Source organism: Geotrypetes seraphini, chromosome 6 (genome assembly GCF_902459505.1).
Source record: "Geotrypetes seraphini chromosome 6, aGeoSer1.1, whole genome shotgun sequence".
Lineage (NCBI taxonomy): Eukaryota > Metazoa > Chordata > Amphibia > Gymnophiona > Dermophiidae > Geotrypetes > Geotrypetes seraphini.
This window is the reverse complement of record NC_047089.1, coordinates 207,348,153-207,492,331: the sequence shown is the minus strand read 5'-3', so window position 1 is coordinate 207,492,331 and position 144,179 is coordinate 207,348,153. Positions and strand designations below refer to the sequence as shown.

Sequence of the window (144,179 nt, the reverse complement as noted above, 5' to 3'; positions counted from 1 at the left end):
AGCACAGTTTGCTTTTTAACATTCATTCTTACCAGAAAACAGAAAACCCCCATGCAAATGCAGGACCAAAAACTAAAAGTACTAATATTTACAAACAAACCCTAAGATGCAAGACTCTGCAAGCAGTACAACCCCACAGGAAAAGAAACAAATGCATTTCTTCCTGAACAGACAAATCAATCACTAAATAAAATCCTGAACAGACAAATCAATCACTAAATTTAAAAAAATAAATAAATAAAAGCATTTCCCCTACCGTTGTTGTCTCTCTCTCTTCATGTGCCTTGCTTTCTGGCCTGCTCCCCCATTGTTATCTTTGGGTCGGTCCACTGTGCGATCAACGCGGCGTCTTCGGGCCAGCTCCCTGAGTGCTGCATTGCACAAAGCTGTGGGCAGCGGCTCCTTGCGCGCGTCCCGCGCCTCATCTGGAAGCCTATCCTCTGACGTTGCGACGTCGGAGAGAAGGCTTCCGGTTAAGGCGCAGGCCGCGCGTAGGAGCCTTTTCCCATGGCTTTGTGCACTGCAGCATTCGGGGAGCTGGCCCGAAGATTCCACGTTGATTGCACCATGGACCGGCAGCTGAAGAACACTGTCTTGGGCCCGATGGACGTGCCGACCCTGTGGACCGGTAGAAAATTTCTGCAGACCGGCACTGCTCCACGGACCTGCTAGATTATTTATTTAAAAATTGTTATAGCCCACTACATCCACAGTTCTGAGCAGGTTACATAAGAACATTCATAATAACTAATGTCAAACAAATATTCAACATAAAATTAAAACATACTAAAATGTACACTTTTCTTGTATTACTTTATATACAGAAACTTTTTTTTTTTTTTTTTTTAAATCAGGCTTGCCTATCAAAAAGTCAAGAAAAAGATCAATTAATTTATATTTCCTCTCAAATATAGTTTTTATACATTTTCTAAATTGCATCACATCTGAAGCCTGCTTAATTTCAATTGGTAGCAAATTCCACAGTGTGGACAGCATAGATTAGATAGTGGTGGAGAGTTGTAGCTCTTAAGAGAGGAGCAGTTCTAAATTTGAGTCCGCTTGAGAGACTCAATCTATGCAGTAATGTCTTGTGAAACTATGGGTTGCTGTTGATAGGTGCCATTGACTCGTGTTTGAGTCCTAGCGACTTGATGAATTGCGGATCTATAAAGAAATCGGTTTTGTGCTAGTCCGGAAAGGTCCTCCAGCATCCTCCCCATGGTTGTTTTCAACGTGTCCAGCCATCTGATTGCTCATACCAAAGTATGGGTAGTGGACCAAATTGCTGATTTGCAAATGGCCAGTAGAGTAGCATTTTATAAGTGTGCTTTTGTAGTTGCTGTGACTCATGGAATGTTTGATATAGAAATTTTGGATGCTGAAGTATAACAGAAATGGATACACTCCACTGTCTAGTTAAACAGCATGCGCTTAGTTACTGGACGTCCTAAGTGCTGAAAAGATAGGAAGAGTTGAGAAGTCCTGCCATGAATCAATATCCTCTTCAAATAATATATAAGAGCCCTTTTGCAGTCTAATATACAGGGAAATATTTCTAGGTTCATAATTCTTGATATAGCTGAGGCCACTGAAACCCTGCAGGTTTGCCAAGGGGTGTTAACAGATTCAGTTGCTTTCTGTAGAACAGTCCACAAAGGATTGGATTGTCTTTAAACGTTAGGGTTATACACTTTTCTATGATAGCTCATAGCTAGGTGTTCACACATACATTGTCTTTATTGGCTAAGTCGAAGTAAGATATTTTAATAGATATTTCTACATATATCTTAGCTTGGTGCTTAGACATCTATTCTTATTAGGGAGTCTTATCCTGTTACCAGTTATTTGTTTACCTAGGTGTCAAAATCATGAAATACAAATTTGCAGTGGAAACTAATGAAAGATGCCTGTAATGAGTTTATGAATTAATCTGAATGAATGTTATCAAGTTGAGATCTGCATTTATTTCCCTACTATTGAGCACATGTTTGCAGGTGCACACTGAACACACCCAGGTTAGAAGGTACTCTGATAACAGATGCACAGCCTAGCCTGTGGACTAGGCTGAAGCCAACTGATTCTATATATATATATATTTTGTTTCGAATACCTTTTTCTCAATAGAATGATCGAGTCCTGGCTTTAACCCCCATGTGTTTTTAAAATGGAAATGGAATTATAAAGCACTACCTGGATCAATCTGACTGAGGAAATTAAAAGTGAGTTGGTAAATTATACTTTCAATAAGAGGGTCCAGAAGCCCTAGAAATACTACCCCAAATGATCAGACTTTTCCCCTATTTATTCTACTTTGTTGAATTTCATCTCATTCTCCTGAAAGCTGTGAATATCTGTGGAGATAGGATATACCATGTTCAAATGTGATAACTTTGCGAAACAGAGGGAAAAAAAATAAAACAAAAATAACCTAAGAATTTAACAATAAAAAAATTAACGAAGGAAGACTTTTGTTACAATTCCTGTGGCATCATCCTATCCTATTCTCACACTGGAGAAGAAGGGCAGGGCTTCAGCTCTGTGGATGCAGCCTAGCTCCCTGGGAGAAGCAAAGCCCTCTGGAGATTTAAGTTCATAGAGCATACCTTACCTATTCATCTTAACATAAACGTTTAAACTCATTCTTATACAAGAAACTGAGCAAATGCCCACATAAAGTAAGAAAGCATGTGAGTGGGCATATATTTGTTTCTGAAGAGTGAGAGTGCATGAATGTGCATCACAGCTGGTTGGCAACTCAGATGCTTGGGGAGGCTAAAATGGGTTGGGGTTGAGGCAGGGCTAAGACAGGGTGGGATGGAATATGGCAGGATGAAATATGGCAGGACACATTTAAATCCTTAGTTTGATGACATCTTTTGAGCACAGCAAAAAAAGACTCCTTCACTGTGTTGCTCTGGTACCTCCTCTCCATACCTCTGTTACTGACAGTAATATGTACACTGAACATACTCCATTGAATTATGTACAAAAAAAATCTAATTATTGTACCCAAATAGAACATATTAAATAGAATATTTGCAACATTCAGGAACCAGATGCTGGTACTTTAACACTTGGCTCCCAAACTCTAGCTCCCCAGTCCAACATCCCCTCCTTTTGGCCAAGTGAATGATGCTGTTCAATGACACTAGACTGAAACTGGCAGTGATAAAATCATTTGCCCATCAATGTGTTGGTAGGTTGCAAAATGGCCACCAGGTTTCAGATCTACTGCCCTTTAGTCTATTGTTGAGTTACCAAACATGCTCGGCAACATGGTTTTACCAAAGTTAAATTCTGCCAATTGATTCTGATTGAATTCTTTGACTGAGCAACTAAATAACTGGATTGAAGATATGCATTTAGATTTCAGCAAAGCCTTTGACACAGTTCCTCATAGGAGATTCTTGAACAAACTTGAAAGGCTAAAGTTAGGACCTAAAGTGGTGATTGACAGACAGACATGGCTACCACACTATTTTACCCTACATTAAAAATAAAATTCTTTTCTCTACCTTTATCTGGCATTTAATATTTCAAATTTTGTAATTTGTAACCTCTTTGGTTACTGTTTTCCTCTTAACTCTTTCCATAATCTCCTGTACATTTGTCATTTTTGTCTCTTCATGTCTTCTTCACATCTTCCACTACATCCATCTCTGTTGCTGATATTTTCCTTTCTGCTTTTCCCCCCATTTTTCTGCCTCTCTGCCACTCAGATTTAATTATTCTTACTATCCATTCTTCATGTTCTCTTTTTTGTGCTGTCTACCTACAGCAGGGGTGTCCAATGTCGGTCCTCGAGGGCCGCAATCCAGTCGGGTTTTCAGGATTTCCCCAATGAATATGCATGAGATCTATTATCATACAATGAAAGCAGTGCATGCAAATAGACCTCATGTATATTCATTGGGGAAATCCTGAAAATCCGACTGGACTGCGGCCCTCGAGGACTGACATTGGACACCCCTGACCTACAGCTTTCCATCTCTTTTCCTCACTCAGACTCTCCTATTCTGCTTTTCTTATTCACTAAAGGCTAGATTCACTAAACCTTCCTGTACCAATGATCGAAAAACCAGTTTTACTGGTTTTGCAATCGTTCCCCGACCCCGACCCAATTCACTAAACTGCTGCCTGATCAATATCCAATCCATGCAAATTAGTAAAACCCTATGCAAAATAGCCAAACAATTGATTCACTAACAATTGCTTGGTTATTTTGCATCGGGTTTCACTATTGTCAAACCCTACTCCTGCTGACCTGTTGGTAATTGTTATCGACAGGTCTGCCTGGTTAAAAAGTGAGGGAGCCCGAGGCGCCTGAGCCAATCAGGGCCTTAGGCCCCTCCTTGTGTATCACATGATGCACCGGGGCAGGGTCTAAGGCTGGCATTGTGTCGCAGCCCTCCGGAGAAGCAGGAGCAGGAGGACTTTATGGTTCCTCCTAATCCCAAAGACTGATTGCACTGGAGGCATAGGAGCAGGAGAGACTGAGCACCCCTCCTGCTCCCAACTTTGAAAGCTACGGGGAGGGGGGTGGGGTGGGGTGGGCCTGGCCCGGCTGATGGCAGTGGGGAGGGCGGGGGTTGCGACGGCAGGAGGGATTTGGCATCCTTCCTGCCATATTTACACAGGCAGCGTCAGCATTGGGAAGTTGATTTTTTTTTTTCCGGAACTGGGCCCGGGCCCACTGTGAAGGAAGTGCCAGTGGCAGGAGGGAGTTGGATCTCTCCTGCCTTTTTCTTCAGGGGGGGGGGGCAGCGGGGCCGCATCTGTATATGAGGGACTTTTTTTCATTTTTTTAATTGGCCAGATATTTTCCGTGTATAATACATGCAAAATATCTGGCCCAATAAAAAAAAAAAAGAAGAAAAAAAGCTGTTGACAGCAAGGCCGCTTTTCCTGTCACTACTGTCAGGGCTGCTCCGACTCAATCGCTCACTGAGTGATTGAGTCGGGGAGTTTGCATGCAAAAAATGTAGTGAATCAATCGCTGTTTCAGAATCGGCCAATAGCGATTGAATCGCTACCTTTAGTGAATCTGGGGCTAACTCTTCCCTCTGTCCCTGTCATGCAGGATCTCTTCTCTGTGTCTATTTCTCTCCCTAGCCATGCAGCATTTCTTCTGTGTGTATATGTATGTCTCCCTCTCTCTTCAGCTGCGCATTTCTTCTCTGTACGTAAATGTGTTTGTCTCCCTCTTTCCCAGTCTTGCAGCATTTCACTATTTGTGTCTTTCAACCTCCCCAGCCATCTAGGATCTCCTTTCTCTCTCTCCCACTCCACCGTCTTGGATCTTCTCTGTTTCTCTCCCCCAATACAACATCACCCCTATGTCTTTCTCAATCATGGGCACTGTGAATTGTATTGCTATGAAATTTAGTTCACAGAATGCATGTTTGTTTACAAGGCCTTATTGAAGAATATGTAAAGAGCAGCAACAAACACTGCTCTGGTGATAAAGCAGCTCCTTGTGAAGTTCCACCTGCAGGAAATTGGCTTGTAGTCTCTGAAATTATCCTGAAGTAAATCAAAATCCTGCTTGGCTTTCCTGATGGCAGTGGGGAAGCCTGCGGCCATGAACCACACCCTCTTCTGAAGAGAGATTTTGGTGACAGAACCATGGGAGGCCAGGGTTTATAGTCCTAGACTGTATAACATGTGCTGTGTTTTAACATCTCATTCTTCAAGAGTCTGGGAGCGAATATACTAACCTCTCATAATCTCTCATTCATAAGCAATAGTTTCCCTTTTCTGTTAGGAAAGGTGAACCTACTGTAAATGAAAGATTCAAATCCTATGTTGATATACATTGAAATTAGAGGAGAGTTTGACAAATGCAAACACATTAATTCAGGGAAAATCGCAAATGTGAGGAAACTCTCTAGTTATTCTGAAATACAGGGAAGATGAGAGGAGCTAAGGAAAAAAATAACAGGAAGGCCATGAGCACAAAGGCATATAGTCAAAGTAATACAATTCCTGATCTGCAAGTCTTAATAGTGGGGGTAGACTTTTGCTGTTTTCACAGAGATGTGGTTCACTGAGCTAATACCAGAAAATTATGAGGTTCATAATGGAAACAGAAATACGTCTAAAAACTTGGACGATCAAAAAGACAGGTCATCCAAGTGGCGATAATCAAAATGGGTTTTAGACGTATCTAAAAGCAGCTTAGGCCTTTTCACTGCCGCTGTATGCCCAGAGTGAAAAGGGTCATTTTTGAAAGAGTGGTTAGGGCGGGAGGTAGGTGGGATCTGGGCCAACCTAGACTTAGTCGTCCTTCAACGATAATCAAAAGTTTAACGAGACTGCTACGGAACTTATATGTTGTGACTTAGGCGATCTAAAAACAGGTCTAAGTGCCCGGAAGATATCCAAAGTGACCAGATAACCACTGCAGGGACAAAGTACAGACCCCCACACACTCCCCCAGTGATCACTGACTCCCCCCACACCGCCATAAAATTCAGAATAAAAAAGTGCATACATGCCTCCAGAGCATCAGCACCTGGCATAGGAAAGCCTAGTAGAGCTTCACAGAGGTGGTTTAAGTAGTCTGGGGGGTGAACCAGGCCCATAAGCCACTCTAACCACTGCATTCATGTGGAAAATATTAGCCCACCAAAACTCTACTGTACTGCCATATAAATGGTACCTGTAGCCATAAGGGCTATCGGGGTTGTAGACAGGTAGGTATAGTAGGTTTTGGGGGGCTCATCATGACTTGCAAGGGAGTTGTAGTGAGATGTTTATGTGGCATTCTTTTTGTGAAGTTGACAGCAGTGCCCTGTAAGGTGCCCCACTACTCTGTTGCCATGTCTGGGTGGTCAGTCCATCACTTTGCTGACCCCCTCCAACGTCCAAAAGATTTTTTCTAGGTGTTTTGGAGTTAGACAATTTTTGGGACGAGAATGTGGTATAAACATAGACGACTTAGCGGGCTGGACAATCAAACGGCTGGACGTAGAAGTAGACGATTCTCAAAAAAAAAAAAAAATTGGGGATGTATTTTTTGAGAATGGACTTTAGATGCTGCCAACTTTGGACGACTAGCGCTTTAGGCCCAAAATGGACTTAGACAGTTTTTTTCATTATGCCACTCCACGTGTTTAGCAAGAAGACTGGCAGAAAAGGGGAAAAGACTAGCTCTTTATGTCAAAATAAATAATTAAATATGAGAGTCGAGATATGGTGACTTGAAGAGGAGAGCAGAAGGATGGCACTAACTACGATGGGGAAGAGAAGGGGAAAGAATCAAACTTACCCTCTGGCTCAGGCTTCCACTCTCCACCTGAGGTCTTTGCTTAAGTTGACTTATTTGTTTTGTAAACTGCTTCAAATCCTTTGGGAGATTTAGAGGTACGTATATAAGACACCACATTAAATTAAATTAATGTTGGAAGATTGTGGTCTTGGTCAGCTGGGCACATCCATTGGAACTTTGGACGGACCCATGGACATCACAGAGCTTAGCTTGAAAAAGGGTGTCATTAAGCCCTGAGATTTGTCTGCTACCCCTGTGGTCCAGAAGTACAATGGCATCAGGAAGCATGATGCAGTGGAAGCTGTCTCTGCTGGAAGGACTCCTGCTGCTGTTTCCTTGCCAAGTGGATCAGTTGAGGCAGCTATGTTGGGAGCTTCGGTTGTGGCTACTGGAACAGAGAAGTTGTCTATGATGCCTTCTGGAAGAACCCTGGTGTTGGATTATCAGCAGAGGTAACAATGAAGTTAATATGGGAAGCATTCTAGAGCCTGGACAGGTCCTATTTAGGTATTTTTCTACACAACTTGAGACCCAGAGCTTGCATGCTTCCTTATGAATTTAACAGAGTTTCTCGAGCCATCTATGGAGCTGATATCAGGGAAGTCAACACGGGGAAATCCAGAAAAATATATAAATGTAGGGGCAAATAGAAATGACTTCACTTCAGTAGCTACCCCACATGAATGCTGTATCACAATATCTTTTTTGCATCCATCTTTGGTATTATCTTTAAACATTCAGTTTTCTTCCATTTTTCTGCTTCCTTCTCAATCTGTCTACCTTTCCATGTCTTCCCTTCCTCTTTCTGCCCTTCTCCTTCCTCTCTATCCATGTGCATCATCTCCTCCCTCTCTCTGCCCTTCCCCTTTCCTCTCCATCTTTCTTCCCAGAGAGGTCTGGCATCTTACAAGTTTACAAGTTTATTTAAAACTTTCATGAATGGTGGAACCCTCTCTTTGTGTTAAGAAAGTATGAAGAAATAATAGCATTCAAACATAATAATTTAGCTAGCTTCAATAAGGCCCCTTTAGATGAATTTTGTAAGGAACTGAGCTAATCTTTCATGACTTCATTATTTTTTTAACGTTATTGATTTTACTATCTTCAATAGTGCAATACATAAATATATCATATATAATAAGTCAATATAAGCACATTTAACTTTCAAATAAACCTAGCCAACCAATTTCTCCCTCCCCCCACTCACCCACCTAATGATAATTTTATAAAACACAGAAACATAGATTTCCCTAATACCTTACCCTATTAGCCATATCCTTCCATCCTCCCACCCATCCCAAGTGTAAGTATATAAAAATCAAATTATGACAGAAATAAACTCCCCCCCACCATTCCCTGGATGTGTACGAAAATAAACAAAAACGGACTCATAATCAAAGACCTACTATAGTGAAGTAATATATGATGTCAACGGGCCCCAAACCAATTTAAATAACTTACTGTGCCCCAAACTTATCGACATTCATTTTTTCATATGTATAGCTAAAGCACAAATTTGTACACCAGAAAGGGAAATTTAGGCGGTCATAGTTCTTCCAATTTCTGGTTACCATCTGCTTGGCTATCCCAGTCATGACAAGAAAAAGACAGCATTTATATCGATCCATAGGGGGTTTAACATGTAATAACGTTCCACATATGACCGCCTCATACGTCAGTGGAATTGATGATTCCAATATGTTGTTAATCTTACCCCATATTGACCTCCAAAAGTTAAGTATCAAAGGACAATAGAACAACAGATGATCCAGTGTCCCTATGCCCAGATGACAGTGCCAGCATCTATTAGATTTAGAACTGTCTAACTTGTGTAACCTAACAGGGGTCCAGAAAGATCTATGTAACAGAAAAAAATATATTTGTCTCATAGATGCTGACGTTGTACATCTCATCCTCCAAGTCCAAATTTGTGGCCATCGAGAAGTAGAAATATACTGCTTTATCTCAATACTCCAAATGTCTCTAAGACCATTTTTTTGTTTTTTTATTCAAGAAATCAGATATTAATTTATACCACCAGGCAGCCTGATGGCCTAACAAATCTGTATGGAAGCATAGAACCTGCAAGCTATAATAATTTTTTAGATTTTCCCAATCAGGGAACCCCTTCTGAATGGCTTGCTTCAACTGCAACCACTTATAATTTTGAGAGTTAGCAATACCAAATGTTTGTTGCAGTCGTGAAAACTCCAGCATTTTCCCATTTGACGTAACATCATCTAGTGTACGTACCTGCCTGCATCCATTGCTTCCAGAAGATCCCAGATTTGCCTATTTGAATCTTGGAGTTTAACCATAAGGATTGATAAGTGGATTTCTCTACTGGAACATCTGTTAATTTATTAATAAATTTCAAAGTTTTCCAGGTGTTAACTATTATCCTTAACATATCTACGTAATTTGATACTCAACACATGAAACAGTCGTAATGGGGACATCAATTGCCACTCTAAATATACCCAATCAGGGAGATTTTCCATGAGCTCGGGAAAGATCCAATACATACCCTGACGCAGTATATAGACCTGATGATACCTATAAAAATTGAGAAAATTTACCCCACCTGCTGCAATTGGTTTTTTTAAAGATACTAAAGCAATTCGAGCAGTTTTACCCAGCCAAATAAATTTAGTAATAATACTATTTAATTTCTTTTAAAAGGTCCCCTGAAAATAAACTGGCAACATACCCATTTGGTAGCAAACCACAGGCAAAATCATCATTTTAACTATTTGAACTCTCCCCCACCAAGGCAGATGTAATGAGTTCCATTGCTCACACATTTCTGTGACCGTCAGCAATAACGATTTTTCATTTACTTTCATCGTCTCTTCCAACGTTTTCTGAATCCAAATGTCTAAATATTTTATACCCTCTTCTTTCCAAAGAAAAGGAATGTGTCAAATAATCCTTTTGGACAGTGTACGTTTAGCGGAAGAACCTCCGATTTACTCCAATTTATTTTATAACCAGAAAATTTTCCGAATCTATCAGTCAAATCTAGTAAATGTGGAATGGTATTTTCAGGATTCCTCAAATGAAGCAAAATATCATCTGCATATGCAGAGACTTTATATTCCCGACCTGCATAAGGAATACCCTGAATTTCCTTTGCCTGCTGAATAGCCAATAACAAGGGTTCCAGTACAATATCAAAAAACAAAGGAGATAACGGACACCCCTCTCCAGACGAAATCGTTCTGAAAAAGTATTATTAATAATCTGGCAAAAGGGGAACTATACAAGGTTTGAATCATTTGTATAAATCCAGAACCAATATCAAACCAATCCATTACTTGATACATGAAGGTCCACTCCACACGATCTAAGGCCTTTTCTGCATCCAAGGATACAGAGAAGGCCGGATCTTTCCTGGCTCCGCACTGTAGACATGGACCCCAATCTTCAAGATCATCTGGCCAACATCCCTTGTCAAGGCAATGAATTGTTTGATGACTCCATCGAGGCAGCTACTAAACGATTGTCTGAACATGAGAAATCGTTTGCTTCCATCATTCAACCTAAGCCTAAGCCTTCTACCTCTAAAGGCTTCAGGCCTCTTGCATCTTACCAGAGGCATTTTCCACAGAGAGCAGCTCCTTATACATAAGCGCCTTCTAAGAAACAACCATAACAGCAACAGCAACGGCAGCAAAAACCTCAGACTCCTGCTGCGCCTAAGGCCTTTTAACCTTTTTGACCATCTAATACAGAACATAACCTTCATCATTCTGCCTCTGTCCTCTCCCCTTCCCATTGGAGGTCGTCTCCATCACTTTTACCACCGCTGGGAGATCATTACATCAGACCTCTGGGTGCTGTCTATCCTCAAGGAAGTATACTCTTCATTTCCTCCAGATTCCACCAGATCTTCCTCCAAGAGAGTATCCTTCCAATTCATCGCAGACCACCCTTCTTCTTCAGGAAGCTCAAGCTCTGCTTCATCTCCATGCCATCGAGGAAGTTCCCTTGGAACAGCAAAGCAGGGGGTTTTACTCCCGTTATTTCCTAGTTCCAAAGAAGACGTATGATCTGCACCCTATCTTAGATCTCAGAGCGCTCAACAAATTTTTAGTCAAAGAAAAATTCTGAATGTTGTCTCTGGCATCCTTATATCCCCTTCTAGATCAGAACGATAGGTTATGTTCTCTAGATCTCAAAGAGGCTTACACTCCCATTCCCATTCATCCAGCCTCTCGACAGTTCCTCAGATTTCGGGTGGGAAATCTGCATTTCTAATACAGAGTGCTACCTTCGACCTGGCATCATCTCCAAGGGTCTTCATCAAGTGCCTTGTTGTAGTAGCAGCAGCTCTGCGGAACCATGGTCTACAGGTGTTCCCATACCTGGATGACTGGCTCATCAAAGATTCAACAGACTATTTGGTTCCTCCAAAGTTTGGGGTTTGAAATCCCAGCTACAGCCCTCTCAAACTCTACATTTCATCGGAGCTGTCTTTAACACTGTACAAATCAGAGCATTCTTTCCTCGTCAACGTCAGGATGCTCTTCTTCAGCTCTGTCACAAAGTGTCTTCCCTCTCTTCGATTTCAGCAAGACACATGATGGTTCTTCTAGGTCACATGGCTTCTACCGTTCACGTGACTCCTTTTGCCAGACTTCACCTCAAAATCCCTCAGTGGACCCTGTCATCTCAGTGGGCTCAGGATTTTGACCCACTCTCTCAACACATCAGAGTGACTCTTTTGTTGAGACAGTCTCTCCACTGGTGGATGCTCTCTTCCAATCTCTCCAGAGGTTTACTGTTTCAAACACCCCTCATCAGAAGGTCCTACCACTAGACAATGCTACAATCAGAAATGGACTAGATTTTCTCCTTAGTGTACCATTTATCACAAGGAGCCTCAATCTACCTCCTTGTCTTCAGTTTTGGATTGTGTGTTCATTTGTCTGAATCAGGCCTCAAATCCACATCCATTCAAGTCCATCTCAGTGCAATTGCTGCTTTCCATCAGCCTATCGAAGGGAAACCCCTTTCTGCTCATTCTGTGGTTTCCAGATTTATGAAAGGTCTTTTCAATGTCAAACCACATCTCAAACCTCCTCCAGTGGTTTGGGATATCAGTGTTGTTCTTGCTCAATTGATGAAGCCTCCTTTTGAACCAATGGCTTCAGCTCATCTTAAATATCTCACTTGGAAAGTGATTTTTCTCATTGCTCTCACGTCTACTCGCAGGGTCAGCGAGCTACAAGCTTTAGTTGCAGACCCACCTTTCACAGTATTCCATCATGACAAGGCAGTCTTCCATACGTGTCCTAAATTCTTACCTAAAGTGGTTTCAGAATTTCATCTCAATCAATCCATTGTACTTCCAGTGTTTTTTCCAATGCCTCATTCTCATCTTGGAGAAACAGCTCTTCATACTCTGGACTGTAAGCGTGCTTTGGCTTTCTACTTGCAAAGAACTAAGCCACACAGATCTGCACCTCAACTTTTGTCTCCTTTGATCCAAACAAGTTGGGACATCCAATTTCCAAGCACATCATCTCTAACTGGTTATCTGCTTGCATCTCTTTCTGCTATGCTCAGGCTGGACTGCATCTACAGAGTCGATTCACAGCCCATAAAGACAGAGCCATGGTGGCATCAGTAGCTTTCCTTAGATCTACTCCTATTGAGGAAATCTGTAAAGTTGCTTCTTGGTCCTCGGTTCATACTTTCACCTCAAATTATTGTCTGGATGCTTTTTCCAGAAAGGATGGCCATTTCGGCCAGGCAGTGTTACAAAATTTATTTTCCTGAATTGCCAACACTCCTACCATCCCATTCTGGTTAGCTTGGAGGTCACCCACATGTTGAGAATAGGCTGCCTGCTTGTCCTGGGATAAAGCACAGTTACTTCCCGTAACAGCTGTTACCCAGGGACAGCAGGCAGCTATTCTCACAACCTACCCACCTCCCCTGGTTGGCTTCTCTGCTAGCTATCTGAACTGAGGAGATGAGCGTCCTGTGTCGACGGGAAGGCACTCACGCATGCGCGGTGCGGCAGTCATGAACTTTCTAAAGTTCTTCAAGCAAGTCTGCTTGCGAAGCTGTCCATATCCGGGCTAAGTGGATGACGCCACCCACATGTTGAGAATAGCTACTTGTCCCTGGATAACACCTGTTACGGTAAGTAACTGTGCTTAATGGTGACATCTAGTTATTTCACATATTATCACATTTAGATTTGTGTCATTATTCTATCAAAATGAATAGAATGTTTGGGTAGCACTCCCTTCCTCTCTTTTTTAAGTCATACAGATACAGAGGCAACACATTTATGTATGTTGGAAAGCAATCTGTGAACCATGCTCTGTGTGCTTTCCCCACTTGTTAAATACACCTTTTTTTATATGAGAGTGGCTACAGAGTGAAAACAAATGGCAGAGGTCAAGCTGAGGCCTGTTGTCATTCCTCAGACAGTGACTAACCTGCTTACTGATGACTGGGCAGGGAGAAGTCGTGTTGACCTTTCTATGCCATTTTATTCCTGGTGATACCTTGTACGTATGAAACTCAAGCTGAGCTGGAAGGAAGTCAGGGCTTGCAGGTGATCTTAATCACCAGGCAAACACTTTAAAACCCACTGTATGCAAGCAGATTCATGAGTGATGGTTTTTATGGATAAGAGATACCCTTTGACGTTAATGGGGTGAGGGAACTGCTGGTCTTGTCTCCTAGTATTTTGAAAACACTTCTCCTCTTAATACCTGTAATTTTCCATCTAGTTGTGCTCTCTAATCTTTTTTTTTTTTTTTAATTCTAATTTTATAAAATAACGTAGTAAATGTATCCAATTCTTCACAGTTATTCAGTCCAGGCCTGGGATTTTAGGTCAGTTCTGGATTTCTGACAACTCTATCCTGATGCATTATGAGATTGGCAGCACCAATTCAATGGGTAGAATCAAAGAGGGTAAAATCACAAAGTTTTGGAATGCATGGTAAATTGAAAAACCAGGCCTGGCTAAAAAGCCTTACTCTAGGATATGGATAACTTAGCAACTCTGGGGGTAATATTCTGCCACAACAAAGGAGTCGAGAGGATGAGATGTCAATAATTCAGCAACGGGTGTAAAGTTCAAAGTTCACTTTATTGATAGTAGCACTACTATCAATAAAGTGAACTTTGTACTTTACAACCGTGGGCTGAATTATTGACATCTCATCCTTATGATTCCTTTGTTGTGCCTTGATTATCTCGTCGTTGAGGCCCCCTTGAGCTCCCTTTTTGGTAATATTCTGCTATCAATAGTAAGCAGCTTGTTAGCTGCATCCATTTGTGGATTGAATTAACCCTGGATATTCAATGCCAGTGCATGCATATCGAGGTATGTGTGTTGATCTGGAAATTAACTGGGCACTGTCTGATATTTTGGTTGGTACGTCTTGGAGGTGAGGGTGTCTGAGTGTGGGGGACATACTAGGGGGGGGGCTATACTATGTTGGAGTAAATATTTTTTCGATCAGAGAATAGTTAAGCTCTGGAACACATTGCCAGAGGATGCGGTAAGAGCAGTTAACGTAGCTGGTTTTTAAAAAGGTTTGGATAAGTTCCTGGAGACAGACATGGGGTAAGCCACTGTTTGCCCTGGATTGGTAGCATGGAACGTTGCTACTACAGTGTTTCCCTGAAAATAAGACCTACCCCAAAAATAAGTCCTAGCATGATTTTCGGAATAGGTCCTAATATAAGCCCTACCCCCAAAATAAGCCCTAGTTAAGATCCCTCCCTCCCATCTTTTTGTGCACCAGAACACCACCAACTGACTGCCTTAAATACTTTCGAAGCCTCAAAACCAGTGGCAGCGCTCTGAATGGGCTGCTTCGCGGCCTTCCCTTTGCTGTGTCAATGATGATGTCATCAGTGATGCGGCTGAGGAAAGGCTTCAGCGGGGAAGCCGTGAAGCAGCCCATTTAGAGTGCTGCCACTGGTTTTTAGGCTTTGGAGGTATGTAAGGCGGTTAGTGCTGTTCCAGTGCACAAAGGGATGGAAGGGAGGGATAGGTATGACATAGTGGGAGGGTCGGTGGGGTTCCGGTGCATAAAGGGATGTGTGGGAGGGATAGGTATAACATTGCATGTGTCAAGGGTAGATAACGTGTTTCCCCGAAAATAAGCCCTAGTGCATTTTTTGGAGCACAAATCAATATAAGACCCAGTCTTATTTTCGGGAAAACATGGTATTTGAGTTATTGCGAGGTGCTGGTAGAGCTGGATTGGTCACTGTGGAAACAGGATACTGAGCTAGATGGACCATTGGTCTGACCCAGTATGGTTATACAGTACTCCCCCGAAATTCACGGTGGTTCCATTCCAGGAACACCCGCGAATTTTGAAAAGCCGCAAATGCGGTTTTGAGTATGTTGAGAGGCAGGAGAGGGCAGCTGGGGTGCCGGCGGTACAGTAAATCATACCCGGTATGCTCTGATCGTGAAGAGGCAGAAGAGGGCACCTGGGGCGCCAGTGGGTGCACTAAATCATACCCAGTATGCTCCGACCACCTCTTCCTGTTACTAAAGTCAGGCTACACCAATCAGGAGCTGCTTTGATATGTAGCTCCTGATTGGTGTAGCCCGACTTTAGTACAGGAAGAGGCGGTCGGAGCATTCTGCGAATTACTGAGTCTACGATTCATGAACCGCAAATTCGGGGGGAAACACTGTACTTACGTTTTTATGTTCTCATGTCTTCAACCTTAGTAGCAAGTAAATGAATGGAAACTCTGCTAAAACAGAGGATAGTACAGTTTTTGAAATTCAATGGATAACAGGAACCAAGACAGAATGGTTTTATTAGAAAGGGCTTGCAAAATGAATCTGATCAATTTGTTTGACTGGGTGGCCAGAGTTCATCAGAAGAGCGCACTAGATATAGTGCACACAGATTTCAGATATCACCTAGGTAATATGCAAATGAAGTGAGCACCCTTGTTATGGGCCCTAAAGAGACTGACACAATCCAGAGGGTGACTACTGAAATGGTCATTGGTCTGTATGATAAAACATATGTGGATATACAAAAATGAATGCTTTGGAAGAAAGGCAAGAGATGGGAGATCTCTTAAAGACATTTATATGACACATGACTTGGACATGTGAAATATTTTTAGTAGAGTATGGAGTGGGCTTCGGCAGCAACTCCAGTACTTGGGAAGTAGGACTAGTGCTGGTCAGACGTCTACAGTCTGTGCCCAAAATTGGCAGGGAGAGACAGAGATTAAGTTCACCAGTGTTTAATCATGCAGAAGTGGAACCTTTGTAGAGTGCCAGACTCAGCTCTGGCCACCTTGTTTGGCAGACTGGAAGGACCATGCAGGTCTTTTTCTGCTGACATTTACTATGTTACTAAGTAAGAATTTATATTGTGTCAGTTTTATAGGTGAAAGCAGATGAGCATTTGTAATCTACTGTAAATTTACAGTCTATGAACATCTAAAAATAGAAGCTCTATTTATAGCATGGCATTGGAGCAGTTCCAGATTGTACAAAGTGCATAATTTTATGTGACTTAAGGTTGTGGATTGTAGAACATCTTATGTGCTTGAAAAATTTCCTACATATACATACAGAAAAGTGCTGTTAGGAAAACATAACCCCTACTTTAATGCCATATAGTTAATGGAATAAAGGTTATTTATGTGTCTATGCAGATATGTACACATTTAAGACCACTTATAAAATTACCTCCTTCATAAAAGTGTGAATGGTGACAAGAACAGACATACGCAACCTGAATGTGGGCATATGTGGGGTGGATTTTGGGTGGAACATGGGTGGAATCACTTTTGAATATTTATACTTGCTCCTGAGCAGGTGTGAATGTCCATGAATCCACCTTAGCCGTGATTTCTGCTGCTTTACCCCTCTTTTACAAAACCGGGCAAGACGTTTTTAGTGCCGGCCGGCGCCCTGAATGCTCTGCGCTGCTACGACATCCTATGACTGTTGGAGCAGCATAGAGCATTCAGTGTGCCGACTGGCACTAAAAACCTCTTGCGCAGTTTTGTAAAAGGGGAGGGGGAGGGGTGAATGAGGCAAGTGTATAAAGGCATAAAATAGGCCCCAAATTGATTTCAAATATGTTTATTGGAGTTTCATCAAATACAAAAGGAAAAAGAGAACAATAACAATGCAACTGTAACGAGGCCAGTGCAGGACTAGCCGAAGGCACCACATATTATAATAAACAGTAAAGAGTACCGTGGGTCAGGTAGTCGAACCTGGCAGTCCCATCAGAGGCAAAAGGGCAACCTGGAGAGGAAAGAGAGGAGTGAAGAGTCCCCCAAAAGGAGAGAAGTCAGTCATACAATAAGAGGAAAAACTAGAAGTCCAGAGCAGGGCGAGCACCCCAAACCAAAGAACAAAGGTAGGTCAACAGGGTCTCCAAATGTGTCAGTCAAGAGATGGAAATGATGTAGATGTCAACAGTTTAATTGGGTCCCAGACCTTAGATATGATAAGTTGGCCTCTGCATGCCTTCCCAATTTAGGTTACTTGTTTATCAGAAGTGTAAAATATATGCATCCCGTTTGGGAAGTACCGTGTACACAGAAAATGTCATTAAATAGCATATTTCAGAATAGCCATTCTAGCCATTTGTTTTTGGTTAAATTTATTTATTTATCACAGGTCTATGCGGCTCTGTGATTTCTGGTTCCAAAATTATGTTCTGAAATTACATAATTTTGCTGCCTGCTAGGAACAGTACTAACATTCATTTGGCACTCTCTGTATAAATGTCGCCCACCCCTGTGCTATAGAATGAGCCTTTATTAGTCTAATTCTATAAAAGGTGCTGAAATTTGTATGTGCAAATTTAGGCACACGCCTAATTTGTGCATGCAATTTAATTGAATAAAGAGCCAATTAATGCCAATAATTGGGATCTTAACAAGCAATTATTGGTACTAATTTGAATTAATTAAAATTTGCATGCATATACCCCCCTTTTAACTAAGCTGCGATAGAGGTTTCTACTGTGGCCCAGAGTGCTAAATGCTCAACACTGCTCTGATGCGCATAGAATTCCTATGAGCATTGTAGCATTTAGTGCCCCGGGCCGCAGTAAAAACCACTACAGCAGCTTAGTAAAAGGGGGGATATTTAGGTGCTGGACAGCATGTAAATTTTACATGTGATTCCAAAAAGGGGGCATGACCAGTGGCGAATTAAGGAGGGGTGGTCCGCCCTAGGTCTTCATGAGGGGCACCGGTGCTGGCGCCTCTCCTCCTCTCCGCCCCCCCCTCACGTACCTGTTTAAAGGTTCGCCAGTGTGAGCAGCATCTTCCACTTGCTATTTGTGCCGGCCTCGGCTTCCTTCTGATGTCACTTCCTGGTTACAGAACCAGGACGTGATGTCAGAAGGGAGCCAAAGCTGGCTCGAGCTGCAGGTGGAAGATACTGTTCACACTGGCGAACATTTCAAGAGGTATGTGGGGGATACTCAAGTGGCAGGGAAGAGTGGAGGGGGAGGGGTGCATGGCGCAGTGATGCTGGGCGCTACCAGCCTGGCACCAACCTCCCTTTCTACACCATTGGGCATAGCCTTGGGAGGGTCATGGGCGGACCAAGGGCATTCCTGCAATTTATATCATGTTTCAGTTAGTGTGAATAGCCATACTTAAAGTTAGGCACTGGTTCCCATCACCAAGAGCTATAAATGATGTCTAGTTTTGAGCGTCATTTATAGAGTAGTGCTAACCACTGCTTTTCCCAGCACCAATTTTCTAGGTACCATTTCTAGAATCCAGTCCTATATGTTTAGGCAAAATAAGGTAGAATTGGTGCTAGATCATGACTTATACAGTACATACATTTAATAGAATATGTATATATACACCAATTCTTATCATCACATTCACACAACTGTCTCAAAGCAGGTGTAACTTTGTGTGGGAGGTTTTGGGTAAATGATTTTCTAAGAGTACAGAGGTGCCTAGACACCCTGTTATAAAATTATTCTCAGATATGCAGGGCTTTGACTGGGCCTTATAAAATCGATAATGCCCTAATTTACACCCAGCACAGAATAGCTCCAACCAATTGAAGAAGGTAAAAGCACCTACATGGGAAATACCTTAGGAGATGAAGTAGGGATGGACCAAATAACTTATAGTAGCCAAGTATGAACAATTAAAAGTTTATTTCCAAAGCACCCGACATGCAAAGATCCAGCACGGGGCTATATTTCAGCGGTAAATCACCGACCAGGGGTCAAAATGTTCTATAGAACTGTATAGAAAAGTACAATTTCAGTAATGGAGAGCCACAAAAGAATGCTAAAAAAAATCGGCAGTTTCTCAAGGTAAGAGAAGGGTGAACAAATTGATAAAGAGGATGGAATGATTCCCATAAGAGGAAAGTTTAAAGAGATTAGGGCTCAGCATAGAGAAGAGATGGCTCAGGGAAGATATAGTATGATAGAGTTCTATAAAGCAATGAATGGAGTGGAATGGGTTGATGTGAATCACTTGTTTACTGTTTCCAAAAGTATAAAGACTAGGGGGACACGCAATGAAGTTACCAAGTAGTACATTTAGAACAAACCAGAAAAAATATTTCTTCACTCAACATATATAATTAGGCTCTGGAATTCATTTCCAGAGAAAATTACATTACATTACATTAGAGATTTCTATTCCGCCATTGCCTTGCGGTTCAAGGCGGATTACAAAAGAATTACAAAAAACGTATTACATGAAGAAGATATCTGGTAATTTCTAGAGGAGATAAAGAGTAGATGAGGTTGCTTTGGGGAATCGGGAAGGTATTGAGAAGTGGTACATGCAGTTAACAGCAGGGTTTTAAAAAAAGGTTTGGACAAAGTTCCTGGAAGATCCTAAACCATTATTAAAGTGGACTTGGGAATATCCATTGCTTATGCCTGTTGAAAAGCACCACGGAATATATTTTACTTCTTTTGAGATCCTGCCAGGTTATTGTGACCTGGGTTGGCCACTGCTGGAAACAGGCTACTAGGCTTGATGGATTGTTGATCTGTCCCTGTATGCCAATGCTTATGTACTTCTGTACTAATATGCATGAACAGATCAATCTCCTCTACCTCTTCCTTTTTCTCACTCTTCTCTGGTCTTTCATCAGTTTTCATCTCCTTTTCTCAAGAAACTGCAACTACATCCTACCTAGGACTAGCTTGGGTTTGGGTGAGAGGAAATGGAGGCTGGGTTAGGAAAAGTAAAGGTATAATAAGCTAGAACTGCAAAACTTATTTGTCACCTGGGGAAAAATAAAATAATAAAATAATCTTCAGAGTTTTTAGATTGTCTTCAGGCACACCACTGCTTTGGGCTGCACTATGTTTCAAGTTCTATTGTCTTCTATTTAAAACCATGAACGGAAACAGCCCAATATACCTAAACTACCGTCTAATCCAAACCACCTCAACCAGACAAAGGAGAACCCACGCTCCATTCACATACCCACCAATCAGAGAAGTCAAACAGAAAAAACGGTATAATGGCCTCCTGGCCACACAAGCAGTGAGATTATACCACCAACTCTCTACTTTGCTGATAACGACCCCTGACTACAGAACATTTAGAAAATAAATAAAAACCATACTATTTTAAAAATCCCTGATACCCAACAATCGAAACCAACCTAACGCCTTCCCACTCTCTAAAACAACCTAACGCCACAAGAACCACCTCATCTCTATGAACCAAGTTGACTACTCCTTAACTATTCTATAATTCCTCTGGAATTCTTTTTGTAATCCGCCTTGAACCACAAGGTAACGGCGGAATAGAAATCACTAATGTGATGTAATGTAAAGGTGGTATATAAATGACTGGGGAGTCAATTCAGAGTGGTTTACATGAGCTTCCGTAAAGGTGTTCTAAACAGTTTACAATAAAAATGTTCATAATAAATTTTTAAGACATAAAACCAAAATCACTTACATATACAATCCAGGTTGAATATAATTAAACTTAGTTATCCTAAATTCTATATTTTATATATAATGTACTGTGTTTTGTGGTGTAAATTTGCTGTGTTTTTACAGTTCTTACCTTTTATTGTAAACCACACTGAACCATGAGGTATAGCAGTATATAAATAAATTTATAATAATAATAATTATTAAACTAATCTTGTGAAAATTCAAAGTGAGTAGAACTTGTGTACTAATCAGTGTAAACCCACCAGATGCATGCACACACAGTTCTGTGCCAAATGTACTGTGTGCATGTTTGAGGAAAACAAAAGTGTCAAGTCAGCACATATCTGCATACGTGCTGGAATATTATTCTGGGGATAAATATTAGCCTTGCAAAAATTTCTTGCATCTAAAATTTTTGCAATGCTGGTATTAGTGTGCAGAATAGTGGAAAAAAGTGGAATTGTAACAGAATAGTGGAAAAAAGTGGTATTAGTGTGCAGAACATTTCAGTACATGCGCAGATACAATTCTGCTCGGACCTGTGCACAGAGCTATCACCTCCTGATATATCTGAAAAGTTTTAATTGTTAAATCCTCTCAAATAACTCATACGCCTCCTTGGATATGGTGTTCAAGTTCTTGTGTTGTGCTGACGACAAGGAAGTGTGGATTTGTGCAGCTTTATCCTCTGTATAAAATACAATAAAACCGTGGTTTGCGAGCATAATTTGTTCCAGAATAATAATAATAATAATAACTTTATTATTCTATACCGCCATAATCTTGCGACTTCTAGGCGGTTTACAACTGAAGAGAGCTGGACAATCAGCGATTTACAGTATGCAGATAGAGAAATTACAGTATACAGAATCTTAGAAATGCAGCAATTATAATATACAGTTTGTTTAGAAATTCAGAGAGGTCCTTTTTGATAAAATGGTGAATTACATAATACTGTTTGTTTAGAATTTTTTCAGGGGGGACATATTAGGTAAAAGAAAAAGGAAAAAGAGAGAAGCATGCTTGTAATCCAAAGCACTCGTATATCAAAGCGAACTTCCCCATAGGAAATAATGGAAACTCAGACGATTCATTCCACAACCCAAAAAGTACTACAAAATACTGTATGCTGTGAGCACTTGAGCTATGGGTAAATTGGGTGTGATGCTTTTATTACTTTCAGCTGTGCTCAGCGTAAGATGTGCGTGCTTCAGCTGTGGGTTCTGATGACGTGACATGCATATACTTGCTCGTACTGCAAGACCATTCATTTATCGAGTTAAAATTTAATAAAATGTTTTGCTCGTTTTGCAAAACACTCACAAACCATGTTGCTCGCTATCCAAGGTTTGACTGTACTTCTTTATATTTTGGGACCATAAAATCGCACACAAACATCTTACTTCCACAAGCTTCTGTACCTGCCTTTCTGAACCTGTCCTACAGGAAGCAGGCCCTGCCACCTTCCACTCACCAGCTATAGTCCTGTCAATGCAACAGAGACTATCTGGTTACCTTACCTTAAAGCTTTATACATGCAAATTTGTGGAGATGAGAGGAAGAGTATCGCCCCAGGAAAGAAAATTTTTACTTTCATGATCCTTGGAAAACTTCCCTTGCCACAAGGGGTGTTTTCCAAGGAAGATAATGAAAGCAAAATTTTTCTTTCCTGGGGTGATTCCTGTGTTTGGATATCTAAATTTGTTGTAAATTTCTTTTTTTCACTTGTCTTTGAGTTTTGCCCCTCTCTTTTTGTTGTGCGGGATGAGCGAGATTTATATTTTTTTATGAGATTCTACTAATGTAGATGATTGGTTATTGTTATTTCTGAATTGCTTTATATTGAGCATTTTAATTAAAAAAGATTTATTTCTTACATGCATACATGCACCAGATTAAATGGCTTTATTAGTTTATGAAACCCTGGAGTTAACCATACTCTGTCTGCACTGCATTCCAGTGATGGGCTTGGCTTTGTGAGCTGTTTGCCACAGAGATAAAAGTTTGATATGAGTTTAATCTCTCTGGTATGCCAGAGAGCCTTGTTCTCTTTAGCAGCCTAGGCTTGTTTGAGATGGGTGCTGTTTCCCTCGGCATCCAGGAGTTATTAGTTAATATTTTCCACTTGTCAGCATATGTTGATTCATAATTTGAGGGAGGGCGGGAATGGAGATGGGGCCATAGCAGATTATCTAGGAATCTCTGGCACAGGAAATCAAAGTTCTAAGCACGTGACAATGAATCATTTCCCTCTCCTCCTCCTCACCTACCAGTTTGTTTATTTTGCCCATTTCTTTGACAAGGGTCATAAATGGTAATCGTAGGGTCATCAGAGGCAGTCTAAAATAGGTCTGCTTTTGCCCCATTGCTGCTTTGTTTCTTAGAGAAACTCTTGCTTGGCATCCATAGATGCAATGGGGGTAAAAGCTGAGCCTGTCTGGTAACTCTAACCTGGATTACACATAGTTATAGAAGGTCATTTTCTACAGGAGTGCTTTGCCTATTGAAATAGGCTGTATGCATATAAGTTTACTTTGACTGAGTAGAGGCATTCCTTGGGGTGGGGTTGGGGTTAGTTTTTTCACTAGTGCATATTTCTAAAATTTCAACCATGGACACATAAGTTAACCCAGAAATATCTGTGCATGTTAAAATGAAAATGCATGCTTTCCTGCTGTCATCTTCATAGTAGAATTTATTAGTCAGGTAAACCTGAGAGACCAATTGCTTATAAAAGTTCCAAACTAAATAGAGGGAGGAAAAGACTAATTATATATAAGCATAAATCTTCTCATCAAAAAATATAAATTTTGTACTCAAACATCAGTTTCAAATGTGATGCTCTACATGTTTGTTTCACTAAATAAATATATTAGGAAGGAAAAAGCCTCAGAGTCTAGACTTCTTGATCAAATATGTCAACCAGCTCTAAGGGCAATTATCTCATTGGCATTTAAAAAAAAAACCCTTCCTATTACAATTCTCATGTGATTAAATGTGCACAGTAAACCGAAATAAAGACACTTATCCAGAGGTGGACTGACAATTGAAATAATAGGGCAACATCTGGGAGGCCCATTCTTAGGCCTACTCAGTTCCGCCCCAACCCCACAACCTGTTTTTGGAGCTGCATTGGGTGTGACATCATTGCTTAGATGCCCTCTGAATGCGGTCCCGAGCTGGAAGCTTTTCAAATTCCCAGGTCTTGAAAAGCCGTCCGGACACCCAGACATGTCCTCTAAAAAGAGGACATATCTTGGTAAATTTGGACGTCTAGTAACCCTACCCATTATGCTCAAGCTTTCATCTAGGTTAATCATTTTTGATAAGTGATTAGAGGTCCATGACCTTTAGTTCTGGGGACCCACATCACTATCAATCCACCCTGCACTTATCTATACTCAAAGTGCAGTAAAAGAACCAAAAACAAGAACGTGGACCCAGTGGCATACTAAGGGACACTCCCTCATTTCCACGTCCCCACTCCTTCCACACACCCCCATTCCTTCTACTACTATTTATTATTTATATAGCGCTGAAAGGTGTACGCAGCGCTGTACATTTTAACATACAATAGCCCCTGCTCAGAAGAGCTTACAATCTAATTTAGACAGGACATTTCAGGGTTGGGGAGATTATAGTGGTCTAGGTATCTGACAGCAGTGAGGGGGAGCTGAAAGTTGAAAGCAGTTTCAGAAAAGTGGGCCTTTAGCTTGGATTTGAACACTGCCAGGCACGGAGCATGACATATTGATTCAGGCAACCTGTTCCAGGCATACGGCGCTGCAGGAAAGAAGGGACGGAGTCTGGAGCTGGCAGTGGAAGAGAAGGGTACAGATAAGAGGGCTTGCCCAATGAGTGCAGATCACGGGGGGAGCATAGGGGGAAATGAGCGAGGAGAGATATTGGGGGCTTCAGAGCGAATGCACTTGTAGGTCAGCAAGAGGAGTTTAAACGGTATTTGGAAACGGACGGGGAGCCAATGAAGTGACTTGAAGAGAGGGGTAATGTGAGAATAGTGGCTCTCACAGAATATGACTCATGCAGTAGCATTTTGAGACAGGTGTGCAGGAGGCCCAAGAGAAGTACGTTGCAGTAGTCTAAGCGCGAGGTGACGAGAGCGTAAACAAGGTTTTTGGTCTTGTGTTCAGAGAGAAGAGGATGGATTTTGGTAATGTTATAGAAGAGGAAGCAACAGGATTTGGCAGTCTGTTGGATCTGAGCAGAGATGGTGAGAGAGGTGTCAAAGACCACTCCAAGGTTGCGAGCCAACGAGACAGGGAGGAGGATAGCGTTATCCACAGAGATAGAGAATTTGTGCTCTCCCTCTCCCCATACCTCTTAATCTTCGCCAGCACGAGTGGTTTCTGCAAGCATTCTTCTTGTGTCAGCATTAGAGTTCCCTCTGACATCATTTCCTGGCCCCGTGACCCGGAAGTGATTCAGAGGAGAACCAGGCTGGCAGCAACAGGCAGAAGTTGCTCACGCTAGCCAAGATAATACGGAGATATGAGCTGGGGAGGAGGGATGGTACGAGGGTGGCATGGTGTGGCAGGGATTGGCAGAGAGGTGCCAGTGCCCCCACCAACTTGGTGTCCGGGGCAGTCTGCACCCCCCTCAACCCTCAATCCCCCTCAACCCTCAATCATCGGATCACAGTCTGAAACAAATACACTTGTAAAACTCTTAATAATGGCATTATCTCTCTTCAGTGCCTAACGATTCTCAAAATATGCTCACAGGACGCCATCAGTGTCTGTTATGCAGTATTGTAAATAACTTGGGCCCAGATTCCCTAACTGGTGCCGAGTTTTTAGGGACTGGTAGGAGCTCAAGCTCAGTATACGTAAAACGCTATTTAAATGACATTTTTAACTGAGCTTCAAGGTGTCTATAAAAATCAGCGCCGGAATTGCACCTCCATAGACGATCCTTTTATTGGATTAATTGTAATACATTTTTGACTGATTCAGAGACCTTTTGTATGTCAGCTTTATCCTTTGGTCTATGTTACTGTAGCCCAATTTCACCCCACCCCCTTCTGTGGTTTCTATGAGGCAAACAATTTACTGCAATTATTTTTCAAATTCAATGAAGACCATAACATGCTATACATTTCCTTTAATTCTAAATAGGAAATGCAAAAGAAAGAGTCTTGCAAAGTTTTACACAACTGTGTGGGTACAAAACAGGATACTGTACATCACTCAAGACTATGCAATGGCTTTTGCTAGAGTAATTACAATTTTGTAAAAATTATTAAAGCAACACATCATCCTGGTCAACTGAAAGGTCCGCTGGGCTGAGCTGGGCAACCATACTGTAGTGCTACATACACTTAGGATGAGAAGAAAAATGTCCTAAAAAGCTATTTTTGTAGAAGCCAGCCTATCCTCATTGGATGCTGCTTTGGATGAAGAGGATAGGAGTGCTAGGCTTAGCAGAGTTTTAGGCCCCTGCTAAAGAAAGATGTGCTGTTTTGTGGTTCAAGTAAAGCTACTGTTTGATGAAAATAGTTTAAAAAAAACAAAACAAAACCATTTATCCCCAAGGATGCTGTCAAGATTATTTAATTGCATTTTATATTGATGACAATATTTTGTTAACTTCTGTGGTGGTTAGTTTACAAAGGCAGAATATAGATGTCTAACACCTATGGCCATATGGGAAGGGGGCATTGGTCTGGGCATGTTTTGAGTAGGACTTGGGAGAGCCTAAAATATGGACATCCAACTCTGACCACAGAAGTGGGACATCCATGTCTAAAAAGATGGACGTCCATATTTAGACCTGGTATTTGCCACCTCCAGGAATGCTCTGATTGAGCAGTTGTCCAAAAGAGGGATTAAGGCACAATGCCTCCTTAATCCCCCAGTGTTTGCTGTCCCCCCCCTCTATAATGTGAAATCAGCAAGGAATACCAGGCTCTATGACAGCTTCAGGTATTATTATGGACATTCTTATCAGGATGATATGTAGATTTGAGGAGTAGCCTAATGGTTAATGCAGTGATCTGATGCTGATAGAGTCCTGTGTTTGTGTGGCTGTCAGGATCTCTGGTTTTGCAGCCCTAAGCAACTACCTAATCTGCCATGGTTAAGCTGGCCTAGTGAGTAATCATATCTAAAATCCAAAACCCAAATTTCCTCCTTCCCCTTCAAAATATAAGGTGTATGTTGGTATTCAGCAGCAGTCTGGTCATAACTGACTGAAATCAGTCTTCTGAAAGGAAAACATTTGAGGCAAGACAGATGAAGCAGTCTAACTTTTGTCTTTGCTGAATGAGCCTGGAGCAGTTTCCATGCCTCATCTTTGGCAGAGTAAAATACTTGAAGCTCTCATTGTGCATGAATAAGCAATGTAGTCTCCCTTCTCCTCTTTATAGGACTGTTGCACTATTTCCTTCTCCTTCTATTCATCAGGGTTAATTTTAAATGGTAATATTGACGTTACAAAGATCTTTGCTATCTTGGGCTATGGGGTTATGGTGAAGAAGTTGGGTGAGGGAATGCATGTGACTTCTACTTCACTTGAACTTTTCTGTTACTATTGGTGTGGAGGAGCTCAGGTGGCATGAACAGAGTGGGGATATGGCACTTTGCCATGGCACATTTTCTTGGGAAGGCTATCACAAAGAGAGAAAAGTAGCAAGGAAAAGCAGCATACATTGGCAGGAGCACCAAAACTGAGCCCCCTCCATTGCCTTCCCTGCTTGGCTGCGATACAGTGGGCAGCGACCAGAGTAGGAGTGCTAGAAGGGTGGGTTTCCAGATCGGGATACTCCTTCACATTGGAGGCTGTGAGAAGAATTGTAACGGAACTATCAGTTCCTCCAAAAAGAGTCCCTGTTGTTTCACAGCAGATATTACAAGAACAATCATCATGTAAAGTTTCCATAAGGAATATATTATATGAATATTAACAATTTTTTTGCAAAGCTTGCCTTTCCTAGCCCTCGTTAAGCTAAGCATTACATTTACATCTGAATGCAAGTCTGTACAAACATGAACATTGTTATTGGAACCTGGAAGGCTGAGCACATAAAACTCAAAGATACAGTACTTAAGAGATGTTTAGCAGAAAGTTAAAGTCTCTTATGTTACACATTTCATTTGTTGCAGAATAGTAATAGCTTGTGAAGCTCATGTTGTCTTTCCTCTTGTGAGAAGGGGGATTCCCATGTTCATTGCATCTTTCAAAGTGCAGTGAGGAGGGGGATTCCTGTGTTCCCTAAATCTGTCTATGTTTACTGAATCTAAGTGCAGAGATTCAGCAGGTAGGCCTCTGATGTCATGGCAACAGTGAAGCTATCATGCACACTGTGGACTCCTCACTCTGCCAAGAACAGAGAGCTACTACCATTGGCTTTTTTGAAAGAGTCAGAGTTTTTTCAGCTTCATAAACAGTGTAAAGAAAGCACAGAAGACTGTTGGTGTGAGAAGGAGAAGGAAACAGTTTTGGAGGAGAGAGAGAGAGTGGGGCAGCTTGATTCTCTTTGGTTAATAATTTTGTAGGAGCTGGCAGAGAATTTCTCTAAGCAGCTGGCTACTTCTATACATTAGCTCTGGGGATCGGTGTCCTAAAACCCTGAATGTATTGGTAAAGGAGGAATTTCTGTTTGTCCTATTTACTCTCCTTTTACCTGGATAGTGTCTTTCTGGCATGCCTCCTATGTATAAAACCAGCCATAGGGTACTATAGAAGGCCAGGGGCTACACAAATGGCACCTGAACTACAGGCACCTATCCTAAAGAGCTTAATTTTGGTGTCTTTTGCTGAACTCTGCTCTTATCTACTTTGGAGCACATTGGTTGTTGTATCAGAGTGGCGAGGATTTGAAAATAAAATAAGAACAAGAAAATATCTGAAATAGAAACTGGTTTGTGTGCTTTTGGATATTACTGTGAAGATGGCAATGCAAACTTTACTAAATTGGTGTTCAGGAGAGGATATTGATTCTGCAAGGGCCTTTCTGTTACAAGAGGTTCCTTTGTCAATTAGCTCCCAGGAAATTCAGACTGTGCTGGAGAGAAACACAAAAGTAGAAGGTATAAAAATCCTAGGTAGGATGAGGGGCTCCACATAGGAACACTCTGAAGCCAGCCTCTCTAAAGTCTTTTGGCACTGACTCAACTGAATTTTTCCAGGTTTCCATCTAATGTACCTGGGAGCTCTTCTGAATCAAGCGGAGCTTACAAGATTTAACCACTGTTTGGTCTTAAGAACATAAGAATTGCCATACTGGGCCAGACCGAAGGTTCATCAAGCCCAGTATCCTGTTTTCAACAGTGGCCAATCCAGGTCCCAGCTAGTAAAACAGATTTTATGCTGCTTATCCTAGAAATAAGCAAAGACTTCCCCAAGACATCTCAATAATGGCCTATGGAATTCTCTTTTAGGAAATTATCCAAACTTTTTAAAAATTCCACTAAGCTAACTGATTTCATCACATTCTCTGACAATCAATTCCAGAGTTTAACTATACATTGTGTGAAGAAATGTTTTCACTAGTTTGTTTTAAATCTACTACTTATTAGCTTCATTGCATGGCCCTACTTCTAGTATTTATGGAAAGAGTAATAATAATAATAATAACTTTATTTTTATATACCGCCAACTATCTTGCGACTTCTAGGCGGTTTACAATAAAGAGAAGTGGTTTACAATATAGAGAAACTGTAGTTACAATATAGATAAACTGTAGTTACAATAAAGAGAGACTGTACATACAGCGGATTAAAGGGTATAACATTGTACATCTGGTAGTTCCAACATTAATAAATATTAACAGCAGTTTGTGTGCCGTGCTGCTTACACATGATTAGAAATGTTCCTTAAATTGAATATAGTGTTCATGGTTGGTGATTGGGTTGGGGTTTATAATTTAATGATTTGGGTATGTTGTGGTATTATAAAGGGGGCTGATGTTCTGGTTCGTTATCTAAGTATTTCAAGAACAGGTATGTTTTTAGGTGTTTCCTAAATTCACCATAGTTGGTTGTATGTGCAATTAGTTTTTCTAAGTCTTTGCCCCATGTGGCTGCTTGGTACGATAACAGTTGTTGATGGTATCTCTTATATTTGCACCCTCTAGCCGGTGGGGAGACAAATTTCAGGTGTGTTTTTCTTTCATGTCTGTTGGTTGGGAATGAGAAGAGGTCTGTGATGTATTTAGGGGCTAGACCGTTTAATACCTTGAAACAGAGACATCCTAGCTTGAACTTCGTGCGTGCCTTCATCGGCAGCCAGTGTAGGAGTCTGTAGGAAGGGGTTATGTGGTCGTACTTCTTCAACCCAAAAATCATCCTGACTGCTGCGTTTTGTATGAGTTGTAGTCTTTGCATTTGCTTCTGGGGGATTGTCAGATGGGTGATGTTGCAATAATCCAGGTGGCTTAGTATAAGGGATTGTACTAGAATTCTGAAGGCTGAAGTGTGGAAGTAAGCTTTAATAGACCTAAGTTTCCAGAGGGTGAAAAACCCTTTTTTGATTAGGGAGTCTATATGGTCTTTCATGGTTAGACCTTGGTCCAGCATTACTCCCAGGATCTTCATCGTTGGTTGAATAGGGTAGTTAAGATTGTTAATGTGTAAGCAAGTGATTCTCACATCTATCCTTTCCATGCCACTCAATATTTTATAGACCTCTGTCATATCACCCCTGAGCTGTCTCTTCTCCAAACTAAAGAGCCCTAGCCATTTTAGCCTTTCCTCATAGGGAAGTTGTCCCATCCCTTTTATCATTTTTGTTGTCCTTCTCTGTACCTTTTCTAATTCTGATATATCTTCTTTGAGATATGATATCCAGAATTACACACAGTATTAGAAGTGTGGCCGTACCAAGGGCATTATAACATTTACATCTTTGTATTACATTACATTACTTTCCTGATAATTCCTATCATTTTATTTGCTTTCTTAGCTGCCACTGCACATTGAGCTGTCAGAGAACAAGTCTCTGAAAGCAAGGGCAGTGGTTCTCAAACCAATCACTGGGGCACACTTAACCAGTTAGATTTATAGGATATCCACAAGGAATATGCATGAGACAGATTTGCATACAGAAGAGGCAGTGAATGAGACTCAATCTCATGCATATTTATTGTGGATAGCCTGAAAACCTGAGTGATCAAGTGTTCCTCCAGGACTGGGTTGAGAACCAGAGTATTAGACCTGAGGTAGACTGAGAGTTATATAGAGGAATCAAATAGAGAAGTTCCAATTCTGGTCTTACATACTGACTTAGGTGACATAGGTCATCTAGAAAGAAATCATCACTTTGGTGTGGCATCAATTAATCCTGTAGCCAGGATCTGCTCTCCAGGGCCTGCAATATCCTCACATACTAAGGATGTGCTCTTGGGCCTTTTACCCAGGACTGCAGGATTGGCTGTTTTAATTGGCAATTTAGTCATTAGGTATGTAGATAGCTGGGTGGATGGTGGGTATATAGATCACTTAGTCACTTGCCTTTCTGATACAAAGGTGGTGGACCCCACACATCAACTAGGTAGGATTTAGATCGTGCTGGGGAAAAGATGATTTTCTTGGTACATATGGGTTTGTAAAGATTTAATAGATTTTTTTTATATTATTATATACAGACCGGAGCCTATTACTTCACAGGTTCTGGTAAGGTAAAATCCTTTCTCAGCTCAGTTTTGCTACCGTGGCCCAAAGTGCTAAATGCTGTGACGCTCATAAAATCCCTATGAGCGCCGGAGCAGCATCACAGCATTTAACGCTCTGGCCGCGGTAGAAACCTCTATCAAGGCTTAGTAAAAGGGGAGCTACGGTAAATTTTTAGTTTGGGGTTCCCCTTTTAATATCATATCTACTTTGCAACTCATACCAAAAAAGAATGTTTTCATGTTAGAACCTCATCTAAAAATCGTAGGTATTATTGTGAATAGATCTCTATCTTTAAATCAGCAGATACAAGCTGTAACCAAGAAGGCCTCTGGAATGTTAAGGAAGTTGCATTCGAAAGATGTTATTTTGAGCCAGATAAATTTAGATTGATAGTTAAACTTAAAAATTGTTCTCAGATTATTGCAACATTTTATTTGTAAGCTATGGAGTAAATGCTCATAAAAAGTTGCAAACTAAGGCAGCTAGGTTGACACGATGGTGTCAACATTTGATAGTCTATTTGAGCAAGAGTTTTCTTTATAATTTGGTTTCTTTAGTTTTTGCCTTTGTAAGTTTGATGGGAGGTTATATTCTTAGGCTTTAGTACAAATTAGTATTATTTTTTTTTTAATGATTTTATTTTTTATGTTTTTAATGTTATGTTGTATGTTTTTGTAAGTTATTTTATTATGTATGTTACACGCTTAGAAATGTAGGATACAAGGGCTATAAATTTTTAAAGAAATAAATAAGTTACATTGATTTCCAGTAGAGGCTTTAAGTTTTGTACATTGGTTTTACTTAATGTATATGATCAAGCCCCAGATTATCCTCTGGATTCTAAATGGCACCCACAATTGCACACATCTTAATTGGATAACAAAATATAGGTGCTAATAACCAATTATTGATAATTTGCTCCAATTAGAATTTCCACTTGCATCTTGCTAAGCGCTATTCTATAAAGATGCACACGCAAATCTTTTACCCCCAAATTCTGTACATGGTGCCTTAAGCTGTGCACAGAAATTGGTGCACACAGCTGATTTGCATGTACAACTTAATTGATGAATTGGTGATCCTAGCTGTCCTTGGGATTCATAGCCTTCTCCAGCACCACAGCTTGAAGGCACCAAGTTTTCTTCTATTTGCTTTTGTGAGTGTCCATGTCTTGCAGCCATATGTTGCGATTGGGAACACAATGGCAGTGATCAGTCTTTGTTCGATGGTGATTGAGATGTCCTTGCACACCATATGTCCATATACTATATATACATTGATGAGGCATGGCAAGTGTGAAGTATTATAGAATTCGGAGATCCTAGAGTAACATGCATGTCAGGATTTACATCTGATTTCAATTGGTGTAAATCTTTACATTAAAATTTGCGCATAAATCGGCTCTGAGCGCTATTCTATAAACAGCACCTAACTCAGTGCCATTTATAGAACAGTGCCCCAACACACCCCTTCCCACAATAATAAAAAAAAGTAAATATTGCATGCTTAGTGTGCACAGATGATAAAATTAACACAGAACCTTTAGCGTACCTTGCGGTAGGCCATTTTTCTGCGTTAGACACTGGTTTAATATGGGGGTACGGTGGGGAACAGACCACCCCAGGCATCGCCTTGGCAAGGACGCCAGCACCTCTTCTCTTCTCCCCTGTACCTCTTCAGATCTTCGCCAGCCATGAGAAGCATCTCTTACCTGCTGCTCCGCTGGCCTCATCCCTCTCTCTGACATCACTTCCTATATGTGGGGACTGGGAAATGATGTCAGAGAGCTGGATGAGGCCAGCACAAGCAGTGGTGTATGAGATGCTGTTTGTGGCTGGCGAAGATTTGAAGTAGTTTAGGGAGGGCCGTGGGGAAGGGTGCATGGGGGAGCATGAAACATAGAAATAGACGGCAGATAAGGGCCCACGGCCCATCTAGTCTGCCCACCTTAATGTCCCTCCCCTACCTTTGCCCTGTGAATAGATCCCATGTGCCGATCCCATTTGGCCTTAAAATCAGGCACGCTGTTGGCCTCAATCACCTGTAGTGGAAGACTATTCCAGCGATCAACCACTCTTTCAGTGAAAAAGAATTTCCTGGTGTCACCTCGTAGTTTCCCGCCCCTGATTTTCAACGGATGCCCTGATTTTCAACGGTGCAGTGATGTCAGATGGGAGTGTGGGCCAAGTGCCTCGGCCCCGAGCGCAAACTTCCCAAGCTGCACCACATGTGAAAGGGCCCCTGAATGATTTTAAAAAATGCTATCACTGTATTTTTCTAATAGTTATTTTTTTTTTTTTTACGAAGATACTAAGAGACTTCCATCAAAACAAATAGTATTTATGATGTAATAATAGCTATGTTTGGACCTGCTCTTTAAATGTTTTGACTCTCATTTGATTGCTGGACATGAGTTAAGATATTTCATGAAGTCCATGGCTGATTATATTTCAGCAGTGTCCGCTAACGCCCTCTAATTATGTTACAGAAAGGCACTCATGGTTTGTGCAACCCTCTCTAATCCTGGCAGTGGCTTACTTAGATTTTGAACTGTGCACAGAATGTTCTTGATTAACACGATTAAAAGAGGTGCCATTAAGACCAAGCTCTCACCGAGTGCCAGGCTTTACTATCACAGTGTGAATGGTAAGGATAGAGTATCCAAAAATGTTTTATTCCTCTGTGTCATAGAGCAACATGCCCAACAGAACTTCCTGAGATTTTGAGTGTACAAGTTTGTGACAGTTTCCATCCTTTGTACACAGCAATCCATTGAAGTGCTTTGATTTTTTTTTAATGGATTTCCATTGCATTGTGCATCTGCTAACAATAAAATGCTGCCACACTTCTGAAAAAAAAATTATTTTAATTACAATCTTTTAAATAGCTATTTAAACTAGAGATACAGAAATAAGAAAAGAAGATCACATTTAAAACATGTTATAGAAATCAAAAAATTAATTTACTGCACAAAATAAATTAAAAACATTAAATAGTAACTTTCAGTGCAAAAAATGTATCGAAAATATTTATGGTAACCATTACTAAAATTGCATTTGGGGGGAGGGGGGTCACATATAATACAAAAGAGTGAACAGGTTCATGGTTTGCTAGTAACCAGGAAAAAGATTTCCTAGAATTAAGTAGAAATCTTGTCTCTGTTTAGAGAGTTTTCCTTTTGGTTACCCCTTCTCTCTGTGGCTGGGGAGGCCACAGAGAGAAGGGTTGAGGGCTTAATTGAACTATTTGCAGGTCTGCTGCTAATCTTAAGCTTTTAACCAAAGCTGTACTCACAATAAATCAATTTACAAAGGCTGTAGATGGCAGCTGTATGTACAAGTGGAGTGTGGATGCTTGAGAGGTGGAATAACAAGAGTGAAAGAAACGGGGATTATTTGATGAGCTGCTTATGATTACAATAATTTAAAAAAATAACCTGTGACTTCTTTAATAGCCCTGATAAAATGATAATCACTTGGTACATGAAAACTATTATCCCCTTCTAGGGGATAATTGTATAAAGAGAACACCTATGTGAGGTATCCAAGATGACAGCAAGTGAGCAATATTCAACCGCTGGTTGTCAACAATCTGAATTAGATCCAGATATTCATTGCTGGCCTGAGTCAATATGTCAGGTTCTGTCTCTAGCAGTACTCAAATCCAAGCTAAAAGCTCACTTTTTTCAAGGCCATTTTCAATTCCCACTCACTGTAAGATACCTATGTCCATCTCATCATTCTCTCTGCAAGAAACTCCCCAACCCCTGTCTCATTTGTTCTATCTTTTTGTCCTAATTAAATTATACACTCATCTGAGCAGGGACGATTACATGTTGAATGTACAGTGGTGTGTATGTCTTTCAGCACTATAGAAATGATAATATTAATAATAGTAGCCTCTAGCCAGGTACCGGTACTTTAGATCTGGATCTAAGTTATCCAGTTCCAAGCTGGAGATTTTGGGGCAGTTCTGGTTTTGAATTTATACCCTAAAACAATGTGGGATTTATAGAATTTGATTCTGCCCATTGAAATTAGTGCTGCAAATCCCATAATGCACCAGGATCAGGTCAGAAATCCAGGACTGTCATAAAATCTCCAACCTGGAATGGGGAACTTGGTATCTGTGTGCTACCCTGTTAACCAGATATTCAGTGATGGTACCCAGGTTACTTCAATGGGGCCCAGGCAAATCCCAACTCCGCTCCAGCACTAACCAGATAGTGTGCACAGTGGTCAGACAGGATACTATGTGTGAAAAGGAATTACGCAAAGAAAAAGCTTTATAAAATGACCCACAGTAAGGCTAATTTTATACAGTAAGGCTAAAAGCCCAGTACATACTTGATGAGTAAATGAGTCCTGGGGAAGAGTTTGGATGGAGTTGGGATTTGTGTATTTTATTAAATATGAGCATATTATATATAGACATTACTACTGCTCTCGAGCAGGCGTAACATTAGCTCCTTTAATCTAGCCAAAATTTCTGCAGGATCTGTGCTAGCATTGTATAAAGGCACGTGAAGGGCCATTTTTTAACATAACATCCAATTTGGACATTTCCAGCAAAGCGTCTAAAGTTGAGGGCCAAAAAACAACCAGCTTTTGAACTGGACATCCAAATGCTTTTTTTTTTTAATAGTCTACTTGGATATCTTGGCCGCCAGAACATCTAGACCACCAGGATGTCTGTCTTTATACCCCATTTTTTACCATAAAACTGTCCAACTCAGAAATGTCCAAATCAGCACCATTTAGACATGGGGAGGACCAGAATTGTAATGGATAGGTCACATAGACATACCAACAGAGCAGAAAACACTGCTGTGAACTTCACTGAAAGGGTGACAGATATACATCTTACCATAACCCCCTTGTAATTTTTGCTGAGCCCTCCAAATCTCTCCCAAACTATACCCACTTGTCTACCACCCCAGTAGTCCTTTTTGCTGCAGGTGGCACCTTTATGGCTGTATAGTAGGGTTTTGGTGGGCTCATAGTTCCCACCATCAATGTAGTGGTTAGAGTGGCTTATGGGTCTGGCTCTTCCTCTCTATGGTTCACTAGCCCACCCACCTGGCTACTTAACACATCTATGTGATGCTCTACTTGGCTTCCCTATACCAAATGCTTTTATTTTAAAGACAGGTATGTTCTGTTTAATTTAGATGTTTTGGGGGATGGAGAGGGTCTATGACCACTGGGGAACTTAATCCCTCCAGTGGTCATCTGGTCAGGTTGGGTACCTTTTTGGCACTTAGACACTTCTAAAACAGGTCTAGCCTAAAATGTCTAAGTTTCATCCAGGACGTCTTGCAAAAGGTGTAATTATAGCCGCAAGACATCCAAGTCTAAATCGCCCCAAAGTCCATTCAAAACACACCTCTAACTCACCCCTTTGCTAGTTAGACATTTTGGAGGGAAAACGTCTCACAAAACATCTAACTTTTATGTTTCAAAAATTGGCATTTGGATGTTTTAGCGAAAAAAAGCCAAGTGCTGACTTATTCGGGTTTTTGGATGTTTTACATATTTGAAAATGCCCCAATAGTCACTTATGTGTCTTTATGAAATTGGGTATAAACAGGTGCCCTCTTGCCCGCTATTCAGGGCACACAAAATGTTTCCTCTCCACAACTAAATTATATCCAAGTATGTAAAAAGATTTTGGTGCTATGATTCCTACCTGAGGAACAGATTCTCATTTCCATTTTAAATTTACATTGGCCTTATAAAGATAGATATTTTCTCTACTTAGGCCAACTTGGATACACTGTTGATTTCTGTGCTCATTGTGCAATCCCAAATGTACTAGATTTTATTTTTCAGTTGCTTTTAGGACCTTGTGTGTCCCTGTGTCTTATACGAATGTTGTAGCGTTGACCAACAGCTTAACCCCCCCCAAAAAAAAAAACAAACCACACACACCCCTGTTTTAAAACCCAACTTTTCGTTGACTTTCTAGTAACTGGTTTTATATTTTGGATTGCCACTTCTCTCCCTCTAGTCTTCCCCATAAGAATTTCCAAGCCTTACATTTGCTACTCCTATTTCTCGGTAATGGGAGGTACCAGGAAAAGTCCAATGTTGAGAGAAACAGGCAGCAACTTGTATGGGCCTGCCAAGGTGTTGACTAGACTTTAATGGGGAATACACATCATCTAATTTGGGTGAGCATTTGGGTATAAATGGACCTCTGACCTCTGCACCCGGAAGGGGAATATTTTTGGGGTAATAGGTTTGATAATTCCCTGCAAGTGAATAGAGGTGTAAAGGATGATTTAAGGGTAGGCCAGAGATAATATCTCTTGGCTTACAAACACTCTGCATGATTTAATAAGGTAGATTAGCAAAATAGTGATAGGAAAATAAAATCCGCCAGTGAAGCCTTTTTGATTAAATGTAAATCAGGTTTCCCCACACACTTCATCTGTTATTAACTGCTGGTTCTAAACTACCGTAGGTCTAGAAAAATTGTTTTCAAAACAGCTAGGTGGGTGGTTCTGTGCTATACTGCTTTCAGAATACCTGCACAAAATTAAGATTCATTAATAATAATAATCATTACGAGAAGTATTCTATTACAAAAACATTGGGCTTGTAATTTTTCCCTTTCCTTTTTTATTTAAATGGTGAAAAAGCTAACCTCTTTATTATAGCTTTCACTGCCCTCCAATTATGTTATAGCACTAGTGTATGAACAGCTTTTGTAAGGTGTATGGCTGTCTCTCTCATCACACCTGCCTCAGTTTTTAAGTTCTAACATCTATTTGGCAAGATAACGAGGGCCAAAAGCCAAGTATCTTCCCCTAATAATAAACTTCTCTGTATTATGACAAGGGTTGCCATACAACTGATTTTGAGGAATTGGAAAAACTGGGATCGGTTAAATTTTACTTTCTGGTGGGAATCTCTATGCCACATTTTTAAAATGGAGCGTATGATTGCCATACAACAGGGACATTATAAGAAATTTATGGATGTTTGGAAGCCATTGACAAAATTCTGTAAGGAGTGAGTGTTGATTTTGCCCTTTGATCATACACGTCCAGGGTGGGTGGAGAGATACTTATAATTAGAGTGCAATTGTTGGATAAAGGGGGAGGATGATATATGTATTTGTCATAAATATAATTTGATAGAATTATAGTGTTGTTAAAATGTGAAATGTCTGTAAAATATGCTGCACTTATGCTTGGCTTTAAAATGAATAAAGATATTTTAAAAAACTCTACACACTGAAGCCGATGTAACACTGAAACTTAGCACATTGTTTTAACACATGCGCTAAATTGTTTTCTCCCAACGCGGCAAACTAATGGCCTACAAATTACTCCGAGGTTGCAAATGTGCACAGCACTATGCTGCAGTCAGGTGTAAATGTCTCTCTTCTTACCACGTTGTGGGCGCAGACTGGCTCCAACACTGCCAGAAAGAGAGAAACAAAAGAGAACAAGATCTTGGCCTCCCTGACCCCCTCTATCCCTTCCTAAATGAATCCCCGTATGTTGGACCCCTGAACCCCCTGCTCTCTCCCAGGGCTATTTGGTCCAGTGTACCCCTGGCCCAGACACCTCAGCTCAGGGTAGCCCTTCCCTGTATCAGTAATGCATTGTGCAGAGGCATCTTTATCCTTTCCACCAAGCAGAACTTCCCAAACCATGAGTAAGGATCCCAAATGTCACAATCTGTGTGGCTCTCTATAAGTGCATCATTTTGCCTGCACCTTCAAGGGGTGGGTGGTCACAATTTTATTTACAACAATCACAGTCACAGCCTTAAAAAGATTGATAAGAATTGGTCTTGGGGTGTGGTGACTGCTAGGCCCACTTTAGCCATACATCCTCCCAGGTGAAGTGTGTATCTCACCTCAAATGACTGCTTCTCCCATATAAGATCTTCACTTCAGCACTGAGCTAAAATTAAGATTCTGTGATAAATGAAACATTCAAAATTTAGACATGACACTGGTTTGTTTATGGGTTAACCCCCCAAAAAACCACTGAGAGTTAATTCTCAGTTCAGCAGGTTTGCATGCCAACCACACTACCCTTTAGTACAGGAGTAGGCAACCATGATCCTTGAGGGCCACAACCCAGTCAGGTTTTCAAACTTTCCACAGCGGATATGCATGATTAATTTGCATACACAACATCCATTGTATACAGATAGATCTAATGCATATTCATTGTGGAAATCTTGAAAAGCTGACTGGGTTGAGGCCCTCGAGGACCACGATTGCTCACCCCTGCTTTAACAAGATGGTTTCCCTGCAGACTTTTCTGCACTAAATCCATTACTGCTTTGGGAATAAGGTTAGTTTAGGAAAATCTAAAGTATAGCACAGCTTATTACATCTGCTCCTGAAGGGTAGTGCTGAGATTGTTTCACTGTATCTTATGTACTTTGGCAGGTCTAGGGCTACTGATGCATGAAAGAGGCATTGTATGTTGAATGGTATGCGTGAGGCCCATGTCCACACAAAACAGACATAGTATCTCTAAAACCTGGATGAACGTCTTAAATTACCCAGTTCCAGGCTGGATATTTTAGGATAGCCTGGATTTCTGATCACCCCATCCTGGTGCACTATGGGACTAGCAACACTGATTTAAGTGGGCAGGATAGGACAATTTGGTTGGTTTTTAAAACTTTGAATGGTGATGCATCTGAGGGTTTTTCTTTCATGTTTCAACATTTAGGTGACAAATAGTTAACGTTTAATTTTGTCTTTTTCCATTGATGAAGGATGTGAAGCTTAAATCTACCTATGAAAGATCTTTTGGCTATGGTGCAATTAGTATATGGAATTCTTTACCTCTGAACATTCTAAAGTCCATATGTTAAAATTAGACAAAAGAAGCTGAAAACCCCCATTTTTTTTTTTTAACCAAGTTTTGTAAGCCCCGATTGTTCATTTTATATATACTATTTCATTTTAGATTGTAGATTCGATGATATTGCTCCCTGCTTTGAACCTGATTGATTAGGGATTTGGCAGCATACAAAGCCTTTATATAACATACATATTGTAATACTAGAAATCCCACACTGCTTTGGAACGTAAGCTCAAAATCTCCAGCCTGGAACTGGGTAACTTGGCATCTCCGAGATTTAAGTATAAACCAGAAATTACTTGCTACTGCAAGAAAAAATAAATCAGTAAAAGTGTGCATGTTTTTCTCAGCACCCGATTAAAGTCCGAAATCTATCAAGCTGCTTTGTAGTTGGGATCTCCCGGTATCATCTAACTTTTTAGAGGTTTTTATCACTAAAGAGATTAAGGGGTTAAACTTACTCAGATGCACTACCCGGTTAGTGCACGTTGTTAGTAAACAGCTTCCAGTGCATACAATGGAACTTGTACATTTTAGGATTTATGAACTGCCTTTATAAAAAGATTCACCCAAGGCATTAGTGCCTTTTAATAAATGTAACCATGAGTTTGACCCTCCCTTTTAGACATGTCAACATTCAGCTGGCAGCAGGAAGAGGGACAGACAATACTAGACTAGATTGGTTCTATACTAAGAATGTTTGTTACAATCCTAGACCAACTTGACCACACTAATAATGGAAAAAGCGATTATTCTGCAAGTCCCAAAATGCAGATTTTGTAATTGCTTTTAGGGTCTTGTTGGCCCCTCTGTAGCAGTAACCTACAGCTTAAAACAAAAGTAGCCTTTTACCCTTCAAACCTAATGCAAAAGTAACTCTTGTGTTAAAAAAAAAAAAACCTCCCCAACATTTTTGTTGTTTTAATTAAATGTGTCACAGAGCCGCTGAAGCTTATTCTTTGAGAAAGATTTTAACCACCACCTCCCCCTATCAGCAATAGAAAAATTTATCTCAAATGTTGTTGTTTTTTTTTTCCAAAGATGTGGAATTCAGGCAGCTGGATGCTGTTGCCACAGTGATTCTGTCATTTCTCTGCCAGTGGCAGAACTTGGCTAAAACAAACTGCTTTATTTCACACTGGCCTGAAGAGTCTCTGTCTGGTGCTGTTAAAGACAATCTGAGGAAAGTCAGAGTCCCTGAACACCTGTCGTCTTTCATCCTAAACCAACTTAGCATCAAAGTGATAAGCTGGCTGTGTTAGGAAGTGCATGCTATTAGCAGCTGAGGAGAGGGAGAAAGGGCCACCATCTTTCAGAAATCCCTCAGAAACTGCAGACTCTTCTGGGCAGATTCCCAAGTTGAGATGGCAGTAGCCAGTGGAACATACAAGCTCTTGCCGGAATAAGAAAATCAAATTACTTAAAACACAAAAGGCAGCACTTTTGGTTCCCCTTTGTAAAAAAAAAAAAAAAAATTATCTTAATAAAAAGTTAAAATCTTGACAAGCAGGCCCCTTTCTTTAACAAATCCATGCACTGGGGTTGGAGCAGTCTTGCTCCTCTGGCATTTGGGGCCCCAGAGCACGTGCTCTGACACTTTGCCGATTCCCCACATCCCCATGTAAATGCAACAAAAATCTTGTCCTGTCACTGTCCTTCAAGTCGACCACCAGCAAAATGAGTCTCCTCAGATCTTTCTCTTGTCCTTCCCTCAGTAACTGTTCAGAGATGTTTACGAGATTTCTCCTTTTCACAACAAAAGGCGGAGTTTTGTCAAAGTCACTTATGGGGGGGAGAGAGAGTGGTGGCAGGAATGTGGGGAGACCAGCTCTGCCTATCGATCAGGATACACAGATAGGGCTTAAAGTAACGGAGATCACACGGGCAGGCATGGCCAAAGTCCTTCTGTGTACTGGTGGATGCCTCCCATCATCTCAGGCTGCAGGAAGGAGGTCGATCAGATCCTCTTCAGACCACTACAGAAAAGCAAATAAAAAACGTCAAAAGCTTAAGTTGGAACAGAGCGCCATTGTTCACGAACAGAGCATACTATTTCTTTTTTGCCTCTGATAAACTTCTCTATATAGTTTATGGGTTTTTCTTATGCTTAGCATGCACCGTCTCCACTTCCTAAAGTGTGCTTAGCATTAGTAAAAAGATCCCCTCAGAGTTCTACACTCTAGAACAGTCGAACAATGATGAAATGGTTCCTTTATGGCTACACAGCTTAAGGCCCGTAATGTTGAAGAAGACATGACCAAAAGGAGATATACTACAGCTTTATACAGCGTTCTGTTGATCAAGAGACAAGTGAATGCTATCAAATAGTCTTACAGAGTGTGCCTAGGAGTAGCTAGATTTAAAACAATTTTAAAGAGAAATACCTATTCAGTTAGGGGGAAATTCTATAAATAATAATAATAATTTTATTTTTGTATGCCGCCATACTGGGAGGGTTCTAGGCGGCTCACGACAAAGGCAATACATACAGTGCATAAAAATACAACAGATAAAATAGTGAAGCCAAGCGAATTAATACATCAGGTTAAAATAAGAAATAAGAAGAAGCTTCTAACATTATTTTTCCTAGCTATGAATTTAATTTAGCGGCCTGAAATGAGAAAGTTCTCTCAAGAAACTTTTTGTAATGACAAAATTTTATGGAAGGATACGAGAACAGATGCACTCTATGTGTATTCTTATTAGAATAACTCAAAGAAAAATGAAGAATAAGATAGCCTGGTGACATATCAAAAACTACTTTATAACAGATGCATGAAAACTTAAACAAGACTCTGGACTCCATCGGCAACCAATGGAGTTTTTGTTAAAACGGAGTAATGTGCTCCCATTTTTTTAAGCCAAAGATGAGGCGAACAGCAGTATTCTGGACTACTCTTATTTTTTTGAGAATTTTCTTAAAAGCCCTTAAATATACAATGTTACAGTAGTCAAGAATACTTAAGATAGAGGACTGCACCAACAAGCTTCGTCAAAATACTTCTTAATGGTGCGAAGCCTAAGTTAAGAGGGAAACGCTGTTATAAACGGTATTTATGTGAAAATTCAAAGCGCCAGAATCACACCTCCAGAAGCACATAATGGCACTGTGGGCTTGGCTAACACCAGAAGTGGCATTAGGCGCCTTAAGAACCTCCGGAGGCACATTTCACATCAAAAGTAGGCGCCTGGAAAATCCTGTCCTACATTTCCGATACCTATCTTTTGCTAGAGGCACGATTCTCTAAATGGCACCGTCGTGTGATTGACATGCGATAGTGGCTGCTTTTAAGGCAGTCGCCAACAACGGTGCAGTTTATAGAATCCAGGCCTTAGTGCACCCTTAAAGTAAGCAATTTGTCGCCAGGGAAGGCTAGGAATACAGCTGAATATTAAAAAGGTTTGTACAAAGTTTCTGGAGACAGGGTCATAAATAATTAGCAACCAAATAGACATGGGTCTACCATCTAGGAGTGCACAATATGACTAGTCTTCTCCCCCGGTATCTGCCAAGGTCCGACATGGTTTTGCCAATGCTGAAGATAGGATACTGGGTGGGCTCAATGGATGACTTTTCTGGCCCAGCATGATATTTCTTTTATTGTTAAGATCATTGATCTTTTTTCAAGCTATTTTATCTCTGTGGGTTACGCAATGTTGGAAGTCTAAATATTACCTGTTTCTGAATTGCAACAGGAAGCTCCATCCTTCAAGAGCCCGGCAGGTTTCTCATGCCGACAGATAACAGCCCGACACCCTTCACAGCATTGCTTCAGCTTACAGCAGCTAGAATAAAAGAGGGAAACATTAATGAACTTGGAACAAAACGCCAGTCTTGGAGGGACTACAAGAAACCTTGAAAACTTTCTCCTCCTCCTCCTCATTACAGAGCATTTCAAAGAGTTGCCAACTTTTAGCATTGTCCTGGACTAGTCAACCTCTAGGATGCTGCTGTGAGCCAATGTTGAGGAAGCACACAAGGAATTTTCAATTAAACAGTAAAACAGTGTATTTGGTCTTTTCTTAGCAACAGCTCACTGCTTTCAGATAGACTATAGTATATGTTTGCAATGAAAGGGAACATGAGCAGAGGTACCCTAAATACAGACCAAACGGCTACGCAGAAAACACAATGTTTAGTCCTACGTTTGGTGTAGTGTAATTAAAGCATATTGGATGCATCAGTTTACTACTATGAGGACACCTTCTAATCATATTACACCAGTTGTGGGAGAGTTGTCTTGGCTTCCTATTGAGCGTAATGTCATTATTTTTAAAGGTCTGCATCAAAGGAGGCCAAAGGACTTGGAAAATATTTTGCTATGATATCAGCCTAAGAACCTAGCAAACACTGCTGTTGGTTCCTCTTAAACCAAAGCTGATGGTGCTAAGTGGTGAGTTTTTCATTATTGTACCCATTAGATACAGTTAAAAGCCTGCCTGGAGACAATATTATCTAGTCTTTACCAAAAAACCCTCCCAAACTCCAAGCTTTTAAACCTTTTCTTCAGATATATAATAAAATAATAAATAGGGGATTCAACTGTAATCTTGGCCCGGTTTCTATAAACAGTGCCATTATCATCGGCTGCCTTAAAAGCAGCCGCCGATCACATGTCAGTTGTGCAATGGCCGTGGTGCTCGGCACTAGTTGGCAACAGCTGCAATACATGTAATTTAGATCACATTCTTCTCTTTTTAATTTTGGTTATATCTATGTGAGTGGCAGCTTTCTTTGAATATCATCGTTTGTGATACTTAAGACTCCTGAGGCAGGCCCGTTGGCCGAAACATGTACATGTTGAGTCATTGAGCGTTGAATTTATCATGTGACATTGGAGGAATAAAGATCTTCATATTACCAGATGAGTTGGAGGACACTTTTTTAGTGCACATCATTCTGGACAATTCCATTTTGCTTCTTTGTAGTTGTGCAATGGCGCCATTTATAGAATCACAGCTTCGGAAAAGATAGGCGCCGGAAACATAGGCCAGGCGCCTACCTTTTACATGGGATTGCGCCTAAGGAGGTACTTTATGATACCTAACACCACTTATGGTGTTAGCCACGCCTACAGTGGCGTTAGGCATCATAAAGTGCCTCCGTAGGTACGATGTAGATGCCATTTTTTTAAGGACTACATTTTTTTCTTTTAAAATGCTTTTTTAGTTTTTGTAAACGGCGTTTTCAGCTTAAGTTAGGCGCCCAACTTAAGGCGCCATTTATAGAATATAGGCCCTTGTGTGCAATACTTTTGCTTTTGAACAGAACAGTCCCTATAATGGCACTCTGTGGGCAGCTACGCTTCTGTTTGTGGTTTAATAGTAACGACTGGGAGCAGAAGACTATCCAGAGCTGAAGGAGGAACAGTTGATCTCTTTTGGGTAACAAAGTTTAAAAAAAAAAAAAAAAGTGTAAAGTGTTCAAGGGTTTAGAAAATCCAGTCACGAGGCAATACAAACCACGACCATTGGATAAACCATGCCATAACTTGCCGCCGTCCCAGATGATTACACAAAGACATTAAGGTGATGTCTCCTAGCTTGGGAAAAAGTTTCTGTGTTGCAACAGCTATTGAAACTTTTCCTCCTCTTAAGAGTATGAAAGGTTAGTTTTGGCCTTTCATATCCTACTTTCATCATCCAGTGATCTAGATCAACAGTTGCAAACGTCTGCATTGCAATTTCCATCAAAGACTGGTTGCGCATCAAGAATTTAAGCTAACAATAGCTACTTAAAGCAAGGCTCGTTGTTGTAAGGCCTGAAAGCCACCAGAGGCTCCCATCTTCTGTACGTGCAGGTCCTGACACACTTCTCCCCCCCCCCTTCTCCAGAGGCTTGCTGTCAGCACTATGAACCATGCTCCGCTTTCTTCTGGCACTATGAAGCTCAAGCCTGCCTGTTAATGGCAATTTAATAACTGGGCACCTGCATTTCCATGCCACTCGAATACATAAATTTGCATTTTTATGGGCAAGTGTGGGCAGGTGATAAGGTGCTATTTTCTAATGACACACATGACGTAGTGCATCAATGCAAGCAGAGGTTCACATGGGGAAGGGCACAGGTGGAGCTGTCACTTATGGTGTCACTTACAGCATACTCCCAGGTACCGCATTTATCTGACCACAGTGGTGTAACTGCAATCTCGTAAACATGCCCATGCCAGGATGTGCTTTCAGCCACTTACCTTTCTGCGTCTACTGTGTCTGACCCCCTTGAATCTGCAGTTGTGTTAAATTGATCCCTCCTATTCCCAAATACTGCTAGACAGTAACTTAGTCCCATCTTTCAGAATATAGAAGATTTCGGGGGGAGGGGTGCATGTTTTCCCAGACTGAGGAAGTGGAAAGAAAATACTTTATACTCACTGTATTAATATGCAGAGTGCGCTGAGTGAAATACATGCCACCACCGACACCACCACAAGCACTGTGATAATCTGTTGCTTATGGTTATCAGATACTACTGCAAGGATGTCAGCATGTTCACACCGAGAACCTATGTACCCAGGGTGGCAACTGTGAAAAGAAGCAAATAAGAATTAGCTGTTCTGGAAGGAAATATTCCCCAGCTTATATGCATTTCCTATCCTTCTTCTACGTTCAACATTTATTTATATACCGTATATACTCGAATATAAACCGGGATTTTTGGGCCCAAATGGGGGTCCTGGTTTATATTTGGGCCAGCGCCCCCTCCCAGAATTATTGCAGGCCGCTGACAGGCTCTGCACCCTGTCCTCCTACCTCCTCTGCTGACCCCTGGTGGTCTAGAGGTGCAGCGGGCAGGAGCGAGTTTTCTGCTAACCCAGTGGGTGGTGGCTGCCGTGAGATCTGGTTTCTTCTGCTGTTGAGCAGCAACAAACAGGAGCGTGTTTTGGTGCTCCTGCTTGGTGCTGAGTGGCTTCACGACTGGCTCCCATGAATTCTTTTTTTTTTGTAAATCTTTATTAAATTTCCAAAACTATCATAGTGCAAACAAAAAATTCCAATTTACATAAGTTTACACGAAATGCACATTAACTTACAGGCTTTAATGTACAACCATTTCCCCCCATCAAATAATCAGAAAAAGTACATACCTACAGGAAACCTCCATATATTCCCTGAATGAAATTCCAATGCAAAACCCTATCCCCCCCACCCACCCTAGATGTGTAAGATGTGTATGCTTACGGGTCGATAAAATAAAATCAATTATCATTCCTTACAGAACTTAGTCAACGGTTCCCAAACATCCATAAATTTCTAATACCATCTCTGTTGTATGGCCATTGAACGTTACATTTTAAAAGTATATCCTCTTATCTGCTATCTGGAAAGCAGTGAATACAGGAGTGTTCTCATGTGTATCAGGAAAGAAAGCATGACCCAGCCCAGTCATTAGGCACAACTAGGCAGATGCCTGGGACAGAAAGAGCAGGTGCAGCCAAAGCAAAGTAATAGTCCTAGCAGCCACACAAATTATAAAGCACCATCAGCCTGTACTTTTGTGCACAAGGTTAGTGGGAATTTCCAAATAACTCGTTTAACCAGGTGAATGGCTTTTGAACATTGCCCCACTTGGGTATATAATAAAAGTTTAGAATTGAAATATAAGATGTCCAATTTTGCTTTTTTTTTTTTACAGGTGGGGCAATGAGGTGACCCATCAAAATCAATGAGCACCTGATGGTCTTGGTTCCTCTATAGCAGTGGTCTCAAACTCGTGGCCCAGGGGCCACATGCGGCCTGCCAGGTACTATTTTGAGGCCATCGGTATGTTTATCATAATCACAAAAGTAAAATAAAACAGTTTTTTGATCATATGTTCCTTTAGCTATAAATTACAATATTATTATTAAGACTTAGCCAAAAGGAAAGATTTATAATCTATAAAGAGTTTTACCTCATGCAAAATTGTCATTTCTTTAATAAGACATTAACTATTTTTTCTGAGGCCCTCCAAGTACCTACAAATCCAAAATGTGGCCCTGAAAAGGGTTTGAGTTTGAGACCACTGCTCTATAGGATGATGGATTTGGAGAGGAGCAAGGCTGAAGATTCACCTAAGGCATCTGATACCCTTGCACCAATCCTGATTATTTATTGACCTCTCCAACTTCTAGGATAAAACAAGTGTGCCAAATATTTGCATATATCCAGGCTATTAATACTAAAAACTGCTGCTGACAACCCATTTCAGCAGCTCCTAATCTCCTCTGTGGGTAACCAGAATCCAGTGCACGGAAAGCTGGAAGCCACTGACTTAATGAGCACGTGCATGAGGCTCTGTGCATCCTTAGCAGAGAGATTAACAGGATCGAAGTCACTAGGATTTCATTGCAATAAACTACAGTACTAATAAAAATATCTGCCTAAAAGTTCTCAAATTGAAGCAAGGAATGCACTAAGTTCTGGAACCTTATCTGCAGGAGTTTCTGTGCTGGCCTTTAATGGAAAAGCCACCATAAATGAAATGTTTCCCCAAGATGTGAAATCGAGCATAACAAAAATCTAAGAAAAGGCCCATGAGCGATATTTTAACCTACAGCGTCAGTTAATGCATATATGCCAAGGGCTTTTCCCTTTCTTCGTCTGTTGGAGAAAGAATGGGAGGGGAGTGGTAGGGTAGCAAATGCCTAAGCATGTGAAGGCCACAAGTAGTTTTATGAACATAAGAACATAAGAATTGCCACTGCTGGATCAAACCAGTGGTCCGTCGTGCCCAGCAGTCCGCTCACGCGGCAGCCCCCAGGTCAAAGACCAGTGCTCTAAATGAGTCCAGCCTCACCTGCGTACGTTCCAGTTTAGCAGGAACTTGTCCAACTTTGTCTTGAATCCCTGGAGGATGTTTTCCCCTATAACAGACTCCAGAATAGATAATGACACGGTGGCAGTTACCCACGGCTAGCCGCGGGTAACCCGCTGAAACGGGTGGGGGGGGGGGAACTGCTCACTGCGGGCGCAGGGACAAGGCCATCCACCACCCCGTGGATTGGTGAATAGCCTTGTCCCCGCAGTTAAGGGAAGGAAGGTGCGCGGTCACCGATTGCGCGTGGCTCTCTCCCTCCCTTCGGCCAAATCTATCTCCCTCCCTCCCCCCCCTTACCTTTGCGGCTCTGTAGTAAAGAAACTTTACTGAAGCCTGCCTGCTTGCCTGCAGTCGCGTGTGTGCAGTCATGGTTGTGTCAGAGGAGAAGCTTCCGCCCACACACACGTGACTGCAGGCACAGGCAGGCAGTCTCCGCCAGCTTCAATAAGTTTCTTTACTAATGCACAGTGAAGGTAAGGGGGAGGAAGGGAGATTCTCAGGCCGCTGAAGGGCGGTGAGGTGGCGAGAGGGAAGGGTGGATGCTGCGGGGACGGGGCGGTGAAGGGGATGACAGGGAAGGCATACGCAGTGCTGTACATTTTGACATTCATAGACAGTCCCTACTCAGAAGAGCTTACAATCTAACTTGGCCAGACATATAGGGTTGGAAATGCAGAAGCCAAGGAGAGAGGAGTCGAAAGCACTCTTGAAGAGATGGGCTTTTAACTGAGCCTTGAACACTGCCAGAGATGAGGGCATGGATAAGTGTTTTGGTAGTGTGCTCAGAGAGGAAGGGTCAGATTTTGGTAATATTATAGAGGAAGAAGTGGCAGATTTTAGCAATATGATGTATCCGGGCGGTGAAGGAGAGAGAGAAGTCAAAGATGACCCCCAAGATTATGAGCAGAGAAAACAGGAAGGATGAGAGTGTTGTCCACAGAGATGGAGAATGACAAAAGCGGAGAGGTGGGTTTAGGCGGGAAGATGAGCAGCTCTGTTTTAACCATATTCAATTTTAGATGGTGGTGAGACATACCCTAATTAATATGCATGAGAGAGATCTGCATAGAATGGAGTTAGTATGCATGTACGTCTCCTTCATGCATATTCATTAGGGATATCCTGAAAACCTGATCTATTGACTGACCTTGAGGACTAGGAGTGAAGACCAAGGATTTAGAGTGTTTACTTGTTGGGAAAGGGAGAGATCATAATATATAAATTCCTTCTTTACTACTAGGCATACTAAGATATCTTACGTTAAATATTTAAGTGCCATTGTTCTAAATGTGTGGCATAGTGGTTCGAGCTACAGCCTCAGCACCCCCGAGGTTGTGGGTTCAAACCCCATGCTACTCCTTGTGACCTTGGGCAAGACACTTAATCCTCCACTGCCCCAGGTATATTAGACAGGTTATGAGCCCACCAGAACAGATAGGGAAAATGCTTGAAGTACTTGTATGTACTGTAAACTGCTTTGAGTGTGGTTGTAAAATTACAAAAAGGAAGTATACAAGTCCCAATCCCTTTATGTTTCTGTAGAGGATGAAGGATGGGGGTAGAGGAATGTGGGGCAGCAGAAGCACTGCTGTCTTACTATTGTACATTACACCAGGTGGCTTGGCTCATGAACAGTGCAATGTCATCATAGTGTAATGTCATCATATGACCCAGCCCGCCTATTTAAACAGGCAAGCAAGGAGGACAAGAATGAGAGATCAAAGGAGGCATGCGATTGTTAGATTCATAGTAGGAGATGACAAAGGTTCACCCAGTGCCAGGGAAATTTCATTGAGCCATATTAAGGTTTCCCCCTCCCCCCCCTGCTCTTCTAATCTCCAGCTCAGTCAGAGCCAGACTGAGATTTGGCACTTTTAGTCTTCATTCATAGGACCTAGAGATTTTACTCCTGTTTTAAATATATCCTCCCTCCAACTCCAACCATACTCAGTGGGGTCATTGCAGCAACCCTCCCCTCTCAGCTCCCTTTGGAACCTCGCCCCATGCAATAATCAGAACTCCCTTCTTCCCGGGGCTGAGAATGTCACCTTCACAGCATTCCCTGTTCCAGCCAACCCTGAGAATAAAAAGCCCGATCCAGGGAACTTTTGCATGGAAGTGCATAGCACTTGCTACTGAAATCACTGGGCTGGCCATAAAGGAAAATCTTTCACTTATTAAAAGTGCTTGGAGGGGGAAAAAAAAACACCTTTTGAATGAGTGTGGCTCATGACTGCCAACTCCACCTCCAACATTGTTCAAATAGAGACCATTTCCTTTCACCTCAGTTTGTTGAACTTGACCTCATTCACACGCTGCTGCTGATCGCCCTTCACCTCTATGCGTGTGGCTGCCGACTCTGCCCCCTTGGATGCCAATTTCCTGTGTGGGAGGGGCATTGTTACACACATAGCCCATAGACAATTTCCTAGGCTGCCATAGAGGGGGTAGGGAAGGGTTGAAACCCTCAGCCCTTTATGCAGCAGTAGCTAAGAAAGCAAATAGAATGTTAGGAATTATCAAGAAAGGAATGGAAAACAAAGATGAGAATATTATAATGCTCTTGTACTGCTCCATGGTGAGGCTGCACCTTGAATACTGTATGCTACTTTGGTTGCCACATCTCAAAAAAAAAAATATAGCGGAATTAAAGATACAGAGAAGAGCGACATAAATGAAAGAAGGGATGGGACGACTTCCCTATGAGGAAAGGCTAAAGTAGCTAGGGGCTCTTCAGCCTGGAAAAGAGACAGCTCAGGGGTGATATGATAGAGGTCTATAAAATACCGAGTGGAGCGGAAAGGATAGATGTGAATCACTTGCTTATTCTTTCCAAAAATTACTAGGACTAGGGGACATGCAATGAAGCTACTAAGTAGTACATTTAAAACAAACCAGAGAAAATATTTCTTCACTCAATGTTTAATTAAACTCTGGAATTTGTTGCCGGAGAATGTGGTGAAAGGAGTTAGCTTAGAAGGGTTTAGAAAGATTTCCACTGCTTATTCCTAGGATAAGCAGAACAAAATCTGTTTTACTCTTTGGAATCTTGTCAGGTACGTGTGACCTGGGTGGCCACTGTTGGAAACGATACTGGCTTGATGGAAGTTTGGTCTGTCCTATCCTCAGTTTGGCAACTCTTATGTTCTGGACATATTGGCCTTGATTTTATAAAAAGCATCTGCCATTAGGTGCCTAGATCGGCCCCCTTTTATCAAGCTGCTTTAGGGTTTGTTTCCATTGCCGGCAGCTGCTGTAATAGCTCCAATGCTCATAGGAGTTCTACGAGCATCGGCGCTTTTACTGTAGCAGCTGGTGCTAAAAGAATCCTAATGCGGTTTGATAAAAGGGTGCCTTAAGTTTTTTAATTGGCTCAATTGGCACTGTTAATTGAACAGTGCCTTTAAAAAACAATTTAAAAATTTTAATTTTTGTGTAGGCGCCTACCCAAAAGTAAACATGGTTATGGGGTAGAGTTTGGGCATGGATTGAGTTAGGCACAAGTACACGTATTTAGTAAAAGGACCCCCAAGAGTTTTATTACTAAAACAATTTTCAAAAAAAGTCTCTTTCAGGCTACTGTCCCCTGATCTTACAGAACCACTGTCCAAAACCAGATTGAGGGAAACCCTATCAAAACAAATAAAGTAGGTCGTTTGAAGCATTTTCCCAGCAAGGGGCTAGAGGTCAAACTACAGGATATTATTTTGTCACACGAGTGGCACATGCATTCATCATGGTCTTTGAAAGTCTGTGTTTCTGTCAGTAGTTCTTGATGTGGAATGCAAAGAAAAAAAGGAATATATTTGTAATGACTGCTAAATTTGTCTAATATTGCCTACTAGAACTTTTTGAGACACTGGTAGATCCTTTAAAGATATGAAAATACAAGGTGACTAGTAATAGAAGCCTAACTCTCCAAAGTCAATTTGACTAATGAAGGTTGACATAAAGCTACTTTAACTTGATAAAGTCAATAAATTTCTACACGAGACTTGGATGAACTGAGGTGTAGACTGGTAAACTCCGACAGCATCAGGAAACACAAGATGTCTCATTGTGATTAGTTTTATTCTGTACAGTGCTCCTTTGTTAGTCTGATTGAGGTTTATTAACTACCTTCACAGTCAAATCAAATATAAGCACATGGTGAGGAGAATATAGAAGGAAGTCACAATGGGGCTATGGGTCCAGATTTTACAGGAGTAAAATCTGGTAACCCTACCTTCTTTAAACATTCTGGGATATCACAGTGGGATTAAATAAATGGAATGGGCTCAACCTAGCACCAGCTCAGGTTTTTAACTCCCATCACTGATTCTTCTGGAATTTATAGTCCAGCTGTTTCCTCAATAGGAATTCGTGGAACTCCCAACCCTCCTGGGGCTCTAAGAACAGGTTTATAAAAGGAAAGGGACAGGGATGGGATTTGATATACCCAACTTTCTGTGGTTACCATCAAAGCAGTTTATCTATTATATACAGGTACTTACTTTTGTAGTTTCAGGTTTTATTAAAATTTTGATGTATTGCAATATCATAAATTCAAAATGATTTACAATTAAAAACAGGGTCTTAGTTATTAGCTACAATAAACACACGAACATTACGGACTTATACATAGAAGAAGGAGGGAGAACTACAATACGCATAGTAAGGAAAACATGAAAGGTAAGAACAAAGGGAGGGTAAAATTTTAAAAGTATAATAAAAAGTAAAAAGTAAATTAAAAGTTTAAAAAAAATTTCTCAGAACCTAAGACAAAGGAAAAGCGAGTTTCTGCAGAGAACGGGGTCAAAAGAGAATCTGATGATTAGGTCTCAAAGGCATCCTTATACAACCAGCATTTTAACAGTCCTTTAAATTTACTTAATGATTTTTCTTCTTTAATAAATGATGGTAAAGAGTTCCATATTCTGGGCGCTGTAACCACAAAGATCGTATCTTGTCTTTATTATACTAAGCGATGGAATTACTAGGGCAAGTGAAGGTTACGTGACTTGCACAGAGTTACAAGGAGCTGTAGTGGGAATCAAAAAATCAAGCCCAGTTCCTGTGGTTCTCACACTACTCCTCCACTTTTATGTTCAAATATTTTTTTTATTGTGAATGCATAAACAGAAAGCAACAAAGAATACAGCAAAGCCAATGAACCAACATCCAACAATACAAAATTTTTGTGGTTTTGCTTTGGTAGAACAAGAGTAGAGAGCCCCGCCCCCCAACCCTACCAGCCATAAAGATCCCCCCCCACCAAAGAAGCATATAAAAGACGACCAACAGGTCTCCAACATTCCAAAGGCCCGTGCTCTGATGGCCCTTGGCATCCGCAGTAATGATTCCCCAAAAGAAATAAAGAAAACAAAACAAGAAAAACCCCACACCAGAAGTGACCGATCCCGAAAGTGAGCGTGTTGCACACCAACAAAGCTAAGCAAGAGGATTCAAAAGGAGACTATGACCTCTAGGAGATAAGGAAGCCAAATAGACTTCCCAAACTAGCAGAAAACTATGCCTGTGACGAGGGCGACCAACCACCTCTTGGGCCTCCCATGGGGCCAAATTATGCACCAAAGATCTCCAGGTCCAAAAAGAGGGAGGCTCAGAAACAGTTCAGAATTGCAAAATGCATTTGCGAGCAAGGAGACACGCCTTACAACACCAGTGGGGACACCCCTACTCCTCCACTTTTAAATGAAAATAGATGCATTAAAGTTAGACTGGAAGACAGATATAAGCATTCGCATACACTTAGCTGTCGACTTACACACAGGCTGGTTTGGCATCCTGGATGAAAAACCGGCAGGTGCCATGGAAGCAGAAGTGACTGTGGGAGTCTGGACAGTCATCAAAATGAGATCTAACTGCTGCAGCCATTGGAGGTTCTGTGAGAAAATAAAAAGAAAACCTATTTAGGTACATTACTTTGAACAAACAAACCAAAACTGCAGATGTGTACAACGATGTAGGCAAAATTTATTGTGACAACTAAAGTATATCTAAAAACCTTTTTACCAAACAGGGGACCCAACACGGTCCGTGTTTCGGACAACCTTCATCAGGGGTCCATGGTAGAAAAGGAAAGAAAAATGTGTCACAAAAAATTGCAGTAGAAAAAAACGGATTGTATGTTTCGCCAAGAGTCACCAAATATTGTGAAATCTCGCTAAAGTAAAGTACATTACTTTGGCCACAGAGTACACTTACAAAATATTTACAAGTAAACTTTAGCAAAATTGATTGGTTCAACAATAACAAAGATAATCCTTTCACTGTTTCCTATGCTTGAGCACCCTGTTAGGACATATACCATACAATAGCATTGTAAAGGAGGGAGGTGCCGCTCGAGCACCCCCAGGTACCTCTTGAAATGTTCATTGATGCGCGCATCATCCTCATGCCGGCCCTGGCTTCCTTCTGATGTCATGTCCTGGTCCCACAACCAGAAAGTGATCGGGAGCCAAGGCCGACGAGAGCAGGAGATGGCAGATGTTGCCCACTGGTGAACATTTGAAGAGGTACACGGGGGGGGGGGGTTAGAGAGGAGGAGAGATGCTGTGCACCCTCCCTACTCTTTGAGCACTCCCTCTTCAAATGTTCGCCTGTGTGAGCAGCATCTCCAATTAGCATGACTCCCTTCTGATGTCACATCCTGATCCAGGATCTTTAACCCATCCTCCATGGAAAGAATGAGATATCTTCCCAGAAATGTAGCAATGCTAGGTTGGACTTAGTTCTCTCCTGGTATGGTATGGTATCCATATGCCCCCCCCCCCCCCGTAGAACCAGTTTGGATGAGGGGGTGATTACTTTCTTTTCTCTGCAACAGTGATCTACTCTTAGCTAGAGGAATTAAAATCCAAGCCTTAGTTCTGGCATCCCACCCAACTGTGGCAAATACAACAGAGAAATTACTGGACTGTTCAAGATACAGTAATGTTGTCCAAACCTTGAACTCAAGTACATGAAGGAATGGGATGGCAAGTAGGAATCTCTAGGAGGGGGTTCAGAGTACACAGATAACTGCAGGCTGCTCCAGGTCTTTAAACCCTTCTTCAGATCCTGACCTTTCGTCTTCCCCTTAGGCCTGCAAGCCCCAGTGGAGTTTGGTTCTCAACTCAAGTTCAAGTTAGAGTTGCAGGCCAGGCAGAAAAGGAGGAATGGGGCAGGAGAACAGCTGGAGTCCACTGCCATGTCAAGGAGCAGGTCCCATGTACTATCACTTAAGAGTCTTATTCTTCTGCTGCAGACACAGCTGCGTAGACCCAGCCTCTGTCAAACATGGAAACCATAACCAGGGAATACATGTGATTTCTACAAACAAAATTTGACAGCCAAAGTAATCTGTGAGTCCCAAAATAAAGAAGGGCCATAAAATTCAGGATTTGTTTACTTTTAGCTCCTAATGCGCTCTGTCCGACTGTGTATGACAAATACCTAAAGAGTAGTTTTTATTAATGTCAGGGAAAACAGAACAAAACAGTCATAAAATAAACAAAACATTTACGTCATTGTAGCATCAGAAACCAAATCATAGCAATGAAAATGCCAGGATATGACATTTAGAGCTGTCCCTTGTGTGCCAGTGTCATAGCATGAAGGCTCTAGGATACTGACATATGACCTATTTCCCATCAACCAACTACCAACCATTCTGAAAGCAGCCTCGAATTTATGCTGTGTGCTAAGCAAGTAGTGTGTGAATTAGCGTGTGCTGTCAGCAAAGAAATGTGGTAACCATTACCGCACTGGCATGACAGCTAGCAACCACTAATTCACACACTAACCCCCTCTTCCACGAAACTGTGCTAGTGGTTTTTCGCATAGGAACTCAATGAGTGTTGGGAGCAGCGCGGGCCATTCAGCGCGGCTCTCTGAGCTAAAAACCGCTAGCGCAGTTTCGTAGAAGGGGGGGGGGGGGGGTAAGGCTCAGACTCTATAAATAGCGCCTGAAGTTAGGTACCAAAATCGGAGCACCTAGCTGACTTAGGCGCCAAACCTTATTTTGTAATTAGCTTAATCGGCGCTGATAACAAGCTTAAGTGGCTCAATAATTGGCAAAAATCAAAATTAATTGCTAGTTAAGTGCCTAAATTGGTAGGCGCTTACCTCAATGTGCCTGCCAGAAAGTGGGTGTGGTTAAGGGTGAATCTTGGGCATGTTTTCTATGTAGGCATTTAAAATTGAATGTAGGTGCCGATATTTAGGTCAAGAAAATCCTGGCATAAATAGAGGCGCCTTAGGCACTGATAAGCGTCAAAATCTAATTCCAATTTAGGTGCCATTAGGTGTGATTCTATAAATGACACCTCACTGAAAATTGATAACCACTATGCACTTAATTCCTTGGCCCTTTTGTAGGCCTCATTTATACAATCGGGGCCTAACTGCACTGCCTATTATGGGGTAGGACACGGGTATGTTATGGTTAGACGATATACTGTGCTGTCACTGCTGCATGTCGGAGGTGGTAATGCACTTACTACATGGTGAAGAACTTTTCTGCATGGTAAAGGAACATGGTAGGAATGACCCCCACCAGTAAACGCACGAGCTTTGCGTGTGTCATGCATTCATTGTTGCATTTAATGTACGATAAGGACAAAATTACCACACTTTAGTAAAAAGGGGCCCCTTTATATATATTGAATTCTAAATAAGGAGCCATTTACATCCCCATTCATCTGCTGTACATTACCATTTATTGATGATTGTATATAGAAATACGCACCGTGAATTCATCAATTGATTAAAAAAAAAAAAAGCCACAAAAACATCACTCCCCAAACCACCACAAACAGTGCAATGTACAGAAAATGTGACAGTAGATAATGACAACAAAAGATGAATTGGCCTTAAGTTTGCACATTTATTCCTGTCCATGCTGCCAAGGATATCTACCAGCTGTAGAAGCTTAGCCACTTCCAGAATATCTCCTGGATGCACCAGGCAGAGCAGGGTACAGCCATTTTTCAAGATGGTGATGCTGGAGGCAGGAGCATATGGCCTCCTACAAAGGTACATGGGTGCACCTAAAACACCAGGATTTATTTATATATACTCAGGGACAAGGATCAGCAGAGGACAGGAGGAAGGGAGCCAGTAGACTATCATCGAGTGGTTATAACTGTAGATAGGGGGTGGGAGGGGTGAAGAGTCTCTTCATGTCAGGTCATTGGGAGTTGAGGATTACTAGACAACCAGGGGAGATGATGTCAGCTATCTGAGGCAGGGTGGTCAGGTTGGAGAAGGGTGGAGAGATGGGGGGTGCTAGTAGACCTCTACTCCTTTCAACTAACCCTTCTATGCTTTCCCAGACCCTGGCATAATTTTTCCTCACAGTAGTTGAGCAGTTAAAGCTTTTTTTCTATTTTAATTTTACATGCTGTGGGATAGGAAATGCTGCATTTGAATTTAGTGCGATGCAGTATGCAGTCAGGGTTTCTGGGCAAATTAACACCTACTCTGAATCCCTTTCTACATTGCTATCCTGCGATAATCATGCGGGAAAGTTTCTGCATTGGGCCCTCAGGCTGGAAGCTGCAAGAGACAAAGGAGGATATCAAAGGATGCCAACTACCTTGGGGTGGGGTGGGAGAGAGGAGGGGATAGAGGGGAGTAGACAAGGGAAGAGATGAGATATTTATTTATTGGGAATTATTAACCGCATTTTTCATGAAGAGATTCACCCAAAGTGGTTTACAATACATTGAACAGTAATCGGGTACTCTTAAATAGTAAGCTTAGAACAAGCTGCCCTAGTCCCTAAGACGGGCTCTGTCTCTGGCACTGTTCAAGGACCAGTTAAAAGTAAAGAATGACATGGGGGCAAATTTTTCCCCGTCCCATCGATTTCTTTTCCTGTCCCTGCGCCATTCCTGCAAGCTCCATCCTCATCTGCACAAGCCTCAAACACTTTAAAATCATAAGCGTTCAAGGCTTGTGGGGTTAAAGCAGAGCTTACAGGAATGGGGCAGGGACAGCAACAAAACTCACGGGGACGGGGTGGGGAAAAATTTGTCTCCATGTCATTCTCTAGATAAAAGCCCACTTCTTTGAGAGTGCTTTCAACTCCTAACTCCTCTCACCTTGGGTTCTGAATCCCCAACCGTATATGTTAATGTCTGTCTGTCCAAGTTAGATTGTAAGCTCTTCTGAGCAGGGACCGTCTATTAAATGGCAAAATGTACAGTGCTGCATAAGTAATAAACAGTAGTAGTAGTAGTAGTACCATTTAGGGTGGTTGAGCATAAAAATGTTTACACTTAATCCATAAAAGTAAGACCTACAAAACATCCATTATTATTAATTATACACACAATAGAGGCTGTGTAGTGATTATGGACACCCAAAAGTAGACAGAGGAAGGTTACAGACAGCCCTCAAACAATATCCATGACAGAAAACCGACTGAGGTAACTACACTGGAATATAAATAAGAGTCAGCAAGGGGCAGCTCTTTTTAGTAACAGAGTGAATTTCTGAGCTGGCAAAACAGGATGCTCTTACTGGCTCAGAAATTGATGGGTATTAGCCTGGTTGAAGCCCCCACTAAGGGGCTAGATTCTTGGCCATGCAGGCTGTGGGAGAAGGCAGCCTATATCATCAGCCTGTGCGGCCCAGGCTGAAGGAGGCTCCAGTGCACAGAAGAAAGAGTCACTAGCTATCTCTGACCAAAACATTCAAGAGCAGTGGCTTCAGCTCGATCTGGTGTGTCTGTGGGAGTAGCCCGAGTTGGCATCAATTGCCCTGAGAGGATGAGAAGAAGGAAAAAAAAAAAAAAAAAAAGGAAGACAGCTACCCAGATATCAGGGGTGCACTGTAAGTAGAACTGACGAGAACACATGACTGCTGGGGATTGGGGGGGGGGAGATATTGAACAGAAAGACTGCTGAAGAGAAAGAATATATGCTAGAGCTGAGGGTGGAACATAATTTCAGCTTCCACATATAAAAACAATCCACGAAACACAGCCAATCACATGATATCAGTGTATATGCTCTGACCCAAGAGACAATGATAAACCCCTCAAAATCTTGACTGATTCCTTCAAACCCCCCCCCCCCACCAAAAAAGAACAACATAAAAACAACTCAACCCCTACAACGCCAAAATCTTTTACAGGAAGATTGCCTCTTACCTTAGACATTATGAGAAAACCCAATGAAGTACAAAGAAAAGATAACCTCAGAAAGAGTTCCTTTTGTTGTGACATATAATCCAGAGTTAGAAAAAATAAAAAAAATAAAAATAAAAAAATACCTATAGTAACTACTCCAAGGAAGATGAATTACTGAAAAAGCTTTGTTTCCCAGCTCTACCAGTACAATCATTTTGCTTATCACCTAATCTGAAGCAAAAATTAGTAAAAGCCAATCTCCAACACAAACTCAGAAAGAAAGGAATATAGCACAAGTACCTGCAATATTCCACACTGTATGTATCAATGAAAACTCACAATTACCCATGTAGGAAAAACCTTCAAAATATGGGAATCCTACTCATGCTCCTCTTCTTATATAAGGCTAGATTCACAAAGCAAACCGATTGTGTACCGATCGGTTTGCGACCCTTTTACTATCAAATTTCCATCCGGCCTGATTCACTTACCTCTCCTGCGATCCGCTTCAAATCTGTGCATGTAAATGAGGTGAAATGCATGCAAATTGGACAGCGACCCGATTCACTGCACCAAATTTCTGATCTGACTGGGCTGGCTGAAGAAGCGACTGCTGGGGACCAGTCAAAAACGTCTTTTCAATTGGAAGCCCTGCTCTCTGCCCTGCAATCTCTCCTGCCTGCTCGCCTCGAAAGCTGCCCTGCTCAGCCTGCTTCTCATCTCCTGCTGCTCGTCTTTCCGATGCTCTTCTCCTGCCTGCCCAAACTGCTGCCTGCCCCAAACTGCCATGATTTCCTGCCTGCCTGGACTCTCCCACCCTTCCCCGCAGTGCAAGCCTGTGGTTTTAACCCGCGGGCTCTAAGCGAGTTAAAACCACGGGCTCCATTTATCTTTTTATTATTAGTGAGGGCGGCAGCTGTCAAGAGCGGGACCAGCTTTCTGGGAGCCACGCGTGTCGAGGGTCAGTGGAGGTGGCGGCGTTTGGTTCAGTTTCCCCGAAGTCTTGCCGCCCAAAGTACAAAAAAGTTTTAAAAAAAGATCGCTGCTCCTATGGTCTGCACATGCGCGATCCATTCAGGCAGATGGGGGCGTTCTCAGATCGCCCCCATCTGCATATTTTTGTTTTCTGAATTGGTCGGACCTGCCAGGATCGGGCCCGATCTGGCAGGTTAGTGAATCCTGGCCATAGCAGGAAAAAAAACCTTTAAAAAATTGTATTTTATGAAAATGAAACAAACAAAAAAATCTGGATGGCCCTAAAGATTCTTGTCGGCTGTTATATTCTATGAGTGTGTGGAGGTTGCAATATTACAAACAACCCATCCTTCACTCAGGGCTGGCTTATCCATTAGGGATATCAGGCAGTTACCTAGTTAGCTAGAATGATAACATATGGAGAGGTGAACAGTAGGTCCTGACAGTCACATTAAAACACTAAACTATCAGGAGAGTAATTTTCAAATAAGCCATTTAACTGAACAGCTTTTGAAACAAAGGCCAAATGAAAAACTATTCTAGGGTAAATCATATATGCTTAGGAAAACAATGTATACTCAATCATTGGTTGCAGCCTTCCCCCACCAACATTCTCGTATTGGAGAAACAAGCTACATGCCTTAATGATATGAGAATCATATAGGGCTAGATGTTCACCAGAGCGACAAAGAAGGTTCTTATCCATTTGGAATTCCAATATCCAGTTGATATCCCCCCAAGGCCTGTAGTCAAGTCTTGAATAGGTCACAGGAGGTGACTCATGTTCCTGATGGTACTCCGAGTTCTTGGATGGGGAGAGGGGAGGGCTTAGCTCCTTTCGTTTTGTATTATAATTTTGAAGATTTGGTGTTATAAGAATACAGACCCCAGATCTGGTTTGGAGGATTATAGTAACTGTTCTTTTTCTATTGATGATATATTGCTCATATCCGTTTGCAAAAATGTTATTTATAACTATATTATGTTATAAATAGATTTCCAAATAAACTAAATAGCTTTTGGAAATTGCAATACAGTATACTGTTTGTATCCTGTCCATTTTCATTCTTGGTGGTACAATACTACAGATCTTCCTCAATCAAACCTCCATCTAATACTAACTGTTATCCTCTAATGGAAGCTGTACTTCTCATCTTGTGGAATCATCATGTCTCTTAATATATAAATTCTTATAGAAACCAGAGGTTACCAATTTCTTCCCATAATACTTGTAGAAATACAAGCCCGAATCTGAGGAACTAGTAATCTTGAGATTTGGTAATATACTCCTGTAATTTCTGATGATGGTCAATCCACGTTTCTTCCAGTAACAGACTGTCCATCATTTTTGTGACCCACAGTTGCAAAGTGGAGAGGCAACTAAATGATTAAGTACCATAAATTAGCCAATAACCATGGAAACATGGATTAAAAACATGAACTAAAAACTGGTTGGCGGACAGGAACTAGAGAGTAGGGGTAAATGGACAATACTCGGACTGGAAAAGCGTCACGAGTGGAATGCCGCAGGGTTTGATGCTCGGGCCCGTGCTCTTCAACATATTTATAAACAACCTGGAAATTGGTACGACGAGTGAGGTGATTAAATTTGCGGACGATACAAAGTTATTCATAGTGAGGACACAGAAGGATTGCGAAGACCTACAATGAGACATAAACGCACTCGAGGAATGGGCCGCAAAATGGCAAATGAGGTCCAATGTCGATAAGTGCAAGGTGATGCATATTGGTAACAAAAATCCTATGCACGAATACAGGATGTCCGGTGCTGTACTTGGAGAGAGCCCCCAGGAAAGAGACTTGGGAGTACTTGTAGACAAGTCAATGAAGCCATATGCGCAATGCGCAGCAGCAGTGAAAAGGGTGAACAGAATGCTAGGAATGATTAAGAAGGGGATCACAAACAGATCTGACAAGGTTATCATGCCGCTGTACTGTGCCTTTGTGCACCCCCACCTGAAATACTGCGTCCAACACTGGTCGCTGTACATGAAAAAGGACATAGTACTACTCGAAAGGATCCAAAGAGTGACAAAAATTGTTAAGGGATTGTAGGAGTTGCCGTACAATGAGATGCTAGAGAAACTGTGCCTCTTATCCCTTGAAAAGAGGAGACAGAGGGGACATGATCGAAACATTCAAGATATTGAAGGGAATAGACTTAGTAGAGAAAAAAGAGATTCTTCACCCTCTCCAAGGTGGAGAGAACGAGAGGGCACTCTCTAAAGTTGAAAGGGGATAGATTCCGTACAAATGTAAGGAAGTTCTTCTTCACCCAGAGAGTGGTAGAAATCTAGAATGATCTTCCAGAGGCTGTTATAGGGGGAAACACCCTCCAGAGGTTCAAGACAAAGTTAGACAAGTTCCTGCTGAACCAGAACGTACGCAGGTAAGGCTAGACTCAAATAGGGCACTGGTCTTTGACCTAAGGGCCGCTGTGTGAGTGGACCGCTGGGCACAATGGACCACTGGTCTGACCCAGCAGCGGCAATTCTTATGTTCTTATGAAAAACCCGTGATCTTGAAAATACATGTATGAGATGAGAAAAGACACCCGTCCCAGATCAAATGAACTTGCACTGTTAGTACAAAAAAAATAAATAAATGGTTCAGCATCAAGCTTGTAGGAGAGACCTTTTTACAGCTGGGCTAACCTTTACATTGCAACTTGCTTTGAGAACTGCCCTCCCTTCAGTAAAGAATAAGCCTGAGACACTAACAAGTAGTGGGCGGTCACAGCATTGTGTGTTTTCAAGGTTATAAAAAGATTTAGTAGGCGGCTGGGGGTGGGGGAGAGAAGGACAGGAGTATCCTTCCAGTTACTATATTTAAAATGTCTGTTTGTTTTAAGATGCCTGAGGCATTTAGAGAAGGCCAGGGAGTCTATGAAAAGCAAATGGCAGTCTATTTGTAGGAAGATTATGTTTGCTATTGAATGAAGATACTGACGTCTCTACTACAGAACACAGAACAAATATTGCCATACAAAAATGTCAGTTAAGACTCATCGAACTCTGTTCTATTTGTTTTCTGTTGCAACGTCAGACCACTATTTTTCAAGCAGGGACCATACTGGCAAAAAAAAACAAAAACCAAACACCCAATTTCACTGAGAGCCAGAACCATTGCCACGTTAGGTGGCCAGTGCCCAGTGCCCCAGGCATGAAACAAAGGGAGGTTCCCCTGTAATGATGCATCCAGTCTGGCTGTTCAGATACACTCAGATCAACAGTGTAACTAAAATGAATCTGAATCTTCTGCCTTGCTCTCTTCCTGAGTCTCCCCTAACACCCTCTCCCAACCCTATCTTAGCCAGACTTCTCTCCTCTCTCTCCAAGTCAGCTCTTCACCCCGTTAATATCCCCTTCACCATCCCATCTTGTTGCTGATGCCTCTCATGGGCCATCTACTCTGTTTTCTTCTAGTATCATATGGCTCGAGGTGAGTTTGAGCCTAGTACCCAAATTCCTTCATAGTACACAATCTCATAAGAATAACATGGGTGTTGGAAGCAACAAAATGAAAGTTGTTCCAAAGGCAGTGCCAACAGTAAGCATAAGCATTGCCATACTGGGACAGACCAAAGGTCTAATAAACCCAGTATCCTGTTTCCAACAGTGGCCAATCCAGGCCCAAGTACCTGGCGAGATCTCAGAACAGTAAAACATATTTATATTGCTTATCCTAGAAATAAGCAGTGGATTTTCCCAAGTCCATCTTAGACTTTTCTTTTAGGAAATGGTTCAAGGTTTGTTTTTTTTGTTGTTGTTGTTGTGTTGTTTTTTTTTTTTTTTTAAACCCTGCTAAGCTAACTGCTTTTACCACATTCTCTGGCAACAAATTCCAGAGTTTAATTACACATTGCGTGAAGAAATATTTTATCTGATCTTGTAGTAGCTAATGAGAACATTGTCATAGATCCTCACTGATCTCCGATTCTCTTCTTCCCAGCTAGGGATCCCCTAGGCTCGTCTCAGATCTTCTTAAATTTGTTATTCTTTTGAATTCCACCTCCTCCCTTGGGCTGCTGGTCCATGCCTCTACAGCCTTTTCCATTCAGGAAGATTTCCCAATGCCATTCCTCTCCTCAGCCCCTGTGACCTCTGGTTTTAGAGTTCTTTTTGGACTGAAAAAAGGTTCATATCCAATTTATCTGAACACCAGCAAGATGATTTAAATTTACATACTATGTCCAATTATAGATTCAAAGTGTGGCATGACTTTTTTTTTAAGTATGGAACATGTGAATTAATCATGTCCCTTTTAAGTTGCACATATTTCTCAGGACCCTATTGGGATCTTTTTAAAACAGATATTGATTTGGATAGCCATATTGCAGGGTCTCCTAGAAGAACTCAAGGTTAATTTTGTGAACCTTATCATAGAAATACTGAGCCATAGTCTGGGGGGGGGAGTGATGGAGGGGTTAGAGGTGAGGGTACTTTGAGTACAGATTTCAGTGTTGCAAGGAGCCAACAAGGGTTGGAACCAAGAGAATTAGTCAAATGGGTGTAGTAGTCTTGATTGGCAAGTGAAAGAGCAGACTGGAAGGAGGTCGGGAGGAATTTGAAATGCATGAAGTCAATGTGAGTGCGGGATCTGAGCCAAAGACATTCAGCAGATCTGGTACAGGAGTGTAAGCAGCAGATTTTAGAGGTCAGCCAGGGCTGGGGGGCTGATATATCTTTTAGAACGTGGAAGAAGGGGGGGGGGGGACAAGGGTATTTAGAGCCGAAGACAAAATGGTATTATAGGAGGAGTGTGGTGGGGTGGAGCAACGGTATCAAAAGCCGAGGACAGAATGGTATTATAGAAGAAGACAGCCTCATTGACAGATTTGTGATTGAGAGGAGGGGTGAACCAGTAGTATAGAGAGTGTATAGGTCAATAGCCTGAAGATTCCTGAATATATTGGAGGAGATTGATTGGATCTGGGGGGAGGATGATGAATTGTGAAAGTTATCAGATGATGGTCAGAGAGGGGAAGAACTATGGTCTGTGCACTATGGTCTGGCAGATTTCTATGGTCTGTGCCCTGAAAACGGCAAGTCAAATCAAGATCAAATATGCATACCTTATAAGTTTGTTTTGTCCGGCAGACTGGATGATCATAGGTCGTTATCTGCCATCATTTACTGCACTACTATAGTATTCTTAAGGGGAGGAAAACAAACTATGTTGTCTGGAGGTCTTGAGGAGAGAGTTCATGACATCCTGGTCTATCAGAAGCAGCTGGGGTAAACAAATGTGGATATTCTTCCAACTCAGGCATGCAGACAAAACTCAAAGAGAAAGGGAGATAGAGGGATAGAGATGTACAAAGGCACAAGTGTTACCATGTGCCCTGTCTTTCATTATGTGCCACTTCCGTTCTGTTTTCAATTAATCTCTCCCAGTAACTGATTTCCTGCTTTTAGACAGCTTCTTCTATAGACCACCATCGATTTCCTTTCAAAGCTCCCTGGGTTCCTGCGGTGGAGGATTTAAGGCTTGGCCTACAACATGCTAATTTGTTCCACATATTTCTGCCTGTATGCTAAGGGCCTCAACTCTTTGAAAAAGTCTCTCTGGCCTCATTACTGACACCACTGAAGAGGATTTTATCTTGTTTTATTTCTTTTCTTATCCTTAAATGAAAGGGAAACATGCACATGGGAAATGAGAGAGTGGCTCACTCAGCTGGTTTCCTGTAGCAGCACGTTTCAGGAACTTACAAAAGTTCATTTCTTAGTTTAATTAAGCTCACTCCTTCTCCCCACAACAAATGCCCCACCATCTCATAAAGGAAAAAAAGTAGGGGACACAAAATGTAATCACCATATACCAGATCTGTTCAACTTTGAACCACAAACTCTCTGTCCTAGGGTTACCATAAGGGGCCAGAAAAAAAAAAAAAAAAAAAAAAGAGGATGGATCGAGACATCCGGGTTTTACTTCCATTCCATATCTCAATCTGTCCTAACTTCCACTGCTTTCAATTGCTTTCAATAGAAGTAAAACCCGGATGGCTCAATCCATTCTCTTTTTTTCTTCAAAACCTGAACACAATACTCCAAGAGGGGTCTCGCCAACAACCTGTACAAGGGCATCAATACCTCCCTTTTTCTGATAGTTACTCTTCTTTCTATACAGACTAGCATCCTTCTGGCTACAGCCACCGTCTTATCACACTGTTTTGTCGCTTTCAGACCCTCAGACACTATCACCCCAAGGTCCCTCTCCCCATCTGTACACATTAGCCTCTCACTTTCCAGCACATAGGTCTAGATTCTGTAAAGCACGTCTATCTTTAGGCATCCAAAATATTCACTATATTTGGATGCCTACGTCCAATTAATGACTTTAACAAGCATTAATTGGAACTTAGACGTCCAAACGCTGAGCGCGATTCTACAAATAGACGTCCAAAATTCCGTGGACACCCATCGGAAAAAGTTGCGCCTAAAAAATAAGCATGGTGTAGGAGTGGCTTTGATTTGGACATCCATTTACAGAATCGCATGCCGCTGAGTTTGCTAACATGTCTACCTAACGCCTAAAATATAGGCATTGCAAAACCAGTTCTACTTTTGAGCATGAGCTGGGCGCTAGGGAGATGCAAGTTAGGTGGATGTAGCTTAGTCATCAGTCAGGCGTCACTTAGGTGTCCATTTATAGTGATCGGTACTTTTATTTTTGGGTTTTAGAGGACTCCAGGTTGATATTAAGCTCAAAATATGTTTAATAATACTCAAAAGCTTTCTGTGGCAGTAAGAGTTATTAAAGCACTCTTACTAGCATGGATAGCTGCCCTACCGATGCACAAAAGGGTTCTCGGTAGCTGCTACCAATCATCATAGCAGCTACCGAGAACCCTATGCTAATGCATTACAAGGAGCTCATTAGTATTATAACTGTGTAATAATGCACAGCACAAAAACGTATTGTTTCCCATGCATACTTTAATGGCAAAGTCTGAGCTGTCGAAGCCTTACTTTCCTGTCTGTGCTTGAATGCCGATTGGCTCAGGCACTGACAGGAGTGTATAAGGCCATGACAACTCAGACCCATTAAAAAAATATATATATATGATATTACATCCCTCCCCTTTCTCCCACCATCCATAGCCCTGTCCCCCCTCCTGCCGAACCCTCCCAAACACCAGATAGCACCTAGTAGTCCAGAGAGCTTCCCCCCACCCAGCCGTATGGGCCAGGAACATCCCCCGGGACCCCCTCCCCCAAACCCCGCATATTTTCATAGGTTCAGCAGGAGGAATGCCCACTCCTCTCCAGCCTCAGGCCCCCTCTTCAAAATGGCAGGCTTTGCCTTTTCCAGTGTATCCTGGGAAGCACTGGGAGGAGACTAAGGCTCTGTCTTGCTCAGATGCTGAGCAGGCAGGGGAAGCCCCAAACAGACGAGTGGCACAGAATCACCAAAGGCACCGATTGAAGGCTTCAGGGTGTCCTGCTGGCTCAGCTGATCGGGGATTCACCTGCTGTGAACAGCTCAACCGTCATGGCAGGGAGAGCACTGGCAGGATTTGGGTTCGGGGAGGCAGGAGGAGAAGGAGCTGTGTTAGTGATTGCTCTTCTGAGCAAGTGCCAGGCATAGTTTCTCCCCCTTTTATCAGCGATTTTTTGCAGGAATAGCATGCATATAATTTGCATACTATTGTGCTCAGCATCACTAGTATAAAAAAACAAAAACGGTCCCACCACAATATTTTTTTTACCGTGATGTTGGAGCTTTGTCACACAGTCTGACATTTTTCTCAGCACCTACAAGCAGCTAGAAAACTCTGTTTCTCATTTCAGAAACCAACAGCCTGTTCTAAAAGCAGTTTTACTACACAGTAGACCTTCTCCTAATCTCTTTCTGAATAAACAGTTTCTTCCTTATTTTCCCCCCTCTTAATTTTCCTTTCTTCACACAGGCTCTTTGAATGAAGTGGGACATGCAGTCGTCCAGTCTAGAATGACTGACTTATTCCAGCGCCAGGAGTACTGTTTGCATACAGGAGACACAAACTCCCTTTCAACCCGAAGCCAAGCAACCTCACAGGTACGTCTGCATGAATCGGCCCTTCAAAACCTCAAAGCTACTTTTGGACTTTGAATGCCAGCAGACCATGACAAGGCATCTGCCCTCATTTGCACACCCTGCCAAGTCAAGTGAATCTGGGGAACAAGTCTCTTCTCACACTCCCACTACGCAATCCACTTATATTCTGGCCTTGACCAGGCAAGAGGCAGCAGACCGCAAAGGGAAAGCATTGACACGTATCTCAACCTCTCTTTTCTTTCATTTAGAAAAAGAGAGAAAAAAGGACTTAGGTTTCCAATTTCACAAGCAGTCCTCAGTTTGCAGGTTTTATGAATGAAATGTCGTTGTCAGAAGATATATGCAAAGTGGAAACAAATCTCAAGTTGCCATGGTTCTGGCTATGGGTTTGCAGGCAGAAAGAAACTTTTGTTTTCACTTTTAGATAGTTGAACATGAGAATGTGTATGGTGGTGGTAGGAGGAAGCAGTATTTATTTTCTCCCCCTGATCTTATGTCCTATTAGGAAAAGATATACGTAATTCAGACCAGCATATGCTTCCAAATGGTACTCCCAAAGGAACTGCTTCCTGTTTTCTTTGGTGCTGACTGGACAGCACTGGGGAGACGCAGGAAATAGATGTGAAGTGCTACAGCATAATCATATGAACAGCCTGAGAAAAGATGTAGGGGCTAGAGCAGGGGTAGACAACTCCGGTCCTCGAGGGCCGGAATCCAGTCAGGTTTTCAGGACTTCCCCAATGAATATGCATGAGATCTATTTGCATGACTGCTTTCTATGCATATTCATTGGGGAAATCCTGAAAATCCGACTGGATTCCAGCCCTCGAGGACCGGAGTTGCCCACCCCTGGGCTAGAGCTTGCTTCCCTGTCATCCACCATTGGCATCAACTCACTTAGACCCAGTTCCTGGACAGACAGACTTTAAGCTAGTTCTGGTTTTCTGCCACCACCTTCCTGGTGCATTTTACAGAGACTACCAAGCCTACAATTCATCTGTACCATTCCAGACACTGAACATAAGAACAGTTATAAGCCCAGTATCTTGTTTCCAGCAGTGGCCAATCCAGGTCACTAGTACCTGGCAAAAACCCAAATAGTAGCAATATTCCGATCCCAGGGAAAGCAGTGGCTTCTCCCATGCCTATCTCACTGGCAGACTATGGCCTTTTCCTTCAGAAATCTGTCCAAATCTTTTTTTAAATCCTGCTACGGCAGATGGAATTTAATGTGGGCAAATGCAAATTGATGCACATCCAAATCATAGTAACCATTGTTACCACATCCTCTGGCAATGAGAACCAGAGCTTAACTATTGCGTGAAAAAATACGTCCTCCTATTTATTTAAAAGTACTTCCATTTAATTTCATTGAATATCCTCTAAGTGAAAAAAAATTTCACTTTTACTTCTTATACACTAATCAGGAGTTTGTAGACCTCAGTCATATACCACCTTAGCCGTCTCTTTTCCAAGTTGAAGAATACTAACCTTTTTAGCCTTTTCTCATATGAAAAGAGTTTCATCCCCTTTATCATTGCGATCGCTCTTCTTTAAATCTTTTCTAATTCTATATCTTTTTTGAGATGCAGCGACCAGAACTGAATGTGATACTCAGGGTGTGGTCGCACCATTGAGCGTTACAAAGGCATTATAATATTCTTGGTCATATTTACAATCCCTTTCCTAATAATTCCTAGCATCCTATTTGTTTTTCTTGGCCACCACTGCACACTGGGCAGAAGATTTCAGCATATTGTCTACAATAACACCCTGATATTTTTCTTGGGTGCTGATTTCTAATGACACGGGGATAAATTTGTCCCCATCCCTGCGGAATTTCGATATACCCATCCCATCCATGTGAATTCTGTCCCTGTCTCATTCCTGCAAGCTCTGCCTTAACCACACAAGCTTCAAACACTTATGATCTTAAAGTGTTTGAGGTATGTGCAGATGAGGACAGAGCTTGCAGGCATGGGATGGGGATATAGAGATCCAATGGGGATGGGGAAAATTTTTCCCTGTTTTATTCTCTAAATAGCATAAGGTAACTATGATTTGGATGTGCATCAATTTGCATTTGCCCACATTAAATTCCATCTGCCATTTGGATGACCAGTCTTCTAATTTCTTAAAGGCTTCCTGCAATTTTTCAAAGTCTGCAAGTGTTTTGACACTTTACCCTATTACATATCTGTGCTGTTCATTTTCTTCCAACCTGCAAAACCCTTAAGATTTACTCAAACAGCAAAGCCAGAGCTTAAAGTGAAAAGACAGAATATTTGGGATCAAAGTAAAAAAGAACTTATTCAATATAGAACAGAGGAAACACCCCAAGATATGAGCCCCTTTATATTTATTAAAAAGGTCCTTGTAAAAAAAAATTAAATCTATGTAAGGACAAAAAGATATTGTCAACAAAGAGTTAAGTCTGAGGTCTAGAGTGTGGGCTTTTACAATTATAAACTTTTGAAGCAACCCAAGTCTTAAGCACAGAGTGCCTGTCTGTTTACCCTGTGGCAGAAACTGTAAGATCAAAAGACCAGAACCCAGCTGATCACTTAAAGGAACACACCCTTGCTTCTTTCTTGCCAGGAGAGGTTCACATCATTGCAGAGCGCTCCTGTGGCTCCAAGCAGGGGTTCTTTTCCACATTATACAGAAGTAAGAATCGCTTCAAGGATTTGGGGAATAAGACTTGAATCCCAGTGCAAGATCACTCTAGAAAAGCTGACTGATACTTGCATGTCCACCAACAAACAAGGCCCAGGGGTTCCTAAAGCTGTCCTACTGAACCCATAATCTAATCTAATCTAATCTAGAGATTACTGAGTCGCATTATGCCAAAATAGGTTCAATAATAATAATAACTTTATTCTACTATACCGCCATAGTCGAAAGACTTCTAGGCGGTTCACATTTGAAGAAGGCTGGACAATCAGCAAAGTACAGGATGTAAGAAGAGCGGGTTACATAAGAATTAGGTAAATGAACAGCAAAAAAACAGCGAAATTACATTGAGGTAGAGAGAGGGAGAATATATCATTTGGAGGCTTCTGTTTAGGAGATGAATTTGTCAAACAGAATGGTTTTGATTGATTTTCGGAATGCGCCGTAGGTCAAACTGGCTCTGTTTATGTAGTTGTCCAGCCAGGACTGTTGTCTGCCTGCTTGGAACTTGAAAGTCCTGTCCAGATATGATTTGTATTTGCAGCCTGTGATTTTTGGGTAAGTAAATATGTTTCGGTTTCTGGTTGATCTTATGGGGTTGTGAAATATGAAGTGTGGTAGCAGGTAGGAAGGCGCTAGACCCCAGACCTGCTTGAAACAAATGCAGGCAAATTTGAACAGAATGCGCACCTCCATTGGCAGCCAGTACAACCTTTTGTAGTAAGGGGTAATGTGGTCGTTTTTCCTCAGTCCGAAGATCAGAAGAACTGCTGTGTTTTGCACTATTTTTAATTTTTGTACCTTTTTTTTTTTGGGATACCTAGGTAAACAATGTTGCAGTAGTCCAGCATTGATAGGATCAGGGACTGCACCAATAGCCTAAAAGACATAGTGTCGAAGTATTTTTTGACAACTTGCATTTATTGGAGATCCAGCAAACACAAATTTCTCTCATGGGCAGTGTTTTGGATTTGCTGAAAGCTGGTTTGATGTGAATTGAAGGTATGGAGGTACATATGTGAGGGGATGGAGGTGGAGAGGTGACCATACTTTTGCCGCCTACTCCTTGTGTGTGTGTCTGGGAGAGGATGAGGGGAGGTTAGCAAGATGCAGTGTTACGCTGTTTCTATAGGGTTACCAGATTCCTTCTTGAAAAAAAAAGACACGTGGCCTAGTCTGTTCCACCCCCAGCCACGTCCCTACCCCCACCCCACCCAAACCTTGCCTCTTCTCCGAATCTGGGCCGGGTCTGCGGGGCCTCCGAACAAATGCGGATGCGAAACAATGATGTCACATGCATGCGCGCATGCTCAGAGGCCTTCCAGACGTGACCCCGAGATAGGTGTGTGGGCCTTGCAATGAAGATGGGGATGTCAGGAGACTCTGGATAGGTGGCGCAGGTCTTGCAATGACTGCTGTAGGGTTTCCAGATGTCTGGTTTCCCCGGACAAAAACAGCAAAATAGAAAAGCCGCCCAGACTTCCTAGAGTCCTCAAAAAGAGGACATGTCTGGGGAATCCTGGACATCTTGTAACCCTAGCCAGAACTCAATTTATGAGGCCCCCCCCTCAGAGTTTCCTGTCAGTTCTCCCCACCTCTAGAGCCTCCTGAATCATACCTTTGGCTGGCAGGGATGCTCAGTCCTCACCAGAGGAAGAAGATTCTCTGCTGGAAGCACACCAGTACTGCTAAAGGAGTGAGGAAGCCTGCAGGGTATTCTGATTTCCAACACTTCTGCACATGCTCATTTCAATGCATATGCACACAACTGCAAGCACTGGCATCTGGAGTACCCCGACAGCTTCCTCGCTGCTTTAGCAATACAGGTGCAGCTCCAACAAAGAATGTATTTGGCTGGTGGGGCTTAGACATTCCTGCCAGCTCAGCATCCAGTGCCACAACTGTGAAGGTGTGAACTAAATCCAAATAAAGACCAATTGGGGAATTTCATAACAAGGTTCCTGGGTTAATAGGGAAGGAAGATGCCCGCATGGGTTTGTTTTTTTCCTTCCCCTTTTTCATAAGGTCACATAGGTGGCTGGGTATCTTTATTATTAATTCATATTGAGCAATGGACAAAGAGGGCAAAACTAAAACTGAATCCGGAAAAATCAAAATTTTTTCTGGCTAGCCCTTCAGATAATATAAAGGAAAAAGAACTACATCTGAATGGTCAAACGTTTTCAATTTCTGCTTCTATTAAAATTCTGGGCATCATATTGGACCGCCAACTAACTCTGGAGAATCATACAAATCTACTAGTAAAAAAAATGTTACACAACTTTGTGGAAACTTCGAACGATTAAAAATTTTTTTGATAAGGCATCATTTAGATTGGTTCATAGACAAAATCATGCGCAGACAACTGAACGCAAGGCTGATGGCGCGCCGAAGAAAAGCACTATTTTAAAGGGTTCCGACGGAGGTGTTGGTGGGGAACCCCCCTATTTTACTTAACAGACATCGCGCTGGCGTTGTGGGGGGTTGTAACCCCCCTCATTATACTTGAAACCGAACTTTTTGCCTGTTTTTTAGGGAAAAATTTCAGTTTTGGGGGGGTTACAACCCCCCAAACCCCCCACAACGCCAGCGCAATGTCTGTTAAGTAAAGTGGGGGGGGGGGTTCCCCCCCACACCCCCGTCGGAGCCCTTTAAAATAGTGCTTTTCTTCGGCGCGCTGTCAACCTTGCGCTCAGTTGTCTCACGCGATTTAGTCCAGTCACCATTTAGATTACTGGTACAATCATCCATTTTGTCTATACTGGATTATTGTAATATAATATATCTGGGATCTTACAAAAAGCTTCAAAAGAGATTAAGCCTTATACAGAATGCGGCGATTCGTCTAATTTTTGAGTTGAAAAAATATGGCCATATTTCCCCATTCTACAGACAGTTGCACTGGTTGCCTTTTGAAGCTAGAATACTGTTTAAGTTTGGTTGTACCTGTTTTAAAGTATTGTTTGGTATGGCTCCTAATTACTTGTCTTTATGCTTTGAGCGATATAGACCTAATAGAAATACTTGAGGGCAACATTTATTTACTTTTCCAACTATCAAGCCCTGTCGATACAAGAGATTTTTCAATACATTGCTCGGTTTTCAGGCAGGTAAAATGAATCATAAGAACATAAGAACATAAGAACATAAGCAGTGCCTCCGCCGGGTCAGACCATAGGTCCATCATGCCCAGCAGTCCGCTCCCGCGGCGGCCCAAACAGGTCACCTGTCTGAATCACCAGAAGGGGCCCCCTTGCCACCCTGGTTTCCCATTGAAGTCCTATCTTCCCATCGATAGCTAAGTACCATTATTTCTCAAGCTCATTCATATATGTCCTTCAGGAAATTACTAAAAACTGATTTATTTGATAAATTTGTAAATTGATGTCCCAGATTATTGACTGGTAAATTATATACTGATCTTATAGCTAGTACATTTTTGCCGAATTTTATTGTATTCTAGTATATTGTATTTTATTCACCTACTGTATAATTTTAGTTCAACTTTTCAGAATATTGTATTTTACTCACTGACTGCATATTTTTAGTACTGTATGTGAACCGCCTAGAACTATGTGGTAGGGCGGTATATAAAAATAAAATTATTATTATTTTTTTTATAACATACATGCACAAATCATGCCTAGATTGAAGTCGTGAACATTACTCCTGCTTGACAGCAGGTATAAAATGTATGTGTACACAACAGGCTGTATTCCGCTATTAGAGCAACTACAATGGCTGTCAATGGAAAGAAGAATCCAGTTCAAGAGAGCCTGCATGGTCCATAAAGCCATCTATGGAGAGAACTCAGAGGGACTAACTTCTGGCATCAAAGGTCCACACTCCATCTTCAACTCACGCACTACGCTGCGCTACCCATCTCCCATCTCCCCAACAAGTACGGCGGAAGAAGATGTTCGAAACCACCTCTCAACTGGAACTAACTGCCAATGTACCTAAGACAATCCATCAACTATTTTGAATTCCGGAAGAAACTAAAGACATACCTCTTTTCATTATAGTTACTCTCTAACCCTCCACCCTTCAGCTCCCGAGAGAGGTGGTGGAGAGTAAAACTGTGACTGAGTTCAAAGAAGCGTGGGATGAACACAGAGGATCTAGAATCAAAAAATAATATTAAAAATTGAACTAAGGCCAGTACTGGGCAGACTTGCACGGTCTGTGTCTGTATATGGCCGTTTGGTGGAGGATGGGCTGGGGAGGGCTTCAATGGCTGGGATGGTGTAGATGGGCTGGAGTAGGTTTTAACAGAGATTTTGGCAGTAGGAACCCAAGCTTTGGATTCTTGCCCAGAAATAGCTAAGAAGAAAAAATAAAAAAAATTTCAATTGAATCAGGTTGGGCAGACTGGATGGACCATTCGGGACTTTATCTGCCGTCATCTACTATGTTAAACCAGGGGTAGGCAATTCCAGTCCTGGAGAGCTGGAGCCAGGTCAGGTTTTCAGGATATCCACAATGAATACGTATGAGATGGATTTGCATGCACTACCTCCTTGAGATGCAAATCTATCTCATGCATATTTATTGTGGATATCCTGAAAACCTGACTTGGCTCTAGCTCTCCAGGACTGGAATTGACTACCCCTGTCCTAAACCAATGCTCCTTCTAACAATGTAACTTATTTATTTAATTTGTTTTCTATCCCGTTAGCTCCAAAGAGCTCAGAACGGGTTATAGGTTAAACATACATAATATATAGTTACAATACAAGTTTTTATCCAAACTCGACTTAAGAGCTTGCTCTAAATCTTATGGTAAACCACATTGATTCCTTGCAGAAAATCACGGTATAAAAGACACTGTAAATGACGCTGAGGAAAATCAGCACTCATCGCTCTTGTGTAAAGGGTGCTCTGAGATGAGTGCTCTTTCAGCAGTGTAGCGAGGAAGCTGAGGCTGGCATGAACAGCAGCTAGGAGACATGTCCGAGGAAACCCGGATGCTAGGCTTGATGGACCTTCGGTCTGTTCCAGTATAGCAATTCTTATGTTCTTATAAGTCCACTAGTCCAGTTTTCACACTGCTCAGATCTGGTATAGGGACCATAGAATTTAAGAGCTGTCAATAGTTTTCAATAAATACAACAAAATTGGCAGCATAGGCAACGTCCTCAACTGTTCTGTTCCGTTCCTTCCACCCATGTAACAAGCTTACTCTGGTTGACACCCTGGTTATTGTGTACAGAACTGAAACCCTTGTCCTCCCTGCTGTGGAATCCTGCTGCCTGAATTCCTGTCAAGGGAGCACATTCTTAGAGATGTCTCAGCACTGAAGTTATGGAGTTTAAGTAGCTCCCTTCTGCACATATCTTCCTCAGAATTCATTAATCTTACATAACTGGTTCTACAGTTCTCCCCCCCTTCCCCCCCCCCCCCCGTTTTACTTGTTGTGAAGCAGGCAAAGCTTGTGACTGACTCTTCCAGCTTGTGCTGTGTGCCCAGCTACCCTCACCTGCACCGTCTGCCCAGCTGGGCCTCTTTCCTCTCTCACAATCATACTTTTTAAGTGCTTGGAATTCCCCAACATCTGTTGCTCTTGCTGCTTCCAGGCCAACAGCAATAAGCTACCTCCTGTGCTGTCCTTCTGAGTCTATGTCCCACCATCAGCTTTCCAAAGCAGAATGAAGTTCTGTGCTGGCTTTGGCACAACTTTCAATACATGTTAATACAGTTCATTCATCTGTGCCATCAGCACAGATGCTCCTGTAGCACAGGAACAGGGCAAGCAAATAATTTTTGGTAAATCAATTTATGATCCTTTAGATCAGGGGTGGGAAACCACAACCCAATTCTGTTTTCAAGACTTCCACAACGAATACGCAAGTATGTAGATTGAGGACCAGTTTCTCAAAACTTACCATGCCTTTAACAATGGTCGGTAAACTAGCTCCAGTCGGTTTACCATGGCACCCGATTATCAGAACGGTTCACGGTGGTCTTTTCCGGGCTTCCTAGTAGCCTCCGACTCTGCCATGCATATGTATTACAACAAGCTCATAAATATTAAAATGGACTCATTAATATTTAAACTAGCATTCCGGGCGATTCTCCATCATCACCAGGTAATTCTCCAAGCATAGCACTGGCTTTTGATGACCAAAAGTTACCGGCTGGTCCAGAGGTGCCGGTACTGTGAACAGTGCATCTCAGATGTGTGTTTCTGGCTGGGCTCATGATAAAATTTAAAAAAAAAAATCCATTCACCTAAATTATAGTAGTATATTTCTATTTCTATAATAGTTCTTGGGGGAAAAGAAATCTCCAAAGCACACATCTCGGTCATGTGTACTAAAGGCGTGACTTACGCACGCTTGTTGAAATCCAATGCTTGTACCTCCCCTCCATCCAATAGCACTGGCATGCCTATGATTGACATAACAGCTGCATGTGACACACACCTACGACGTATGCATATATTGCGCTCCAATAAGATATGCCCATGATATGTGTCCCTATGGCGTAGCTTTTTCCTGGCACATGCGAACATTTGTGCCTCTTTCCATGGACTATTCTGTGCATGTGTCGATCGCTATCACCAGTGATTCATCTCATGTAAATTTGGCGACCCTCCGTGAACTTCATTTGCATGCGCGATTCTTTGAGAATGACTCGTCTTTTTGTATTCATTATAGCTGCAAAAGTGGCCCGGCAATATTAGAAAATCCAGCCCTACCTTCCATGTGCTGCTTCCATTGAACATAAATAGAACTCCTGCACATTTATTGTGGAAATCTTGAAAAGCCAACTGAGTTGTGGCCTTTGATGACTAAGGTTGCCCACCCCTGTTTTAAAATACAGGCATTATATCAAGTCATAATAATAATACAATTTCAAATGACAAGTAAATACCATTCATGCACAGGCAAAGCTGAAACTGTAAAGCAGAAATCATTAACTATTTTTCAAGTGGGGGCCAGATTGTCAAAACTCCCCAAACAAACCAATTTTAAATGCGAAGGGCAAGACCATCACCGCCCAGAGCAGCAAACACCCCGTCAACCTTCAACAGCTGGTCTCCACCCATACACCGTTCAAGCTGGCTCTCGCCTTCCCTTTTTTAATCGTCCCCTATGCTTTCTCTCGAGGTGTCTGTGGTGCCATCTTTGAAGCGATCATTCTGTTTTCTTCCAGCACTACAGAGTTCACAGTAACTTTGAACTGTGTGGTGCTCCTAGTCTTGTGAGAATGGAGTGGGATTTGGGGCAGCACATAGGTCAAACTACCCAAGGGTTGTGTGGTACAAGTATTAAAAAGTAAGTACAGTGGAGAGGTCTGGGAGGCAGGAGGGAGGTGGGAGTGGGTCAGAGTCGGCCCTAAAGTTATTTGCGATTTTTCCATATTTGTGGGCCGGCTCTGCCCCTAACCCCTGTGAATATGGAGGGAGAAGTTATATTGATATATTAATTTTGAGCACAGGCTATTGTTTCTTTATTTACAGTTCTACACAATTACTTATGGATTGCTCTATGGCAGATGTAAACAGGGGTTTATCGATTGCATTTAGGTATACCCAACTGACAGTATTCAATAGTAAAGCATGCGCTTAAATAATTGGAATGTCCATGGGCCACCCTTGCCCCTCCCATGCACTAAAATATTTAGATGATATTCTATAACTTGGAACTTAAGTGCACTTAGGCATCTAAATGCCATTTCAGCCCCATTTTGGCTAACTTCTGTATGAGAGCCAAAAGTTAAGCATAGAGTGGTGCATCATATAGAATTAGGGGAGGCAGTGGTGTAGTAAGGGGGGTGCCATCTTGGTGGGGGCGCTGGCACCCTTTTCCCTCTCCACCCCCATTCCTTCCGGCCCCCCCCCCCCTTCCCTTGCCTCATACAGCTTTAATTTTCTCGGCATGAGCAGTATAATGAACTTGCTGCTCACGGCAATGTTGGCTCTCTCCGACATCACGTCCAGGTCCTGGGCCAAGGAAGTAACGTCAGAGGGAGAGCCGACATGACGCAGGCTGCTCACACTGGGAAACTGAAAGAGGTACTGGGAAAGGGAAGGGGGGGCGCGCATGTGGCAGGGGAGGTTGGGAAGGAGCCGGGGTGGCAGAGAAGAGGACGCCCCAGGCGCCACTCACCCTCGCTACGCCACTGAGGGCAGGGGTAGGCAACCGTGGCTTGAGGGCCAAAACCCAGTCGGGTTTTCAAGATTTCCACAAATGACACGCACGAAATCCATTTGCTATAATGAAAACCGTATATACAAATCAATCTCATTTTTATTCATTATGGAAACCCTGAAATCCCGACTAGATTTTGGCCCTCGAGGACCACGGCTGCCCACCTCTGAATTAGCTGGAAAGTAGTTATATGTAGCACTAGACTAGAATTGCCAAGTTACTCAGTTCCTAGGTCAGTCCTGGTACATTATACGAGGGTAGGGGGGTTGGGCTGAAAAGATCTCAGCCTAACCAACTTCCTAAATTCTGAGCGTTATTCTGCCACTATAGCTGAAGAGAGTGTTATTTTATTTTGCAACGTGCCAATTTGCAGAATCGTAATGTTTTGATATTGTTTAAGATTACTGATTGAACTATGTCAATGAAAAGTGTGGCATTTTTCAAGTGTGGATCTCTGAGCCGTCATGAAGTTCCTATTCTTGCAGAAGAAAACTTCAAAGGAAATCCATGAATGTATGATGCAAACATTGACTGACAAATGTCCATCATTCTTAATATGACCATATGTCCCGTTTTTAGATCGCCTGTCCCATTGTCCTGACGCACAGCTTCGGGACACCGAAATGTCCTGTTTTCAGAAAGAGCGTCCCGAAGCTGTGCCTAAAACGTCGATCGCGATCTGAAGGCAACGCGAGTTGATTGCGGAGCCTGGGATTTCTCCCTGCTTCCCCAACACCGACGCAGCAACAGATCAGGTGCGTGCAGAGACTGCACAAGCCATCCCCCCCAATGTCAATTCTGACGTCTGAGAGGAAGTTCCAGGCCAGCCAATTGCTACCAGAATTGACGTCGGGAGGAAGGCTTGTGCAGTCATTGCACGCACCTGTTCCTGCGTCGGCGGTGGTGGCTTGGAGAAATCGACAATGGTGGCAGGGAGAGAGAAAGAAAGAAAGGATGCATAGTCAGAAGGAAGTGCAACCAAAGACTCATGAAAACACCAGACAACAAAGGTAGGAAAAATGATTTTATTTTCAATTTAGTGATCAAAATGTGTCAGTTTTGAGAATTTATATCTGCTGTCTATATTTTGCACTATATTTAACAGGTTCCGGGAGGTGGGGGGTGTTCCTGTCCTGTTTTGAGGAAAAGAATAAATGGTCACGTTAATCATACTCCACAGTGAAGAAGTGGTATGCAAACTTTCAGCATGGAGATTGAGGCCGAAGATGCAGCAAGGTCTGGGAGGCCTCAAACAGTGTCAGCTCCTGAAATTGTTGACCATGTCCATGACCTGATTTTAGCAGATCGGTGAATATTGGTTAAAACAATTGCTGAGACACTACAGATATCCAGGGAATGTGTTAGGTGTATAATCCACAAGTAGTTTGATATGCAGAAGCTGTCAGCTTAGTGGGTGCCCAAATGTTTGAATGCTGACAAGAAATGACATTGAGTGGATGCTTCCAAGTTGATTTTGCAGCATTTTCAGTAAGTTGGTGCCAACTTTTTGGAATGACTAGTTACTGTTGATGAAACATGGTTACACCACTATGATCCTGAGACAAAACAACAGTCCATGAAATGGCGGCACTCAGATTCTCTAAGGCCAAGGAAATTCAAGACCCAAAATTCTGCACAGTGTTTTGGGATCAGGAAGAAGTTGTAATGACTGACTATCTTTCAAGGGGCCTAACAGTTAATGCAGAATACTACTGTAACTTGCTGTGCCAATCAAAGGAGGCATTGAAAGAAAAAAGGAGCGGGAAGCTGCGGAAAGGAGTTCTCTTTATGCAAGACAATGCATCTGCTCACAAGACAGGCAAAACGATGGATGTTTTGATGCAGTTGGGGTTTCAGGTGCATAGACCATCCACCCTATTCACCAGATCTTGCTTCATCTGACTATTTTCTATTTCCAAACCTTAAAAAGAGTTTGAAAGGGGGCAATTTTTGAGTGATTTGGAGGTGATTGCAGCAGTGGAGCAGTTTTTCAGTGATCAGACATCAGAATGTTTTTTTGGAAGGGTTACAGAAACTTCAGACACAATGTGCCAAGTGTGTTGAACTTAGGGGTGAATATGTGGAATAACTTGTAAGTTTCTTGTCTCCACATCATTCCCTTCTTGGTTGGGCTGAGAACTTTTCAGCACCCCTCCTCGTAGGAGTTGCAGCATTCAATGAATGCGCAGAATTGGGGATTAAACCCGAGGGGCCACTGAAAAGTTCTCAGCCCAACCAAGAAGAGAATGATGTAGAGCCATGAAACTTACAAGTTATTCTATACTTTTCTTACGTTCAAATCTTTTTATTAGAAGGAATAGGAAACATCAAACAACAAATACAACAATGGCAATGAATAAGCTTCCAGGAATACACAAGTCAGTGCGTTGTAGAGGCAAAACAGAAGAAACAACCACCCAGCCCCAAACTCCCCCCCCCCCAAACATCCCGTTCCCCCCCTACAAACCCCCCACCCCCATCCCCAAAAGCAATCAGAAGCTAAAAGACGTAACTCCAAATTGCCAAAGGCCCGTGCTCTGGTGGCCCCCGGCAGACCCAATGAAAAGTCCATCCCCCCCTCAACAAACCAGAAAAAAAAAAAAACAAAATTGAACTGCGGTGACCGATCCCGGGAGAAAGTGCCAAGAACCTCAACACGGCTAAGCCAGAGGATTCAACAGGAGACTGCGCCCTCTAGGAGCTAAGGAGTCCAGATAGACTCCCCACACAAGCAAAAAACGACTTGACACTTGTTTCAATGCTATGAAACGAAACAAAAAGTGTCAAAAAAAGTGTGGAATAACTTTGTAAGTTTCATGGCTCCACGTCATTCTCTTCTTGGTTGGGCTGAGAACTTTTCAGCAGCCCCTCGTACTCTGCTGTTCTGAGATGCAAGTTCAGTAAAGAGGACTGGCCAAAGTCCCTCTCCTAGAACTGGGTAACTTGGTAGCTCTGCAAGGCAAACCTAGGGAATTTTAAAAAAGTAAAACTAAACCAAATAAACCAGTGTGTTTCTTTATCTGTCTGAGAATGCTCTATTACACTCATAGCAGCTCTTGCAGGCTACAAGCATTAGGTATTTATTACTACATGAAAAAGCCTAGAACATCTACCTGGAGAAACAATTGAAGATTGTTTTAAGGCTGCTTAGTGTAGACCCCCCTTGTGGTAGTGTGAGATATTGCTTTTAAGGAAATTTGATGTTAATTCTGTCATGACCAGAGCATTTGGGTTTTCCAGATAAACTCAACACCAACCAGGAGATTTATCATTAACACCCTCCCCCCTCCTTTTTACTAAGCCACGGCAGAGGTTTCTACCACAGCCTGGAGCGCTAAATGCTCTGACGCTGCTCCGACGTTCATAGAATTCCTATGAGCGTCAGAGCATTTAGCGCCCTGGGTCACTATAGAAACCTCTACCGCGGCTTAAAGAGGGCCTAAAATAGTTATTATAGTATTAGGGCAGAATTGTATTAATAGTGCTTAAAAAAAAAATAAAAATCAGTGTTAAGTGCTAAAAGCTGATTCTTTTGCCCAAATTTGGGCACTGGTATTTGCATCACCTGAAACCTAGTGTAAATTATGGCACCCAACTCATTGAATTTGGGCATGAATATGGTGCTATTCTATAAAACCGTATTTCAGAACACCCAGCCCCTCCCCCCCCCTCCCTTATGTGCTAGTGAATTTTAACACCTAGTCATATAGAATAGAATTGAGGCAGATATGCGCAGAAATCCCAATTAACTAGAATAATTAGTTGTTAACATCAATTAATTGCTTCTTAAACAATTTATCTGCATGTGCATCATTGCTCTGTACTGAAATTCTGGTGCCCACATTTGGGCACTATGTGTAAAATCCAGGGCTTAATGATTATTTTTATGGAAATATTGAGAACCATAATATTTAAACAGGTATTGCTAGTCATTCTATATGTATCAATTGAAGTGTTTCAAGCACAGGCTCAAGTACAATTCAGATAAGTATATATCCCAGCTGAAATTTAAAATTCTTACACCAAATTATTTAATCTAGAACAATTAAGAACCTGACTCTATTTCACCCTTTTGTCTATACATCGATTACATTCTTCACTCTGAACTCCAAGAACCAAAACTAGACCCCTTTTATCAAGTGTTTTCGCGCAGGCCAGCACGGTAAATGCTCATAGAAATTGAATGAGCAGCGCTACCGCAGCTTGATAAAAGGAGGCCTTAAGTACTCATTTTCCCCTCCTTTTCTTTCAATTTCTTTTTACTTTCTTTATGTTTGCCAACCCTCGTCTCTAAGACTGTTAGTGTGCACAATTTGTTTTTTTTCAGTCACTTATCTCTGGTACAATTCTCTGTTTCCAGGGATCTCTCTTGCATTGATCATCTCCAGCGACGTCAGAATTTCTCACAGGTAAGTGTTTTCTCTTCTCACTCTCTGCCAATGTACCTATTATTCTAACTTTAACAAAATGAAAGAAAGGAAGATTCTGTCTCCCTATGTGCTTGTACGTAATTTCTTTGTATGTTCTTCTTAACTAATCCCTCTTAACTATTATTAAGTACCTTGACTCCTCCCAAACCTCCATTTTTCTAGTGTTCTTTTAAGCCCTACATTGCACACACCCTCTTCGATCTTTTCTCTCCTATTTACAGCAACTTTCACATTTTATCTCTGTTTAGAAGAGCCACTTTCAAGTATAATATTGTATATTTATAAGCTCTGCTTCAACTCAATCAGACCAACTGACAGACTCAAATATAAGACATTGAGAGTCCATAGACCTGCTTGATGGTTTTTGGTTGGTTGGTTTTTTTAATTTCCCCTTCGTAAATAAACATAGGAACATAAGAATTGCCATACTGGGACAGACCAAACGTCTATCAAGCCCAGTATCCTATTTCCAACAGTGGCCAACCCAGGTCCCAAGTACCTGGCTAGATCCCAAATAATAAAACAGATTTTATGCTGCTTATCCTAGGAATTAGCAATGGATTTTCCCTAGCCATCTCAATAATGGCCTATGGGCTTCTCTTTTCGGAAATTATCCAAACCTTTTTTAAACCCAGCTTAGCTGTTTCCTCCACATTCTCTGGCAACTAATTCCAGAGTTTAATTACATGTGTGAAGAAATATTTTCTCTGGTTTGTTTTAAATCTACTACTTAGTAGCTTCATCCTAGTATTTTTGGAAAGAGTGAAGAAGTGATTCACACCTACTCTTTCCACTCCACCATTATTTTACAGACCTCTATCATATCACCCCTAAGCCATCTCTTCTCCAAGCTGAAGAGCCCTAGCCGCTTTAGCCTTTCCTCATAGGGAGGTCATCCCATCCATTTTAGCATTTTTGTCGCCCTTCTCTGTACCTTTTCTAATTCCGCTATATCTTTTTTGAGATATGGTGACCAGAACTGCACACATTATTTGAGGTGCAGCCATAACATAGAGTCATATAAGGGCATTATATCATTTTCATCTTTGTTTCCCATTCCTTTCCTGATAATCCTAAATCTATCCTCAACAATGACACCTAGATCCTTTTCCTGGGCAGTGACTCCTAACCTAGAACCCAGCATCACATAGCTATAGTTTGGGTTCCTCTTTCCCACGTACATCACTTTGCACTTGCTCACAATAAAACATCATCTGCCATTATGGCACCCAGTCTTCCAGTCTCACAAGGTCCTCTTGTAATTTTTCACAATCCTCTTATGATTTAACAACTTTGCGTCATCAGCAAATTTAATTATCTCACTAGTTATTCCCATCTCTAGATCATTGAAAAATATGTTAAAAAGCAGTAGTCCCAGCATAGACCCCTAGGGAACCCCACTATTTACCTTTCTCCCCTAAATATTAACTAGATTCTTTCCTCACATCTCTTGTGTCATACGGGACAATCATGCTATCTCCTAGAGCCAAACACACCATAGGCTCTAGGGTTTAACTAGACAGGCACTCACCCCAAGCACCAAAACACTAAGGGGCTCATAATCGAAAGAGAAAAACGTCCAAAAACCGGCCTAAGTCAGCACTTGGACGAGCATTTCTCAAAAACGTCCAAGTGCTGATAATAAAACCGGGTTTTGGACGTATTTAAAAACGACCTAGGCCTTCATAGTGCCGCTCAACGTCCAAAGCTAAACAGGGCGTTTCAGGAGGCGTGTCGAGGGCAGGAGTTGGGCGGGACGTGAGCCGGCTTAGACTTAGTCGTACAGCATGTATAACCCAAAGTTTAACAACAGAACCTAGACGGAGCTTGGACGTTGTGACTTAGACCACATAAAACATGGTCTAAGTCACAAAAAGCCACCTAAACTCACCAGATAAGCACAGAAAACACATAACACAGACCCCCACACATTACCCCAGTGATCCCCCACCCCACCCCCATAAAAATTTTATTCACAGCCTCCAGACCATCATCACCTGGCTGCCTGGCATAGGAAAGCCTAATCGTCCAGCCCAGAGGCAGCTTAAGTCATCTTAGGGGTGGGTTACGGACCCATAGAGAGGAGGACCCATGCCCATAAGCCCCTGTAATCACTGCATTGATACATAAACATGTGCACTGCCCTATACACCCCCACAACCCTTTTTTACTGCCATATAAGTGGCTCCTGCAGCCATAAGGGCTATTAGGGTCTAGGGGATTCTGGAGGTGGTTTGGGGGGCTCACCATAACCTATAAGGGAGTTGTAGTGAGGAGAAGACATGGCACCCTTTTTGTGAAGTTCACAGCAGTGCCCTGTAAGGTACCCCACTATTTAGGTGGCATGTCTGGGTGTGTAGTCCATCACTTTGCAGACCCCTCCCACGTCCAACAGGGCTTGTTCTAGGCGTTTTGGACTTGGACGGAAAGTTGGACGAAAATGTGGTATAAAGATAGATGATTTAGTGGCTTGGATGATCAAATTGGCAGGACGTATAATTAGACGATTTTCGAAAGTAAAAAAAAAGTTGGACGTATCTTTCGAAAATGTGTCTTAGGCTCTTTTTAACTTTGGACGACTTGCGAGATGGACGTAAACGGACTTAGACGTCCCTTTTGATTATGCCCCTCCACACTTTTAAATTCACTTCACATTTCTACACATACATGCACAGCATACAGTTACGCAATCTCTGTTCACAGCGTTACCTACCCAACTGCCAAAACAAAACCAAAGAACCATTTTTTTTCTACCTTTGTCGTCTCTGGTTTCCTTATCTTCTCGTCACACTCTTCCTTCCTTCCACAGTCTGCCCTCTCTCTGCCCCTTCCATCTCTCCCTCCCCACATTGGCTTGGCATCCATCTTCTTCCCTTCCCTCCTTCCCCTCCATTGACCGGCATCTCTCTCTGTCCTGTCCTCTTCCTTCTCAATTTATTTTCTGCCTTTGTCTAAATTAAATTCTTTATTACTATCCAGTCCTCAATTTTCTTCTTTTCACTATATCTACCTACAGCTTACCACCTCTATCCCTCACCCTCTAGTATCTCATTAACTCTACTCCCTTCCATCCAGCATTTTCTCATTATATAAAGACTGTATTATTGTATTGAATATTTGGCCTGGAAGCTTGATGTTTTTGGAGTTCATTGATCCCAGTGTTTCTGTTTATGAGGACAGGCTAGTGGGAACCTATTCTAAGAAAGGAAAAAAGAAAGATAGGTACCCAAGTTATTCTATATGATATTAGCCTAAACGGGTATATAAATACTTAACATTTAGGCACTAGTGCTTATGCTGGTGTGTTATCAACTAATTAGGCTGTTTGGGGTTGCAATATAATCTATATGCTGATGATATACAATTTCTTATTTCTATCCACCACTCTATAGAACACAGCTTTGAATTACTCAAAATGGAAAAATCTTAGTGGAGTCCCTCAGGGATCTCCCTTTTCTCCTTCACTTTTCAACCTCTATCTGACTTCCCTGGGTAACAGTTTATCATCTCTTGATATTACACTTTAGTTATGCAAACGACAATCATCATACCCATTTCCACAAGACACTTTACAATTCATATCTTCTATTGTTCAAAAAGTAGTTTCCTAGACGAACAAATTCAAATTGAAACTGAATCCTAATAAAACCAAATTGTTTCTGGTCTCCCCTCTCAGCAAGTTAAAAGTAATTTCTTTAGAGTTTAATGGGTTAATTTATCCAATCATTTCCAACATTATGTCGGGTGCAACTCTAGGAAAAACCGAACAGGAAAGGGACCTTGGCGTACTAATCAATAGGACCCTGAAGCCGTCGGCGCAATGCGTGGCGGCAGCGAATAAGGCAAATAGAATGCTAGGCATGATAAAGAAGGGAATCACGAGTAGATCGGAGAAAGTAATACTACCGCTATATAGAACGATGGTCAGACCACACTTGGAATAGTGTGTCCAGCACTGGTCTCCATACCTAAAAAAGGATTTAAAAGTACTTGAAAGGGTGCAGAGACGAGCAACGAAGCTAATAAAGGGCATGGAGAACTTGGAATATGAGGAACGACTTAAGAGACTGGGATTGTTCTCCCTTGAGAAGAGGAGACTGCGAGGGGATATGATCGAGACTTTCAAAATACTGAAAGGAATCGACCAAATAGAGCACGATAAAAAATTATTTACAATGTCTAATGTGACACGGACAAGAGGACATGGACTGAAGCTAAGGGGGACAAGTTCAGGACAGATATCAGGAAGTTCTGCTTCACGCAACGAGTGGTGGACACCTGGAATGCTCTCCCGGAGGAGATAATTGCGGAATCCACCGTTTCAGGGTTTAAAGGTAAGTTACATCTCCTTATGAGTGGCTTAAGGTAACATAGAACATAGGTAAGGTTAAGCTAGATGTGCATCTCTTATGAGAAGCTTAGAGTATGGGGACAAATACTATGCCAGGGTTCACCTGGCGGGGCCTCTGCGTGTGCGGATCGCTGGACTTGATGGACCTAGGGTCTGTTCCGGAGATGGCACTTCTTATGTTCTTATTAAGACTCTAGGGGTTAACTTAGATCGCTAATTATCTCTGGAGGCACATATCAATTCTGTTGTTAAAAAGTGCTATTTTTTGCTCTGGAAATTTCAGACGATTAGGGTGTATTTCACTTTTAACGCATTTAGACTGTTGGTACAGTCCTTGATTCTGAGGACCTCAGACTATTGCAATCTGATCTATTTGGCCTCTACTGAAAAAACACCAAGAGGCTTCAACTCATCCAGAACACCGCCGTCAGATTGATATTTAATCTTAAGAGATTCGAACATGTTTCAAGTTTTTCAAGTTTATTTAAAATATTTGATATAATCGCAGTATCCATATCCAATGCGATTTACAAAATTAAAAATAGAAAAAATAAAAAATTTCCAACAAACAGGACACTATCAGAAACTTCATTGGTTACCAATAGAATTGAGAATTATATTTAAATTTGGGTGTTTTTGTTATAAAACTCTTCATGGTTTAATTCCAACTTACATCTTTGCAAATTGTAGATGCCTTGTTCTTGAAATTAGATTTTTTTTGCTTTGCCTGTGGTTAGGGGTTGCCAATTTAAAAGATTTTTCAGCCGAAGTTTAGCTTACCAAACTTTCCTTTGGGATAAGACCTTTGGTAAGCTGATCTCCAGTTCTCAATCTTACATTAACTTCGGGAAATTATTAAAAACTCATCTTTTTACGAAGAATTCTTAGTATCTCAACTGTTATATTTCCATTTTTTCTCCTTGAATTCTTTATATAGAATTTTCATTTCCCTGCATATGCGCAGTTCTCTTTCTTGTAAACCGCGCTGAGCTGTGAGGTTGAAGCAGTATATAAGATTACTGTTATGTTGGCAAATAAGCTCAAATTGAACACTGCAAAAATTCTACCAGAAACTGCCCCACCAGGATCCAGAGTCAGTAGAAGAGGGGAATGAGTTGGGCCAGCGTGAGAAAGTTGCTCCGCCCCACCTGACGCTCCTGCTACATGCCGCCTTTACTAGGAGCTGGAAGCCACCAAACAAACATAGGGCAGCTCCATTGCCACCAGGAGCTGTTCCATCAGGATCCAGTATCAGCAGAGGAGGGTTAGCATGGGAGAGTCACTGTGCCCCCTGTGCTCCTGCTAAATGCTTAAGGTGCAAACCAAAGGCTTTTTTGCGCAGTTCACAAAAACAACTGAAATCCAAACTGAGAACAAGAGCTACATTACCCTCACATCCACTGCCCATTGAAGTCCTCAAACCATTGCAGCAGCCTGAAAAACAGAGGAGTGGAGAGAGTTGGGATTGGGGTAGGAGAATTGCTACCCCCCTACCCCCCCCCCGATGCTGATATCACTCACACCCACAACAACTATCCTGAATGCTACTGGTGTAAATACCGCTCTCCAGAAAACAAGACTAAGTAGCGTCAGAAAATCCTAGAATATAAATCACTACCAACGCAAAAGAAGAAAGAGTACTACTCTAAACAGATCAGCACAGAAGATAATCTTAAAATCATCAAACTGTTTTCAATATTAGATAACATAATCAACATAAACAAGATCAGAAATGGTGACAACCCCTCTATTCCAACAGCTTCAGAATTAACAAACTATTTTAAAACAAAAGATTCAATCCACACGAGACCAGCTACCCCCCCCCTCACTGCAATAAAACCACCTAAGGATATACCAGCAGACAGGTCTTGGAATGATTTTGAAGAGATTAAAATTCAGAGACACAAAACGACTTCTCCTAAAATACTCCAAAGCTTACTGCAGCCTTGACACCTGCCCACTTTACCTGATCAAAGCAACCACCCCAACAACCACAGGAATAATAACCCAATGGTTCAACTATCTTCTAAAAACTGGCCTTTTCCCCAAATCAGGAGGAGGAATTATCTTAACGCCCATTCCCAAGAACCCAAAACTCAGTCCCCCTCTGATGTAACCAGCTGTCAGTTCTTTTCAAACTAATGGATAGGTGCATTTCTGAAAAATTCTAAAAAATTCTGAATATACTAAAGAGTATATATATTAAGTAATAAATCTAAGTAAAAGCATACAAACAATTAAAATTTTTTTAAAAAAAGTATTAAATAAATAAATCAGGTTTTTGGCCGATGACTGGACTACGAACCAAAAAGACTACGCTGACTATCCCAGTCTATGAAAGGACTGTGCATAGCGCTCTAATTCTGAGGCCTTTTTTCCGGAGAAATAAAGAGAGTGAATAGTAATGTATGAGCGGTATATGCACCCTTCCGACTGAGTGGATCATATAATATTGAAGTTATACTGGTTATCTATACCACTCAGGTTGTTAGACTTAAGGTTGTGATCAATTATCGACCAGTAGCTTCCAGAACAACTTGAATGCTACTTACAACACTTCAATATCCTCCTCTCATTCACCATCAGGAAAAATCACAGCACTAGTACGTAACATACGGCAAAGAACTGCTAAGTAAGGCTCACAGCACAATCATATTCCAATTTAACCTAAGTGGAATGCAAGTATCCTAAAAATCTTTTTTTTTTAATATAAAAATAGTTTGTTCAAGTACTCATAATCCTATAAATCGGTTGATTTGAGGAAGAGCGTTTGGATGATTTGAATAATTTTCTAAGGATTTATAGGATTATGAATACTTGAACAAACTTTATATATTTAAAAAAAATTTTTGTGGGGGGATACTTACACTCTACTTCAAATTTTTTGCGTTTTGGATACCCCTTCTTCTACGAAACTGCACTAGCAGTTTCTAGCGCAGAGAGCTGCGCTGAATGGCCCGCGCTGCTCCCGATGCTCATAGGAACTCTATGAGCGTCAGGAGCAGTGCAGGCCATTCAGCGCGGCTCCCTGCGCTAGAAACTGCTAGCGCAGTTTCGTAGAAGAGGGGTATAGAATTCCTATGAGCGTCAGAGTTTTTACCGCCGTGGCTGGCACTAAAAATTCTAGCGCGGCTTTGTAAAGGACGGCCTAAGATAAATACCATTTTTTGACACCATTGCTCTCATAGGAATTTGTGACCATCTATTTGGGAGGAGGAAGAGATGGTGTTATGATGTTCGGTTGTCTTCATTACCAGTACATTGGGTAACTAATTTAATACCGAGCACCATTAATTCAATATATTTTGAATAATTACACAATATTTTTAAATGAAAAATTATTTATAAAGATCTTTTTGTTTTGATATGCTATCTTATTACATTGAAGATCCTTAATGGTTTATTAGTACACTTCTCCCTCCGTATTCGCGAGGGATGTGGGCAGAACATAGCTGTGAATACCAAAAAACCTTTTGCCTGTTATTTGCGGTTTTTCGGTAAAATAGACCTGAAAAAGATAATAAACCGTGAATAATCCGATCTTTCGATTTGCTCCGTACAACGCCGGGAACGACAATTTCCTTCAGGAACCACTGGGAGCAGCAATTTCATTCATAAAGCACGGGGAGCAGCTATTTCCAATGTGAAACGCCGGGTTCAGTGACGAAAATTAGGGGGCGGAGTCAGCAGCCAAAAAATCACGAATTTAAGGCTATGTTGCTGATGTTTAAGGCATTGAGTAATACCATCTCTGTTGTCATCACAGCTAGATTAAGGGCTCCTTTTACGAAGCCGCATTACCGGCTTTAGCGTGCGCGACTTTTAATCACGTGCTACCCCCCACGCTAGCCAAAAAACTACTGCCTGCTCAAGAGGAGGAGGTAGCGGTTAGCGCGTTCGTAAAAGGAGCCCTAAGGTTGTATCGGCCTTTGAGAGGTTTGCGGTCAATGAATCAGGCTAATTTAGATGTACTGTAAGACTAGATCAATGCCGGCCTATTTTCTTCATTATGGGGCCAAAGCTCTGGCATACACTATCCTGTTACTTGAGAACATTGCACGGTATGACAGAATTTAAAAAAGGTTTGAAAACGTTTCTGTTTCAGCAGGTGTATGAATAAGTATGGAGAGCACCTATGCGAATTACATATAATATAGCATCACTGTATTTGTACTGCATTGTGATGTTATATTATATTATGAGTGTTCCTCTGTACCCTGCTCAGAAGGTTTGATAAGCAGTCTAGAAATGTTTCTAAATAAATAAATAACTTATTGCCAACATGTGCATGTTACCCTGTTCTATAAGTTACATGTGTATCCCCTAGAGAAATGCTCAAGCGTTATATGATGGCAATACTGGAGCTTTCTGAAGAAACATTACCTCCATTTACACAGGTTTATTATCTTCCAAATAAGACACTAGGACAGCAACAACAACAACAACAACAGAATAAGGGACATGATTCTATGAATTTATCTAATATTTTGGAAACATCAGATAAAGAATTGGCGAAACCAGCAACTTTACTTTTAACAGTAGCTCTCGCACCAGATAAAAACTGGTTGCTGAGACTTTTCTTTAAAAATAAACAAAAATAATTTTTAGGTTGTAAAATACAGATGTTTCCAGATTTGGCCAAGGAGACCCAGCGAAGGAGACGGGAATTTTTGTTAAGGAAACCTGGTGTTATGGCTCTAGGGGCTACATTTTATTTGCGACATCCATGCAAATGTGTAATTAATTATCGTTCACATAAATTTGTCTTCTTTGAGCCATCTCAACTGACAACCTTTCTATCAACTTCATGTTTGGAGAAAGATGGAACATGAGTGCTTAGTTTAAGAAAAGGTGTACTATTTCAGTCTACTAGTATATTTTTCCTAATTTAATTTTTTCTTCTTATTATTTGCCCATCATCCACCTTGGATCCCATTTGAGGACTTGAGGTAGAGATTAAGCTTATATTTGCTGTTCTTGATGTTTTATAATGTTTCATTATTAATTTTCTTGCTGGATTTCCTTTCTGTACAAGTTATGCTTGATTATATTGAAAAGTCAATAAATATATATAAATAAGTTACATGTGTATATCTGAGTCCTACCCATGCCCTATTCCTCTTGCAAATTATACATTACGGACATTAAATGAGTATTTTTAGATTAGCACTTTGGTGGAATTTTGGCATGCACAAATGGGTGAAAATGCCATTATTCTCATTTACGCAAGTAATGGGCTCGGAAACCTTAGCACCTAAGTTACTGAGTTGCTTTCTAACCCAAAATTCTATAAGTGGGGCCCAAAGTTAGAATGCAGTTATAAAACAGTTAATTATGTTACTTAAGTGCCCTAATTGACACTAAACGGTCAAATAATTTGGGTTAAGCAGCACTCATTTGCCACAGCAGACTTGTGCCCCTGTTCCATAAACAGGGCACCTAAGGGCAAATTCTATAAGAAGCACCCAAAAGTTAGGCGCCTTCAAGTGAAAATTGGGTGCTGTTTAATGTATCACGCCGAGCGGAATCTATTTTGGAGGCGCCCAAGAAATAAACTAAAAGTTAGGCGCCTAGTTGAGCGCTTAAAAGCACGCTTAAGAGCAGCGATTCTGCGACAAGGCGCCTAACACGTAGCCACGCCCACACCTAACATGCATAGCGCCTATTTTTTTTTTGAAGGCCGCCTAAATTTTTAGAGGCGCCTTGTTACAGAATCACACTTTCTTGATAGGCGCCTAGGTTTCAATCAGTGCTGATTAAAAAGCTTAATTGAGCTTGTTACTCAATTTAGATAGGCGCCTATCTAGTTGGGCGCCTCCGAAATAGATGCCTAACTTTAGGCGCTGGTTACAGAATTTGGGCCCTAATGTCTATTGCAAAGGGAGTGTTGGTGTGGGAAGGGTACAGGCATGTTCGGAACATTCCAACTATTCTTGTGTGCGCACTACAGACTAATTTTATTTATGTGCCCAACTGCCACATTTAGACACCACTATTCACGCCAACCATAGACATGGCATGGCATACGTTTGACGTGTAACTTGTGCACCAAATTTGTTACAATATTGCTTAGTGCCCAGTTTTTTAGCATCTAACTTTCAGCAATCTACATTGAATTTACCTATAAACGTAGGAATATTATACCTTTTAATACCTTCCAGGTACAGTGTCATGTACATGACCGGAATCGGGAGTGGCCCAAGGGAATCTGCTACCTGAGGCAAATGATGAGGACGCCCCCCTGCCCAATTCTACTTTTAATTGTTTCAAAGGTTAGCGAGTCACACACACTGCCTGTTTGAGGCCGGCCCGACGTCTTCTCTCTACTGCAGCCTGCCCTCTGACATAACTTCCTGTTTCTGCTGGGGTGGGCTGAAGTAGAGAGAAGATGTCAGGCCGGCCTCAAACAGGCAGTATGTGTGAATTGCCAACCTTTGTAATAATTAAAGGTAGAATCGGGGGGGGGGGGGGTTGAGGAAGAAGTGGGGAGAGCCCCTGCGGAGGGGGAGGGAATGTAAAGAGAGATGCCGGGGAAGGATTGCAGTAAAGGTAACATGAGCAGGAAGGCTGGCGGGCGGCAGGATGCCACTCCCAGAAGAGTGCCACGTGAGGCCTCTGCCTCAGTATAGGGCCACCCATGACAGGAATGCATCATAAAGCTTTGTATCTCCTGCTGTGTGCTGCAGCGCACCATTTTAATAGCTCAGTAAAAAAAATTCTTTGTGGGTTCTGATACCTTTTATAGAGTTATCCAAAACAGGATACTGCACTGTGCCCCTCCGTGTCTATGATCACACCTGAAGAAAAAAAAGTGTGTGGCCTGGAAAGTATGGGAACAACAACTCCTTACATTGGTTCAATTCATTAAAAGGTATCACAGCTCACCAAGGATACAGCCGAGGAGAACATGCCTCTCTCTAGGTGTTCTGCTGTCTCCAGGAAGGATGCTCATTGCGAAAAAACAAAACCCAGCAGCTGGGTACTAGGGATGGCATCTCTCATTCACCCTGCTCTCAGCAGACAATCCTAAAAACTAGAATCAAATGGCGCATGGAGGTGAAAGAGAAAGGCTAAGCTTTTGAAAGAAAATCAGATTTTCTCTCCAATTTCTCATGTTCATGCCCACCAGCGCTCAGAATACACTTAAATGTCAATTTTTTTTTTTTGCAGTAATAAATTTCAGTGACTTATATCCTAAGACCTGGAGCATAAGGGAGATAAACTGCACAAGCGTCCCTAATATTGCCCAATTACATCCTATTTCGTCTACAGTTATGCACAAAGGATGCATTGACCATGCTAGGAATGGAACCTGTAAACAGACGTTATAAGCTAACACCCTAGTCAGAAGAAAGATTTATCCCTCCTTCACTGCCCTTCTCTGCTCACCAAGATCTGCAGACTGGTATTCACTTGCTTTCCTGCTAAACTGAGCCAGCAGTAGCCACAGAGGCTCAGGAAAAGCGACTGCTAGGCATATAGGTTTTCTAATAAATGTAGAATATAGGGATGCCAAGGTCTAAACTGCATCCAAGTCATACTACCAGCCTGCTATGAGCCATATATAATCAGTTTTGTTGTATCACCAAAACTGTGAAAACTTTACGTGAGCTTGGGACAGAGAAAGCTTGAGATAGAGTGGTGTGAGAGACGCGAGCACTGTATGGAACAGCGCAGCAAAATATGCCACATATGCCAGGCAAACCTGAAAGTGAAGCACACACTGACACCTATTTTCTGCACCTTTAAATATAAGCTTTCCAATTTTTATTTTTCTTGGAAGGCTTATACAGAAGCTCAAGAAACAAGCATAGGGTTACCAGACATCTGGGAAAATCCGGACATGTCCTCTTTTTAGAGGACTGTCTGAGTTCCTGGATGGACTTTCCAAAACCTGGCAGTTTGTCTGGGTTTTGGAAAGCCCCAACGAGCTCAGGTTGCATCTGGAGGGCCTCTGAGCTTGTGTGGATGATGTCACACACATCTGTCCATGCTTCAGGCTCTCCAGACGCATCTCATTGGGGAAGAGAGGCGGTTTGGGGGGGGGGGGGGCAGGGCGGCACTGGAGGCAGAACGGTGCAGGGGTCATTTGTCTGGGGTTGTGCGGAGGAAAATATGGTAACCCTAAACAAGCACCAATGTGTGCTTTCAGTTTCGGGTTTGCTCCAACCAGGGTAACCATATGGCTCCAGAAAAAGGAAGACAGATTGAGACATTTGGGTTTTACTTCCATTGAAAGCAATGGAAGTAAAACCCAGATGCCTCAATCTGTCCTCCTTTTTCTGGAGCCCTATGGTAATCCTAGCTCCGATACACACCTTTGTCTCTCATTGCCAGCATTTAGGGACTTGCACGGGCTTCCTTCTGCTTCTAAATTAAATAAAAATCAGACGATCTTAAAGAAAGAAGCCTGCTCTGAGTTGGCATTAGGTTTTCAGCAATAAGGGCAGATTTGTTTTGTGTGCTGTTCTCTTGAGCATTGGGAGGCAATAAGAAATGACCTAATTAACATCTGTTTTGACTACATTTGCATGCTACTTGCACTAATCTTTGGCACACACATTGTCTTCTGTGGTGCAAGTTTTGAGCATCTCCTCACTGGTGAGCTAAGGGGGTCCTTCTTGGCTGAAAACCTCTACGTTTAAGGGAAGTAAGCCATTTGGTAAACCACCCCCTCTCTCGTTAGTGTTTTAAATAAAACTGACAGCTACCTTTAGTTCGGGGAGAGGGACCACCCAAGGTGATGGCAATTGCTTATTATCACTTCTGCACAAAACATTAAGACAAGAGATGGAAGAAAAACCAGGGACACTTACCACTCAGAGCAGCCGTTGTATTTTCCAATGCCTGACACACCATTAGCACAAGTCCTGCAGAAAGAAAAGCAGACAGTTTCAGGTGAACTGCTATCAGAAGACAGACCAGAGGCAGCGGGAGGAGAAGAAAAAGTACAAAATACCCAGCATATGATTGTTTGAATTTTTAAGGCAGTGGAGAGACATTGAACAAACAGAGATACAAGACTGGCATGCTTAAGTGCAAGCTGTCCCTTTCCTATTCAGCTGTTTGCCCCAGTGGCATGGTGAAAGTGAGAGGTGCCCCCCTCCGCATATGCACCCCACCTTTCCCCATACCTCTAAATTTCCCAGCATGAGCAGCATCACAAACTTGCTGTCAGCGTCGGCTCTCCTTCCGACATGTCTTCCTAGGCATGGGACCCGGAAGTGAGAGAGAGAGCCAATGCTGGCATGAGCAGCAGGTTGAAGTTGCTGCTTGCACCATTGAAGAGCTAGAGATATGGTAGTGGTGGGAGGGGGAGGAGTGAAGGTGCGCATATGCAGCGGGAAGAGGCGTGGGAAGGAGCCGGGGGGGGGGGGGAGAAGGCAGAGAGGATGACAGGTGCCAGCACTCCCCCCCCATCTACACCATTGGTTTGCCCCAACTTGCCTCTTGTGGTATAAGCGATTATTTTGTGCATCTCCAACGTGGTTTATCTAGAAGTCAGAGTTCACAAACAAGTTTTCCATGATACCTTTTTAATGGACTAACTCTATACATCCGTGACAAGTTCGGAGAGGTTTTTTTAAAAAAAAAAATTGGGAGTTCTTACTAATGTTAATACAATAAATTTTATAGCATTTAATGAACAGCATATTTAGGAAAATGCCCTGTAAACGAGATGCAAGGTATGCTGGTTACTGGGTGGCAGAAATCAGTATTCCAGTCACAGCTGGTCATTAATGGGTCACCATGAGTCTTTTGTGACGGGAATTGGGATGCTCCAATAGAAACAAGAAAAAAAATTTACATTAATATTATTTATGGATTTATAAAGGTTGAACGTCCCACTTTAGAGTTGCTGTTTGTGAGGGCTGCAGGATAAAAACACCATGTAAGAGTAATAAAATTAAAAAAAAATCCTCAAAATTTGATTCTGGTTCTGAATTAACATTAAAAAAAGCCTTGGAAAAAAAAAGACTTTGGAGTGATAGACATTCCACATAGAGGAGGTGCTAAAAATGCATTTACCACACTGATAACATGGAACGCCTCGGAAAACTGGGACTGTTCACCCTCGGAAAGAGAAGACTGCGTGGGGATCTAATAGAGACTTTTAAAATATTAAAGGGATTTGATCAAATTGACCAGGAAGCAGCATAACTGACATTTTCAGATGTGACGCGGACAAGAGGTCATAGCCTAAAACTGAATGGCAGCAGGTTCAGGACAAATGTCAAGAAGTTCTGTTTTACACAAAGAGTGGTGGGCGCTTGGAATGCTCTCCCGGTGGCAGAAAATACTGTGCTGGGTTTCAAACGCAAGTTGGATGCACACCTTCTTGCAGATCATATTGAGGGATACGGGAATTCCGGGTCTCCAAAAAGGAGCACCTAAATGGGCCTCCGCGTGTGCGGATTGCCGGACTAGATGGACCTTGGTCTGATCCGGTGAATGGCGTTTCTTATGTTCTAAGAGAGCCACAGATTTTACCAAATGATCTTACTCCAACACTGTTGGTAATTCTAACACAAGCAATAGGCTCCCCACCCCATTCAGCATTTCACCTGAGACCGGACAAAACTGTTGTATTGGTAGTTCTAAGTGAAATGTTGCCTCTGGGATGCCAACAATTAAGTAAAGCGCTGTATACGCTTAGTAGCGCTATAGAAATGATTATACTGGCCAACACTAATTTTGGTGCCTCAAATGTTAGATCTGTTTCTGGGTATATTTGACCGGCTGATTCCAAAAATGGCACCAGTTTTCTCCTTATCAGCTCTAGTTTTTGAGATACAGAACATATACCATATACCACTCTTCACTCTGCTCGCCTATTAAAAAAAAACCCCAGGATATTTTAATGTAGTGTTTAAATTAATATCTTTTAAGCAAGAAGGAAACATTAAAAATTTAAAAAGTGTACAACATAAAAATCTATTTATTTCACACCAAAAACACAAGTTTATAATACAAACTTTCCAGTCATATGACACACAAGAAGCTCCTTTTGTAAGACCTCCGAGAGTGGGATCTTTCAGGACAATCCCACATAAAATTCCAACAGTCTACCATCGTGCGTGCATCCCATCTTCCTTGGTGTCTGGCTTCCATTGTTTTTATGTCTTGGTGAAATCTTTCACCTTGCTCTTCGCTTAAGTCACCAAGGTTCTCTGGAAAGCGAACTAAGTGACTGTGTAGATCAGGGGTGCCCAACACGTCGATCGCGATCGACCAGTAGCTCAGGAAGGCAATGTGAGTCGATCGCTAGATTCGTGTTGCCGTCCTGATCTACCGGGCCGATCAGCCTTCCTCTGTGTTCTCCCTAGGGCCTTTTAGCTGGGCGGTCCGCCCAGCTGTCATCTGCTGCCGCGGCTGCTGAACATTTGAAAAAAACCCGGCTTGGAGATTTCAGCCCGTAGCGAACTTATGCTCCGGGCTCTAACGTGTGCGTGCCGGCTTCTCTTCTCTTCCCTCTGAAACCGGAAGTTATGTCCGGGGGGGGGGGAGGGGAGGCCGGCACGCACATGTTGAGAGCCCTGAAGCAAGTGTTCGCTACGGGCTAAGGCGGGAGACAGGTTAGTGAAGCATTTCCTCTTCTTGCTGCCGGGTCCTGCCTACTTTCTGTTTCCGCGAAGGCAGGACCCGGCAGCATTTCCCCCAATAGGTCGATTGCAATGCTGGTCGGCCGAAGTAGGGACAGCTTGGGGCGGCATCGGCTTTCGGGCCTGTTATTGGTGGCAGTTTGGGTCCTGGTCCCGATGGCAGTTTGGTCCCCGTTGGCAGTGGCAGTGGCTTGGGGGAGGGCAGGGAGAAAGAAAGAAAAAGGGCAGGCAGGGAGACAGAAGGAAAGAAGAGAAACAGAAAAAAAGAAAGGGAGGCAGAGAGAAAGAAAGGGCAGGGAGAGAGGAAGGAAAGGTTGGGGGGAGGGAATGAGGTCTGGAGGAGAGGAAGCATACAGGCTAAAAGAAGGGAAGAAAGATTGTATGCACAGTCAGAAGAAGAAAGTGCAACCAGAGACTCATGAAATCACCAGACAAGGTAGGGAAAATGATTTTATTTTAAATTTAGTGATCAAAATGTGTCTGAATTTATATCTGCTGTCTATATTTTACAATATGGTCCCCTTTTACTAAACAGCAATAGTGGTTTTTAGCGCAGGGAGCCTATGAGTGTCGAGAGCAGCGCTGGGTATTCAGCGCAGCTCCCTGCGCTAAAAACTGCTAATGTGGTTTAGTAAAAAGGGAGGGGGGTATATTTGTCTATTTTTGTATGGTTGTTACTGAGGTGATAGTGCAAAGAGTCATCTGCTTTGACCTCTTTGAAAAACCCTGGAATAGGAATGATAATTAACATTTTCTATGTGTACAGTGTGCTTTGTGTTTTTTTAAAATTTTATTGTTGGTAGATCATTTTGACTTGGTCATTTTAAAAGTAGCTCGCAAGCCCAAAAAGTGTGGGCACCCCTGGTGTAGATAATGGACTTTTATGCCAAGCCTGTTGAAATGAAAGAGCATATCTTCTACTAACTGTGTGTAGTTGTCTGCCTTCTTGTTGCCAAGAAAGATTTTCACAGCAAGAACAAATGAAGGCCAGGCACATGATTCGATTTCATTCATTGATGCTATGAAATGTGGGTCATTTATAAGTTGTCTATCTGTGGACCATATCAAATTCCTACTTCAGTTTTTCCATGGTAAGTCCAGGTAACATATGCACTATGTATTCAATGCTTGAACCATCTTTATTCAAAGCCTTCACAAATTGTTTCATCAGGCCTAGCTTTATATGTAGTGATGGCACTATGATTCTCTCCCGTGCTACCAAAGGTTCATTGATTATATTTTGTCCTCCAACCACCAAATATTCCCTCAGAGGCCAATCTTTTCTTGCCCAATGTTCATGTTTGGCTGTACTATCCTAAAAGAATCAACCATATCTAAGAAACTACAGCTGATGTGGTCTATCCAATGCAGCTTTCTGAATCAGCGCCCCAAATAACCCCAGGAACAGGTCAATAAACCCAAGGCACCAAGAATTTTTTTTTTGTCGGCCTGTGTTAGTAGTAGTAGTAGTAGTAATAGTAAGTTGTGGTGGATTGGGTGCTCCTTCTTAGTACTACATCATTTACCAGTGTCAGGACCAGAACATTTCAGGAAAGGAAAGAACGTCTGCATTGTCAAATGCCTACAGAGGAACAAGCCACACCATGGTACAACGGCTGCCCATGCTTTCTTTCCTGTGAACCTTGCCTGTGGCAATTCCTAAGGCCCCTTGCTCCCTCCAATTACATTCCCAGCACATTCTGGTGAAGCAGAAGCTAAGCTTATTTGGGTCAGCACTGCTCATTCCTTCCTCCCAACTGACACCGAGAATTGGCCCTGGGTCATCTCAGGTAATATGGGAGGTCACTAAGGAGGGAAACAAAGCATCAGACATGGAATAATGCAGTGGAACAGGTCCACACCCAGCCCCTGCTATGACACAAAATATATGTATATTTTGGCAGATGGCTTATTCCTTGAGCTTTGGGAATGCCTTGATCTCATCATGTCCCTAAAGGGGGTCAAGTGACAGGGTGTGAAAGCACCCACCCTCCATATTATACAACTTCTCTAAAGGCCAAGACGTAATAGTGAACTCATGCTCAGAATATATGCTTGAATCTGAGCCAAACAGCAGAAAAACAGTCTTTCTCGTAGACAGGAAAGTGCTAGAAATCAGCATGAAGATGTCGTTAATAACAAATGAGATCTTGAATGGCTTTAATGGCATGCTGATGATTCAGGTTTACCACCAAAGGCAAATCACAGAAGTCCCATCTCAGCATTACTTAAATGTTAACAGTGGGGTGCAGTGTTGCTAGATACTTTTTTCAAATCCTGCCCAATTACAGTACTCCCCCGATATTCATGGGGGTTCCGTTCCAGGAACCCTCGCAAATCTCAAAACACTGTGAATACGGTTTTTCATGGGGGAGCCTGAAGAGGGCAGCGGGAGAGGGCAACAGGAGAGCAGCCAGAGCACTGCGAATGCAGGAAATTACTCACGGTATGCTCCGACTGCCTCTTCTTGCACTAAGTCGGGCCTTATCCAATCGGGAGCTGTGTGTCAAAGCAGCTCCTGATTAGATAAGGCCTGACTTAGTGCAGGAAGAGGCGGTCGGAGCGTACCGCGAGTGATTTCCTGCACTCGCAGTGCTCTCTCCTGCTTCCCTCTACTTGTTGGCGGTTTGTAGTCGGAAAATACTGCGAACGACCGGGACCGTGAACTGCTGACTGAGAGGAACACTGTACCTTGAAAAAAGCAGCCCAAAAACAGCCCAATGTACGAGGGGGTGCTGAAAAGTTCTCAGACCAACTAACTTCATTTGGGACAGTTTCCATCGAGGGCTATACACTTAGTCCAGCAAGTTTCCACTTTTTTCATTCAGTACTTTTTCAACAGAATGAAAAAAGTGGAAACTCGATGGACTACGTGTATAGCCCTCAATGGAGGCTGCCCCAACATTGTTGGATGGGCTAAGAACTGTCTCTTTGTTGTGTTTCTCTTTTGCACTATGTGTATAGCCCAACTTTGTTGGATGGGCTAAGAACTGTCTCTTTGTTTTGTTTCTCTTTTACACTATCTGCAGGTGCTTCCTATCTCTTTCCTTCATTGTGCAGCTCCTGGTCTGCCTGTCTCTGCTCTGTCTCAATGTGCAATTCCTGGGCTCTCTCTCTCAATGTGCAAATCGCTTGCTGCCTGTCTCTTTCTCTCAAAGTGCACTTCCTGGGCTACCTCTCTCTTTCCCAATAGTGCAGCTCATGTGCTGCCTGGCTATTGAGTGTTGACAGCATTAGGAGATAGGGTCAGCCCGGCAGGAGAAGGCTAGGCTGCTGATTATGATTGGCTGTGGGGAGAGGGCGGACAAAGGCCGTTATTGGTGGGATACTGAGCACATGGTCTGTACAAACTGTTGATCTGCTGAATGCCCAGCCGACTCGAGAACACCGTGCCATGATGCAGCCCAAATTACAGCCCACAAATCTAAAACCAGCCTGAAAAACTGCAACCCACAACTACTCAAAATTTCACCGCAATCAGCATTCCAAAGCAACCCAATTGGTCAAGAAAACCGTGGACCTGGCAACTATGGGTGCTGGAAGGAAGTGTGTGCAATGCTATTGCTCCAGGGTCTAAGGCAGGGGTGTCAAAGGCCCTCCTCGAGGGCCACAATCCAGTCGGGTTTTCAGGATTTCACCAATGAATATGCATGATATCTATTAGCATACAATGAAAGTAGTGCATGCAAATAGACTTTGACACCCCTGGACTAAGGAGATTCACACTGAAAATGTATCACGTACATTTGTTTTATTATTCCTAAAAATCTAATCTGTTTGTGGCTCTGGAGGACTGATGTGGCCTGGGTCAGTCTTGTGAGAAAAGAGTCAGGGAGATTTCGGATTGGCAGAACTAGAATTGTAACTTGCCCTTCAGCTGGGATACCTCATTCAGATGACTTAATTTGATTATTATATCCATTATACGCCCCTTTCCATCTGAATATAGTGCTCCCTGCTAATACTCTGAACAAATCTTTGAAAGCAAACCCATGTGCTGCTGGCCATCTCTTTAATGAACTTAACTCTCCTGCCACAACCGATGGATTAGATAGAAATGTATATTGGTATTAGATCCTCGGTATGTGTCACGTTAGGATAATGTTAACCATATGTGTAATAAAATGTTTATCATGCTATGTTCGGTCATACAATGCTCGCCATGCTATTTCTCACCATATTATGTTATGTTTTGCCATGCTTTGCTGTCTGTCTGACAGGGAGGGCAAAACATGTTTGCCAACACCTTGTATTAAACACTTTAATATGTAAGTAAACTAGTTCTGAGCTCCCCGGGAGGGCGGGATATAAACCAAATAAATAAATAAAAAACTTGTATTGAAAAACCTTGAACTGTAACCATGGCAAATTTAACCTGTAAACTATATATTATGTATATTGGTATTAGATCCCTAATGTGTGTCGAGAGCCGGAGCCAGGTCAGGTTTTCAGGATATCCACAATGAATATGTAGAACATGGCCTCCTTGAGATGCAAATCTATCTCGTGTATATTTATTGTGGATATCCTTAAAACCTGACCTGGCTCCAGCTCTCGAGGACCGGAATTGCCTACCCCTGAATTAGGATAAAAACTTGTATTGAAAAACCTTACGCTGGCAAATTGTAACCTGTTAACAGTATAATGTGTATGTTTTCCCCAAAGAGCTCAGAATGGGTTAACATATTAAATAATTAATAAATACCAGAGCCCAGGTTTGGACAATGTTTATTAAAGTGCACAGAATAGGTCAGGGGTAGGCAATTCCGGTCAGGTTTTCAGGATATCCACAATAAATACAAACGAGATAGATTTGCATCTCAAGGAGGCAGTGCATGCAAATCCATCTCATACATATTAATTGTGGATATCCTGAAAACCTGACCTGGCTCTGGCTCTCGAGGACTGGAATTGCCTACCCCTGGAATAGGTGATGTAATAACTCAGCCCCCACTGCTGCTCTATTTTATAGGCTGAGTGGAAGGGCACCTCTCATCTGGAAAACACGTTAAAAAAAGAAAATGAGTTGATTTAAAAAGAAACTGAGCCAAAGTCCTACTGTCACACCACCACATTCCTGAATTTTAAGGGAGTAAAACGTCAGGCTCCTCTGCGGCCTTCTAACCTTTCCGGAAGAGTGACAAGCCACATCTGGATGCTTTCAGCCAGCACCTTCCCTGCCTTACAAACAGCACCCTGTCTATCCAGTTCTCTCTATTCCCAGGGCTTTGTTTTTCTTTACATTTTAGGAACAGCCCATACATTATTTCCTTTTAATTATATCACTTATAAAAACAATTGCCTTCATTAGTCATAGCCCTACTCTGCAATACAGCAAAAGGAAAAATCTGCAACTGGAAACCCATCCCGCAGCTCCATTCTGAGGCCAAGAGCAGCCAACAGAGAGAGGGATTATGGCAAGACAGGCACCTGGCACAGCTCTTGGGGGGTCAGGGTGAGGGGCAACAGAGCAGTCACTGCCTCAGACAGGAACCAATTATTGAAAAAGAAGGAATAAAATCCAAAGAATACAACCTGTCCTAGAGCAGTATTTCTCAACTCGGTCCTGGAGCACCCTATTGCCAGTCAGGTTTTCAGGATATCCACAATGAATATGCATAAACTTGATTTGCATACACTGCCTCCATTATATGCAAAATTCTTTCATGCATATTTATTGTGGATATCCTGAAAACCTAACTGGCAAAGGGGCGCTCCAGGACCAAGTTGAGAAACACTGCTCTAGAGGGTGGGAGAGGTTCTCCTGCTGCAGCCCCCTACCACTGAGGCTTGGAAAGCTCTTTGGATAAGAGATGCTACAGAAAGAGAGATTCTCTTAGGAAACAATAAGCTAGTTCAATTTCAGCCTAGACTGCTCAGCCCCTATCAGCTGAGAGGATGTGTTTAGTTTTTAAAAATCAGAAAAATAAATTGTCCTCAGTTCATATTGATCTATGAAAAACATGTTAAAAAAAAAAAAAAAGAATACTTCCAGTGTCATATAATGGCATCTTTCTACTTCCAGCATTGCTGACTTTGTCATGTCTACCTGATTCAGCAGCAGGGAGGATGATTTCCATAGGGTTACATGTTATAGCAGGGTTGCCCAAGTCCGGTCCTTGAGCTGTACTGGCAGGCCAGGTTTTCAGGATATCCATAATGAACATGCATGAGAGAGATTTGCATACCAAGAAGGCAGTGCAGGCAAATCTCTCTCATGCATGTTCATTATGGATATCTTGAAAACCTGGCATGCCAGACCAGACGTGGGCAGCCCTACGTTATAGGGTAGGTGGCATAAATACAGCCACTGAATGCGTGAAATGGACAGGAAGAGTATGTGCAAGAAAATACAGTATGGTTAGGTACATTCCGCCAGTCTTCACTCCATAATCTAGTCCCCTCTCCTCCCCCTGCACCATCCCTCTCCTCATCTCCTCCACTCTTACCATTCCCTCTTTATAATCAGGAGTTAGCAAAAGCTTTTAGGTAGTGGATCCTGGGCTGCTCTGTTTGGCCTACTCCCAGACTGCTCCAGTTAACTTATCCTAATTTTCTGAATGCTCACTGGGCCGTGCATACAGATATGGAGACAGATGCACTCTCAGTAATAGTCACCTCCTCTCTGAAAATCACAGCATCCATACCGTTACAGGATAACTACATGGCCAAAATGCTCTGATCCCGTCTTCCATGAAGCTGGTGTTGTCTGAGTTCATAGAAACCACTTTGTCTTCTTGCCGCCTGGAGAGATTTGCACTTATTCCAGCTGTCCAAAGAACAGCAGGAGAATCTTATCAATCTATGCAACAAGATACAAACAGTTTGGCTCCCCGGAGAAGACACTCAAAACTTACTGTGCCTTTAACGGCAATCTCTAAACCAGCTCCAGCCGGTTTAGAATGGTAGTATTTTATCACGGGATTATAAGAATGGCTCACCTTGGTCTTGTCTGAGCTTTCTAGCAGCTTCCAACTCTATCATGCAAATATATTACAATGAGGTCATAAATATCAAAAAGATAGTTAAATGGACTCATTAATATATAAATAAGCACTCCAGGCAATTCTCCATCATTGCTGGGTGATTCTCCAAGTGTGGCGCCGGCTTTTGATGACCCCAAATTACCAGCTGGTTCGGAGGTGCTGGTACTGTGAAAAGCGCGTCTCAGGTGTATGTTTCTGGCTGTGGTTCATGATCAAATAAAAAAAGAAAATATACAGTTACATAAATTATAGTAATATAATAGATTTTGGGGGAATAAAAATCTCAAAAGCATGTGTCTCATGCGCGCTTGTTGAAAGCCAAAGCGCCTCCCCTCCATCCAATAGCACTGGCACGCCTACGATGACACAACAGACGCATGTGATGAACGCCTATGATGTATGTAGGTATTGCTTCCAATAAGTCACGTCCACGATACATGCTTACGGCATAACCTTTTCCTGGCATAAACGCACATTTACGCCTCTTTCCGTGAACTATTCTGCACATGTGCCAATCGCTATCACCAGTAACTCATCTCATGTAAATTTGGCAAACCTCCGTGAACCTCCACAAACCTCATTTGTATGCGTGATCCTTCAAGAATGACTCTTTTTTTTAATTGTTACATTTACGGCCGCAACAGCGGCCTGTCAGACTTTACGGTGTCAGGTCAAAAGCGCGCCGGGACAAAGGCGCGCGCAGACAATTGAGCGCAGCGCGGAGGCGCACGCCGCACAAAATTACTATTTTTACGGCTCTGACGGTGGGGGGGAACCCCCCACTTTACTTAATAGAGATTGCGCCGCGTTGTGGGGGCGTTGTGAGGGGTTTGGGGGGTTGTAACCCCCCCATTTTACTGAAAACTTAACTTTTTCCCTGTTTTTAGGGAAAAAGTTAAGTTTACAGTAAAATGTGGAGGGTTACAACCCCCCAAACCCCCCCCCAACGCCGGCGCGATCTCTATTAAGTAAACTAGGGGGGTTCCCCAACAAAAACCCCCGTCGGAGCCCCTAAAAACTGTAATTTTCTTCGGCGTGCGCCTCCATCTTGCACTCAGTTGTCGGCGCGCGCCTTTGTCTTTCGCCGACTTGTCTATAAACCGACTTTACTGGCGATATTTCTTTACTGCTAACTTTAATGTGCTTTCTCACTTCAACAAGCAAACACAAGCCTCGTTCTTCTTTGATTGTACTGTCCAGGAGGGGCAGTTCAGGCAACACCATTAAATCATGTCTTCCTGCGTTACGCACCCCCTTTGTGAGCAGAAATAGTAGCACTGTACGCTGCAGGTATAGGCACCAACATTTCAAAATAATTGGGGTGCTAACTAAACACAATACAAGTTACATCTCACTGGATACAGTGAAGGAGCGTGCTCAATTTTGGGGGTGTTACACCCAACACTCAGAGCTGGCTTGTCTGACCGGGGGAAGGGGGGGGGGGTCGTCCAGACTACAAGAGATGTGGCAAATACACTACATTTCCCAGTTTGATATAAGACCAGGATTTTCCCCTGTCCCGCAGCCGTCTGCTGTACATTGAAACACTTTACAATTAGTGCATAACAGTAAGACCCGAGGCCAGTTTGTTTTACTGTAGCCTATCTGCTTTTCCAGCAACAGAAAAAGCAATTACCAGATGCAGCCTTTAATTTCTAAAACAAATATATCCAGTCATATACACACACAGCCAATAACACAGGAGAAGGGATCCTTTGAAATGGTGAGAAATGCCGATTCCTATGTTACATCCCAGTCCTGACATTCCTGTGCAGGAAGACCAATTTATCAAAGGGTTACTTCCATGGCCCCAGGAGGGAAAAATGCCTTTCATAAATCAGACCTCAGTTACTTAAAAAAAAAAAAAGGTGGCTTTCTGATCTTCCACATTCCCCTTAGAAAATTAATTCTAAAGGTTCTAAAGGAAGAGTATGTCAGTTTGCCAAATGACTCACACCTGATTTTTATTACACTGTACATAGGGACTGCTCTGTAGACAAGCAGAAACCATGTAGTGGGGGTAAAACCAAGACTGGATGAGCCTGTCAGGAAGCCACTTGAACTGGAGATTCAGCCCTAAATACCTTTCTTGGATTTGTAGGAATGGTTGCTAGGCAAGCAAAGTTAGACTCAATGGAACCTCTTCTCTCCTTTTAATTCAATCCAACTCAACTATGTAACAGCCACACAACACCTTAACTCACCAAGTCCATGTTAGACAAACCATCCCATGATCTGAGAGAAATGTGCGGCTACAGCAGGCTTCATGACCATCAGTTTGCTTTCTTTAAGCAAATGATGCCATTTGCTTTCTTACACAGTTTAGGGCTTGGCGATGGTTCTGTTACAGCTAACCAAGGAGACTAGGGAACCTAATGAATCCAAGTTATTATAAAGGTCTTCAATAAACAAAGGGGAAACATGTAGAAAAACTTTTGTTAAAATTGTCAGTGCCTGCAATCACATCCTTCATGGACAAATACAGGTTAGACAAATTTAAGAATTGAAAATATAAAGATCTGCAGAACTCCATTGCTCCTATGTGGATGTCAAGATGAGATATTCTCTACAGGTTTTATCATGCTTGGGAAGTCCTTGCTCACTATACGAAAAACCAGTGATTAGCAGCTCAGTTACTTTGTTAGATTGGGGTTACTGTGAAACAGTAGTCATCACTACAAGAGCGTTGTATACAAACAGGTACCAGCGAGAAATGAACTCTACACTCACTGAAGTTCCTTAATGACCAAGTAGAGGAGTCTCTTGATATGGATGTGCTTGGCTAAGATGAAAAACTCTCCCTGAGGGTAAAGTTAAAAGGACAACATGGGCAAGGGTAAGAAATGTTCTAAGTCCCACAGTGAGGAATGCTAAGGTATATTTCAGTTGATAATCACCTTTTAGAATTTTTTTGACAGCAATGTATGATTTAAAGCTTGCTCGTATTTCTGAATTAATTGAATCTGCACTCTATTCCTGTTTATAACAGGGACGATTAATGATGGTGTTTAGACATGTCTATGTTATATGTGATAATTGTAGGGAAACAAGATTTTATGTATGTGATATGGAAACCGCATAGTTGTATGCGGTATATAAATTTTTAAATAAATAAATAAATACCATATCATTTCTTATATCCTGCAAATTTCATCTAGGATTCGTTACAGCTTATAAAAGAATTACACATACAATCAGTTGAAGTTATAGTAAGCTTTCTAAGATCGTAAACGGGATATGTCTAACATTTGCCTGAAATTATAGTAGGTGGGGACCCGACACAGTTAAAGGTAGTTAATTCCAGACTCTGGATCCCTGAAATTCAAAAAGGTGGATTCGAAAAACTTTTTTCATTGAACTTGTTGGGAAGAAGGGAAGGGCAGTTTGAGGCATTGGGATGCTCTTGGGTGTTGGAAAGAGTGTGTGACCTTAATACCTGATATGGTAGGCTATGCAAGTGATCTTAAATTGAACTCTTTTCCTCATTGGAAACCAGTGTAGCTCTTCCAGTAATGGACTAACCTTCTCAAACTGGCTTACTCTGAGAATTAATCTGGCCACTGTATTTTGGAGTAATTGCAGTTTCTTATGTCCTTTTCTGCAATACCATAATACAAAGAATTACAGTAATCTAAGTCTGGAAGTAGAATCACCTGAGCAATTATTCTAAAACTGGTATGGGTTAAGGCAGAACTTACTGCTCTTAATGGTCTGAAAAATAATTTTTTGACCAGGAGTCATTCTGGTTTCCAAAAGTTAGGTAGGAATCCAGAATAACACCTAGGGCTCCTTTTACGAAGGTGCGCTAGGGCCTTAACGCACGGAATAGCGTGCGCTAAATTGCCCCGCGCGCTAGCCGCTACCGCCTCCTTTTGAGCAGGCGGTAGATTTCAGGCTACTGCGCGCTAATCCGGTGCGTGCGCTAAAACCGCTAGCGCACCTTCGTAAAAGGAGCGCCTAGTATTTTTGATCTTCAGTTTATCTCCTGTCGCCAACACCAGATCTCTGCTAGGCAGTGAATAGTAGGCAGCAAACCAAAGCATTTTGGTCTTCAGTTAAGTTTGAGGAAGTTTTTCTGTGTCCATATGCTCAGATCCTTGCTAATCCTCGTTAAGTATTGTAGCATATCACTGAAGGATTTCTTTGGCTAGGCAGAGGAGGAAGATATCATCTGCGTACGAAAATGTGTGGACATGGGGATAGGGAAATCTACTACCTAAGGCTCTTAAGTATACACTGTACAGAGAAGGAGAACTCTGTGCTCAACTTTGGGACTTTTTGTTTCTTAATTCATAGGTTCTGTTACCTAAAAATTCCGTGAACCATTTGAATACCACTCCTTGTTAAGCCTAATTCATTCTGTTTTAGTAGTAATAGGGAATGGTCAACTGCATCAAATGCAGCTGAAATGTCAAACTGTAATGTCAAGATAAACAAAGGTAAACAGACTAGGTAGGATTTAACTGTCGTGGTTAGTTCTAGCAGTAAAGATTCTGTGCTGTGCATAATAATAATAATAATAACTTTATTCTTTTATACCGCCATAACCACTAAAAGGAGCTGGACAATCAGCAAAATACAATAATACAGTAAAAAAAATACAAATATTTATAAAATAGAATTTCAATACTAAAACTCACTAAATAAAACTTATCAAACAAAGTGGTCTTAATTAATTTCCAAAAACAGCAATAGGATAACATAGCTTGCTGAATACATTTACCTAGCCAAGATTGTTGCCTACCAGCTTGAAATGCTGTTTTCGGAAAATAATTAAGACCATTTTGTTCGATAAGTTTATTACTTAGTGAGTTTTAGTATTGAAATTCTATTTATAAATATTTGTATTTTTTTAACGTATTATTGTGTTTCGCTGATTGTCCAACTCTTTTTAGTGTAAACCGCCTAGAACTTTTGGTTATGGCGGTATAAAATAATAAAGTTACTCTGAAACCATGTTGTGAACTATGAAATCCATCTGCCTGGTTTAAAAAGTCCGATAGTTGTGTATTAACACAGAATTCTAACAGTTTAGCACGCCAAAGTATTCTAGCCGCTGGCCTAAAGTTTTCAGCTTTAGTCAAATCCAGTCCTAATGCCTTGGGAATAGGGGGGGGTCAAGGCAATGGCCGATATAGTTTTTGGATATATGCCCTTTGTCTTGGCATACATTAATAAAGTCTGTCAGGGGGAATGGGCTCTAACATGTTAGCTGGGCAAATATTCAGGCAGCAAAATCGTTTGAAAGTCTCCTCTGCAGGTGGGAGGCCTTTTCTGAGGTGACTGTAGAGAGCTGTTTCCAGCATCTGTCAGCTGGTATTCCTTCTTCCTTATTATCATGACTTTCCCCTGCATCCATAGTTCCCAAGAAAGATATGCATCTACTGTGAGAACAACCTTAAGAGGTATCATTTAGGGGTCCTTTTATTAAAGTGCGCTACTGTTTTAGCGTGCGCTAAACGCTAACGTGTCCATTATAGTCTATGGACGCGCTAATATGGACGCGTTAACGTTTAGCGTTAGTACAAGGACCACTTAATTTATCTTGTTCAGTATGTTATTGTACGAGTTTCCAGAGCTACTTTGGCGCTGATGTGTCTGCAACACTTTCAGTAGAGAATGACACGGGAACAAATCCTTCCCCGTCCCATTCCTGTAAGCTCTACCGTAACCGCACAAGCCTCGAACACTTATGATTTTAAAGTGTTTGAGGCTTATGCAGATGAGAACAGAGCTTGCAGGAATGGGGCAGGGACAGGAAAATAACTCTCCGGGACGGGAAAATGAATTCCCGTGGGGGACGTGGAAAAATTTGTCCCCGTGTCATTCTCTAACTTTTAGAAAGGAAGCCCCTCTCTCTCTCTCATACCATTAACAATCCACTAAACTAGTGTTACCAAAGACAGCATTCGACAATTTTAACATACAAATGACATTATTTATATAGGACAATGTGTTTCTTTAGGTTTTAAGAAATGGCATAATATTGGAGTGGAATTAAAAAGAAAATACAGTATTGACATCTCGGTACAAGAGAGTGATGGATGCAAAGAACAACTTTACAGTCCACGTAGATTTGGGAAATTACCAGTAAGCCTGACTTCAGTGTCGGGCAAAATAGTGGAAACTATTATAAAACATAAAATAATGGAACACTTAAGGCTCCTTTTACTAAGCCGCGCTAGCGGTTTTAGCGCGTGCTAGACGTTAACGCCTCCATTGAACGGGTGTTAGTTTTTCTGCGTAGCGCAGGGGGGCAGCGCACACTAATCTGCAGCGTGCGGTAAAAACGCTACCGCAGCTTAGTAAAACGATGGGTTCAGCCAAGGCAGGTGTTGCCTCACAAATCTGCTTCATTTCTTTGAAGGTGTGAATAAACATGTGGATAAAGGTGAGCCGGTTGATGTAATGTATCTAGATTTTTAGAAAGCTTTTGACAAAGTTCCTCATGAGAAACTCCTGAGAAAATTAAAGCCATGAGATAGAAGGCAATGTTCTGTTGGAGATTAGGAATTGCTTATTGGACAGAAAACAGAGGGTAGGTTTAATTGGCCATTTTTCTCAACGGAGGGTAAATAGTAGCATGCTGCAGGGATCTGTATTGGGACTAGTGCCATTTAACATATTTATAAATGATCTGGAAATTGGAACAAGTGAGCTGATTAGAATACATTTTAGGATACAGTTTAATTAAGATTTATTAATTTATTTTTGTACTTTATACCAGTGTTTTTCAACCCAGTCCTTGAGACACACCTAATTCCTTCAGGGTTTCAGGATAACCACAGTGAATTATGGGTTCTGAACTCTGTCACTGTCTTTGACTCTACCACTTCCCACGGAAAAGAATTCCAGGAATCCACCACCCTCTCTGTGAACAAGTATTTCCCAATATTGCTTTTCATTTTTCTTCCTTGCAATGTTGCCTTGTCCCTTACTATTTAAAGAATTTAGGGGCCCTTCTACTAAACTGCGGTAATTTTGCATATATTGTGTGGTAATTTTTTCATTATTTGTTAAGTGTAAAGGCTGTGTGGTAAATGAGGGGATGTGGCCATCATCTGCCCAGCATTTAATGCACAGGCCAATAGCAGGAAATAAATAAAACCAGAAATACCGGGCCACAAAGGCACCCTCAAACCCCCCCCTCCCCCATTCAGTATACTCCCTTCTGGTCTTCCTATGGTTGGCACCCACCTCAACCCCAATCTTAATCCCTGACAAATGCCTTCTTCCAAGCGTGAACTCTGACCCTCACCCTCAATTCATATCCAATCCTGCCCATTCAAGCACCAGGACATCCCCTTTCAATTTTGTAGATCCCTAAACCACCCCAATCTTAATCCCACTGTTCAGAAACCCCACTCCCTTGTGTACTCTCCTCCCACACCTCAAGTGGGTCTGCAGGATTATTAAATCATCTGGATCAGCACCTGACCCCTTCGTAATTGTCTCAGAGTACTATGATAGTGCTGTGAGACAATTGCTAGAGGGTGAGATACTAGTCAGGGCTGCTCTGGAGGGGGCACAGTTGGATTGGGGAGGGGTTGGGGAGACTGTTGCTGGGGGCTCAGAGAGCTTCAAATTTTTTAAGGGGGTTAGAGTGGTTGAGTAGGGAGGCTAGGTATGAGTTGGAGGGTCAGGGCTCTGGCTTCTGGCGTGGGGAAGGGTGCTTATTGTATTGGGGCTTATAGTTGAGGAGGGGTTCAGGATGGGGTAGAGAACATCGCTAATAGTTCAGTGGCACAGTTAGATCATGAGATGGCAGTATTGTTGACATTTCTGACAGCTAACACATGATAATGACCCATGAGCTAGCTGTCATAGTCAGTCACTCTCCTCACGCCCAGATCCTGCCCTCTCCCATGTTACGATAACATGAAAATTTTACCAAAGGCTGCCTTTGTAACGCAAGAGCCTGCGCTGCTGTTTACTGAATGGTAAACCCCATGTTAGCTGCTCAATATAGCTTAGCAGAAGGACCCTTTAAATGCTGGTATGATATGTTCCCTGTCTCTCTTCTCCAGTAGGGTATACAGTGTTCCCCCGCGAATTCACGGTTCATGAATCACGGACCCCGTCATTCACAGTCTGCTCCGACCGCCTCTTCCTTTAGTAAAGTCGGGCTACACCAATCAGGAGTTGCCCGACTTCAAAGCAGCTCCTGATTGGTGTAGCCTGACTTTACTACAGGAAGAGACGGTTGGAGCAGACCGCGAGTTATTTCCTTCACCTGCCGGCGCTCCAACTGCCCTCTCCTGTCTCCCTTGCCTAAAAGCCACCTTCGCGGTTTTTCAAAATTCACAGGGGGTCCTGGAATGGAACCCCCGCAAATTTCAGGGGAGTACTGTACATATTCATGTCTTCAAGTCTCTGTTCAAATCTTCTGGCGCAGATCCCATAATCCTAGGCCCTGCGCTCCACCTGAGATTACGATAGCCAAATCCAACAGCCATGATTATTGCAACATCAGCTTTCCCAGAACAATCCTGTACAAAACCTTATAAATGGAACTCATACTTTTAAATAAACATATATAAGTGCAAGGAGGTGAATTTCCAAAAAACATTTACTCAAATAATTGAACTGAGACAATTCCCCATCATCCCTAAAGACAAAAGTACACACGGATGGCTCCATTTTGCTTTGAGAGAAGCTGCTCTTTGCCCCACCTCCAATCTGTGCGGCTCTCTGGTCTCCCTAATACTTAAGCTAGCTCTAAGAAGATCCCTAATTGTGAAGATGTGCGTGTGTGATGGGGGTGGCAGCAACAAACTCAGATCAGTGGGGGCCTATAACATTGGTCTAGGAATGAAAGTGGCTAAATTCCTAGGTCAGAGTCTGTACTATCATCATCTATGTTTCCAAAAAAAAACCCATCTCTATTGAGTGGAGTAGAACGAGTACCAGTGGATCGATTTTTCACTTCATCAAAAGTTACAAAGACTAGGGGGACACTCTATGAAACTGCAGGGAAATACTTTTAAAACCAATAGGAGGAAATAGTTAAGCTCTGGAACGCGTTGCCAGAGGTTGTGGTAAGAGCGGATAACGTAGCTAGTTTTAAGAAAGGTTTGGACAAATTCCTGGAGGTTTGGACAAATTCCTGGGGGAAGAATCTGCTTGCCCTAGATTGGTAGCATGGAATGTTGCTACTCTCTGGGTTTTGGCCAGGTACTAGTGACCTGGATTGGCCACCGTGAGAACGAGCTACTGGGCTTGATGGACCATTGGTCTGACCCAGTAGAGCTATTCTTATGTACTGTGTTCCAAGCCTTATATATTCCCTTTCCAATGTTGCTTATCAGAGCCCTCCCTTCCTCACAATCTGAGTGGAAGTTGGGTGGTGTCTACAGCCTGGAAAGGTTTGCAAGGTTGGTTTCTGTCCTGGTGAAATTCCTATAGTTTGTACTCAAGCTGCTTTGTTGAATTCCACAATACAAAGGGCCCCTTTATCAAACCTCAGTAGAGCTTTTTATTGCAGGTTGGCAAGGTAAATGCTCTGATGCTCATTTAATTCCTATGAGCATTGGAGCATTTACCTCATGGCCCACGGTAAAAAGCTCTACCGCGGTTTGATAAAAGGAGTCCATAGTTCCTCATTTCTATATCCCGACAGTACAGCACTGGAAAGGCATAAGAAATCCAAATACGAGGGCAGTTTGACAAGTTTGGGGAAAAAAAACAAGTTAAATAATTTTTTTTAAATTTGACTTATTTTTCCAATGGGATGAAAACACTGAACTCTCGCTGGACTAACCTCCTCTTTTACAAACGCAAAGCAAATTCCTATGAGCGTCGGAGCAGTGACCGCCGCCGGCGGTGCTAAAACCCGCGCTATGCATTCGTAAAAGAGCGGGTAAGTCTCCATCGCGGCCTGTACACTCCGTTGAGAAATATAACTTTTTTTTTTTCTTTTTAACCAAACTTTTCAAACCGCCCTCATACATAAAAGAAAAAATAAATAAATAGTGAAGTTACTTCTGAAAGTGAGTGATATATTTTCCGTCTAAATATTTAATCACTTTTTTCAATATCTAACCTTCTAAATCTGCACTAAGGGGGGTCCTTTTATTAAGGTGCGCTAACCGATTTAGCGTGTGCTAAATTGGTTAGCGCACCTTAATAAAAGGACCCCTATGTGCACTAAACACCACAGGAACAAAATCTAGTACAATCTTTCCCCTCTTCAGAGTTCAGAATCATTACATAAGAATGTAAGAATAGTCATACTGAGTCACACCAATGGTCCACCCAGTATCTTGTTTCCATAGTGGCCAATCAGGGTCCCAAAACAAGAAACTATAGCTTCCCTCACTGTATCCGCCTTGAACCACAAGGCAACGGTGGAATAGAAATCCCTAATGTAATGTAATAAATAATCAGATACTGTTTTAGATTCCAAATTTAACATTATTCGGTTGGTACAGTCTGTAAAAAAAAAAAACCCAAAAAACCAAAACCTAGGACTTTAGAAATTGAACTGTGATAGGGACTTTTTTTTTTTTTTTTTACCTAATAACAATAAAACAGAAGAACCATATTTACAGTGATTTCTTAGTGCTGCAGGCAAGAGAGAGTAGGCATCTCTCCAGTTGCAGGTCGGGGGGAGGGTTGCGGCAGGATTTTTTTTTTACTTGTGCTGCAGGCAGGAGAAAGTGGGCATCTCTCCTGATGCGGGGGGGGGGGGGGGGGTGTCGCGGCAGGATTTTAGGCAAGAGGTGTTGTGATGCAGCAAAGAGAATGGGCTTTCTTGTAGTTTCTGACACTGACCAGCATCCCTGGACCATTCGCTTTTTTATTTTATAATTATTATTTTTGTAGCTAAAAGCCAACGCCGCTTTTAGAAAATGGCTCGGTAGTTTTCAAAAATCCACCAGAGGGCTCATTTCAATTTTGAAGAGCCCATTTGCATGTCAGTGTTGAAGACTGCTAGAATCCTCGCTAAAGAGGGAGATAATCCCTTTTGATAATCCGTCGGAAAACAGTTTAGCGAGGGCGTTAAAGTTTTGAGAATCTAGCCCTGAGTAAGGGAATACCCTCTTCAGTTGTAGCTCAAGGAGGGTTTACAAGTTCGTACCTGAGGCAGTGGAGGGTTAAGTGACTTGGCCAAGATCACAAGAAGCCACAGTGAAATCTGAATCAGGCTTGCCCTGGCTCTCAGCCTGCTGCTCTAACCATTAGGCCAACTCCTCCACTCCATTAAGCAGGAATAAGAATAGTATGAAGAATTTGAGATACTGGCTTCCGATAAAAATGGCTTCGGCTTCATACTGACCACAGTCACATTTGTAAGGCATGTGTGAACATGGAAGACTCGTTCAGTTTCTGTGAGCAAGAGAGGGCTGGGTCATTCACAAACTGGAGGAAAGGAGCACTGCTTTGTAAAGATGGTGTTTTTCCGGCTGTCAAACCCCGAGACTCTCAATATTATTCAAAAGGGTGACATTAAGCTTTTGAATATTTATTTAATCTTTAGCTAGGCTGCACTCTCTCCTTAGGAAGCAGCCAAAACTTTTAGTCTGCAGACCGAAAAGCACAGGAACACAGGTGCAACTTTTTGAACCCAGAGCTCTCAAGTGCACTGCAAGTTAAGCAAAATATACCTGGATACCCTAGCACTTCCCCTCCCCCTTATAAAAGAACTTTAGCTGTATTTGGTGCTAAACTCTTTGGGAAGGGGCCCCATGCAATCCCTAAAACTTTACCAAAAGTTCATATCCATAAGAACAGGTCACTTTTGCTGGCCTATCAGAAATACTGGTCAAATTTCTTTGAACAAATAAAGGTGAACTTTGTGTCATCAGATTCAGAAGGAAGTTTAAACTTTTCTACCACATGGATCTAATTAATGCGCACAAGCAGGAATGTGTTAAGGGGTCTTGGAAGGCATCCAAATTGTTCTTCAGCTAATTAAAAAGCAGAAATTTTCAAACACAGTACAGAATTTAAAACACAGAATATGATACTTCCATTATTAAAGTAAGGTGAGCAGCACTATACTAATCCCGTTATCAGATATCTTATCCCCCCTTCCCCCCCTCTAGGCTCCCAAGTGCAAAAAAAAAAAAAAAAGTAAGCAACCAGTTTTCTCCAGGATTTATGGCTGAGCTTTGTTTTAACTGGATTGTCAAGTAATTTAATTTCTTAGTGGATCCTGTCCTGTGGCAATTTTTTTTTTTTCCAATTTAGAAGTGGTTTCTGAATATCCAGCTTCAATGCCGTGACTTTGGCAGAAACCCACCAATCCGCTGAGAGTTGAAAAGCTCAGTCAGCAGTGATTCTAGTTTAAGGGTTAAGGTGTGCTTCCAGGCCAGCCTTAGAGCTGGATTACAGAAATCCTTTTATAAAAGTAGGTCACCACGGTGTCACTTGGGCGCAACTCTCCAGAGCCCAAATTGTCAAGTACTCAGAGTAGATTTAAAGTTGACCAAAAATGGAAACCAAAACGGATAGGGCTTCAAAGAAAGAACATTTTAAGAAATACTGTACATCCTCCAGTCACCTGCGATTTTAAAAAGAAATCCCCCCCCCCAACAAGAAATAAAATGACATCAGAGTTCAGAGCATTTATCTGATAAGTTCAACAAGAGAGCAAGGAAATTGACCAAAAAACACACACAATGACAGTGAAACTATGAATCGATTCTTTTAAACCGAGAGCCAGACAAAACACGCCGAAATGGCAATTAGCAGAGCATCCCTGGTCCGAGACTGGGAGCAGAGCCCAGAAGGGTGTGTGTGAAAATCAAGCTAACACGGAGAACATCGCATCCCCCCCGTGACCTATAGTACCTGTAGCAAAATAATTCTTTATTATTATTATTTTTTTTCACTTTGAACATTTTATCTGCGAGCCTTTAGAATAAAAATCACACCTACCCAGCAGGAGCAGGGCGATCTCTCCAGGTGAGGAGAACATGTTGCTCAGGTTCCCAGAGACCGGATTTCAGCCCACCCACCCCCACCGCGTGCCAGTGCCTCTCACCGGCGTGGCCCACCGCCCATTCGCCAGCAAAGTCCAGGCTAGCGCGATCCGTTCACTCGGCCCAAAAGAATCCGGACGAGGGCTGGCCGCCGACAGAGCGCTTCCCGGAGTGACCGCGAGCCGGCTCCCGTCAGGGTCTCATCCTCGGGCTGGCGTTCCTCCGGAAGGGAGGGCTGCTCGGCGGCCCGGGAGTGGTCTGAGCGGGAGGGGGCGTGGCCCGCGGCCCCGCCCCTTTCTCCCCTGCCTCACCTCTGCTCTTGTTACCTGCTGCACTTGGCCGGTTTGCACGCTCCGCTTCTTTCCTCTTCCGGAAACCGCTCGGCAGCTCCCCCCAGCTGTGGATAGCTGTATGCGTCCGCGGACAACCTGGCTATCTGCTTCGGTGCGAAATCTCTCCGCGTCCCGTCCAATTAAAAGTTCGTAAAGCGGAAATACAAGCTCTGCCTGTGGCTCCAGATATCCCCCCCGGCTACGAGGCCAAAGCCTTTCTGGGTAATCTTCCAGAGTTTCTAACTATATTCACTCCAAGTTTACAGAGCTTTCACAGTGGCAGTAGCTAGAAGGGAATGGGTCCCCTAGCATCAAAATGCAAGATATCAGAGAGGCACATTTTCCCAAAATTGGCATATTTACAATTAATTAAAGAATTGCACTCTAGATTTTTATTATAGACTTTTGTGCAAGCAAGATTATACATATGGAAATGAGGAAAGGATATCTCCTCCACACCCCTTTCAATAAACTCACACTTATCTCAATCTTTTTCAATATTCACCGACCCTCAGAGGTGCCACCTTGATACTCAAAATATTTCACTGTATCCGGCTTCACGCACCATATCTTCACCGGGTCATATTTATATACATTTTTTTAAAAAAAATAATTTTTAAACGTTTTGTCAACAATTTTTTCAAAACAAAGTACTTCGCTTTTAATCTTTTAGTGGTCAGTTTGTAGGGACATTTGTGCCGACATGTTTCACCCAGTGGGTTTTTTCAAGGCTCATATCCCTAAACTAGCTTTCGCCGCCTTATCGGACCACCAAGTAAGTTTATTGAAAGGGGTGTGGAGGAAATATCCTTTTCTCATTTCTATATATTTACGATTAATACATTCAAAAACAAAATATATTTCTTTTTTTTTTTCCTTCCTTTGTTGTCTGAGCATTGCTTTGGTCCCAGCGTCTCCTGCTTGTCTCTGTTTTTTCTTAACTCTCTTCAGGGTCTCCTCTACTTTTGTCATTTCTTCTTTATGTCTATTATCCATCTTTTCTTTGTTTCCCTATTCATAAATGGGTGCTACTGTGTTAGTGCATGCTAAATGTTAAAGACACCCAAAGGAATATAATGGGTGACTAATATTTAGCATGTGCTAATCGTTAGTGTGTGCTAACATGGTTAGCTCTCCTTGATGAATTCCCCCTATCTGTACTATCCAGCATCTTTCCTCTGTGTCCCTCTCCATCCTCCCCATGTTCAGAATCTCTTCTCTATGTCCTTATTTTACTCTGTCCAGTATACCCCCTCTGTGTCACTATCCCTCCCTTTGATTGACATAGACACTCTGTCTCCCCATCTCTATGCTCCCTCCTGCCCAACATTTCTTTTCTCTCTCATGTCCCTCCCCATGTCCATGTTCTCTCCTCTCTCTTCCCCCTCCTTGGTCCAGCATCTCTTCTTTCTTTCTTTCTCTCCCTCCCCTGGTCTAGGATTTATCTTTCTCCCTCTCCCCCTCCCTCCTTGGTTCAGGGTCTCTCTTGCTCTCTCTTTCTTCCCCCTTAGTCTAGGGTTTCTCTTTCCTCCCCTTGATCTCTTTCTCTCTCTCTCTTAATCCAGGGAGTCTCTCTCTCTTCGCTCCTTGGTCCAGAGTCTCTCTCTCTCTCTTTCTCTCCCCCCCCCCCCTTGGTCCATGGTGTCTCTCTCCTCCCTTTGGTCTCTTTCTTTCTCTCCCTCTTAGTCCAAGGTGTGTGTGTGTGTGTCTCTATATCTATCCCCCTTCCTCCTTGGTCTAGAGCAGGGGTCTCAAAGTCCCTTCTTGAGGGCCGCAATCCAGTCGGGTTTTCAGGATTTCCCCAATGAATATGCATGAGATCTATATGCTTGCACTGCCTTCAATGCATATTCATTGGGGAAATCCTGAAAACACGACTGGATTGCGGCCCTCAAGGAGGGACTTTGAGATCCCTGGTCTAGAGTGTCTCTCTCTTCCCCCTTCTTGGTCCAGAGTTTCTCTCTCTTTCTCTCTGCCTCCTCATTCCTCTTTGGTCCAGGGTCTCTCTCTCTCTCCACCTACCCTGTCCAGCATTTGCCACCTCTCTCCTTTGGTCTAGGTCTCTCTCTCTCTCTCTTTCTTTTTTTTCCCTTTGTTTCTCTCCCCCCCCCCCCATGTAACTGAGTCTGGCATCTCTCCATCTTCTTTCCCCTCTCCCAAGCCCGGGTCTAACATCACTCCAGCTCCTCACCCACCTGTCAGTCCTCCAAGTGCTGTGGCAGAGAGAGCACCAAAAATTGCCTCTCTGTAGCTTGCAATGCCTTTTCTCTGCTGCATCCCACTTCTCTAAAGCAACTTCCTGTGGCCAGTATGTGGCAGAGGGAAGGCTCTACCAGCTAGAGAGAGACAGCTTTTGACTGCCACAATTTGCTGTGGTGGTTGGAGAACCAGTGGGTGGGTGAGAAGCTGGAGTGATGCTAGACCCAGATGTCAGAGGGGGAGAGAAGCTGAAGCGAGGCTAGATTCAGTTGTTTTTTTTTGGGGGGAGGAGGGAAGCAAAGGGAAGAGAAAGAGATAGAAACCTAGACCAAAGGAGAAGGGAAGAGAAAATGCAGATGCTTAACAGGGTGGGTGGAGGAGAGAGAGAGCCCCCTAGAGAGAGAACCCCCTAGACCAAGGAGGGGTTCTGGATTCGGGAGTGGGATGAGGAGAAGAAGACAAAGTTCAGCTGCAGGTGGCCCCTACCACTGGGCTTCCCTGAGCATTTTGCCAGGCTCGCTTAATGGTAGCTATGCCTCTGCCTTTCAACAACCCATTCCAGGAAGGTTACTGAAATCAATGCTGCAGGTTGATAAGAACAATGATAGAGTTGTTGAAAATTCAGGACTGGCCCCAAATTTTCCTTCTGGATCCAGGTAACCTGAAAACTCTGAATATAACAGAGTGGGTCTGGAAGGAGTGTGGCAGCTATAGATGTTAGGTTCATTTGCTCAACTTCTAACTTAACCAGTTCCAGGAGGGAGATTTTAAGCCAGTCTTCTGCCAACCTCATCCATTATGGGACCTGCAGCATTGTTTTCAATAGGTAGAATCAGGGACTATACATACCATAGGGCTTTGGGATGTGAATCTAAAAACCAGGACTGGCCAGAAAGTCTCACTCCTAGTACTGGGTAACTTGGCAGCTCTGCAGTTTCTACAAAAAAAATAAAAATAATGCTCCACTTACAGGAAGAGCTTAACACCACCTGATCTTTCAGAAATATATCTGTCTGGTTGCAAAATTTCTTCTGAACTGGCTAGTTCTGTTTTCAGGACCCCCCCTCCCCCACCTTATCTTAAAGGCACAGCCTTGCATTGCCCTTGGCATGGAAGAGAAGTGGGAAATCATTTGGATCCTGCTGCTATTAAAAGAAAACACCCATCATAAGCAAAATAAAACTAAATAGGAAGCAACAAACAATCTCTGGCTCCCAACACTTCACCTTTTTCTTAAGGGAGGAGCCCAGCCCTGTCTGATCTGGCACAGGTGTGCACACACATGAGTGTCGCAGAAGGCTGGTATGCAAATGGGGGCGTGAGAACCTGCTGCTGTTTCGGGGAGGCACTGGCTGCACAGAGGACTGTGATTTCACACCTTGCATTCAGCAAAATCTTCTGGTGAAACAAGTTGAAAGAGATGAGAATCTTTCTGTAACCCCCTACCTCTATACACACACACACACACACACACACACACTCCCCCAGTACATGTAACAAATGTGCTAGATCAGTGGTCTTAAACTCAAACCCTTTGCAGGGCCACATTTTGGATTTGTAGGTACTTGGAGGGCCTCAGAAAAAATAGCTCATGTCTTATTAAAGAAATGACAATTTTGCATGAGGAATAACTATTTATAGTTTATAAATCTTTCTTTTTGGCTAAGACTTAATAACAATATTGCAATTTATAGCTAAAGAGACATATGATCAAGAAACAGTTTTATTTTACTTTTGGGATTATGATAAACATACTGAGGGCCTCAAAATAGTACCTGGCGGGCCGCGAGTTTGAGTCCACTGTACTAGATGAAACACAGAGGAGCTGTAAAACCAAGAATCCAACCTTATCTGCGCTTATTGTGGGATTTTAAAGACAGGGTTAAAGTGGGCGTGTGACCATATGTACTCATATTGATTATCAACCCATGCAAAAACATTCTGTACATAAAGCATTTTCTTGAGCCATATGAAAACACTATGGGCTCCTTTTACTAAGGTACATTAGCGGTTTTAGCGCGTGCTTAGTGCGCGCTACAAATCCACACGTGCTAAACGCTAACGCCTCCATAGAGCTTGCGTTAGTATTTTTCATTTAGTGCGTGGTTAGCATGCGCTAATCTTTAGCGCGCCCTAAAAATGCTAGTGCACCTTGGCAGTGGCGTACCTAGCATATGTGACACCCGGGGGGCCCATCATTTTTTGACACCCCCCATCTATATAAAATATATGATTTTTAATAACAATCCACATATCACACAACAAGAGTGTACCTAGGAAAAGGCAGCATCTTAAACACTGCAGTGAGCACTAGAACACCAACACATACATTGTAAAACTTAACAAGCCAGATCCCGCACAGTCAATTGATCCTGCTGTCAACGCCAACTGAGAACTATGTCCTTTTCATACACACAGAACAGAGATACACCCTCGCCCAATATAAAATAATCACAAACTAAAAATAGAAATATGTAGACAAAAGTTAAACTGAACCGCCAAGGAACCAGACTCTCATACAATGCAACACCACAACACCACAAAAACAGTGACACATGTCCCCTAATACTGTGCAAAATATAAAGACAGTAGATGTAAATTTGAAAAAACTGATACATAACAATCACCACTTTACAAATTAACAAATAAAAATAAAACAAATAATGAGAAATAAGAAAATACCATTTTATTGGACTAATCCAAATCTTTCTTAAGAATAGTACAATATACTGCTGTTATGCTATCCTGTCCTGAGGAAAGGGGTTTAGTCCAAAAAATTGCCTTATTTCCATTTCCTATTTATAAACTTTTACCAATACAGTTACAATACTACTTGATTCTTTTTTTTTTTTTTATTTATTTATTTATAATTTTAATACATCCTTAAATACAAGATGTTTAAAGGAAATACAGAAAATATAATACTCTCTTAGTCATAATACAAACTAAGAACTGAAATTTAAACATCCATAATAAATCAGCTTATACAGTCCACAACCTGAGAAGGGGAGACAAGATGAAAATAAAAAACCCCCTCGGGAAAGGGGAAATATACAAAAGAAAATAAGAATATTAAGAAATAGAGCAGGTAGTTCTTATCCTATCCAAAATAGTAATACCGCATAGTTAACCTGTATCATTCGGGCTGTGTAGAGATTCCTTTACCTTCAAGGAAAAAACCTAATTGGGCAGGTTCAAAGAAAATATATTTACTCCCCTGATAGGAGATAAAACATTTACAAGGAAATCGCAACTGAAAACTTGCCCCCAAAGCAATCACCTTTGATCTATATAACAGAAATTCTTTCCTCCTAGATTACGTCCACCTTGAAATATCAGGAAATATATACACCCTTTCCCCCAAATAGGTAATCTGCTTTAAATTGAAATATAATTTCAGCAACATCTCTTTATCTTGAAGAAATACCAACGAGACCAATAAAGTTGCTCTTCCCTGAGTTTCAATATTTGAAGACTGCAGAATAGCGGAAACATCTAATTGAGCTTTTTTCCTCTACTAAAGCTTTTTCTTTCTGCATTTGTTTTAAATAATAAATTCTTTGTATCGGGGGAAGACTTACTTCTGGTACATTTAAAACATTCAACATAAAGTTCTTAAACAGTTCTTGAGGTGGCATAAACTTGGCAACCGGAAAATTAAGAATCCTCAAATTCAAATTCTTCTGCTGGTTTTCCAGGTTTTCAATCTTTCTCAAAATCATCATTTTATCTGTTGTTTGTTTGGTAATTAAATTCTTAGTCTCTATTGTTACTTTTTCTAAATTTTTTAAGTCCACTTGGTGTTGCTGGGTAATAGACTCTAAGGAGCTTATCCTGGAAGTAGAATTCTGAGTTATAGTAACAAAGTTAGAACATACCAGGTGGAGATTCTCAATCGCAGACCAAATAGAATCCAGGGTAACAGCCTGTGGTTTCACCAACGGTCCAAGGAGGGAGATTCCAGCCGCCTTTGGTACGGCTCCTGCTCCAGAAATGAAATTCTGGGCTCCTACAACCTCCCCATCGCTGGCTACCGACGGCTCCTCTCCCCCAGAACGCTGCTTCTCCGACATCGAGGTCAGCGTGTCTGTTGTGTGTTTCACTTCCGGGTTCGCTTCGGAGAGAGAGCAAGCCTCCCCCCACACACCGGGGGAGCCCTCTAGCCAAGTCTGCTGCTGCGAAGATTCTCCGGGAATGGGAGGGGTGTGCGGTCCTCGTGGGCTCAGCGAGAGAGACAACTCGCTGCCCAAGCTGTGGAGTTCCAGCTCCACGGCAGCGGAGACGCCCGATGTGGAAGGAGGGACTGTAAATGCTGTTATTACAGTCTGCCTCGGCGTCGAGAAGCCCGAGGTAGGTAGAGGGATTCCCCTCGTTTTCCCTCTTCGTTTAGGCATAGAAATAGCGTTTTTGGAAGTGAAATAAAGAAAATTTTCCCTTGAAGAGGGAAGTGCTCCTCTCAGCATCCTGCTCCAGACGCCATCTTGCCCCCGGATCTATTACTTGATTCTAAGTAAAGCAACAAAAAAATCTTTCTACCTTTTGTCGTTTCTGCTTTAATTATCTTCTCTTTGCTCTCTTCTTTCTATACAGCGTTTGTCCTCTCTCTCTTCCATGCAACATCTGCCCTCTCTTTGCCCCTTCCACCCAGCTTCTGTTCTCTCTACCCCTTCCATCTACTGCCCACACTCTCTCTGCCCCTTCCATCTACTGTCCATACTCTTTCTCTTCCATATGGCATCTTTCCTCTTTCTATGTCCCTTCAATAAACTGTATATCCGGGATCCCTTTTCTCCTTTGGACATGATTCATTTCAACTTCACCCCCTCTCCTTTTCTGTCTCCACCCCCTCCCCTAAGCTTTGGCATCTCTCTCTTTTTCTTCTCCTTTCCTTCCTTCCCATTCCACACTATGGTGTGGTATCTCTATCTCTTTCCTCCCCCCATGCCATGGTATCTCTTCCTCCCCCTTCCTGGTTTGGTATCTCCTTTCCTTTTTTCCTTTCCCTCCCTCCCATGGACTTGGCATCTCTGGTTCCTCTCCCATGTCTTCCTTCTCCCTCCTTCCCTCTCTCTCCCCAAATGGGTGCTGCAGCAGCAGTATTTCTCTCACCCCCTTCCCTGTGCAGCAGCAGGATTCCTCCCCCTTTCCCTGTGCAGCAGCAGCATTTCTCCCCCCTTGCCTGTGCAGCATTTCTTCCCTCCCTTCCCTGTGCAGCAGCAACATCTCTTCCCTGCCCAGCATGTCTAGCCTGTTCCCCTGCTCAAAGCCACTGGTGTGACGTCAGAGGGAACTCTTCCGAAGCAGCTGTGGATTATGCGAGGAGCCAACGCCTGCGGCTTTGAGCAGGGGAGCTGGCCAGAAGTGAAACAACTGAGGAAGGGAGCACAAGCTGGGACGGACACCACTGTTTATAGCAGGGGTGCCCACACTTTTTGGGCTTGCGAACTACTTTTAAAATGACCAAGTCAAAATGATCTACCAACAATAAAATAAAAAAAAACACAAAGCACACTGTACGCAGAGAAAATGTTAATTATCATTTATATTCGGGGGAGGGGGTTTCAAAGAGGTCAAGGCAGATGACTCTATGCAATGTCACCTCAGTAACAACTATACAAAAATAGACAAATACCCCCGCCCTTTTTACTAAACCGCAATAGTGGTTTTTAGTGCAGGGAGCTGTGCTGAATGCCCCGCGCTGCTCTCGACGCTCATAGGCCCTGCATTAAAAACTGCTATTGTGGTTTAGTAAAAGGGGGCCATAGTGCAAAATATAGACAGCAGATATAAATTCTCAAAACGGACACATTTTGATCACTAAATTGAAAATAAAATCATTTTTCCTACCTTTTTGTCTGGTGATTTCATGAGTCTCTGGTCCTTCTTCTGTAAAGCCAATATTTCTTTCTTTCTGCCTTTCTTTCTCCCCCTGGCCCCCCTCTCTTTCTTTCTGCCTTTCTTTCTCTCTCCCCCTAGCCCCCACAAAGCCATCGTGACGATTTCCCACTTCCCCGATTCTTTCCCTACCCCCACTCCCATGCCAGCAGCCGATTTCTCCCTGCTCCTTCCCCGAGCCAGGCCTGATACGTACAAGCGCCGGGCCCACAAGACTTCACCTCCAGCGTCAATTCTAACGTCAGGGAGGAAGTTCCAGGCCAGCCAGGCAGTGATTGGCTGGCCCAGAACTTCCTCTCTGACGTTAGAATTGACGCCGGAGGTGAAGTCTTGTGGGCCATGCACTTTTTCCCGCCCACCACTGCCTCACCTTTTGCCTCCACCTACCATGCAGCGGGCCGGCAAAGCACAACCAATGAGAGGAGACTTAGCTCGCTCACCCACCAGTGAGCTTGCACGATGGATTGAAGTCATGTTGCCGGCCGGGTTAAGTTCGCCATAGGGTTTGGAGAACACCTTGCTAGAGTGATTCTGCAGGGGAGCCTGTGCCGGGATGTGATGGTTAGACGGAGCGCTGTTTCGGAAGTGAAGGGAAGTGAAGTCTTGTGAGTTGGGGAAGCAGCAGGGAGAAACCGCTGCTGCTGGTTAAGGAAAGCAGCAGCAGCAGAATAGGGAGGGTGGCTGGCTATGCACCCCCTTGGAGCGTGTACCCGGGGAGGACCGCCTCCCCCCCCCTTGGTACGCCACTGCACCTTAGTAAAAGGAGCTCTATGTATCATTTAGTCTGAACAAATTTGAAATAGAGCTAGTTTCACCCAAAGGTCATTTGCCATTCACAGAAGACAAAATTAGACAGGAATATGCCTGTATGACTTTCACCAGCAGATCCAGATTAACATTATATTAAGTCCTAGGCAAGTAACTTTGTGGGTTCCTACCGTGGAACTTCCATATAATTTTTTCTCAATGCACCCCCCAGGGTGATTTATACTATAATGGGTCCTAGAAAAATATACATGTGTAGGCAACTACCACAAATCTCCTAAATTACTTCTTTTATCAACCCCCCTCTCTTTCCTTCTCCACCGATCCTCACCTCTTTAGAACCAACATAGGGAAAATGCTGGACCTAGTTATGACTTTGGTGGCAGTTGTAGGTTGTATGTAAATGTTTGGAATAGGCAGGAATATGTTTTGAATGGAGAGGCCTTGTGGTTACAGCAATGGGTAAATCATTTTCTCTTTCCATTGCTTCCATTGCTACTACCTCAGAAAGTAAGATTTACAATTACTGTATATGAGATATATAAGGGGGTGTTGAAAAGTTGTCAGACCAACCAAGAAGAGAATGACGTGGATATGGTTCAATCAATTATCTGAAACAATGTCAAAACATAGAATTTCGTTTTTGCAAGTTGGCACCTAACGAAATAAGACAACACTCTTTTCAGCTAAAGTGGCGAAAGAACGCTCAGAATTTAGGAAGTTGGTTGGTTGGGCTGAGAACTTTTCATCACTCCCTTGTATAATTAGAAAGATGTGTCAAAAAGTCTCCATAAAGAAAAAATAAAATAATTACTCCTGGGGGAGTACCCGCTGGCACTATCTACATAGTACCTCTGAAAATCAACAGATAAAGGACTTACATGTTTAATGGGAGCAGCTAAAGTTATAAATCTCTTTGTATATTTCTTGTGACCCTAGGCAAGTCACTTACTCTGGCTTTTACAAAGTTGCGGTAGAGGTTTCTACCACGGGCCAGTGAGGTAAATGCTCTGAAGTTCATTGAATTCCTTTGAGCGCTGGGGCATTTACCTCACTGGCCCGCAGGAGAAACCTTTACTGTGGCTTTGTAAAAGGAGCCCTTAATCCACCCATTTCCCCAGGTACATTAGACAGATTGTGAACCTGCAGGGACGGACAGGGGAAAATGCTTAAGTACTTGAATACATTTATGTAAACCACTCTGAGCTCCCTTGGGAGAACAGAATAGAAAATTGAATAAATAAATAAATTATATTGGACTAATTTATATGGCATTGTCCTTACCAGAGAAAACCCTCTTTTCCCTTTTTGATTTTCACTCTGACATACAAGTTAAGAGCTGGGATAAAGTGTACTCTGCTGTAGCTATGAATGACATTGCTTTGGTTAAGACCTAGGTGGCAATCCAGGACTTAAAAAATGGCTGGTTTCACCCCAATCTTTGCCTCCGTAAAAGACACCTTAGACATTCAGGCCCTGATTCTGTAAAGTGCGTCCCGATTGTAGGCAGCTGTAGGCATCCTACAGCTGTCTAATCAGCCAATCGGGAGGCACATTTTCTAAAACAATGCTCCCCAGGCAGGCTGCCTATATTGAAGGCGCCTCCAGGAGCCTAGGGAGGCCCGCAAGCCCGCCTAAGCTCGCCTAAGACTAGGTGATAGCCTTAGGCGAACCTAGGAGGCCCTACGCGTCTCCCTAGCAGAGCGGGAGACGCTTACAATGTAGGCTAGCAAAATGCTGGCCTACATGGTAAGTAGACGTGGCCGCTATACTTAATCGCAGCAAGGGATCTCCCTGCCGCAATTAGTATAGCAGCCATGGCTATGGCCGCCAGTCTACCCCCAACCCCCCTGACAATTACGACAGGAGGGTGCCCAATCCCTCCTGCCGGTAGGCCCCTCACCTCACCCCCGATGATCCCCCTCCCTATAGCGGGAGGGGCCTTAGGCACCTAGGCTAATCAGGCCCTAGGATCCTGTGGGTTGGGCAGGGGAGGGGCGTGCCCGCCTCATTTGAACAGAGGTAGGCCTGCTAGCAACGTGGGCCACCCCCCCAATCGACAACGCGGGCCCCACCCCGATCGGCAATGCGGCCCCTCCCCCATCGACAGAAAGTAAGACAAGCAAGCAACACGGGTAAGAAAGGCAACGGGAATTGTAATTGTGCAAGTGGTGCTGCTTGCCCAAAGCTTCCCTCTGACGCAGCTTCCTGTTTCCGCCTGGGCACATCTTTAATTTGAGTGCAATTTTTGAATATGAAGATGGCGGGGTGATATATATATTTGTCATAGATTACAATTTGATCGAATTTAGGTGCTATTATAGTGCAATATGATTGTATAATATGTTGCACTTATTTTTGTTTTCAAAATGATTAAAGATATTTTAAAAAAGAATAACACCTAGTGCCCTTATGCATGAAACAGCCAATTAAAGGCACCTTTGATGAGCGTAGGTGGTGCCTAGCTCTAGGCACAAGCAGTGGTGTAGTAAGGGGAGGCAGTGGAGTTGTCCTCCCCGGGCGCCGTCCTGGTAGGGGGCACTGGCACCTCTCTACTCCTCCACGCCATGCTCGCATCCTCCCTTCCCTCCCCAATATCTCTTTAAATTTTCTCCAGCCTGCTGCTCACCGGCTTGGCTCCCCTCTGAAATAACTTCCGGGTTGCATGGCTAGGAAGTGACATCAGAGAGAAAGCCAACGCCAGCGTGAGCAGCGGGCTGGAGAAGTTGCGCATGCTGGCAAAGGTTTAAAGAGATTCCGAGGGGGGGGGAGGAGGAAGGGAGGGTACAAGTATAGCATGGGGGGCATGGAAGAAGCGGGGGGGGGGGGGAGGCTACCGTCCCAGATGCCTTCTACCCTCACTATGCCACTATTTCCCCATTAGATTTGGATACTACAGCAACTAATTTACATAAGAATAGCCTTACTGGGTCAGACCAATGATCCATCAAGCCCAGTAGCCTGTTCTCACAGTGGCCAATCCAGGTCACTAGTACCTGGCAAAACCCCAAGGAGTAGCAACATTCCAGCATCTTAGAGAACAGCAAGATTCCGGAAACCCAATGACAGCAACATTCCAGAGCTGAGATTGTGATGTCATAATGCCTCATTCCACAGTGCTTCCAAGCTAGCCTCATCAGTGATGTTACAATGGCTTGATTGTCCTATACTTGGCACACGTAAGAGCATAAGAACAGCCATACTGGGTCAGACCAATGGTCCATCAAGCCCATTCTCACGGTGGCCAATCCAGGTCACTAGTACCTGGCCAAAACCCAAAGAGTAGCAACATTCCATACAGAATATCAAAGAATAGCAAGATTCTGGAATCCCAAAGAGTAACAAAAGATTCCGGAACCACAAACAGTAACAGCATTCCATGCAACCAATACAAGGCAAGCAGTGGCTTCCCCCATGTCTTCCTCAATAATAGACTATGGATTTTTCCTCCAGGAACTTGTCCAAACCCTTCTTAAAACCAGCTACGCTATCCTCTCTTACCAAAATGTAAATGTTAAGCGCAAAAGGAAATTCAAAATGTATTTCTTTATTTAATTCGCTTTACATCTCATCCTCCCCAGAGAGCTCAGAATGGGTTACAAGACAACATTCACAGAAATTAGTCAAACAAGATACAGTACAGACAATTCGGCAATACGAGCCACCTGCTACTGACTGCATACATGTTTCTGAACCTCCTTTCTGAGTTGCAAGATTTGGGCTGCACCATGCCCAGAGAAGCAACACAATGTGTCCCCTGAGTGCAAAGTGTATTGACATCATGTTCTCTTCTGATGTGTCAGAACAATGGCAAAGTTCTTTAGCCCTGCTGAAATAATAAACTGGCAGTAATGCCAGGTCATGTGATGTAGGCACCCAACCACAATAAAAATGAGAGCTCAGCAGCATGCCTTTTCTGTAACAAAGTCCTTTTTATCACCCTGTAACCTGAATACAGTTAGAAGTATGCTGAATTATATTGCTATTTTGTCATTTTGAGGCCCTTTTACTAGGCTCTATAGGTGCAAATTCACACCTAACACAGCTTAAAATGGTGTACCGTGGGACGCATCGGGCATCCTGCAGTAAATGCCAAATGTGTGCGCGTCAGGGGGTGGAGAGTGGACTTTCCTGCACTAACCAGTTAATGCATCTACTTTACTGGTTAGTGCAGGAATTCTGCATGAGCCCTTGGCACTTACAAAATGACTGGTCTTAAGTGCTCATGCAGTAATTTAAAAAAACTGTGACCCCCCCCCCCCTCCCCTGCCTAAAGAACTAAGCGGTTCACAAAAGAAAACATACATAAAAATAAAATACACAAAATAAACTATCTAAAACATCAAAATTTCACAGCACTCCAAATCTATGAGGCGGCGCTGAAAAGTTCTCAGCCCAACCAAGACGGGAATGACGTGGAGCCATGAAACTTACATGTTATTCCACATAGTCACCCATAGGTTCCCCACATCGTGTCTGAAGTTTCTGTAACCCTTCCAAAACATAAGGGACAGATGAGGGAAAAATGCTTGAGTACTTGAATAAATTCATGTAAACCGTTCTGAGCTCCCCTGGGAGAATGGTATAGAAAAATGGTTCATAGACAACTCGGAGAAAGACAAAGGCGTGCGCTGACAACTGAGCGCAAGACGGAGGCGCGCACTGAAGAAAATTACAGTTTTTAGGGGCTCCGATGGGGGGGGTTTGTTGGGGAGCCCCCCCAGTTTACTTAATAGATATCACGCCGGCGTTGTGGGGGGTTTGGGGGGTTGTAACCCTTCACATTTTACTGTAAACTTAACTTTTTCCCTAAAAACAGGGAAAAAGTGAAGTTTTCAGTAAAATGTGGGGAGTTACAACCCACCACAACGCCCCCACAAAGCGGCGCAATCTCTATTAAGGAAAGTGGGGGGTTCCCCCCCACACCCCCCCGTTGGAGCCATAAAAACAGTAATTTTCTGTGGCGCGCACCTCCGCGCTGCGCTCAATTGTCTGCGCGCGCCTTTGTCCCGGCGCGCTTTTGACCTGACACCTAGAAAAATAAATAAATACACATAAAATAAGAATAGCCTTGCTTGGTCAGACCGATGGTCCATCTAGCCCAGTAACGGTGGCCAATTGAGATCACTAAGTACCTGGCAAAAACCCAAAGAGTAGCAACATTCTATGCTACCAATGCAGGGCAAGCAGTGGCTTCCCCCATGTCTGCCTCAATAACAAACTATGGGCCTCTCCTCCAGGAGATTATCCAAACCTTTCTTAAAACCAGCTACGCTAGCCGCTCTTACCGCAACCTCTGGTGATGCTGATGTCTGGTTACTGAAATACTGCCCCGTTGCTACAGTCATCGTTTTAAGGTTTGGAAATAGAAAATAGTCAGATGGAGCAAGATCTGGTGAGTAGGGTGGATGGTCTATGCACTGCGTCAAAACATCCATTGTTCTACCAGCCTTGTGAGCAGGTGCATTGTCCTTTCTGCAGCTTCCCTCTCCTTTTTTTCTTTCAATGCCTCCTTTAATCGGCACAGCAAGTTACAGTAGTTTTCTGCATTAACTGTTTGGCCCCTTGGACGATAGTCATTACAACACCTTTTTGATCCCAAAACACTGTAGCCATGACCTTTCCTGCTGACTTTTGGGTCTTGAATTTCCTTGGCCTTAGAAAACCTGAGTTTTCTATCTATCTATATCTCTCTTTTTCTTTTTCTCCCTCTTTCTTTCCCTCTCTCTTATTTCACTCTCCCTGCTTTTCTGCCTTTCGTATATCTTCTATTAGCAGTTACACATACCCTAGATTCTTTTTATTAATCTGGTTGTATGTAAATGATTGTAGATATGGACTTTTTCTACACCACTGTGTCTTATTCAGATTTTGTGTGTTTGAACTGCCTTCTGTAAATTTCTTATAATATTCAATAAAAACTAATGAACTAAAAAAAAAAAGAAAAAAGAAAACCTGAGTGCCACCATTGCATGGACTGTTGTTTTGTCTCAGGATCATAGTGGGAGATACTGAACTGGGGGCTGGGGCTGGAGAGGTAGTGAGAGAGAGTACTGGTCCCTTGGGGGAGTGCTGACCTTTGGGGGGGTTGCTGGACTGCAGAGCTGAGGAGAGAGAAGGGAAGGTAAGGAGATGGAAGATGGACGGTGAGCACGGAGAAAGATGAAAATGTCACATGGGCAGGAGTTCCTGGTGAGCAAGTTAACAGAAGACAAACAGAAACCAGAACCTGGGACCAACATGATTTGAATAATAAAACGACCAAACAAAAAGGTAGAAAAAATTTATTTTATTTTCTATTTTGTGATTACAATACATCAGATTTGAAATGTGTATCCTGCCAGAGCTAGTGTTAGACAGCGAGCATGAGCTAGGACCTAACAGTGTTTATTTTGTTTGACAGTGCCGATGTGGGTTTTTAGAGGGCAAAAGAGGGTGGGGTGGGCGAACAGCTAATTTTAAAACTATAACTTAGAAAGCGAATTGAAAAGTAGCGAATTGAAACATTGATCCAATTGGCAAAATTGAACCAATTTCTTTTTCCTAAATCGGACAGCTCTAGTGCGCACTGCTCAGCAGCGAAATTTTGTAAAAGGACCCAATAGTGATATACTAGAGGACAGCATTTAAACCCTCTGTATAATGCAACATAGTAAATGACAGCAGATAAAGACCTGCTTGGTCCATCTAGTCTGCCCAATAGTCTATTTTTTTTTTTCCTTTGCTATTTCTGCCGTAGAAGTCTGCCTGGCACTTTCATTAGGCTCCAACTACTGGAGTTGCAGTCCAAGCTCACTCCAGCCTTTCAAAACCATCCCAAAGGATTACAGATCCCATCAAAGCCCTCCCCAGCCCATCTCAACTATATTATAGTCGGTACATTGATTATGCAAGTCTGCTCAGTTTCGGCCCTAGTTCTTCAATTTATACCCTTCACTTTCTCATTAGAGATCCTCTGTGTTTGTCCCACGCTTTTTTGAATTCTGTCACCATTTTGCTCTCCACCACCTCCCTCAGGAGGACATTCCAGGCATCCACCACCTTCTCCATGAAAAAGATTTTCCTAACATTGGCCGATTCATAGACGATTTTAAAACAGCGATTGATTCACTATCAAGTTTGCGATTGAGTCGGAGCAGACCCTGACAGTAGTGCCAGGAGAAGCAGCCTCCTGTCACTGCTATCATGGCTTCTGCCGGCTTTATTAACATTTATTTTTAATTGGCAAATATTTTACGTGTTTTACACACACAAAATAACTGCTCGATTAAAAAAAAAATTAAAAATCCCCCCTAAGTGCTTCCTCCCTCCCCAACCACTCCAAAATGCCCCCCCCCCCAAAACGCAGCCCCGCCAAAGAACAAAAGGCAGTAGGGATGCTAACTCCCTCCTGCCATCTCAAACCTGGCCCACCTCCCTTTAGCTAGGCCAGCCGCCGGGCTGGGGCCACCACCCCCTCCCCATATCTTTAAAAACATTGGGAGCAGGAGGGGTGCTCAGTCCCTCCTGCTCCAGGCCACCTCTGACACGAACTGCGGCCATAGGCCATGCCCCTAAGGAAGTCCCTGATTGGCTGAGGCGCCTGAGGCCCTTCCCAAGGGTGGATCCCAAGGCGCCTCAGCCAATCAGGGCCTTAGGTCACTCTCCAGGCATCACATGATGTACCAGGGCGTGGCCTAAGGCCGTAGTTCATGTCGGAGGAGGCTTGGAGCAGGAGGGACTGAGCACCCCTCCTGCTCCCAAAGATTTTAAAGTTACGGGTAGGGGGTGGGCTGAGCTTGGCCCGGGCCTAGCTAAAGGTACGGGAAGCCGGCCTAGCTAAAGGTACGGGGAGAGAGGTGGGCCTGGCCCGGCCGGGTTTGCGATGGCAGGAGGGAGTTAGCATCCCTCCTGCCATATTCATTCATGAGTGGTGTGGGTGGGCAGCAACAGTGGGCATCAGTGCGGGGGGGGATTTTTTTTTGGTTCGGGGAGGAGGGCAGTGATGAGTTAAAACCACGGGCTTGCAATTCCTTTTTTATATATTCTGCTAAAAGCATTGCGAGCCCGTGGTTTTAAAGGGCAGGAGAGTCGGCAGTCACTCCTTTTCTGATCGACAAGCCCAATCAGTGCTGGGAAAATTGTTTAGTGAATCTCTGCCTTCCAAAATTTGCATGCCATTTCCCTCATTTGCATGCATGGATCGGATCGGGTGCTGATCGGATCGGGAGGAAGGTTAGTGAATCGGGTCGGGGAACAATCGGGTTGCAAACCGATTGGTATACAATCGGTTTGCTTAGTGAATCTAGCCTATTCCTCTTACGTCTACTGCCCTGTAACCTCAATTTATGCCCTCTAGTTTTATCATATTCCCTTCTGTTCACCCAGAGATGCGTATTTCAATGTAACTCTTCAGATCAAGGAAAGTGGCAATGCCTCTTGATCTCTTTTGGGTGAGGATTTGAACTATGAGCAGAAGTCGGTCCCTTCTTGGCCTTTTGGATGAGATGGAGAACATGTACAATACTGAAGAGAGGGGGAAGAGGTGAATACCCTGCCACTGGAACACCGCCGGGAACACCATGGTGCAACAGCCATTGCCCAAATAGGAGACTCTAACCAATTGCAAGTAAAAACAAATTTTTGTGCAGGCAAAATCTGGACATCTGTATTAAAACTGAGTGCTTTGAAATGCTAATCGATAATGTGTTACTGCTCAACAGAAAGACTCCTATAAATGACTGCTTGCCTGGCATCAAACACAGGATCCCTTAATGAAGTATGAAATCCCCTATGAGCTGTGCCTAAAACTATGCACTGCGATGGAGCTAATTAGAAAAGAAAAAAATGTCAAATAATTTATTAGCTGTTCACACATCAAGGAGAGAATAATCAGAGATGTCACCAGGACAGACACAGAGTCACTACAGAAGTTGTATTTATTTAGCTATTAGAAATGTACATAACCCTTGCACAGTTGTAGCATTTAAGAAGGCCCTATGTGTGCGCCTGCACCAGGATAAAAGATAGCTCCTTGTGTATATTGGAAGAAACCTACCAGAGTATGGAAAATGCCTTCAAACACAGACTTTTTTACTTTTTAAAAAATCATTATTTGCACAAAAGCAAACTGTAGTAAGGAGAATTATTTTTGGCCCTGATCCAGAAGAGTAATTTTTTTTGTTGTTGTTGCTTGTTTTCATGGCTCACTGTTGCTTAGATGAAGCTGTTCCATTTCTGTTTGAATTTTCTTTCTGAGTGAAGGGTGAATTGATGAATTTTTCTTCTACGGGCTTCATGAGCCATCAGTGGTTCAGGAACCCCCGTTGCCTGTGTTTTATGGATAAATCAGCAACACTGCTTTCAAGTCATTAATCAGATTTCCCCAGGAACTGCTGTGATTTATTTTTAACTTCAAAAGATCAGGAAGAATTCGGTCTGGGGGGGGAAAATAATATGACATAAATGTTTTCCAACTATAACTCTCCTCTAACGTCAGACTGATTTAAAAACCTCCCATGGGGCTACATACCTGCAGTGACTGAGGAAAGTTTTAGCTAAATGTTTCAAAAAGCTACATGTAGCAAAAACCCCAAGACAAAATATCCTTTTTGTCTTCCACTTTTATATATATTTATTTATTGCACATTGTTTGTACTTGATTTGCACTTTAAAGCACACAGGAGCACCCAGATGATGGTGTGCGACTGGCAGTGAGTGGTTATCTTTGCTCAGTGTTTGCTGGCTTTGCAATTCTAAGCACTAGAGCTGCTCATTAAGTCGCTCTTTAAAGCTTTAAAACTCACGCTGAGGGTACTCCTTATCTTAAAAATTTCGATTTGAGGTTTATATATTTTTGGTGGAGTCTAGGAAGTTAACGTTCCTGCAAGGCCCTAGGGCATGCCCATTTTATATTTTGGTGTCAAAAAGCTACATGAACATTGTTGTAAACCAAAATTATTTTGGTAAAAATATGAAAACAAGCACTTTTGCACTGTTATCCATATGGTCAGAATTACAGACTAATATATTTATCTGGCCAAAAAGAATCTTCTACTTGTCATCTTCACTAACAAAGTGATGCACTTGGTGCAGTGGTGTAGCGAGGGTGAATGGTGCCCGAGGCGGTAGTGCCCCACCCCTGCCCTCTTATCCGCCCTCTGCTCCTTCCCGATTCCTCCCCCCCCCCGCCATGCACATGCACTCCTTCCCTTCCCCCCGTACTTTTTTAATTTTCTCCGTGCAAGCAGCATCACAAACTTGCTGCCCGTGTCAGTGTCGGCTCTCCCTCTGATGTCACTTCTTAGGCGCGGGTCCCGGAAGTGACCTCAGAGAGAGAAAGAGCCAACATCGACGTGGGCAGCGAGTGGGTGATGATACTTTTGCCAGGAAAATTAAAGAGTTACGGGGGAAGTGTATGGCACGTTAGGGGGATTCGGGAAGGGGCAGGGGGGGTGGAAAAGAGGATGGGTGCCAGTGCCCCCACCAAAATGGCGCCCATTGCGGACTGCCCCCCCTTCCCCCACCTTACTACACCACTGACTTGCAGTGTAGAAATCCAAAAGAGACATATGAAATAAGGGGTGAGAGACTGACAAGCACAGTTCAGGACAGAAACCTTGCAGTGATAGTGTCTGAGGATCTGAAGGTTATGAAACAATATGACAAACTGGTGGCCTTGGCCAGAAGGATGCTGGGCTGCATAGAAGGAGTACTACTAACAGAAGAAAAGAGGTATTTAATGCCCCTGTATAAGCCATTGATGAGGCCCCACTTGGAGCACGATGCTCAGTTTTGGAGGCTTGAAGCGGTCCAGAGAAAAGTGACCAAAATGATATGGGTTTTGTGCCAAAAGTCATATGAGAAGAGGCTTGAGAACCTGAACATGTATGTGTACCCTAAAGGAGAGGAGGGATAGGGGAAACATGATAGTCTTAAATATTTGAATCAATACACATACACAGATTTTTTCAAGGATGAGGAAGTAGTAGAACTAGAGGACATGGACTGAGGTTGCAGGGTGGTAGATTTAGGAGTAACGTCATGAAGTACTCTTTCATAAAGAGGGTGGTGGATGCCTGAAGTGCCCTACCTGGGAAGGTGGTGGATACAAAACCAGAGTCAGAATTCAAAAATGCATGGGATAAGCACAAAGGATCCTTATGTGGAAAAAGATGGAATAAAAAAATGAAACTTAGTGGTGCTTTGGCTGCAATTCCACACTGCTCCTCGTGACCCTGGGCAAGTCACTAATCCCCCCCATTGCCCCAGGTACATTAGATAGAGTGTGAGCCTTCCAGGACAGATAGGGAAAAATGCTTGAGTACCTGAATGTACACCATTTAGTTATAAGTGGTATATACATGCGCCGACTTTTATGATCTGATTATGGATGGGCAAAGAGTGGGCTTTGATGTAAACTCCAGTGATTGGAAAGTAGGACCAGTGCCAGGTAGCCTTCTACTGTCTGTGATCCGAAGATAGCGGGGACAAATCAAAAACAAGTCTGCATTTTTTTGTGTGTCACATTCACCTAAAAAGCTGATAGTAAAATATCAGTTTGCAACAATGTTGGGTTTCTGGTGTATTCAAGTATCAACAATAAATGGAGGTGCTGGCTTATTTGGCCCTGTGTAAGGTGTTCTGGTCTCCAAACTTGGGGGGTGTGAGGGGTGTATGTTTGGGGGTGTGACTGGCTTGTGTAGTGTGGTGTGTGTGTTTTCTCTCGAGCAGGGGACTCTGGGGGTGAGTATGTTGTATTGAAAAAAAAAATATGGAGCTGATGGGGAAAAGACTTGTTCTTCCTTCAGGTTATCTTTGTGGCTTCTTGGGTTTTTACTGTTGGACATGTATTCTTTTTTGTTTGATGCCTATTATATTTCTGTAATGCACTTGTTTCTCTTGTTGACTCCTTAATAAACATGATTTTCAAAAAAAAAAGTGACTATCCAAAATTATAAAATCACTCTTCTATAGGCATGAATGAAGCCATTCTTTGCCCTGGATCGGTAGCATAGAATGCTGCTCCTCTTTGGGTTTTTGCCAGGTACTTGTGACCTGGATTGGCCATCGTGAAGACGTGATACTGGGCTAGATGGACCATTGGCCTGACCCAGTAAGGCTATTCTTATGTTCTTATCTACCCTAACCTGCATGGAGTGGCAGATGCAGATCTGGCCACCTTAATGGGCAGACTGGATGGACCACGTGGAACTGTATCTGTTGTCATTAACTATGCTACTATCCTGTGCCTCTCGTTCCAGAGCTTCATTTCAATTGAATGATATTCACTTCTTGTGCATTTCTGCCATAGAGGTATCTCAATTAGAGAAGGACACGAGGACAAATTTTTCCCCATCCCCGCAGGAACTCAATTTCCCCATACCATCCCCAAGTTTTCTCACTGTGGCTGTCCCTGCCCCATTCCTGTAAGATAAGCCTTAAACACAGAAACCTCGAACACATATGATTTTAAAGTGTTTGAGGCTTGTGCAGATGAGAACGGAGCTTAGGCATTAGTGGAATGAGGCATTATGACATCATAATCTGAGCTCTAGAATGTTGCTACTTATGATTTTAAAGTGTTTGAGGCTTGTGCAGATGAGGACAGAGCTTGCAGGAATGTGGCAGGGACAGGAAAAGAACTTGCGAGTAGAGAATGACACGGTGAGAAAATTCATCACCGTTCCCGTCCCTGCGGATAACCGCGGGGAACCATCTTTATGTCATTCTTTAAGGAGAGAGGGAAGAATCAGAATATGAATGGGCCCAGCCACTGGCTCTCAAGCCTTGCATTGAAGAACACTGGTGTAGAAGGACTGAGTTTGAGATGGATACTAAAGAACGGCACGGAATGCTTTCCCACGGTTATCCGCGGGGACGGAAACGGTGATGAATTTTCTCACCGTGTCATTCTCTACTTGCGAGGATGGGACAGGAAAATGAGTTCCCATGGGGACGGAGACAAATCTGTTCTCCTGTCATTCTCTAATCTCAATGTCTCTATCTGTGAGCCTTACGTCTGTCCCTGGAAAGATGGTTGAAGCACTGATCAAGGATAGCATAGTCCGGCACCTAGATACACACGACTTGATGAAACCCAGTCAACATGGGTTCAGGAAAGGGAAATCATGTTTAACAAATTTACTTCAATTTTTTGAGACCGTGAACAAGCAAATTGATAGTGGAATGCCGGTGGACATAATATATTTGGACTTCCAGAAAGCATTCGACAAAGTTCCACATGAGAGACTTCTCAGGAAACTACAAAGCCATGGTATAGAGGGAGATATACAAAGGTGGATAGGCAAATGGCTGGAAAACAGAAAGCAGAGAGTGGGCATAAATGGGAAGTTCTCAGACTGGGAGAAAGTGACTAGTGGTGTGCCCCAGGGCTCGGTACTTGGGCCGATCCTATTTAATATTTATATCAATGACCTAGAAGACGGAATATCCAGTGAGATCATTAAGTTTGCAGACGACACAAAGCTATGCCGGGCAATCAGATCGCAAGAGGATAGCGAGGAACTCCAGAGCGACTTGTATCAGTTAGAGAAATGGGCAGAGCAATGGCAGATGAAGTTCAACGTGGAGAAATGCAAAGTAATGCATTTAGGTAGTAAGAATAAGGAACACGAGTATAGAATGTCAGGCGCAACTCTGGGTAAGAGCGAACAAGAAAAGGACCTGGGTGTACTGATAGATAGGACCCTGAAGCCGTCGGCACAATGCGCGGTAGCGGCAAAGAAAGCAAACAGAATGTTAGGCATGATAAAGAAAGGAATCACGAGTAGATCGGAGAAAGTCATAATGCACCTTTATAGAGCAATGGTCAGACCACACTTGGAATACTGTGTCCAACATTGGTCTCCCAACCTAAAGAAGGATATAAAACTGCTGGAGAGGGTGCAGAGACGAGCAACGAAGCTAATAAGAGGTATGGAGAACTTAGAATATGAGGAACGACTCAAGAAACTGGGACTGTTCTCCCTTGAGAAGAGGAGGCTGCGAGGGGACATGATCGAGACGTTCAAAATGCTGAAAGGCATCGATAAAATAGAGCAGGAAAATAAATTATTTACATTGTCCAACGCGACACGGACAAAATGACATGGTTTGAAGCTAAGGGGGGACAAGTCCAGGACAAATGTCAGGAAGTTCTGCTTTACGCAGCGAGTGGTGGACACCTGGAATGCTCTCCCAAAGGAGGTTATTGAGGAATCCACTGTGCTAGGATTCAAAGGCAAATTAGATGCACATCT

At 42.5% G+C, this 144,179-nt stretch overlaps 1 protein-coding gene across 2 annotated transcripts; it reads right to left on the bottom strand.

The window, feature by feature from the left end:
• Positions 1-40,641: 40,641 nt before the first annotated feature.
• On the bottom strand, positions 40,642-120,964 carry TGFA (transforming growth factor alpha). Of its 2 annotated transcripts, none has more exons than XM_033950553.1 (6): positions 120,705-120,964; positions 98,050-98,103; positions 55,233-55,350; positions 47,041-47,190; positions 44,345-44,454; positions 40,642-42,644 (listed from the first exon to the last, which is right to left on the bottom strand). In XM_033950553.1, the coding sequence occupies exons 1-6, from the start codon at positions 120,742-120,744 to the stop codon at positions 42,637-42,639; spliced, it is 480 nt and encodes a 159-aa protein (XP_033806444.1). In that variant the 5' UTR covers positions 120,745-120,964; the 3' UTR covers positions 40,642-42,636. The 2 variants fall into 2 exon arrangements, with proteins under 2 accessions (XP_033806444.1, XP_033806445.1); XM_033950554.1 differs by having other exon boundaries at positions 120,811-120,964.
• Positions 120,965-144,179: the final 23,215 nt, after the last annotated feature.

Coding starts and splice junctions, on each gene's coding strand:
- TGFA (XM_033950553.1), bottom strand. CDS start 120,744: ATGTTCTCCTCACCTGGAGAGATCGCCCTGCTCCTGCTGG. Junction 98,104..120,704: donor GATCGCCCTGCTCCTGCTGG/GTAGGTGTGATT, acceptor TTCTTTCTGCAG/GACTTGTGCTAATGGTGTGT. Junction 55,351..98,049: donor TACAACGGCTGCTCTGAGTG/GTAAGTGTCCCT, acceptor ATTTTCTCACAG/AACCTCCAATGGCTGCAGCA.